This window comes from Diadema antillarum, unplaced genomic scaffold (assembly GCF_040938485.1).
Source record: "Diadema antillarum isolate AM-2024a unplaced genomic scaffold, OU_Dant_1.0 seq00001105_RagTag, whole genome shotgun sequence".
NCBI lineage: Eukaryota > Metazoa > Echinodermata > Echinoidea > Diadematoida > Diadematidae > Diadema > Diadema antillarum.
This window is the reverse complement of record NW_027271921.1, coordinates 2,668-145,548: the sequence shown is the minus strand read 5'-3', so window position 1 is coordinate 145,548 and position 142,881 is coordinate 2,668. Positions and strand designations below refer to the sequence as shown.

General features: G+C 38.3%; 2 protein-coding genes across 3 annotated transcripts; one reads left to right on the top strand and one right to left on the bottom strand.

Annotated features, from left to right (window-relative positions):
* The first annotated feature begins 29,018 nt into the window (after positions 1 to 29,018).
* LOC139743773 (constitutive coactivator of PPAR-gamma-like protein 1 homolog) lies at positions 29,019 to 76,763 on the top strand. 2 transcript variants are annotated; one of them, XM_071654226.1, is made up of 16 exons: positions 29,019 to 29,600; positions 53,205 to 53,489; positions 60,339 to 60,421; positions 61,256 to 61,478; positions 62,206 to 62,249; positions 62,898 to 62,959; positions 64,344 to 64,368; positions 64,790 to 64,978; positions 65,938 to 66,106; positions 66,920 to 67,175; positions 67,732 to 67,843; positions 68,740 to 68,946; positions 69,517 to 69,709; positions 70,387 to 70,480; positions 70,853 to 71,000; positions 71,425 to 76,763. In XM_071654226.1, the coding sequence occupies exons 1-16, from the start codon at positions 29,159 to 29,161 to the stop codon at positions 71,881 to 71,883; spliced, it is 2,991 nt and encodes a 996-aa protein (XP_071510327.1). In that variant the 5' UTR covers positions 29,019 to 29,158; the 3' UTR covers positions 71,884 to 76,763. The 2 variants fall into 2 exon arrangements, with proteins under 2 accessions (XP_071510327.1, XP_071510326.1); XM_071654225.1 differs by having other exon boundaries at positions 71,422 to 76,763.
* A 12,694-nt stretch (positions 76,764 to 89,457) lies between these two features.
* Positions 89,458 to 132,799, bottom strand: LOC139743772 (uncharacterized). Its single transcript, XM_071654224.1, has 31 exons — positions 132,721 to 132,799; positions 130,955 to 131,186; positions 125,878 to 125,945; positions 124,618 to 124,804; positions 123,773 to 123,960; positions 122,952 to 123,105; positions 121,901 to 121,933; positions 116,537 to 116,664; positions 115,296 to 115,418; positions 114,663 to 114,949; positions 114,053 to 114,344; positions 113,241 to 113,440; positions 111,566 to 111,662; positions 110,884 to 111,066; positions 109,762 to 109,901; positions 109,257 to 109,326; positions 108,646 to 108,737; positions 107,568 to 107,762; positions 106,785 to 106,923; positions 105,856 to 106,010; positions 105,173 to 105,329; positions 103,911 to 104,042; positions 102,538 to 102,756; positions 101,480 to 101,587; positions 100,892 to 101,020; positions 99,830 to 100,030; positions 99,022 to 99,141; positions 95,154 to 95,350; positions 93,752 to 93,830; positions 91,765 to 91,874; positions 89,458 to 90,809 (listed from the first exon to the last, which is right to left on the bottom strand). The coding sequence occupies exons 2-31, from the start codon at positions 131,148 to 131,150 to the stop codon at positions 90,197 to 90,199; spliced, it is 4,992 nt and encodes a 1,663-aa protein (XP_071510325.1). The 5' UTR covers positions 131,151 to 131,186; positions 132,721 to 132,799; the 3' UTR covers positions 89,458 to 90,196.
* Between the last annotated feature and the right edge of the window lie 10,082 nt (positions 132,800 to 142,881).

Below are 142,881 nucleotides of genomic sequence, written 5' to 3'. Positions count from 1 at the left end.
ATTTTGATAAATTGCTACTTCGATATTGTGAGGGTCACGTCAGATGACACAGAGTGAATTTTCTTATCATTCTTGATCACACTATCCCTGAGAGCTGCTTTTTAAAGGCCTTGTTGAAACTCACATGTGCTTGAAGGAAACATTCCCTTTAAAGTAATCTCAGCAACAGAATGATGCAACATGTGCAGGGAAGCCCTGATTTGACATGCTCAGGGTACGGCCTGTAACAAGGCAAGTCTTGATTTATGTGTTGTTCAATAGAAAGGAGTACTGTATCTTATGGTGATACGTAGTATTGCGAAAGTTTAAAGCAAGGTGTTTTCCCTATCCCATTGATAAAAGTAAAGAATTTCCCTGTTGTAACAACCAAATAGAAGTTACATTGTATGCCAACCAAAATTTCAAATCTTGCAAGGCAACCTAGAGTTACAGCTTTGCAGTAAGTTTCTTACAGGTTCTCAAGATCTAGTGCAATACAGTGTTTGGTGCATGCAAACACAACCATTGGAGTGTATCATAGCATAATGAATTGTAACATTTCCCATGCGGCAGACATACATTGTACCAGTCTTCTATTCATCTATGCCAGATAATGCAGCCAGCACAATTTGAAGTCACAGTCTGATGATCTGAAACTTGGCCTTTTCTTAATTCTGCTCAATTCTTGGCATGTAGATCATAGCACAGACTCCTTACGTCGTATATGTCTGCATATGATGTGCACAGTCCACAGTGAATCCTACATCCAATCGTCTCACATTAAAAAAAAAATCCCAACTGCTGATGCGGAGAACTACAAAGCACGCATTGTGAGTGATGATAGTTCTACGTTTATCTCTGTTTGTTTGTTTGGTTTTTTTTTTCATGATTACTTTGGACAAGTGCATTAACACAAATAGTCAGTTTTTCTTTCATGATATTGATGCAGAACAGGTTGAAGAAGCAGCGTGTGAAACTGGTACTGATTCATGCATAGTCCCATGCATGTGTGCATATATGATGATGTACTACTGGTTCTATGGGAGTAAAATCACCTGTCCCAAGCACCTTGTTATGATACTATTTCCATGTGATTAGATTTCAGCATCAGTGAAGGCTTTATCTCACAAACCTCATTCCCTGCAAAGTTGAATGAACATGTTGATGGCATTAGTACTTGCTTCAATTCTTTCAGGCTGTAAAGGTATCTAGACGAGCCTTGACGATCAGTGAAAGTCACAGTTTTGCTATTGGTTGCTCTCGTGAATGGTTCATTAGAGTAGAGGAGCACTGATATTTTTTATGCCAGATGATAAACTGTGTCCTGTATAAATCAATTCAGGCCTTTTTCTTCCCTACTTGTATGGTCAGAGAAAGAGGCCACAAAACCGCTTGAGCCCTGTGCTAAATCTCTTTGGTGACCTCTGTGGAATAGAGTCACTGCCGCCTAATTGGCACAATTTGATCATGAGATAGACCTTGCTCTCAGTGAAACAACTGTCATGATTAAAAGAAGTCAGAAATTGAGTTGTCCATGTATACATGTATAATGTATATACATATATTTTATGCCATAACTTGCACACACAGTAATATCACTAGCAAACGCCCACTGCTAAAGTACCTGTATGCATTCATCAAAGACAAGTGTTTACAACATGTTTGCTGTCAAGTTTGGTCTTGGTAAACTTTTAACAAGAATTGATATGCACAAATGCGAGTGAAAACACATTTCATTTAGGAGCTTGCTGGGCTCTATCTGAAGCTACCATGGAATACTCCTGTGACTGCTTGATGGTAATTCAGTATCCACAGCTGGCTACGATTTCGATGTAAATCTGTGGAAATGTCCTCCTTCAGTATTATAAGATAGATTTTTATGTGTATTTTCTATCATGTACAAATATCAGATGAAAACTGTGTCCCATTGTACCAATGTCTTGTCCTGTTTCAGGGGTAAACATGATGTTCTGTGGAAGTGTTACTGTGGTCATGTCTCATCAAGACAGTGTTCCTATTTATCCAAGTCCTCAGTAAAAGATAGTGACTGTAGACATTACCTGGTATTATGATGTCACACCAACTCCAGTCTGTCTGCTGTCTGTACACACATACACACACGCACACACACACTACAGATCCATTACATAGATGTGTGCATCCTAGAACTTTGTTTATTATAATGTGGTAATATGCTCCTCCTCCGTTGATGCTCTAAGACATTATTTCTAAACGAGGTTTCTGTCTGGTTTTGGTTTTGTTTTCTTTCCTTGTTTAGAAGCCATTTTGTTGGATCCAAAGGTTAAGTTGCAGCAGTTTATGTGGGGGGAAAAAAAAAGTGGGAGGTGTTTTTTTTTTCCTCATATGTCCAACTACGCTATAGTTTGGTGGTTTTTAGAAATTAAAAAAGAAAGAGGTTTAAGCCAGTTAGTCTTTGGGAAAGTTTGCTGCAGAAATTACATAATCATCATTAGATTGGTACTTCTGAATTTAACCGTATTTTTATATTTGTAGAAATATATTTTGCAGGATTTGTCATTGTAAGAGTGAGACAAAAGGTTCTGAGATATGTTACCAATTCAAGTATTGAGTATTAATTTGTTAATCAAGAGACTTCTAAAAATTATGTAACCAAAATGAACACTTGTACAGAAAAACACCAATTCCATGTCATTTACTCCTGCGACAATTGCTCCCATGAAATATCTGAATGCTGAGCCAAATATAAATTCTACTCACAAACGTAACCCTAGCCCAAATCCTAATCCTTGTATCAAACTAAACCTAAAACCCTATCACAACCCTATTCCTAAGTCATTTAAGAAAAGAAGACTGGAGCAATTGATGCAGGAGCAAATGTTGTGTCACCAAAAGCACCAAAGGGGTTTTTTTTACTCTTCTTAAAGACACGAAAATAGTAAATATGTATATTTTTGAAAAGTGATAAAAAAGACTCTGCACCCAACTACAAAAATGTGGTTATGTGAACTTAATGGATTAAAATCAGCAGATTTAAAAGCTCAGTCCTGGATTGTGCTGTTCCATCATCAAAGAGAGAAAGTGGGATTCTCACAGCTCATTACTGGTAAAGGGTGAAGTGCCGTAGATATGACCCTGCACTGAAACACTGTAGCGCTTCATTAACCCATTGAGGACAGGCTAATTTTGCTACAACGCTCCCCATAGACACTTGCCTGAGTATACCTGGGACTCGTCCTCGACGGGTTAAGATGTGGGTGGCGTGCCATAGATATGACCCTGCACTGAAACACTAGCATGGTATTTCAAAGATGTGATGAGTATAGAAAATATGGGATATATTTTCTTCCTGTCGAGTTAATCATTAACTTCTTTGCTACAATGTATCTTCATGTCATGATATGTCTTGGAGATTGTCCACAAAGTAGCCAGTGGTCATTGTTCACCGAGTCAGCTGGTGTTGGATGGATTATCATTTTTAGATTTTGACTTTCACCACAATTGTACATTTTTGTTTTGATGGCAGAATTCGACACAAAATTTGTAGGTTGTAATTAAATAGCATGAAAATCACTCAAGAAATATTATCTCTAGATATATGCAACTGAAAAGTTAGGCATTTGTTGAGTACACAAAAAAGTACATTTTAGTCTAAAGTTTCAATCTATCTGTAAACCTTGCAAGAAATCTATCCCAAGTAACTGGTCAAAAATGCTGTTGGTTATTTGTGTATGCGATAATAGAAAAGAGCAAGGGATACTTGAAGAGTGAGTATATGAAACAGCGAACACATAACCATTCCCACACAATTTTTATATGACTTGAATAGTAGGGGAAGGTTTTTTTAATTGTCCTTGAATACCCATATGTCATGACGATGTTTTGTGATTTTTTTCTCCATCCTCTGTTATTTGTACCAAGGTATCTGTTTTATTTCCATTATTTGTAATCAATGAGAGACTCTTTTACCAAGAGTTACAGCTCCTTGTTCCTATGCTTTCCACAAAAAAAAAAAGAAGAAGAAAAATATATGTATATACACCGTATATCCCTTGATCAAAAATAGTAGAACATGAAATCATGGCTTTTAATTTGCAACAGTTTGTGGTAGGGAGATTTTTTTTTTTTTTTTTTAATTCCTGTCACCATCCTCAACCGTTGACAGAGTATACCAATCCACCTCCAACAACAGCAGCAACATTAACAACAACAACAGCAACAAAAACCCAATAACAAGAAAGGTGTGTCTTGCACTGCATTCATTATCATGACCTGATGGTTGTTGCTTTTTAGCCACTCATAGTCATTGCTTGGAGCAACAGTCAGTCTGTTTCTATGGAAACCACAATACATGTTTTGAAGTGAGAGCTAATGCTGTCACATCAAAATAGAATAATGAGAATAGCAATGAAGAGGGGGGGAAAGGACAAAAAGAGAAAATTGCAGCAGAGTCATTGAACTTGTCATGTCCATTTCAAAGGTGATCTTTGAAACATCGCTCAACTTGGTAGCTGGACTGCAGTCAAGATGTGTGACAGCTGTGTGTTACATGTTGACTCCCGGAGTTTGTTGTCAGTCATTAGCATGTTGATGAAATGTGATAGAATCTATTTGTGCATGTACTATATGTAGAGAATGAAAATAAATTGTGAATAGCATGGAACTGTGAGGATTATTTGTTGCTCTCTATACTGTGGCATTGTCCCTGTAAATTATGTCTTTCAGGCGTAGTATCCATGAGCATGAGACAACACTTACATAGTATCTGAAATTAAGAATGACATTGTTTAAACTTAAAGAATGATGAGGCCGGGGGAGAAATGCATAATACATGAGACCAGTTTAAGAGACAGAACCAGTAGTAAAGTGACACTCAAACAAAACAAAACTAATTGAAAATCAAGAGACTTTACAGCCATACTTCCGGGGGCATTGCAATACTTGTATAAATCCAGCGTGAGAAACCAAAATGGACAGTTTCTGAATTGCTCAATTACAGTCAGTCAGAGAGAATGTTAATGAGGTCATAAAGGTTTTGTTTTCATCAAACTGACGTTTCGGTCAAAGACCTTTATCAAAGGACAACTGTCATACTCTTACCAAGCCTTGAATAGAGCCTATGACAGTCATGATGAGACAGTCATAGGCACAATACACAATACACAATACATGATGAGACAGTCATGATGAGGGATCTAGGTCTGTGTGCGCGACCGAGAAGCCTGCTCAATGTAACGAGCCGGGCTGATCAGAGTTTGCCATCAGCATGCACCAGAACTTATTTGTCCCAACCGTATAACAGCAGACACATAGCGCGCATAAAAATGATAGTAAAAAGTTATAATTTTTATTGATTTATTATATGTAAAATAATTATATTATAAAGATAAAGGCGTAAATATTCATATTTGAATGACGCGCCTCAAATACAAAAACAACAACAACAACAGTATACCCAACTACACGTTGTAAGGAAATTTATCATCTCGTAAGTTTCATTCCTGTCTTGATTTATTTGTAAATATTACCCTTTTATGTGACCAGGAACTCGGCTTAACTTGTCAAGCTTTTTAATCGACATTCAGTAATTCGCCTTAACTTGACTTAGTTGTATAGCCTTGCCTGCTCAGGTGTAGCAATGTGACAAGAGAAACGTCATAGTGATTTATATAGGGATTAGCAGGATTAGGTAATCTCTATTCATTAACAGTTAGTTGCCAGACATCTGTACCAACTGTGAAGAAAGCACTCCAATGCGTGCCAATTGGCAAATGAAGGACAATAAGGGTTAAAGCATTGTAACAAGGTCATTCTGAATCCATATTCAAAAGTTAGTGTTGTATATATTTTGCATAGACAATAAACATATCATTTACGTATGTATATATGCATCTTGGTCTGTATTTAACACATTAAATTCCACTTATTTTACCGTATATGATGAAAACAAAATTTTCATTTCATTGATGGTAGTACATGTACTGACATTACACTCACTGTTTACCCAGACATAAAGTTGTTTTGAAGTTATCAGGAACAGTTGATTTGCAAACTTTCATATTTTCATAACCTAATTGTTCAAGCTTAGTTTCTTGACATTTTTTTGCAAGTTCAGGAGGGTATGATTTGATGTGATTTGATTTGATTTGATCTGATTTGAATCCATTTCCATGTTGTGTTCACAAAAATGAAGAAGCAAACATAACTGAATTTAAGTGTTGCAATACAAGGTGTTCTCCACCCCCCCCCCCTCCTCCAAAAAAAAAAAAAAAAAATGCACTTTTAAAACGGCCCCAGAAGCAAAATATGAATGGATTCTTGGGAAATGTTTCTTACATATAAGTAGCTGAAGGTCTCTGCTAACATATGACAACAAAAAGTCCGGTGAGCACTGCCCACTTCTTGTAAAGGACATGAAAAGTAGGCTGCACAGGACTTCACTGTCCATGTAGTTGGCCGGTGGGCTAGCATAGACCTGTGCCTTCGGGTGCCCCCAGAAGAAAATGATAAAGTTTTGAGCAAAGAAATGTGGAATGAATAAATGAATAGTTTGGAGTGGAACAAAATGCCCGAGGATGGACCTGTGACAATGACATTATGAATTATGGTGCATCACACACACGCACACACACACACCCACACAAACACACACACTCAAAGTGGATAGCAAATTCCTGCGCAACCTTATTTTCACGTCCTTTATAAAAGTGAGCAATTTAAACATGAATATTTTTGACTGTTTGGTGTCATATGATAGAAAAGACTTTTAGCTATCCATATCTATTTTTAGCCAAAGTCCATTTTTTTCTTAATCATTATTTTAGGGCCATTTCAAAGTGCATCATTTTTGGGACACTCTGTACAATGACATTTTGTTTTTCATGATAGTCAAAACGTATACTTTAGCAACAAAATAATGGTACAGTAATACAGAATAAGAATTGGAACAGAAGTGGGGATAAACAGCACAGCTTGAATTACTTAGGCCTCCGAAAATTCGATGCATGACAAAACGTGCCAAACTGATTTAAATTAAAAACTGTAGCCCGGCTTATGAGAAAGGAATTAAGAGAGAGTAAGAAAGAAAGGGATGAGACGAGACAAGATGAGATGGGAGGGGAAAAAAGGAAGAGATGGTGAGAAGAGAGGAGATCTAGCAGGAGGATTTCAAACAGAATATCTGTGTAGTGAGGTCATCCCACGAGCCCGATACCCACGAGCCATACGCCCCACGAGCTTGACATTGAAGGGGGTCCACGAAAGGGGTCCACGAGTCATATACAGCCCACGAGTCATAAACTAGGCAAATAAGGCCCATGAGTCTGGCACTAGGCAAACAAGACCAACGAGACCGACGCACATAATGTCGATCTCATGGGCCTTTTTTGCCTTTAGTGTCGGACTCATGGGCCTTATTTGCCCAGTGTCTAGCTGGTGGACCGCGTAGCTCGTGGGCTGTACCGTGGAGGGCTGTATGACTCGTGGGTGTCGGACTCGTGACGTGCACCCCCACTAGTGCCCAGTAAATATTCTACACGTGTATTAAATTTTCTCTAGTTTAAAGTCACTGTTGGCAACAATTAGAATGTCGCAATTTTGTCATTCAACCATGATAATGAGGATTGTTATCGTTGATATGATCGGGTATTATCATAACAGTTCAATTCGTTTATTCATCCCAATCATCATAAAGACAATTACATTGTGAGATCAACATTGCAAAAAGAAATATTGATGAGGAGAACGGGCACTACAAAAAGCAATAGCTTGAAAAGGCGTAAAGCCCCCAGATTACAATGGTAAGAATGCATGTACATGACGAAGTGAACAAAATTTTTGAATGAAGTAGAATAATGAACTGCTCGAAATTGTACATAAAACATAGGAAAATACTATACATTGAAATGGAGAAAATAAATAGGAGGTCTAATCCCAATGAAATACGACGCCTCTTCCCCTCCCCTCCCCCCCCCCCCCCATAGATACAGTCACATACATAATGCATATATTAACCTCTTGGTAATGAAATTCATAGGTAATATTATAGCTATTGTAAATACATTTGGCGTTCAAATCAAATAAATTATTGAACTTGGTTATTTTCTTTATAAATATTAATCAAAAAATTCTTCAATTTTAATTTAAAAGAAGTTATGGTTGAACAAAAAGCGATGTCATTTGAAAGGTTGTTCCAGATACGGGGACCGGTATACTTAACAGATTTTAGTATGGAGTGACTATTGACTACAGGATAATTGAATTTGAAACGTGAGCGAGTATTATAATTGGTGAACATCTTTATTGTGGCGAAATAAATTAGAAATTTTGACTGGTGCCAAATTGTTATTAACATAAAACATTAAGTTAGCAATTTTGAATCTATAAATGTCATATATTGTTAAGGTTTTTAAACGGAAGAATAGATGCTGAGAAGGGGCAAAATAAGCAGAATTAGAGCATGTACGTAAAGCTTTCTTTTGCAATTTGTGTATGGGATCTAACTTAGTAACACCAACATTTGCCCATGTAATGGTGCAATACTGCAAGTAAATATGGGAGGACAAGAGAATTATACAACATGAATAACTGCTTTTCAGGGAGCGTAGTACGTAATTTACATAATATACCAATATTTTTAGAAACTTTGCTACAAATCAAAAGACGGTGTTCGTTACATTTTGATTTTTTGTCAAATATGATACCTAGAAATTTAACTGATGTTGATATATGTAATTGAACATTATTCATCTTGATTTTGACTTCATCTAGGACATAAGATATTGTGGGTTTACGAAAATACATAACACTTGTCTTTACATAATTAATTAATTTATTAGCATCAAACCAATCAGACACTTTATCAAGCCCGGTATTTGTTTTAGAGACAAGATAATTAAAATCCCTGTGAGAGGAAATAATATTGGTATCGTCGGCAAATAACACAAATCTTAAAAAAGAGGATACATAACATAAATCATTGATATATAAAAGAAACAGGAGTGGGCCCAGTATGGATCCCTGGGGGACTCCACACTGGACCCTAGAATATGATGAACTATACAGTTATTGTAGAAAGGAAATTGGTATCTTTCATCTAAATAGCTGTGGAACCAGTCCCACACTGTGCCCTAATTCCAAAGTAAGATAATTTGTACAAAAGAATATCATGATTAGTCAAATCAAGAGCTTTAGTTAAATCCCAAAAAAAAATCCAAAAGACTGATTATTGTTATTGATATTATTCAGAAGTCTATCATGAAGGTCTATTAACGCATGCTCGCATGAATGACGTGCCCTGAATCCATATTGGGAATTATTTAATAATTGGTGTTTGTCCAAATGAGAAATTAATCTATTATAAAAAAAAGAAAATTCTAGAATTTTCGAAATGCAAGGCAACAAAGCTATAGGTCTGTAATTAGAAAATAAGTGTTTGTCGCCCCTTTTAAAAACAGGTATTATCTTAGCAATTTTTAATTTTTTTGAAACCCTTCCACAACATAAAGATAAATTAAATATATGTACTAAAGGGGAAACAACTGAATAAATTACCTTTTTAAAAAGGGAAGTACTTAGTTCGTCGAATCCTGTACTGTTACTGTTTTTGAAACTTTTTACAATATTAATAATTTCGGATTCCTTAGTTAGAGCAAAGTACAAAGTTGTTTCACAAGAATGTTTAAGATAAGGAAAGTGAGTCATGGAAGTTTTATTCAATTTTTCAAGAGCAATTGATGCAATGTTTGAAAAATATTAATTGAATTCGTTTACTATGTGCTGGTCATTATTAATTTTTTCATTGTTCTTTATAAAAAAGAAAGGGAAAGCATCTTTATTTTTCTTGCCGATAAGACTATTAATTATTGACCAGACTCTAACTAGATTATTCTTATTCATCTGTAGTAAATCACCAAAATATTGTTTTCGAGTGGCTCGCAAAATTGCAATAAATTTGTTACACGGTATTTCTTAAATTTCAATTCGGACGATATGTCGCGTTTGGAGCAAAATACTTTATAAAGTCTGTTCTTTCTATTAATGCATTTAAGTAGAGATCTGGTGATCCATGGTTTCAGGGGAATATTCTTTTTCTTTTTATTAACATATACTTCAACTTTACAGATGTTATCAAAAGATTGCTTAAACTTCGTGAGAAATGTATCATAGCTTAGTTTCTTGACATTTTTTTGCAAGTTCAGGAGGGTATGATTTGATGTGATTTGATTTGATTTGATCTGATTTGAATCCATTTCCATGTTGTGTTCACAAAAATGAAGAAGCAAACATAACTGAATTTAAGTGTTGCAATACAAGGTGTTCTCCACCCCCCCCCCTCCTCCAAAAAAAAAAAAAAAAAAATGCACTTTTAAAACGGCCCCAGAAGCAAAATATGAATGGATTCTTGGGAAATGTTTCTTACATATAAGTAGCTGAAGGTCTCTGCTAACATATGACAACAAAAAGTCCGGTGAGCACTGCCCACTTCTTGTAAAGGACATGAAAAGTAGGCTGCACAGGACTTCACTGTCCATGTAGTTGGCCGGTGGGCTAGCATAGACCTGTGCCTTCGGGTGCCCCCAGAAGAAAATGATAAAGTTTTGAGCAAAGAAATGTGGAATGAATAAATGAATAGTTTGGAGTGGAACAAAATGCCCGAGGATGGACCTGTGACAATGACATTATGAATTATGGTGCATCACACACACGCACACACACACACCCACACAAACACACACACTCAAAGTGGATAGCAAATTCCTGCGCAACCTTATTTTCACGTCCTTTATAAAAGTGAGCAATTTAAACATGAATATTTTTGACTGTTTGGTGTCATATGATAGAAAAGACTTTTAGCTATCCATATCTATTTTTAGCCAAAGTCCATTTTTTTCTTAATCATTATTTTAGGGCCATTTCAAAGTGCATCATTTTTGGGACACTCTGTACAATGACATTTTGTTTTTCATGATAGTCAAAACGTATACTTTAGCAACAAAATAATGGTACAGTAATACAGAATAAGAATTGGAACAGAAGTGGGGATAAACAGCACAGCTTGAATTACTTAGGCCTCCGAAAATTCGATGCATGACAAAACGTGCCAAACTGATTTAAATTAAAAACTGTAGCCCGGCTTATGAGAAAGGAATTAAGAGAGAGTAAGAAAGAAAGGGATGAGACGAGACAAGATGAGATGGGAGGGGAAAAAAGGAAGAGATGGTGAGAAGAGAGGAGATCTAGCAGGAGGATTTCAAACAGAATATCTGTGTAGTGAGGTCATCCCACGAGCCCGATACCCACGAGCCATACGCCCCACGAGCTTGACATTGAAGGGGGTCCACGAAAGGGGTCCACGAGTCATATACAGCCCACGAGTCATAAACTAGGCAAATAAGGCCCATGAGTCTGGCACTAGGCAAACAAGACCAACGAGACCGACGCACATAATGTCGATCTCATGGGCCTTTTTTGCCTTTAGTGTCGGACTCATGGGCCTTATTTGCCCAGTGTCTAGCTGGTGGACCGCGTAGCTCGTGGGCTGTACCGTGGAGGGCTGTATGACTCGTGGGTGTCGGACTCGTGACGTGCACCCCCACTAGTGCCCAGTAAATATTCTACACGTGTATTAAATTTTCTCTAGTTTAAAGTCACTGTTGGCAACAATTAGAATGTCGCAATTTTGTCATTCAACCATGATAATGAGGATTGTTATCGTTGATATGATCGGGTATTATCATAACAGTTCAATTCGTTTATTCATCCCAATCATCATAAAGACAATTACATTGTAAGATCAACATTGCAAAAAGAAATATTGATGAGGAGAACGGGCACTACAAAAAGCAATAGCTTGAAAAGGCGTAAAGCCCCCAGATTACAATGGTAAGAATGCATGTACATGACGAAGTGAACAAAATTTTTGAATGAAGTAGAATAATGAACTGCTCGAAATTGTACATAAAACATAGGAAAATACTATACATTGAAATGGAGAAAATAAATAGGAGGTCTAATCCCAATGAAATACGACGCCTCTTCCCCTCCCCTCCCCCCCCCCCCATAGATACAGTCACATACATAATGCATATATTAACCTCTTGGTAATGAAATTCATAGGTAATATTATAGCTATTGTAAATACATTTGGCGTTCAAATCAAATAAATTATTGAACTTGGTTATTTTCTTTATAAATATTAATCAAAAAATTCTTCAATTTTAATTTAAAAGAAGTTATGGTTGAACAAAAAGCGATGTCATTTGAAAGGTTGTTCCAGATACGGGGACCGGTATACTTAACAGATTTTAGTATGGAGTGACTATTGACTACAGGATAATTGAATTTGAAACGTGAGCGAGTATTATAATTGGTGAACATCTTTATTGTGGCGAAATAAATTAGAAATTTTGACTGGTGCCAAATTGTTATTAACATAAAACATTAAGTTAGCAATTTTGAATCTATAAATGTCATATATTGTTAAGGTTTTTAAACGGAAGAATAGATGCTGAGAAGGGGCAAAATAAGCAGAATTAGAGCATGTACGTAAAGCTTTCTTTTGCAATTTGTGTATGGGATCTAACTTAGTAACACCAACATTTGCCCATGTAATGGTGCAATACTGCAAGTAAATATGGGAGGACAAGAGAATTATACAACATGAATAACTGCTTTTCAGGGAGCGTAGTACGTAATTTACATAATATACCAATATTTTTAGAAACTTTGCTACAAATCAAAAGACGGTGTTCGTTACATTTTGATTTTTTGTCAAATATGATACCTAGAAATTTAACTGATGTTGATATATGTAATTGAACATTATTCATCTTGATTTTGACTTCATCTAGGACATAAGATATTGTGGGTTTACGAAAATACATAACACTTGTCTTTACATAATTAATTAATTTATTAGCATCAAACCAATCAGACACTTTATCAAGCCCGGTATTTGTTTTAGAGACAAGATAATTAAAATCCCTGTGAGAGGAAATAATATTGGTATCGTCGGCAAATAACACAAATCTTAAAAAAGAGGATACATAACATAAATCATTGATATATAAAAGAAACAGGAGTGGGCCCAGTATGGATCCCTGGGGGACTCCACACTGGACCCTAGAATATGATGAACTATACAGTTATTGTAGAAAGGAAATTGGTATCTTTCATCTAAATAGCTGTGGAACCAGTCCCACACTGTGCCCTAATTCCAAAGTAAGATAATTTGTACAAAAGAATATCATGATTAGTCAAATCAAGAGCTTTAGTTAAATCCCAAAAAAAAATCCAAAAGACTGATTATTGTTATTGATATTATTCAGAAGTCTATCATGAAGGTCTATTAACGCATGCTCGCATGAATGACGTGCCCTGAATCCATATTGGGAATTATTTAATAATTGGTGTTTGTCCAAATGAGAAATTAATCTATTATAAAAAAAAGAAAATTCTAGAATTTTCGAAATGCAAGGCAACAAAGCTATAGGTCTGTAATTAGAAAATAAGTGTTTGTCGCCCCTTTTAAAAACAGGTATTATCTTAGCAATTTTTAATTTTTTTGAAACCCTTCCACAACATAAAGATAAATTAAATATATGTACTAAAGGGGAAACAACTGAATAAATTACCTTTTTAAAAAGGGAAGTACTTAGTTCGTCGAATCCTGTACTGTTACTGTTTTTGAAACTTTTTACAATATTAATAATTTCGGATTCCTTAGTTAGAGCAAAGTACAAAGTTGTTTCACAAGAATGTTTAAGATAAGGAAAGTGAGTCATGGAAGTTTTATTCAATTTTTCAAGAGCAATTGATGCAATGTTTGAAAAATATTAATTGAATTCGTTTACTATGTGCTGGTCATTATTAATTTTTTCATTGTTCTTTATAAAAAAGAAAGGGAAAGCATCTTTATTTTTCTTGCCGATAAGACTATTAATTATTGACCAGACTCTAACTAGATTATTCTTATTCATCTGTAGTAAATCACCAAAATATTGTTTTCGAGTGGCTCGCAAAATTGCAATAAATTTGTTACACGGTATTTCTTAAATTTCAATTCGGACGATATGTCGCGTTTGGAGCAAAATACTTTATAAAGTCTGTTCTTTCTATTAATGCATTTAAGTAGAGATCTGGTGATCCATGGTTTCAGGGGAATATTCTTTTTCTTTTTATTAACATATACTTCAACTTTACAGATGTTATCAAAAGATTGCTTAAACTTCGTGAGAAATGTATCATATGTAAATTCAACGTCGTTGAATGAAAAAAAAATAATATTCCAGTCACATCAGTGTTCATATCAACATTCATATGAACATTCATATCAACCTTAAAATCATTATTCATGGTGTTGCTATCATTATCACTGGTGTACATGACTACTAAAAAATCAGGAATTGCGTCACCATTCGAATGCAAATGTGGTGCAACTATACAGTAGTGATAAGCAGGGGCGTCACCAGCTTTTTTTCAAGGGGGGTGCGTTTTGACCCTAATGTAGCGAGATTTTTTTTTGGATAGACATTTGGAATATAGGAAGCTCTCAATCCCTAGACGTATTGGATATACTGTTGTTGAGGGAAACCAAGCGGGGAAAGGGCACCGGCGTAGCTAGGATTTCATCTTTTACAGTAAAAAAAAAAAAACTACCATTTGGAGCTATATTTTTTCGCTTTGGAAATAAAGGGGGGAGGGCGCACCGGGCGCAGCTGCCGGCAATTACTGGCAGCAACATCAGGAGACAGGCATAACAATTAAATGCGAGCGAGCTTGAATATTTTGACATTTTACAGTAAAAAAAAAACCCTGCCGTTTGTTGGTATATTTTTTCGCTTTGGAAATAAAGGGAGGGGGCGCACCGGGCGGAACTGCTGGCAATTACTGGCAGCAACATCAGATGAATTGCATAACGATTAAATGCGAGCGAGCTTGAAAATTTTACATTTTACAGTCCAAAAGCTGCCATTCTTAGCCATATTTTTTCGCTTTGGAAATCAAGGGAGGGGGGGGGGGCGCACCGGGCGGAACTGCTGGCAATTACTAGCAGCAACATCAGGTGAATTGCATAACGATTAAATGCGAGCGAGCGAAGAGAGCGAGCTTGAAAATGTTACATTTTACAGTCCAAAAACTGCCGTTCTTAGCCATATTTTTTCGCTTTGGAAATTAAGGGGGGGGGAGCGCATGCCACCGAGCGCAACTGCTGGCAATTACTGGCACTGGCAGCAACATCAGGTGAATTGAATAACGATTCAATGCGAGCGAGCGAAGAGAGCGAGCTTGAAAATTTTGACATTTTACAGTAGAAAAACTGCCGTTTGTAGCTATATTTTTTCGCTTTGGAAATTAAGGGGGGGGGGCGCACCGGGCGCAACTGCAGACAATTACTGGCAGTAACATCAGGGGAATTGCATAAAGATTCAATGCGAGCGAGCGAAGAGAGCGAGTTTGAAAATTTTACATTTTACAGTCCAAAAACTGCCGTTCTTAGCCATACTTTTTCGCTTTGGAAATTAAGGGAGGGGGCGCACCGGGCGGAACTGCTGGCAATTACTGGCAGCAACATCAGGTGAATTGCATAACGATAAAATGCGAGCGAGCTTGAAAATTTTACATTTTACAGTCCAAAAACTGCCATTCTTAGCCATATTTTTTCGCTTTGGAAATTAAGGGAGGGGGCGCACCGGGCGGAACTGCTGGCAATTACTGGCAGCAACATCAGGTGAATTGCATAACGATAAAATGCGAGCGAGCTTAAAAATTTAACATTTTACAGTCCAAAAACTGCCATTCTTAGCCATATTTTTTCGCTTAGGAAATTAAGAGGGGGGGGGGGGGAGCGCATGCCACCGGGCGCAACTGCTGGCAATTACTGGCAGCAACATCAGGTGAATTGCATAACGATTCAATGCGAGCGAGCGAAGAGAGCGAGCTTAAAATTTTTGACATTTTACAGTAGAAAAACTGCCGTTTTTAGCTATATTTTTTCGCTTTGGAAATTAAGGGGGGCAGCACCGGGCGCAACTGCAGACAATTACTGGCAGTAACATCAGGGGAATTGCATAAAGATTAAATGCGAGCGAGCGAAGAGAGCGAGCTTGAAAATTTTACATTTTACAGTCCAAAAACTGCAATTCTTAGCCATATTTTTTCGCTTTGGAAATTAAGGGAGGGGGCGCACCGGGCGCAACTGCTGGCAATTACTGGCAGCAACATCAGGTGAATTGCATAACGATTAAATGCGAGCGAGCTTGAAAATTTTACATTTTACAGTCCAAAAACTGCCGTTCCTAGCCATATTTTTTTTCGCTTTGGAAATTAAGGGGCGGGGGGGGGGATGGAGCGCATGCCACCAGGCGCAACTGCTGGCAATTACTGGCAGCAACATCAGGTGAATTGCATAACAATTCAATGCGAGCGAGCGAAGAGAGCGAGCTTGAAAATTTTGACATTTTACAGTAGAAAAACTGCCGTTTGTAGCTATATTTTTTCGCTTTGGAAATTAAGGGGGGCGCACCGGGCGCAACTGGACGATTACTGGCAGTAACATCAGGGGAATTGCATAAAGATTAAACGCGAGCGAGCTTGAAAATTTTGACATTTTACAGTCCCAAAACTGCCGTTTGATGCTATATCTTTTTTTTGCTTTGGAAATTGAGGGGGCGCACCGGGCGCAACTGCTGGCAATTACTGGCAGCAATATTAGGAGAATTTAAATGTGAGCGAGCGGAGCGAGCGAGCTTGAAAATTGTGACATTTTACAGTCCCAAAACTGCCGTTTGTAGCCACATATATTTTTTTTGCAGTAAGGGGGGGGGGGGGCACCGGGTGGAACTGCCGGCAATTACTGGCAGCAACTTCAGGAGAATGGCATTACGACTAAATGCCAGCGAGCGAGCTTGAAAATTTTGACATTACAGTCCAAAAACTGCCGTTTGTAGCTATACTTTTTCGCTTTGGAAATTAAGAGGGGGCGGAGACGCCCGGTGAGCTCCTCCCCCTGGATCCGCCACTGGTAGTCAAGGGTGTCGGTTTATGTTCATGACTGGGGGGGGGGGGGGGTATGACCAGCGAGGTGGCGTCGAAGTGACCAAGCATGGGAAGGATGTCCAAAATCTATGTATATAGTCAACACTGTATAGAATACACTTGCACTAGTAGATAATTATGTATAAAATCAGTGCTGCCAGAACCAGGGGTGCGAATTGCTTTTGCCCACGATTTTTTCTTTTTTTTTTGTTTTTGTCCCCAATGCAAAATGTCAAAAAAATAAATAAATAGATAAAAAATAATAATCATTTAGTGTCCGGCGTTGAGGTCGCTCGCAGACTGAAGGTTTTTTTTTTTTTTTTTTTTTTTAGGGTCTGAAGGGGGGTGCGTTCGCACCCAACGCACCCCCCCTGGTGACGCCCATGGATAAGGGAGGATTTTGCATGATAACTCAAATGTCGGCAAGTGTAATTGAGTTAATGATTAATTATGCTTTGCAACTGACAAAACATAATCGCTTTGATGCATATTGTATGATGCATAAAATTAGATTACTTAGCAGTGTATTATTGTATACCAAAGCACCTTTCATTAACAAGACATGAGTGTCCATTCCTTTCAACAGTTTTTAAGTTTTTAACTTTAAAATGACATTCCTCAATTAATTGTCTCTTGTTTGTTTTATTTTCTGTTATCATGAGGGCATAATATACTAAAATTCCGAATTACTGTTCTTGTGAAATTACATAAATCAACACATTGGCTCATTGTGAGTTGAACTACGTTGCCTTTTGAAGTGTGATTTCACTACAACATCGAGTGAGGAAATTTCAACATCAATCCACCATTGCATACACGAAATATAGTTCAAGAAGAACTGAGTGAGACTAATAAGTAGGCCTACCTCTTTCAAAAACTCGGTTTACATGCGGATGAATACGCGTATATATAGGCCTACTGAGTTCTTGATCGTAAAATCGGGGTGGGCCCAGATTGATACAATCCCCACGCTGCTATTATAGATCTGTATATTATCAAACTTGAAAGGTCTGCGACGCTATCTTACGACGCGGCAATATTGCTGTTCTGCACATGCGCGCGGGATGCACATGCGCGCGAGACAGACGTTTCCCATTGTCCAGCTCGGGAGGAGGCGCGTCATATACCCATTAGCGTCGGGTTGTCTGAAGCTCGCTGATATCCGCATCGCGACCAGACTTGGAGTTTGTGAACGCAATTACAAAACAATAAACAAATCTAATTTGCACTTATAGTTTCTGGTTAAAACTAAGGGCAGATGAGGCGTCTCCAAAATAGTATACTATTCACCAAGGGGCGCGCAAATTCGAAGTGAATAGTAGGCCTACATGGAGGCACCGAGGCCCATAGTTTTAACCAAAAACTCGGAATTAGACATGCAGGGTGTAGTTGTTAAATGTGTGGAATCAAAAACTTAAACAAAAGAAGGGGAAAATATGAGGCAAGAATTAAGTCGTGTACTGAATGCAATGTTGTGGAGGGATCATACGGTGACCGTCACGAAGCAGCGCGCGATGCCATAATGTACCAAAGATGTCAGAATTGCTTTGTGATGTCATAATTGTTTCGTTCCATTTCACATGGTGGCCATACGAAACAGCGCGCGGTGTCAGAATTGCTTTGTGATGTCATAATTGCTTCGTTACATATCACATGGTGGCCGTAAGATATAGATACGAAGCAGCGCGTGATGTCAGAATACTTTGTGATGTCATTTCACAAATTGTGCAGCATTTTGGAAAATACATGTACTCCGTAGTGAGCTTTAGATCTGCGACGCGAACGCTATAAGACGACGCTAATTAAGCAAAAATTGTGTTCTTCACATACGCGAGACAGCTGTTTTCATTGTTTAACCCGGGAGGCTGTGTCGTCATAGCGTTCGCGTCGCAGATCTATAGCTCGCTAATGTTGTCCTAAACAGTGACTTCCTTATCCAAATATTATACCATGGAGTCCGGCATGGAGTGTCAATACACATAGAAAATACATAAAAGCACATCAATTGCTCTTTCTACCAATCATGAGAGGATTATCTTTTCTTTTTTTTTATTCAGAATATACCAATATATATATATATATATATATATATATATATATATATATAATACCAATATATATATATATATATATATATATATATATATATTGCGGATTATTTCCAGGGTGCTGCAGCTAAAAGGTCACCCTTTTCCCGCATCCGAAAGCATATAGGCACCTTTATCGTGGGAAGGGCGTGTGCAGCTACCATGACGATTAATCGTCTTTTCCAGCCTTTATTTTTTCTCAAGTATATTATGGTTTTGTTTTGGTTGAGATGGGACTCCAGATTTTTAATTGTTTTTTTTTAATGAGATAATGGGAACTACTTCATGAAATATGAAAGAGCATACAATTTTAAAAGGAAATCAAGGTTCATTTGATGAAAATCGGTTTTGAAATGGCTGAGATACCAAAAAAAAAAAAAACAAGAAATAGTGGTCCTATTGAAAGATGTGTCTCAACTCTTACTAGGATCACTTTGTTTTGCTTTGTTTTCGGATAGCTCAGCCATTTCAAAACCAATTTTTGTCAAATAAACTTTTAATTCCTCTTAGAATTGTACGCTCTGCATATTTCATATAAGTGATTTCTAATTTTCTCGCAAAAAGTTAAAACCTGAATCCACATCTCAACCAAAACTAAACCATCCCTTTAAAGCGGTATTTTCAAATTTGTGAACGCAATTTTAATTGAATTGTCCTCATTATCCTTATGCAGATGATTGGATGATGCATTTGTGCAATACATTAACCTGATGTGAGTCGCACGGGATCTTACCCTCAACCTTCCCCGGCCTAGTCTTTAGCGCCCCCTCCTCATGCACGCTCCTCATGCGCACCGAGCTTTCCATCCGTGAATCTTTTTTTTTTCACGTGTTATAGCAACCAAAGAGAATCTATATCCCATAGAACCTCTTTGGTATAGGAACTCACACTCGCATACCAACTCGGTTTCCTTCTGTGAGACAACCCAGTCATGAACCTTACCTCGTCACGACGACTGACGTAGGAGGTGCTCAATACAAATTCTAACACAAAGTCAGGGCAACCGAGATAGCTCAAGTTTTTAATAAGAGGCAAGGGGAAAAACAACAACAACAACAGCGTTTTGATCTGAGGGGAAAGAACCTCGAGTGCCCCTTTCTAGCCTTTGTCCCAGGCTAAAAACCCAAGATATTGTATATCGGGCGTACTAATATCTTTTTCATATGGTTTCGACTGCGGGTAATATGGTAAACAAGAAAAGCTATTGTATAATACTAGTATAAGATGAGAATGCAAATACGTTTCCTTTAGGTAGAATATAGCATTTACTTAATGAAATTATTGCATAAAATACATTATGTGCTTTTGATCTACACAAAGGGACACGATTTCTTTGTGTATGTGAGTGTGTCAGTGTGTGCGTGTGTGTGTGTGTTGTGTGTCTGTTAGTTGCTTTTTTATCTTTTATTTTTCTTGCTTTGATCTGATGAGCATTAAATTTCACAGTTTTTTATTTTTCAAATAATCTTCAAAGACATCTTAAATACAATTTGAACACGGTTAGGCCTACCAATGTTAGTCGAAACTGTTTATGACTTCCATATTGCCGATTAAAACATTAGAACATCCCCGTAACTATGTACCATCACCATTGGTAAAAATCCGACACATCCTCACACGCAAACACACACACACACACACACACACACACACACACCCATACATACACTTTTTTTCAGAAAGTTCTGATTCTATTCAATACAAACGAAATTTACAAATAAAAATGGCGCTTTGAATATCTTAACAAAATCAAACGCGTTTATTGTCCGTTTTTACTACAAATCAAATCATTCAAATTGATGAATTAACTTGTGTAATTTTTTTTATTGCAACTGATTGACAAAGTGCTCTTTATCAACTTAAACAAGCACCGATTATTTAGAGTATTTTCTATCATGTATGATTATAAATTAAACCAGAAGCCTACTGAACAGTCTGTGCTTATTTACATCTATGGAAGGCAATTTGTCAATCAGTCGCAATAAAAAGTCAGCTTATTACGAGAAAAATAGCTGATAACATTTTGCATGATTTTGATATTCAATTATTGTGATCAAGTGACGTATATATATGATCACACAAAGTAGACACATAACTGCAGAATATTATGTAAAAACACAACGACAAAGATCCTCCCTTTTCACCTGTATACCACAGCTCTAAATCCCATACCTCCACATAACAGTTCATAATACAGGCACCTGCCATTCCTCCCAACCATCTTTACACAGGGCCTACTCCTCTATTAAAATCCAGACATCTACCCCAACCCCTAAGCGCATGCGTATCCTCTCGCCATTCCCTGCCGTTTATGAATTCAGTAACAATCTTTTTTTTTTTTAATTCTTACCTCTTTATGATAGATTTCAATAGTAGAGCCTATACATTTATTTTGTGTAACAAGATTTAGACCTGGAGTGCATGTTCACAACAAAATGCAATCAGTGAAACCATAGAAACGAACACGTGCACACGTACACACGTGCACACACATGCACACACATACACACATACACACACACACACACACATGCACACACTTTTTAAATGATATTTTTATTTAGTGACACCATCGTTTTCACAATGAAACGAATACGAAATTCACCTTGATCAACGTGATCAGACTGAAAAACTTCTGCTTAATCGTACAAAATAGATAAATGAATAAAGGACGGTATGACATGAAAGCCTGCTTAATCGTACAAAACCGTACGAAGTCGACAAAATGCACATACTCAAATACAAACATTAGCATACACACAAGCACACACACGCACATGCACACCCACACACACACACACACACACTAAACCTGTAAGTACAGCAGGAGAGATAGCTTTGCAAAAACCTGCTATTCTGAAACTTCTTGTTTCCAATAGGCTAATGTAATTCAAAGTAATACAATGATGTTTTTTTTTTCCAGTTCACTAAGTTCATTCAACTATAATACATTACAATCATACTTGAATCCGCTTCATGCTATCTAGTAGTTTGGCAGGTAAGCTATGGGCAAGCTAAGCATGCTGTGTGGTTGCCAAAGTTATGTATCAGATATGAATATGTATTAAGTAAAACAAATCATTTCAACAAGTATGATAGGCCTACGATGTACAAAAATAATGTAGATGAAAGCAAACATGGAGCATTCTGAATTAATATCGTAACAGCCTTGTGCGACAACTTGTGTCTTACTCTTAGCTGTGTTCGTCGGCCGTTGACGAGAATGAGTCAAGATTTGTCACCAGACCCAGCATTTAACCGGGAGATCATCACCACGGAAGAGTCTAGCGTTTTATATTAGTCATGCATGCAAAAATTACAAACATGCCACCAATGGAATGTATGTTCATAACCGCAGACACAAACTCGGCTGCACATCAGACGCCACATCCATGCGACATTTCGCTCGTAGGACTCATCCCACGTGAACACATCCGCACGCACACGCACGCACTCGCGCGCACATGCACACATTACTAGTACATGTATACATGCATGTATTTTATAATATGCACATGCACGCACACACACACATACACACACACACACACACACACGCTTTTTTGTCAATCTTTTATTTTTCTTTCGTTTTCATATGAACACTAATATACAATTATTCAATTGCAAAATAATACAAATTTCATCATGACAACATAAATTCCACATTGTCAAATATTACGAATGAAAAAAAAAATGTATATATATATACACACACGCGCACGCACACACACACACACACGCCCTCGCAATCACGCACATCCAATCAGGCACAACAAATTAACAAAATTCTTGTGAGATTTTTACTGCCTATGACAACATGTGCATATACTGCATACCATAGCAGTTTTGTCACGACACAATGTACAAATTGGATTTTAAATTGACTCCGAGAACGATCTCATGTCTTTCGAGGTCGATATCTTCGAGATTATCTTAGCAATTCTACTATTTTACTGTGCAGATCTACTATCCCCGTTCTCGAGCAAATATGCACAGGAAACACGTATATGATGCGACACACGCGCAAACACATTGCAACAACACAATGACTACTCAATATAGCATTAGTCATACATGTTCAGTGAATAATTGCACTCATCATTATCGCCGTTATTATCATCAGCAGGACGTGACACATTCTAGGTACATGTATTTTTTTTTCATTTGTTCAGACAGGCGCAGTAGCAAATAAATAATTATAAAAAGAGTGCATTTACATTGTTCAATGGTCTTGTTTGCATCGTTACATCATTTCCATAGATTGCATCACCTTACGTAATTTTCGCCGCCGTCAATATTCCAATTGAAATTGGCCTTTGTGTATAATTGCCTTTTCCTAGATAATATGTAGCTCACCGAGTGTGTATAACGTATAATGATATCCATGACAATTACTAAAGATGTTTATTTCCTGCTTTCGTGGAGGATGAGAATATTGCACTCAGGGGCGTCGATGGGGGGGGGGGGGGGGGGGTGGCAGGAGGCAGTTGTCCCCCTCCCCCATAAAAGTGTTGGGAAAACATATCATTTTGTCCTCCCATAATTCCCGATTTGTGGAAGGTTTTCTTGCTTTTGGATAGAAAAATTGTCCAAATATGTTGCCTAATTAAATGCACCAGATCGTTAAACGGAATTTCAATTCTGAAAATGCGAGATCTCTGGTACACTTTTGAGATTAACAAAAGTGTACGCCAGATCTGGTCCAAAAATGCAGAAGTTCCACCATATGGGAGGGGATATCACCTTCCAATTAACCCTTGCTCCGCTCGGTTCCACTCAATTAAAAGATTTAGTTTTCCTTTTCCCAAAATTCCATCAAAAATGTGTATACGTGATATTTTCACTTCAATTCTGAAAATACAAAAGCTCCCTCAATTGGGGGTAGGGATGCGATCACCCCCTCCCCGTGCTCAGCCCCCTTCTCAACACCCCTGATTGTAATATAGGCCTAATATATACTCCCTCGAAATAACTATGGGGCATTATCATCAGGAAACTGTGTTGAAGCAAAACCTCTGCAGAATATCATTTTCAACATAGGTATACGTAATGTATACATGGTGTTTGTAAGTCTATATGCATGTGTGTATAATACATATGCCTATATGGCATGTAAACATGTGTATGTCCATACCCATTTACACCTATCATTGCATTTCTTCCTTTTCCTTTCAAGAATGGAAAGTAACTCAAATTAAAAATGAAACTCTGTTATCCAAGTTATTGAATAATTATACACATTGATTGTATCATAGTGGGCTAATAGTTTCATATTATCAAGTTCCGTTGTCTAACGGAAATGTTCAGCCGGCGTAGCCCGAGTTGATTTGATTTCTGTCTGTTCTTCCTGCCGTTTAAAGTTTCAAACACACAGTGTACAACAGTATTTTCTGAAGATGCTATTTCCTTGAGAGTGTTGTGGCAGAAACGCGCTTTGTAAGCGATCAACCGAAAAGGGCGACATGAATCTATGGCGCTGTAAAACATTTGAATGATACTGCGTTGTATGGCTCTGCCAATCAGGAACCTCAACTCTACGTGAAAGTGTTAACACGAAAGGACGAGCGTGTTTGTGTGTTTGTCTGTCTGTGAGTGTGTATGGTATTATGGTTCTCTCTTTCACCTGAGTCCTTCCCCACTCTTCACTTCCAGTTGACACCGTTATAAGCATTAGGTTGATATAAAAGACTCAACTTTGTCCTTAGAAGACATCAAATTAGATTGTTATACCTCACAATTAAATCTTTAGTGGAAGTTCCACTAAAATTCGGACTAAGATGACGCACTTTATTCTCTCACTCAAATCTTTGCTAAATAAAACCATGTCTGGAAAAGATCAAATCATGCAATTTATCAAATCATGCAATGGATGCTAACTTTTTCTTTTAAGTTGCTAAATTGTTGACAAATACAATTTGTAGGCCTACAATGGCTTTATGTGGATCATACAAAAATCATCATATAGCTTTACATGATTTGTAATATAATATCATATATATATATATATATATATATATATATATATATATATACCACTTTATATATGAACGCGATATCATGTGAAATTTTAAGTTCTGTATAATTGTCTCATCGTTCATCACACTTTAAATGAACTCTCACTGCTTTGTGGTAGGAAAATGGAACACAAAGTGAAGTAAGAACTGAGGAAATATGTTTCTTCTGCCAAGAAGATTTTGTTTTTTAATATTGTTATAGCCTTTGATGCATGAGCATTATAAGTGAAGACTATTTACAGCTTATGAGCCATCTTCAAGCTCTAAGCAAAGATAAATTAATTTACTGCCGTTAAGTTTACAAACTCAGTTTCTTTTCAGATAGAATCTGAAAATTTCCATCATTTTGATCTTTATGAATTATCCCTGTTTGTGTAATTATCATTGTTTGCTCACTCAGTATGATCTTATTCGAAACATTTGTTGCCAGGTTATTGGTTCCTCGTCATCTCAATCGATAATGAAATATTCACAAATGGTCATATATAACAACAACAACAAAATCGGCAAATTCAATAAAGCATATGAGATAGAAACTGTCATTGACAACTAGTTGGGAATTTACAAATAACACAGTGTGTGAGTGATCTTATTGCATAGATTATAAGAGGCGTGTATTCATGAGTTCATATAGGAAAATGGGCCTTATACACTCCGTCGACAACTTTAACTACACAGATAAAAAGAATTATAATTGAACTAGATTATGATAGTTATGATACAACTCATTTATATTGCGCCGTTACACGGCATGTTTGTCAGTCCGTGGCTCCAATGTTATCAGTTTTTCTAAAGATTACGAGCAGTTAATATTACCACGGACCGGATAACCATTACACGGCGTGTATGCTACAGGATAGCGTCGCGTCGCGTATAGCGTTGACTGCATGCACCCCCAACAATCAGTTCAACCAAAGCCCCCCCCCCTTTTTTTTTCTCTCTCTCTCTCTATGATAACAATAGTAATAATGTCAGCAATAACATCAACAATAATAACAGCAGCAAGAAGATGATAACAATGATAGAAAATTATACAAGAAGAGGGAAAAAAGAAATAAAGAAAAGAACAAAATAATGTGGGCCCTACTCAGAGTCTGTTGAAATTCATTGCAATCGTTTCATTAGGTAAAATGAAACAAACATCTTCCAATTTAGCAATCTTGTTTTTGTTGCAGAATTTTCAAAATCTTCTCGATTGTCTTCAAACTTTCAATGGATGTATAAAATGACATCACAGTGTAGAAGATGAAAGTTCCTGTTTTTCTTTCAAAGAGACAATTTTGGAAGCAAATGTCCTCTCGATTATATATGTTTAATGAACATTATACAGGGATGGTTTAATTTTGGTTTAGATGGAGATTCAGCTTTTAACTTTTGTAAGATAATTAGAAAATACTTGTGAAATGTGAAAGGGCATACATATTCTAAGAGGAAGCTGTTGAAAGTTTATTTGATTAAAATCGGTCTTGAAATGACCGAAATATCCAAATATCCAAAAGTAAAACAAAGTTTTATTCATGAATTTCATGAATTTGACTAAACAAAGTGATTCTATAGTCATTGGTCCCACCTTTTACTATAGGATCGCTTTGTTTTGGATATCTCAGCCATTTCAAAACCAATTTTTAACAAATACACTTTGAATTCCTCTCAGAATTGTATGCTCTCTCATAGATTAGAGGTTCCTCATTAGAGGTTCCTCATTAGAGGTTCCTCATTAACTCACAAAAAGTTGGAAACCTGCGAGAAGCCCCATCTCAACCAAAACTATCATCCTTTGAACCAGATTCATCCAAGCGCTCTCCGATATTCCAAGATATGCAATGAAATAGAGGCCAATTTAATTATTAGTGATAACAAGAAAATATACTTTCTGCGGCAAAATTCCCCTATAGGACTGATGTTGAGAGGTGCCCATCCAACTCCTGCCGTGTACATTGGGACCGCGAACACCTATATATTGCACGGGGAGGAGGGAGTTGAACGGCGCGGGGTGGGGGTGGGGTGCATTTCCTCGTTGAGTCCGCACCCCCCCCCCCCCTCACCCCCCCCCCCCCCCCTGCGACTGAAAATCCTTGTTGGTTTTTGTGCGCTTTAGGGTTTATGTTTATCAGTTTTATGTCATTCTTTATTCATCTTTTCTAAGCCCTATGGATGTATGTATACGTGTGTGCACGTGTTTTAGGGGTTGAGTGGGGTAAGAGCAGCAGCAATAGCAATTGTATGAATACCGTTTTAGCAGTTATTTCAAAAACCCTGCATCGTACATTTCTATGCGGATCTGTATCACCTGCACTTAAATTTGAATCCATATGATATCATAAAATTATACTGCCAGACCGAATTCCATGGTAAATGATGCCGCTAGAGGGAATTTAAAGGCCCCGTCACACTGCAGCGAATGCCCAACGAATGCCCAACGAACGTCCAACAAATTTGAAAATTTGAAGATATGTTCACATCCGTTGGTAATACTAGAATAGTTCGTAACATGCTTGGCGTTCTTTGTAATCATTAGCTATTCGTAGGGATTCGCAGAGATACGCTGGAGCCGATTTCTTTTTAAAACATGTCCAAAATCTCCAGCGTATCTCTGCGAATCCCTACGAATTGCTAATGAATACAAAGAACGTCAAACATTTTACGAAGTATTCTAGTATTAGCAACGGATGTAAGCTGTCTTCATATTTTCGAATTCGTTGGGCATTCGCTTGGCATTCGTTGGGCATTTGCTGAAGTGTGACGGGGCCTATATACATGGATTTTTACTGACTACAAAGAAATAGAACAGCATATAGTATTGTAACACGGAAAATCGTGCACGTAATATTCCTTTAAAAAAACCCAAGGTGTGTTTTGTTGTTGTTGTTGTTGTTGTTGTTTTTGTTGTTGTTGTTGTTTGTTTGTGTGTGTGTGTGTGTGTGTGTGTGTGTGTGTTGTGTGTTGTGTGTGTTTGTGGTGTTTTTTGTCGTTTGTTTGTTTTTGTGGAGGTTAGTGGTTGGTATATCTCAGGGGCCACAGAACCATAGGGTTAGGGGGCTGCAGTCCCCCCCCCCCCCCTTCCCACGTTTTTGGGACCGAAGAAAAGAAATCGGACCATCCCCCGCCAAAAAATAAAATGATAAAATAAAGTTTTAAAAAAATTGGGGGAAAAAAAATCATACCCACATACCCATATTCCGAAAGTTCCATCCTTAGATTCTTTCAAGAGGGGGGGGGGGGGGGGCGGATACCGATACCGTTGAACTTGTTGACCTCTGACCACACTGTCCGCAGCCCCCCCCCCCTATTCCCACCCTGAAATACGTTCCACGGCCCTTGCACTTACCATGATTATGATGTTTAGTTCATCATGCATCGTATTGCGATCTGTCACTGTTGAAACGATACATAATAGGCCTACAGCTGTATTCTAACCTCTGAGTGATTGCAAATTAAACGTCTATCTTGCAGTATCCCGGTGTCAATGTAACGTTAAAACGTGTTTGAGATACCCCTGACTCGTCCTACATAGCAAAAATAATATAATTATGTACTATTTAGGTCCTATGTGATATCTGATCCTGTTTGTTTATCACCTCTTACTAATAACTAGGCTTGTCGAGACGTTTATGACATTATAATTATATTGTCCTTACTAGTATTACATTGCGATCAGTTGAGAGACATTTGGATTAAAATACACTATGAATTATACGCAGTCGGTCTATTAGTATTACGGGAAATGTGTGATAATATTTCGCAATTTGATTTTCCGCGGTAATTGATATTGTCTCCGAGATTGCAGTGTTTACGTTGACTACTCATACTACTTCTACTCGTGTTCACGACTGCTCGACGGAACCCAAGATTCCAATGATTTTAGAATCCTGCGCATGCGCATGACGGCTTTTGTCTGCTTTTGAAGAGCACATGGCGCGTACGTAGATGGATGGACTCCATCGTTTGGATGTATGTTCTTCGAACATCCACGATTTATATACAAAACTGTGGACCAATTTGGGGAACAACAAACCTTGTATGTTGTAACTATACTTTGGAATAAGTCACAAGCCTGGAGCCATGGGTATTTTGGGGTTTTTAGACTACGTTGAGCGGAATTGTCAGCAAGCATGCGTCCGAGTGGACCTGGGACAACTTGCTCGGAAGCGACTAAACAACACTGGTAAAAGAGGGAGAGCATTGGTTGGGCAGGATCCCTTACTTTTGATAATAGATGCCGATAGCTGCCTTCATCGTCTCTATGGCGGGAGCTTTACAGACTGGGTTTGTGGAGGGCAGTGGAACAGTATGTTCCACTTTATTGATAATTTGGCCCGAGCGAGTAGGAGCAACAACATGAAACTAATTGTCATCTTCAATGGAAGTCTGGAGAAAAATCGAATCACGGATTGGTTTAGACAAGAAACTCAGACACGGAATACTGTCGGCCAAGTCTTGGGACATGTTCACAACAAAGGCACACCCCCTCCTAAAGCCTGGTTTACCCCTCCTGTTGCCTTAGGTATGTAGATATTCAGCAGAATTCAAGAACAACCCACGTTTTCACTTGTGTCTATGTCTTTGTTTTGGTTTTGCGAGGGGTCGATTATGCACACATGGAGATAGCGTCTCGCTGGCTGTCTGTGCGTAGCTTGGCTATCGTCATCGAGCAGTTTTCTGTGCTGTGTGCATGCATGCGACGATTGTGTGCCGAGCTTGTGCGTAGAGGCGATCTGCGAGCTTCAACCAGTGCATGTGTGCATAAGCGGTGTCTATGTGCGTGTGTGTTTTTATGGGTATGGTATTACGTGCGTCGCTGTTATTAGCGACTGAGAGCTCCTTTTCAATTTGTACGCGAATCTTTAAACTTAGACCGAAAGAAACTGTGTAATAAGTGTCCATTCGCTCATTTGATAAGTAATAATTCATATTTGGGATAGCATAGGTAATACTTGTTCAATCTGTAAGTCTGAAAATGCCGAGCGCTCCGGCATCACTTTATTTCCAGGTCTTGAGCGCTGCTGTTTCCAAGCCAGTTTTTGTGTGCAGTGCGCAGGTGAAGCCATGCGTACATACATGGCTCCTGCTTTACCGTTAGCTCCCACAAGTAAAAGTCCCGGAGCTCTGACGTGCAGCCATACACAAAAGATTGCCGTCTGTGTGGGAGCCACGGAGCGTCTGGGCGAGAAGCGTACACATGTGTTATGTGTGGCGATGTACCAGAGCCATCCAGCGACCTGATGTGCTTTGTCAAAAAGTCCTGGCTTTGTTTGGGTGCCTGGGTAGTGAGCATGCTGCTGCACGAAGTGCAAGTGCACGTGTGTGTGGACCAGTACTGTCTGAAATAAGCCTGTACATGTATGATAGGGGTTGAAGGAAATTACCATTATAGTAAACTTGTGCAGGTGTTGTGCTTTTTACTTCTGGGAGCAACAACATTGCTGAAGGCTGAAAGACAGCCCAAATAATAAGATTACAAAGGCCACCAGTGGTTACATGCAATGGCAAATTTAGTACTTACATAAACAAACATATACATGTAAAGATGATCATATTTTCATTCACAAGCCTGTTTGAACACAGTGTATTAAATGTGTGGCAGTGTCAAACTTCTTTACTTTTTCTTTTATGCACACGCTATTTGATTTGTCATGAAATGTAATTATTGCCATCATTATTCCACTCATAAAAAGATAGCCTTGAATTGGACAAGTACTGGTATTGGTAATCAACAACTTGTGCTTCACTGCTTATGAAATATTTTGTTGTATTGCAATTTGTACTTGGTTTGAAACTTTCATTTTTCTCAGACACTTCAAGAAAAGAAATTGTCTTTTTTGACCTCCTTGTATTGTTTTGTAATGGAGAAAACTGGGTTTGGAAGACTGTTCACATCTAAACATTTTGTACATTTTTCTTTGTGCTTGCCTATGCTGTGATGTATGTTGATAGGGTAGACTTTGCAATTGTTAGGTTTAAACGTGTTGCAGCAACATGCTAACATTTTATATAGCATTCAGAGCACTATTCAAAAAGAAAAATTGTGACATGCTGAAAGGAAAAGTTGCAAATCAGTCAAATGTATCAAGAAACTTGCCAAAAAAAAAAAAAGATCTTGCCAAAGATTTATATCCTTCAGCTATACGGCTCACATGTTAACATGTTCAGATGTTCAGAAATGATGGCACTAGAGAGAGTTTATGTAGAACTTGAGAGCTTTGACAGTCCTGTTTCTTGTTCCCTCATCCAGTTGCTGAACAGGCTTTGATGAGAAGCACCATGGAAGTAGAAGTTTTAATAAAGCAGGCCCTTGGCACCCAGCTGCATAGGATGACTTTGTGTTGTGTGCACATTTATTCATTCCCAACATTGAAAGATTTTTTTTTTCCTCCATGCAAACTGCTGAAATTTCATGAAAGATTTTGAAAGTGTTACACATAACATTTTTTTAAAACTTTCATACCATCATCCAAGTGGTTTCAAGTATTACCAGTTTCTTGTTCACTGAATTTCATTCTGTTGTTGTTTCAACAAACAGTAACTTACAGTATGATCACATGGAATTAACTCATCAATAAGTACAGTCGGCCAAAGATATGTCAGAAATTGGATTTGAAAGTTTCGCATGTTGTCATGTACAGTAATGTAGTGTAGGTAGCACTCCCGTTACAACAAATTTCTTGGGATCAGTGGTTTTCTTTCGTTTATCAAAACTTCCTTATGGTCAAACAATTAGAGTATAGAGATATATAGATAACTTCGGGACTTGAATTTTTATTTTGTTGTAACGAGAATTTTACTATAACTGTGTTCGTTTTAACAGGAGTGCACTTTAATCACAATCACTTGCAGTGTAGATTTGGTAATGGTATCATCTCAGAAATCTTTGAAAGGTGAAACCATTGACCTTGCAGATTTGCACTGTTTCTGACATGAAATTGAACAGAAAAAAAAAGCATCTGACCGAGAAAGATGAATCAAATTCTTTTGAAAGTGACTTCAGCCCTGTTTGCTCTGTGCTGTTTTTGCCATCTTCCCATCAAGTAAATTGTTAGTTGTACATTATTATGCGCCCTTTTAAAAGTCATACTTTAGTAACGAAAAAAAAGAATGAAAAAGTAATACTTTTCTGCACAACACCTGTGCAAAAGATACAAAACTGTTTCAGTAATGCAAAAACAAAAAACAAAAACAAATTTTGTGGAATTTTATTCATTGGATGGTGAGCTCTCATGCTGCTGCATCATGGAGTTGCTAATTTGTGCAACTTGTGCAATTTGTGCTATCGATCACAACTTCAAAAATATCCGTCTTTGTTCTGATCAATATTTGCTCAAACTTTCACTGTCTTGTTCCTCATTCATCTGCTTGTATTGACACAAACCAATTTTAGGGTGGACTTTCCCCTAATGAAAAAGTTGTTTTTGCTGTTGTTTTTTGTTTTTGTTTTGAAGACAGCAAAAAAAAAAAGTGAGACACATATAACGATTTTCTGGCCTTTTGATGTAAGTTCTGGGACAGTCATTTTGACATATTCTGTTAAAATCAACTCGTTTGTTTGTAGGCAGTCTTTAGCTTTTAACTTGACCTGACTGCTGTCTTTTAGCAAGGCAAATAAGAGAAAGTAAGTAAACAATTGTTTCTTTTGTTTAATCCTTAAAGGGTATGTACAGTTCTGGTCGAGGTGAAGATTTAGCTTTTAACGTTTTGTGAGATATTCAGAAAGCACTCTATGAGATGTCAAAGAGCATGCAGTTTTAAGGGGTATCAAAAGTTTATTCGATGAAAATCGGTTTTGAAATGGCTGAGATATCCAAAAACAAGGTGAAACAAAGAGATACTAATAAAGTTGGGGCATGTCGCCTTTTATTATTAGCACTTTTTTGGATATCTCAGCCATTTGAAAACCAATTTTCATCAAATAAACGTTGAATCCTTCTTAAAATTACATGCTCTTTCATATTTCATAAGAGGCTTTTCATTATCTCACTTAGGGATGTTCAAAACATGAATCCCTACCTCAACCAGTACTGTACAGTCCCTTTGATACTGAATAAAACATTTTAAAATGCTGGCCATGACTTGACTACTAAGTTAGTACAGTATACTGTAAACAATATACGTAAGAAGGGTGAGGTATGAAAGTGAAGAATGAAGGACAGTCTTTGGTCATGATTTGACCATCAGTATTCCAAGTTCTTCAACCATATTCAGGAATAGTTAGGTATGCAGACTGAAGAGCATAATTCTTTGATTTCAATGGTATTACAGTAATCAAGGTTTGACAACTTGCATGTCAAGTAATTGATTGTTTCCCCTGTAAATTAATTTTGTAAAAGATAGTATCTCCAGGTAAACACTAGAAAAGTGTTCCTTCCAACTTTACATACTCATTCCCATGGTAGTTTATTAGTGGCATCTCAGCTTTGTTTGATGGATAATGTACTGTGTACAAATTATAGTTCCAACTTCCTCTGTCAACAGATCTTTGAAATGTGATAAAGAACAAATTCATCAGTACTTCTCCAAGGATGATTTGCCTAAAAGAGAAATGAGTAGCTTATCTTTCAGTATCATATTGGGACAAAGGCGTACAAAGTTAGAACTTTGAACTTGTACACATGTACAGCCTGTAACCCTTATAATTGCATGAGACATTGTGTTTGCTGTGTACAAAAATTGGAATATTCCTTCTTTTCTTCATATTTGAATAAAGAAATCGATATAAAATCTGAAATTACTCCCTATGCTGCAAACAGAAAATAAATAGCAGGACTAGGCAATCAATGTCACAGTTTGATCTTTCAAGGTCCGTGTTGTGTAAAATTACTGATATTCACTCATTATGTACATGTAGTCATAACTTTCTTCATATTTGCTGAATTGTGCTCAAATACAACAAGTACAGTGTACTTGTGTGTAACTTCCGCTCTGATTACCTTGACAGAAGTTGGAAGTTCTCCTGTACAGATTTGTGAGTCTTGTGTATTACTATCATTGGAAAACTGGCTAATTGAAAACAATATCACATTTTTTTCCATCTTGTGCATTATTCTGCCCATTGCTCTTGTATGTGAATGAACAATGTAACAAGCATTGGTATTAAAAAATTGAAATAATACTTGTGTGATTGTGTCATAAAGAAGTCTAAAAAGCCTATCATTTGTATTAGGGTATTAGGTACCATGTACACATGAAAGAGTATACAGTATTAGAATTACATTAATTACTTGAAGTGAAATAGTTTAGTCGAGAGCGGTATTGTGTAGACTTACTGATAATCAAGCAAAATCAGAAAATGGCACAAAAGACTTTCTGTGTTAAGGGGAATTCCAGTGCAGATGAAAGTTAGTCTGAAAAGAAGGAGTAAATTTACCTAGCACAACAATAAAAACTTGATCAAAATCTGATGAAAAATATGGAAGTTAAGACATTTTAAAGTTTCACTGATTTTTCATTGAAACAGTCAATATAAATATGCAAATGGTGAAGTGATGATGTCATACCCTCACAACTTTGCCATACAGCTTGTCCATAATATTTTTACATTTCCAGTTTTTCATTCGAACACAATTACACTCCAGTCTCAAATCCCTCTATACAGTGTACATCTAACTAATCATGATTCTGAAGGTATTCAACCAGAAATAACATGTTTAACCCTATACTAACAGAAACAGTGAATTTTCACCATTTTTTTTGTACACTGTCAATGGAAAATTGTGAGGTGATGACATCATCAACTTACTCATTTGCATAATATATATCATATCACCTATTGGAGAAATGTTCTGCACAAATTAGCAAAACTTTACAAAATCATAACTTCCCTAATTTTTATCTGATTTTGATAAAATTTTCACTGTTAACTCATAAGATTTTACTCTTTTAATAGCAGACTAGCTTATAACTGGACTGGAATTCCTCTTTAAAGTAGAATTAACCTCAGAGAATTACTTTTTTTTTAAAACCGAAAATAAGCAATAGAACAGGTAAAAGTTAAAGCCAACAGCTGTACATTGTACATGTAATGTAAAACATGATATATTCGTGGCATGAAATTTTAATGAATTGGAGCCGATGGCCTTTTTCGCGGCATTAAATTTTCACGAATTGCCACTGGCATTCAATGCATATACATGTAGTGTAGACCAGAACTTTCGAGTGCACTTTAATTTCGCGAATCTTGGCTCTCGCGAAATTTGCTAAATTAAAATGCACACGAATATTCCTCGTTTTACACTAATGCTTGTCAATCAGTATCATGGCACCCTACGCGGAATAAGTGTCCTGTGGGAAAGTGTTAATTAATATTGTTGCATGTACATATTTGTGAATGTCGCAAGTTCATTTTGTTTCCTCATACACAAAGATTGTATCTTGCGGGGCATGTAAGCTTTCCTTTAGATTGTAAAAGTTCATCTTCTGTGCAAGGCTCCAAAAAATGCATTTTGTCATATTTGCATTAAAGCAGCCAAGGTTGTAAAGCACCACAGGTTTGATTCCAGGCAATGGAAATATGGAAAGTAATGATTTACATAATTTTTGGTAGCAATTATGCCAGGTAGTAGTGGGTCAAATATCAATTTATTTCAGTGCATTTATTAATAAAACAAAAGTGAGCATTTTTGTTCAGCTACCCTATTCAAGGTACAAAGACACATGTCACTATATTCAATTATGACATTTGTTCATACCTACAAGTAGACAAGCTCGATGTCGTGGCAAGTCTTGAAATAATGATTAAAAGTATAGTGCAGTTTTTTTTTTTTTTTAAGTAACTCATATGGAGTTTTGTTTGCATTATGATCTTGAGATAATTGTTCAAGTTGTTTTAGTGTGATTTGGACATACATAGAAGTTGCTTTGAGGGAGCATTACAACATTTAAAAAAAATTATTGATCAAAGTTCTTACATATAACCAATGGGGAAAATTTTGTTGCTAATTGTTAGCATTTTGTGTCAGTTTTGCCAGTCCATGCTATGTAGAATTTTTATAGGAATTTTTGCCTTTAATCATCAAGAGCAAACAATATTAGTATTATTCAGAATGTTTTTTTTTTTTTCTTGCAAGGGGTGGGATTATCAGAGCATTACAAAGGCTACAATTTACAGGTCATCACAAATAGACAGTTACACAAATGACCTAAAATACACATAACAGATCATATTTTGCTTCAGTTACAGAAGCATAAGGCAAGTACAGTTACCTAACAATCATTTTTAACATTTTCATGTTTTAAATCTCCTGGTATCAGAAGCAACTTGACCGTATTCAAAAGGACCCCCTGGTACTACTGTGGTAGTTGTCCAACTCCAGCTCTGCTGTGTGATTCACTGTGAATCACCTTGGCCTTTTGCCAAAGACTGTTACTCTGCGCTGTCGGAATTGTATATTTCTGAGCCATCTTTCCTGCCTTTCTAGTGTCAAAAATATGCTGGCCTATTCACGATGGTGATGGCTGTGTGTGTGTGAGTGTGTGTGTGTGTGTGTGATTTATGATGTGAAATGATCTGTTGCTGCAGAACTTAATAATGAATATTTTATTTTTCTCACATACCATTACAATAGAACAAATTATTCCTCAGTCGGTAGTGAATGAAATGATTCAATAGTGTATAGAAAATTGCAAACCATTCTAAAGTTATTGGTTTCATTTATGTAGACATTGTTTTGTAGTCTCGGACAGCATTCACCAAGTTGTAATATTTCAGTTTTGAATTGTGAAATACAAGACTGCCGTGATAAAAATGTTGTGGAGTTTGTTCAGGTGTAGACAAGAATTACTCAAAACCATTCCCTGTAACTAGGAGAATCAACCAAAACTGAAAGAGGGTCTTGTACAACTGTCCATGTAAGCAGTGCATTCCTCTGTAAACAGAACTTTCATGTTTATTGGTTTAAGGCCGTGTCACACCATAACGCGGGCTTGTGGCGAGGAGGTAGTTTCCAGCACGTAGAAGATTTTCAGCGGGCGAACAAGAATGTTTGCAATTTTCATTCATGCCTTGTCATACCGTACGGGGGAACTTCTGCGGCTTGACTTGCTGGGAAACAAATTTACTCCAAGGAGCTCTCTGCAGTTGGTCCGCACCTGACAGTATCTAGCACGTAGTTGCCCGGAGATGCTCACGCAAGTCCGATGTAACCGCAGCCAAGTTTTGAGCACGACCAAAACTTTTCCGGGTGAGTCGCGGGAATGCCCGTAGAGGTCCACGCAGAACGCCAGTAGGAGACCCTTAGCGGCAGTACTTCCCAGGCAATTCCCACGCAGGTACTTCGCAGTCCCGTATGCAGCCAAGATAATAAAATTCTGTGAGATTTCAGCCATTCCATTAGAGGAATTCCTTCACTAAGTTGTCAGCCCCCACGCGACTGGTACAAAGGTCACACAGTATACTCGCAAGTATAACGCGTCCAGCAAGTAAGACACATGCGCTGACTCGCACAAATCCTTTTCCGCCCTCAGGAATGTCCGGTATGCTAGAAAATCCCTACACGTAACAAGCCCAAGTAGCTTGCCCGGAAAGGTGTGACAGGGCCTAAACACGGTTGCCGGTAAAAAAAATATGCGTGCGCACCTCCGGGCGACTACTTTTGAGATACATGCTAGGTACTGTCATGTGCGGATATCTATGGGGACCTCCGGGTAGTCAAAATTGTTCTTTGCAAGTCGCACGCAAGGCTGGTGTGACACGGCCTTTAGCCACAGTTGCTCTCAGGAACTGTGATATTGTGTGTGTGTGTGTGTGTGTGTGTGTGTGTGTGTGTGTGTGTGTGTGTGTGTTATCAGATGGTCAGCTTATATACTGCATGTATTTAGTATGAAATTACATGAAGAGAGAGTTGTAAGTAAAAAAATGATTTATATAGACGGTCGTCTTGGTCATAAAAGGCTTGTTACAGATTTCAAATAAAGATGCTGTTAAAGGGATAGTACAGTATTGGTGGAGATGAGAATTGGACTTTTAAGTTTTTGCGAGATACCAAGAAAACACTTATGATATAGCACAGAGCATACCATTTTAAGAGGAATTCAAAGTTTATTTGATGAAAATCGGGTTTGGAATAACTGAAACATCCAAAAACAAAGTAAAACAATGCGATCGTTACAAAGTGTGGGTCCCACACTTTAGTAGAATCGCTCTTTTTTGGATATCTCAGCCATTTCAAAACCAATTTTTATCAAATAAATGTTGAATTCCTCATAGAATTACATGCTCTTTCATATTTCATAAGAGATTTCTCATTATCTCACTTAAAAATGTTAGAAACCTGAAATTAGGTCTCAACCAGAACTGTACGATCCCTTTAACCTTGTTGAATTAGAAGATGAGAATAAAAAAAAACAAAAAAACTCATTGATAGAAAATGGCGATATTGATCATTTGATAGTTCTAAAGTGAATGTGATGGTAGAGAAAGTTAAGTTTCAACTGCAGGAAGCAAAAGGAGTCTCAATTCGTGAAAAAAAAAAGAAGGTTTATAATATTGTACATGTTTACTTTCTTGTTCAATGATATGTTTATCATTGTGTGATCAATAGAGCCCAGTTTCACTCTTGATTTCCTGCCAAGATTAATTCTTGCACTAGCGGGAAAAGTAGAGAGAGAACTTTGTACAGTACAGGTATGTACAGTAGTATGTTTACCAAGAGATGTCAGCATAGACACTAGATAGTATGGCTGGAGGGGTCAAATGACATATTTAAAAGTTGAAGAAAAACACTTGTTATATAATATGGATGCAGTATCATAGAAGTCATTGATATAAGCATCCTTGTACGCTGTAATTATTAGAGAAATATGCCCAAAAGCTAGAATTAGTGGTTAGATTTGTAGAAAATCTGTAGACTACAAGGTCAGAATGTATGGCAAGTGTTATGTATTCATTGCCTTGGAATGAAATATTGTGTACCTGCAATGTAGTTCCCTTCTTAGAACAATTTTGTTTTGGTAAAACAAAACTTCTTAGACATTTATTATTGAATGAAATATACATGTAAAATGTATCATGACCAAGTCTTTGTATTAAAGTAAAGCAAAATTTAGTGAAAACCCACCGACTTTTGAAGGTTCTTTAATACATTCATTCGAATTATGACCGATGGTAAATCACTTTGCCATCATGTCTTACTTAATAAATCATGTATCTGGGTACCGTTTCATGAAAGTTGTCAGCCCTGACAAGCTATCAGTCTCTGTCAATTACCATGGTAACAGTCAGTGACCAGAGCTTCTCAGCAAAACAAAACCAAGAATTTTACTGAAATTGTCAGAGACTGACAACTCATTAGGCCTGACATCTTTTATGAAAACGTGCCCTGACCTTAGTGTGTGCAAACATTCTATGTGTTTCACTCTTAACCGGTTGAGGACGAGTCCCGAGTATACTTGGGTAAGCATCTATGGGAAATGCGTGTTGTAGTAATATCAAACCGCCCTCAATGGGTTAAAGGTATTGTTTACGATTGCGAGCAGTAACTTAAAAAGTATTCGAGTTATCACATTTGATGCATACATGTATGTGTAGGTCAGTTGTATCACAAAACATCTTACCATAAAAAAGTTTTGCAATAAAACCTAAAATATAAGGAGTTATCAGTATTTTTTCAGTAAACCATAACTGTAGACGGTTTATTATAGAGACACTACTTTACTAGAACTATTGTCCACATTTTGTATATTTAACAATGCTTAACATTGATTATATTGATTACTGTTTTTACATTGGTTGTTTCTATCCCTAATTCATATTTTAGAACTATTTTGAAGCACTAAAGCTGAGTCTTTGTTTCATCTGCAGATGGTTAATAATGCCCTTAAATAGCCTTGCAACATACCTGATCCTTTGTACATGCTTTAGAAAATCAGAAAAATAAGGAGCGCTTTAAACGTTTACCCCAGTAAGAATGGAAAGAATGCCAACGAAGGCTCTTCCAAGAAATGGCTCTGAATTTTAGGCTCTCCCCTGTTGTGCTGAGTTCGTTCGGTGCCCAGTAAGTTCAAAGGTCATGCCCTTGTTCGTATAGTCTCCCCCTCTCTTTGTGAGTGTGGCAGAAAGCTATGCAAAATGTATGAATTAACCCTTTGCATATAAACATGGAATCCTGATAGTCTTATACTAAGGAAATTTGAGAATCCCATACATGTAGGGAGTATGATAAAGGCTTGTGTGCATAGTATTGCTTACTATTTTTTTCAACAACAAACTATTTAAAAAAGTAATTGTCTACTGCATGTCTTAAATCTGGAAAATGTGGAAAAATGTGATGCATGTACACTTGTGTAGGTCTACATAACATATATTTAGATTTTTATGGCACGCACACATCACCAGCCATATGAATTCTAAAGCACTGCATTGGTAAATCTGTGTGTGCCTTTGCTTACTGCAAGTGATAATGCTTTAGTAACATATGAGATGTGGTATTTTTGTCTAAAAGGTGCTTTTCACCTTTCTTTGTACTTCTTTTTTTTTTTTAACAGCTGTAGGCCTAAAGGTGCATTTATGCTTCCATTTTGGGGGCCAAAATCAGGCTTTTGAAACGTGATTAGTGCAAAACGCCGTTGCGTTCATGCTCATTTCGCTAGAAACGCTGATCCAAAACGCACAGAAAGGAGCGTTTACGATCAGCATTTCTGACTAATCACGTTTGACGGGGAAGCATAAATGCAACAGCGTTTCTATACGCGTTTAGAGTGACGTCATCTACAGTTTGTAAACGCCTTTCCGGTTCACGTGAAAAAGCGCGCGCCCGGCCAGCCAGCTACCCTGGCCTGTGCAATTTTCCCATGTACTGTGCATACGCATGTCTTTCCCAGCTGCTCTCCCAGGCCAGGCCACCGATCGCAGCGCGCGCCTCAATTTGACCTGCCTCTACTGAGGTCAGCGAAGCAATCGCAAACGCTCTTTCCAAGGCTCGAAGAAAGTGAGCATAAACAGTGCTCCGTGAACTGACGTTTTGAATCAGCGTTTTGAATCAGCGTTTCAAAACGCTGATTCTGCCTTCGCAAATTGAGCATAAACACACCCTAAGTCTTTTGCGATGGCACAAAGTAACATCCTGATCTGTGAATATCAGTGATGTTATTACTAGTTAGCTATTTGTACTTAGCCAAAGTATCCTTGATAGCTATCTGTATGGGGAGATTTGGAGTGGCCTCTCTTCGGAATAGGTAACAGGCAGGTGACATTTTGGATTGAATATGAATTAATTGAATAAAGTATGTGAAGAACAAAGCTAACGGAGAAAAGGGATGATAGCTTCGTTTACAGCGGAGTCTTGAATAAAATGTATGACAGGGGATATCAGGCATGACATAATTTTTAGGATTAAAGATCTTAAAATCTCATGTACGTAGAGTCTTGAGAAAAATCATTGGATGAACAGCCAAACAAGGTAATAATTGTAGTTGAAATATGAAGTGTGAGCTCATGTCATATCAAATGACCTAAAGCCTTCAAAACTAGAATTCAGTTTCTTTTTACATTCTCAATAATCATGTAATGGATTCATAAAATGTGACTAAAGATGCTTGACATTTCAATTCTGTTCATAAGATCTTTTAAAAAAAAGTGTTCATGTTTTTGACAAGAGCCTGAAAATCAGATTATGCTCCAGATAGTCTTGTGCCCAGCTGGTGTGAAATTTGCATAAGAATGGCTATTACAATCATTTGGGCAGGTGCTGCATGTTTTCCTAGTCTCCAGGTGCAGACCTTTACTTTGCACATTAAATGTATGCCCTCTTATTGATTATTCATTGCAAGACAAACCCTTCACAAGTTTCAAGATTTGCCAGTGAATATTATATGGTTATTTGACTGAGCTAAAATAAGCAAAAATCAGCTTATATGTGGAAAATGAAAACATATTCCAGGTAGATAATGTAATCAAACAACAATGCCAGTTTTGCTGGAAGTTCAAAGCCCTTTTCACCAAAAATTTTATATTCATCTAAAAAGATAATTATAATTTTCCTGTGATATAAGTGACTCAGAAATTGTCATATACATGCAGTACCAAGGAACATTCAAGTTTGAATGTTTTAATTGATATTCTGATTGTATTGGCTTGGTGATGAATGTCAGCTGTATACATCTGTAGATGGAATATCTTATGATGAAGAAATTTATTTTCTCAAGCTGTAGGTTATCTCTTATTTTAGAAAGTGCATCACATCCCAGGCATGTCTGTAGCTTCTTTTTTTCGGCATCCTGCTCAGGCAACTGGACCCTGGGTAAGAAAAGGGGGGGGGGGAGAAATAGAACATTGAAAGGACTCTGTTTACTCTTAGTAACAGAATTTGTTGGGTTGATTTCAGCTGTTGAATTGAACATTGTTTTCAGGTAAGGTAGAAACAAGTGCATAAAATTGAAATGGGTGGAACTGCACTAAAAATGTGCACTGACATTAGAGGATTGCTCTGTTGAAAGGGGTGGTATAATTTTGGGTCAGATGGGGCTTCACAGGTTTCCAACTTTTTTTATAAGATGATGAAAAACCTCCTATGAAATATGGAAGAGCATGCAATTCTAAGAGGAATTCAGGGTTTATTTGATGAAAATTGGTTCAGAAATGGCTGTCATATCCCAAAACAAAGAGGTCCTAATAAAAGGTAGGCCCCACCTTTTATTAGGATCACACTGTTTTACCTTGTTTTTTTACATCTCTGCCATTTCAAACTTTGATTTTCATCACATAAACTTTGAATTCCTCTTTGAATTGTATGTTGTTTAACATTTCATAAGTGATGTCTAATTATCTCACAAGATGTCAAAATCTGAATCTCCCATCTCAACTCACACTATACCATCCCTTTAACCCTTTTAGAACCAATATTTTGAAAATAGTGGTATTGTGGACAGTAGGGCTGGTAGTGGTAGTGGCAGAGCCAAATGTGATTCATTTGAGATATTGTTCATTTAGAGTCATGTTGTGACAGAAATTCTTTCACAGAGCAGATAAAGAATTGAGACCAAATGACTTATTTTGCAAAAGCCAGTACACCTATCACAATTTCCAGTCACACCATAGGGTACTGTTTAGCAATAAACTGGTTGGGGATTGTGCGACCAGTCTGTACACACCATAACGCAGCATTGGTCAAATCATGGACCCTACCATGGTGGCAGCTTCTGGATCTGTCATCCCAGATCAGCAGTAAAGAAAAGAAAAGAAAAAAAAGTGATTAAATGCAAGTAAAAAAGGTGTGATGTCAATCTACATGGTAAGCATTACTTATAAATAAGTGTTGTTAGAGGTACAAAATAAATTTCTGCAGTACAAAGAAAAAAAAATGATGGTTGACGCTAACCAATTTTAGCTCATTTGGCCGATATTTTCCACTACTAATAGTCTTCAAACATGCATACCGCAAGCTGTTGTGCAACATTAGGCATTCATCTTGTGTGTCAGAAAATCCCCCACCCCCACAGGGTTGTACTATGAAGCCTTTCGACAAATGGATAGATACCACTCTGCTGTGTTGTATTCCACAGTTCTGTGTCTACAATGATGCTTCAGAAAACATTTCAAATGTACTGTAAGTCAAAAGCTGCATGTACAATTTGTATAACTACGTAATTTATGTATTTTCACTTTGAGACATGCCAGTATTAAAGCCGAACAACATTTTAATAAGTGACACCTTATCCATAAATATCATTTTGTGTGTGCCGTTAAACTGCATACATTTTGATCATAATGTATAGTTGAAATTCATTGTGCATTTTATAAACATGAGTATTAAGAGAAAACTAATAGGGACAAAGATATGCACAGCATTAATTTCAAGGGCAGAAAAACAGTGCAAATGTGTCGGGTCTGAATTATGAAACTAGCGGGCAAGTGCGGTCACACTCCTGTCTAGTCCGCGCGCAAAGCAACAGCTGCTGTCGGATAGCTTTTGTCAACATTCTTGATCGTTGGCAATGGGATTTGACTTCATAAGGCCAGGAACTGCTTGGCGATCATTGCCAGCCCATGGCAACCGTTGGCCAGTTTGTATCCTACATGTACACCGTCCTTAACAACACTTATGGATGCTTGGTTATTGGGTCTGACAAATTGCCAAGAGTAGAGTCAGGATGTTTTTGCGCGAGTCTCTGAGAATACCACAGAAATTGTTTCTGTAAAAAACATGTTCCTCTTGGGACATCCAAGTTGATGAAATTGTCTTCAGTCAAGTTGCAAGATTGCACTAATGACTTACTGCATGCAAAGGAAAGTAACTTATTCTCTGTGGCCAGACACACATTTGTCACACATTTGTTGAAATGCAGGAAAAGCAATATTTCTTGCCTTTTTCATTTTTCCTTTTCCTTTTTGAGCCATTTCTTAATTTTGTACAATATCTTAAAACCTAATGTTCTGGATGTCATGAAGGTAGGATTTAAAGGGATCGTATAGTTTTGGTTGAGACCTAACTTCAGGTTTCTAACTTTCTTTGGTGAGATAACGAGAAACCTCTTAAATGAAATATGAAAGAGCATGTGATTCCAAAAGGAATTCACCGTTTATTTGATGAAAATTGGTTTGGAAATGGCTGAGATATCCAAAACAGAAAGATCCTTATAAGAGGTGAGACCCACCTTTTATTACAGTCTCTTTGTTTTATTTTGTTTTTGGATGTCTCAGCCATTCCGAAACTGATTTTCATCAAATAAACTTTAATTCCTCTTAGAATGATATGTTCTGTACTATTTTATGAGTGAGTTCATGAGTGAGTTCTTGATATCTAGCAAAAAGTTGTATTTAAGACCAATCCTCATCTCCACCAATACTATGCCATTCCTGTAATGCAAATTAAAGAATAGATAAAAATAGATAATGTGCCAGTACACATATGTACACATATTATGTGTATGGATAAGTTTGTTTTGATTTGAAATCAAAACCCAGTAGTGAACTGACACCAGCACTGCCTTGAGTCTCGAGCACAGCTTCTGCTTGTTTCATTCAGCCATGAGAAGAGGTTGTGTACATATTCCTGGAAAATTTAAGAAAAAAAAAATAAGCAAAACTTTTTTGTGCGTGGCTACCAAGTACATGTGTAGATAAAGTTTGATTTGAGATTTGTTAAGATTTATAAAGCCTTTGTTGTACGCATGTACATCATTCAAATTTGTATTACACTGTAAGTGCAGTTCTGAGCGCGGGGCACATTTAGTAAAAGGAGAAAGTTTGTTGAGTGCTCTGTCTGGTAGAGTATGGTTTGAAAATAAACACAGAGGGTCAGTTGATTGTATACAGTTGTATCATCTTCCTACCAATGGCTGATGGTAAAATCACTTCATGGATTCTGTTGCATTTAAAAGGTATTAAGTTTTACTTGCCTTTGGGAATGGGAACTCATGGAACCTCAAAGTGTGTCAGAGTAATGGTTGGGAGCCAGCTTCCCAGGGATGTAGGTACAGTGCTGGGTAAATATTCATCAGTGGAGACAATTTTCATCAGCAGTGGCTATCGGGAAGTGAGGTATCTTTTAAAGAAGAGGAGAAAGAAGATGAGGGAGGAGGCTGTGGATGAGTCATGTAGGAGGAGGTAGTCAGAGATACCCTCTGCATCTTTGGTTTCGACATACATCTACATGTACATTCATGTGTGTGAAATGCTCAGAGCTCGGTGTATTTCTTTTACCCCCATTTCCCCCACCCCCTTCCATTTCACTCTTCCTGCTAAAGAAGCTTACATGACTCACAAAGTGGCCTTGTACTGCATGGACACATACACAGAATTTATTCTAAATGTGTGAATAAGTTCCTCTCCTGACAACGTTTTCCTGTATACAGTGTAAGTTGTACAAAATGCAGATAATTGGCATTTCATTATCTCTGGCACTGAAAATAGGCCATTTTGATTTCCTAAACCTCAGAGGGGTTATCTGGTTATCATGTGTCAGGAACGAGTGCTGAATTATTCATCATTATTCTTAATTTGCAGGGTTTAGTAAAATTAGCATTTATAAGCAATTGAGTCCACAGTTTTTTCCGGAACAGAAGTGACTTTAATCCATTTTAGAAATATTCTGCAGTAAACCGTGTTTGTTTTTAATACTACGAAATCCAGTGTATAAACTTTGTTAAGTGCTTTTGAGTTTAATAGAAATTTGTGCATAAGTAAACCCTTTGGCTGGTTCCTTTAAAAAAAAAAGGTTTTCCCCTAGCTCAGATGTTATGCATTGTAGGTAGATATGTCTCCACCCCCATTGGTACAGGAGGCGTTTTTTTATTAAGGTTGTCCAGTTGTATGTCTGTCCGGCCAACCATTTCAGATCTAGTACTGCAAAACACAATACTTTCGCAGCATGAAATTTTAGCGAATTGGAGGCGACGGCCTGTTTCGCAGCATGAAATTTTCACGAGTTGCCTCTAACATTCAATGCATATAGTGCAGACAAGAACTTTCATATTATGTGCATTTTAATTACGCAAGTCTTGACTCTTGCAAAATTCACAAAATCAAAATGTACACGAACACTCTTAGTTTTACAGTAATCAGAATCATTGAAACAAACAAACAAACAAACAAATCATCCTGAGTTTTACCTGGGCTAGTCTGGCCTTTTGTACCTGGAATGTCCATGCATAATATTTGGTAAGAAGAATGAAAATAAACAAACAATTAAAGTTGTGTGAAATGACAAGGGCAAAAATTCACCAGTTGACGTTCATTGGTAGCCAAAATTTTGCTAACAGTGTCATTTTGAGCTGTAAATGTTTGCGTAGCTGTGACTTAAAAAGTTGTACAATAGCAATACTTGGTGTGATGGCTAGAAGTACATGTAGATCGGTATACTTTTTTGTGGATGGGGAGTTGAAAGGTCAATTTTCAAGGTCAATTGTTTAGAATGAAAACTTCTCAAATATGAATGAAAGGCTCTGTGTTCTGGCAAACAGCGATTCATGATAAAGAGGATGCATTGCAGTTGACTGTATATTCTTCCTTTATATGTTAAAATGTTTCGGTTTTGTTTTGTTTTGTTTTGTTTTGTTTTGTTTTTTTGTCCCCGCCGAACGAGTTCGAGCAGGGGACTATGAAACGGGCTCCGTACGTGTGTGTGTCCGTGTGTCCGTCCGTCCGTGTGTCCGTCCGTCCGTCCGTGTGTCCGTGTGTCCGTGTGTGCGTCCGTGTGTGATCAAAATCTTCAATTTGCTACTTCTCTGTCATTTATGAGCCAATTTTGATTCTGTTTGCTTTATATGATAGCACTACATGGGAGCTTTGAAACTTCTACACAGAATTTCAGTCGTGACCTTTGACCTTGACCTTTGACCTATATTGTACATTTTGCTACAAAATGCTACTCCTTCGCCATTTCTAACCCGATTTCGATTCCGTTTGCTTTATGTGATGGCACTAGGTGAGGGCTTCAAAACTTCTACACAGAATTTTGACCTTTGACTTCTTTGACCTTTGACCTTGATTTTTGACCTATATTGTACATTTTGCTACGAAATGCTACTCCTTCGCCATTTTTAACCCGATTTCGATTCCGTTTGCTTTATATGATGGCACTAGTTGAGGGCTTCAAAACTTCTACACAGAATTTTGACCTTTGACTTCTTTGACCTTTGACCTTGATTTTTGACCTTTATTGTGCATTTTGCTACAGAATGCTACTCCTTCGCCATTTCTAACCTGATTTCGATTCCGTTTGCTTTATGTGATAGCACTAGGTGAGGGCTTCAAAACTTCTACACAGAATTTTGACCTTTGTCTTCTTTGACCTTTGACCTTGATTTTTGACCTATATTGTACATTGGCTACAAAATGCTACTCCTTCGCCATTTCTAACCCAATTTCGATTCCATTTGCTTTATGTGATGGCACTAGGTGAGGGCTTCAAAACTTCTACACAGAATTTTGACCTTTGACTTCTTTGACCTTTGACCTTGATTTTTTACCTATATTGCACATTTTGTTACAAAATGCTACTTCCGGCGGGGACATATGTTACGCACCGCGTAATTTCTACTTTTCCTTTTTTTTGGGGGGGGGGGGGGTAGGCTGTATTAGACAAGTCTTTCACAGCTTTAAACTAAACCAATAGCATAAATGGTTGTTGTTTGTTGTCTTTTTTGTTTCCCCAGCACAGTCATGGCCATTGTGTATCAGGGTTGTGTTTCATGAAGCGCTTTGAAATAATTGGAATTACAATTTACAACATTGTATTGCACGTTGCAGTGAGTGTAGGTATAGCCAATCAGCTGCAAACATTTTGAGTTACTGCTATAGTAACTACGAGTATTAAAAGTTGCTGCGTACAACTGTAATAAACATCTATATCTGTGGTCACCAGATTGACACTTTGTACCTCTAATGGTGATCAGTCAAGTGCCCTACCTGTTCCACCTCAGGTGACACTCCTGTTCATGTGGTGGAGTATTTTAACATTATAAATGATGTCGGACTTACGTACATAGTCAACCACAAATCTTCTCTATTGTATATCATTAGAATTGTAGTTGCCTTTTGTATATATTATATCAGTCATGAACTGTCGCATTATATTGTAAATGCTGGCCAAAAGCTCATGAATCTCCTTACAGAGTGACAAAGGGAGTGGAGAGTTGAATGTTGAAGAGGACACATCGTTGACGTCAATCGACAATGGCATTTTGAAAGTGAATCTTGCAGTATCACTAGATACTTTTAAGCATGGATTATGGAAACATTCAGAATTAATGTTTAACCTGTTGAAGACTAGTCCCAAGTACACTCTGGCAGGTGTCAATGGGAAATGTGTGTTATAGCAAAACTAGCTCGAAGTCAATGGGTTAATGCAGTACATTGACCTGTAGTTTCAAAGTGAATGTCTCTGAGGGTAGACTTGCATGATCTAAATGCAACCAAATAAAGTGACATATCAGTATAAAAGTTATTGAATACGAAATGGTATTAGATGCTTTCTTGTACATTAGTGTCAGAATAACATCCAGAGTTGCTTAGGAAGAAAAGGTATGATCTTGTGTTGATTTTATGAATATAGTTGATGCCTGTAGTCAAAATATTTTGTACATTGTAACTTTATCATGTCATCTGCTATTAACGAAAAATGGATTGTGCTTTTTATGTGCATGCAATAGATAAATTCCATGTTAACCATGAGCCCAATTCTGGCGCAAGTTTTAGTGTTTTATGATTGCTCTGACCCAGGGTGTGATTGTACTGCATCTGCAGTCCACAGCCCATGGCGGCATCAACTATGCATCGGCATGAAATGAGCCTCTGGCCTAGATGTTACTTGTTATTCCACACTATGAATGATACTTCACATGCTCGTGGTTCCCTTGCCTTACACAAATCTAGCATGGTAGCAGCAGCCTGTCTTCATTTGTACATTCCCTACATCAGTTGATACGACGCATGCAAGGTCGGATGCCTTTTGTTATTGGCTCTGAGAGAATAATTCCAGTACACTGCATGAAGTGTTTGATGAGGTTAGCTCATCTTTGTCTATTGAAAGAGTCTTCATATGTTCATGGGAACATTTTTGTTCATACCTGGTGGAGTAGATGTTTCATAATTGGTTTGCTTCATAGCTCACTGGAGCCAAATGCCACGTCAGATTCACATATACACAGCAATCTGAAGCATGGGAGGCAGCATCGTTTAGGAATTGTTTTTTAATGTGCTAGATATTTATGAATAATCATTCAAACTTCATATTAAAGTCATTAGATTTTTTGTAAGTAGTAAGCATCTACAATTTCAAATACTGTAAAACCATAAATATTGGCGGCATAAAATTTTCGTGAATTGGAGCCGACAGCCTTTTTTGCGAATTGCAACTGGCATTCAACGCATATAGTATAGAGAAGAATATTCGCATGCATTTTAATTTCACGAATCTCGGCCCTCGCGAAATTTGCAACATTGAAATGCCCACGAAAATTTATGGTTTTACAGTATGAACTGGTGGTCTATAGCAGGGCTGTGATGGTAGAACTGTTTTGTACAAACTGTATAAATGAGAGTCAAAATTGATAAAATTATGTAATATCTATCAGGTGTTGCTGCCAAAAGAAGAGGAAAAAAAAAAGAAAAAGGAAGTCCAGCATGGGGAGAGAAGGTTGACTGGATTGATTCAATCTTCATTCGCTGCCCCCCAGGGTACATCAGAAAACCATGTCTAGTGCAGGCCTGCTGGAATAGAATTACCCATCAGCGAACATGTGCATTGAAGCGTTCACTTATTGGTAACATTCAACTCAAAGTCAAGATTCTTCGGCTGTGCGTTTACTTGTAACATAGAGATCAGTGATGAAGCTGTACACAGTTTGTAATGGGATTACTAAATTGATACAAGACTTCCAATTGCATGGTATCCCACACTAACAGGTCTTACAGGTTAGAGGAGACTTGTGTTTTTATAATTGTCAATATTACATGCCAGTTTGTCATGGACTGGTTTGATGGGAAAAACAAATTTTGATTTAAACTGTCCATTCAAACTTGTCAAACTAATCATCAAATTATCTGTAAATAGTAAGCGTCTACTTCTTCATATACTGTAAAACCATAAATAATCGTGACATGAAATTTTAGCGAATTGGAGCTGATAGCCTTTTTCGCTGCATGAAATTTTCGTGAATTTGCCACCGGCATTTAGTGCCTATAATAGCGTAGACAAGAATTATTGCATGAATTTTAATTTTATGATTTGTGTGTGTGTGTGTGTGTGTGTGTGTGTGTGTGTATTTGGCAGAGTGAGGCAAACTTTGCTTGTCTGGTGCAGATGTTACAGCGCAGTAAAATGTAAATTACAGGCATACTATTTAGCTCATTCCCATGCTTTTATCCAGGGCTCAACACTAACGGTGGCCCAGTGGCCCAGGGCCACCAAAAATGAAAGTCTGGCCACCAAATTTCAAAAAAGGGCAAATTTGGTGGCCCCATCGGGCCACCAAACAAAAAAGTTATTGTCGAGCCATGTTTTATCACACACAAACTGTAAAAGGTTAAAAAGGTATTCACACATTCAATTTTGTGCTAGCTACATGAACATGCTCTGTCCAAATATGCTTCAAAAAAAGGGGGAAAAGTAGTTACCCCATTACAGATTGTTACTGTTTTACGGTAATACTAAAGTGCTAAAATAAGTTGATTTGTATCTGACAGGGACTCTTATGTGTTTCTACACATAGATGGATGCTCATGTGGCATAAAGATGGTAATATGGTTATAATTAATTCTATATGTAGTTAGGTTTTGAATTCAGTCAGCTCTGATAAAGAATCATATTTTGTGTGTGTTTTGTTTATACATTTACAGTTGGCTATAAATACATGTGAAAATGTCTGTCTCTTTGTATAGCCATCAGTCAAGGTACTCTTTTTCTGTATAATTACACTGAATAAAAGATTGCCACTTTCTACTTTTGTGTGAATTTATGTGGAAATCCTGTGCTCACAGAGATATGGAGTTTTCAGCAAGATGTGTAGCCAATGTTGCCTTGGTTAAAGACTAGTACTGGACTTTTTAATAGTACAAGGCGTACATATACTACAAATTGTAGTACATGTTGAGGCAAATATCACAAATGGTTTGATTGTATGTGAGTACTGCTTTCAATTTAGCAACAATCATGAAGCAGTTTTTCAAAAGTGCTGCATTTTCCTGAATGTGGCGTGCTCCAGAAAGTTGTAACATTTACAGTTGTATTGTGCCAAGATTTAAATTCCCAGATGCCCTGGTAATAATGTTGAGAGAAAGGATTAGTAAATATTCTGTCACTCACGCTTGATTCAGTGGGTTGTCATTGTGCCAAAATGAGAGATCATGCAAAGATATGTCAGAGTATAGTAATTCCTGAGTACATTTTGATTGGTGTATAGCAAACCTTGGCATAAAACAGTTTCATTATACATTAATGTGGCATTTGGATTTACGCAAGTGCGCACAAACTTGACACTAGCGGTATGCAGGTACATTATGTATGTAAGGAACATCAAGCACTTCAGATTAAAGGCTAACCAATTTAAGCACATCTTGTTGTGAGTTTGGCATTTCTTCTGTCTTTCCATCATAATATATAGTGATAATATGTTCTTCCAACTCACTAATATGCTCTCAACAGGCCTGATTATGTAAAAGGGAACATACATGTATTTTTCAGAAAACAGAAAATCTCAACACTTCAGAGCCTATTTTTGTTCCTTTGTGTCTTTTAGTCTCTAAGTTACACATTCATCCTGCATACATACATGTACAAATGTATCATGTCTGCGATGGACATCAACGTTTTCATCATTTGTTTTATGCTGTAAGCCGGGATTGACACAGTAACCATTATCCGATTATATTCATCTTTTGAGGTCCCGGTAATTTTTCAAGGCAGATGTGGTAAATGCTTTCGATAGTGGTTTTGAGGATGAGAGGAATTTTACTGTGTGCTAAATTATATTTCAAGACTGAATGATATGGAATTAAATCAAATTCACATCATGGTGCTGTTTTGTACGTATGTGTGTTACGTCCTGGTTATGTCATGTATGTTTTGTTGTCATCTTTTAAGATCAGGTTTTAGATGCTCTTTATCAGTCTGGTGTGTTTACTTGTAATGTTATGGAGACATGCTGTTGTCCACTGTTCTGATTTTTCCTTCATTATTACACCAACTGAAAATTACACTTGTCAAATCTCATAGAAAGGTGAAGTTAAATGGGCAATTACATGAGAGAGGGTATCATAGCTTAGGGATCAAACTTTTATTACTCTTCATAAATCTATGCAAAATAATTAGCAAATCATTGAGAAATGTTTGCCAAAGTGGGATGAAATACACTTATAGATCTTTCTGCTACTTTACACTGTATGCGCAGTTATTTTTCCAAGGGTTTAATTGTTGTGAATTTTGCGAATCATTGTTGAACCCTGAATTTAACAACGCACAAAAATATCTAGGACAGGCGTTAGTACACTTATGATTGCCTCAGTGTCAAAATCATGAAAACAGTATCTCGTGAAATTGTCCATGACCTCTTCATTTGCATAAATATACATGAAAATAACAGCTTGTACAGTAATCGAGACGACAGATAAATTTTTCTCCATGGCATCTGTATACCAATCTCCGTCTCGCCTCATCTCAATCTCCATCTCTTCTCCTCATTGCAGACACATGCATCCGTCTGGCCCTCCACCAGTGTGGTATCCAGACTGTGGTCACCTGCACCGACCACACCCAGGAGGTCATCGCCTACCTCCGCCAGAGGGGTTGCCATGGCATCCTGGGGCAGTCAGCTGACCTGGCCATCTTTGACCCACCGATGCTCTTCTCCTCGCACCGCTTCAAACTGTCGATGAAAGGGGAGATCACTACTCAGCAGTACAACATGGAGGAGGTGGCCCGCGCCCTCAACCTCCATCCAGACAGATTTGTCCTCTTTGCAGCTCTCCTTGGTAAGATGCAGGGATGGATGCTTTCTGAATCAGTCAAATTAAGTCATGATATTGTGTACCATTGTTCCTCTGAATGGTGTTGTTGGGCAGTACTAATGTTGTGCAGAGGTACGGTACTATATGTACCACAAATGTGTTTTGGCGGAGGACTAGTTACGCACAGAAACCAAAAAATGATAACTAAAAAAGACAGACATATGTACAGGGTAATTTTAAAGAGGGACTCCTGGAGGTAAAGAAAAGATGACAACACATATAAGTTTTGATGTCCAGTTTGCAACCCTGAAAATCAGATTCATGTCATTAGCTGGTATATTGTAGAGATAGGTAATTCAGACCTTTTCAAAGAATGAAGAAAACTGAAAACTTCCTTATGCTGGAGGGGAAACATTACTATAGATTTCCGATGAATTTATTTGAATGCCTGGAAAAAAAAACCTGTTTTTCTCAATACAAAAAGGGAGTGTATTCTCAAGTGACATGGGGTTAGCTTTTCATTTCTTTTCTTTTTTTTTGAAAACTGAGGTATATTACTGCTAGATTTCATACACAATGTTGGGAGACATTATTCTTCTTGAAAGCATGCAAAATTTTGTGACATTTGCAAAAGGGATATATGTGACTCTGCACCTCAAAACAAACAAAAGGTCGACAGACATGAATTTTTAGTTAAGACCATATTCTGAAAGAGCAGACTTTAAGCTTTATAATGATGTGTAATTCAAATCAAATGGACTCTCCTAACCTATCTGAATATTGGAAAAAAAGCACAAACTCAGGAAAAGTGTGAACTGAGAAAAGAGGCTCTGAAGTACAATGTCTATTCAAGCGCTTAATCTTTACCAAACGGTGCTGGCTGTGCGATGAATGGGACAAAAAACAGGAAGTAAACCACCAGAGTAACAACAATGAAGGGATTATCAGATTAAACTGAAATTAAGCATGCCTCATTAACACATTCTGTCCATAATCAATACCAACTTTCAAAGCAGTAGCACTATCTTTTCAAAAGTTATTAGAGTTGAACTTGAAGAGTGTGGACAAGGTTTTTCAGAAATGAAAAAGGGATTCTAAAGACACACCTAATCACACTTTTCTACCAAAAATGTTCGAGATAAACTGCTAAAAAAACACACTTTCCTGCCCGTTTTATGATACCAAATTTTAGCATGATGTAAAAGAAGACCCGCTCTTTCATAAAATATGAAAAAGTCAAGTTCGGCTAGGTTGACCCATTTCACTTTAATATTTTCAGTCCTCACGCAAAATCAGTGTGTGCGACTTTATGTTCGTTTTGAGGTGCACTGTCACATATGACCTTTAACAGTCATCATTCCAAACCAACATCCAGTGCACCCTGGCAGCCAATTCGTGCAAGGCATTTAAAACGTGACATGTAGTACATCAATATGAAAGTCAACATTTCAACACCTTATCAGATGCACAAAGGAAAAAGGAATAGAGAGGGGAGAGAGAATTCATGATGGTTGCATACCTCATTGCAATGAAAGAAAGATGTATTTACACACCTGTAATCAACAGATACTAGTAACTGATAACAAAATCTTGTGCTCAAATGAAGTACTGTCAAACACGATATTTTCGCGGCATGAAATTTTCGCGAATTGGAGGCGACAGCCTTTTTTGCGGCATGAAATTTTCGCGAGTTGCCTCTAACATTCAATGCATATAGTGTCACAAGAACTTTACAGTAACTTTCCATAAGTGATAACGTCAAAATCAGTGCTTGAAAATATACATTCTGTGTTTCTGCTTATGCATCCTTCAAGGGTGCAAGAGGCATTATGCATTCCGGTCGTCCATCCATCTGCCCCAGATCTTATGATTTAAGAAAAACTTTCAGTGGATTTCTTGATAGCAGGCTAAAGGATTCTATAGGAGGTACAGATGTAGTGTTTAGATTTGGGCAAATTCTCTCAAGGACAAATGGCAAAAGTCACTGAACTTTGTCTACAAACAAAAAGAAAGCAATACAGTAAAATGAGGAATGTTTGCGTGCATTTTAATTTCGCAAAATTAAAATGCACATGAAAGTTCTTGTCTACTCTGTACGCATTGAATGTTAGAGGCAACTTGCGAAAATTTAATGGCTCAAAAAAGGCTGTCGGCTCCAATTCATGAAAATTTCATGCCGTGAAAATATTGTGTTCCACAGTATCTAATGGTAAAATAAGGTAAGGATAGAAGTTGAAACTGACAATAATTTCTATGAAGTAGCTTCTGTGTTGATGATGGTATAAAGTATTCCTGTGAAAATCATATATTTATCCATAAGGGATAACAAAACACTGGAGATTCAGAAGATTATCAGCTCTTGTTTTTGTTGAGACAAAATACAGTGATACTGTTATAGACTTGTCTGCCATCAGTGAGAGAGCGTTACCCGGATCTAATCGATGGCAAATGTTTCCGCATATCGTGAAGAAATCACAACAAGGAGCAAACTTTGATAGCTCTGGTCTAGGCACCCAGCCAAGAAACGTCAAGTGTGAATCAAAGAAGGACTGGTTACCTAGTAGCTCGTAAATTGATGTCACCCTCACTACTCAAGTATGTGGTCAGGAAGGACAATAAGCTGATACACTGTGTTGACTTCTATTATTATCCATGAATGATGGAAAGTGTGCTGCGAAAACAAAGAAGAGTATGAAACATGTATTTCAGAGCGTTTAAAGGGAGTGAACACACAAAAAAAAATTAGTGAAGATTGAAGGAGCAAAATCTAAACATCTTGAAGGGAGAGATAATGATATGAAATAATATAAACTTTAATCAAGGGGAAATGAACTGCATCTATTGCTCAGCACATGTTATACATGTGGTCGGGCTGGGTTGGTATCCTGTGTTTGGAAAAACATTCATGTAGACATACACTACATTATGCTAGCTGCTGAGGAAAGAAGGAAAAGACAGACAGACAGACAGACAGACAGACAGACAGACTGATTTGAGGTGATGACAAACCCTGCTGGCCTGCACATGGGCACGGCAGATGATGAAAGTTTTCATCACGGCGCTGCAATCCAGTGATAACTGGCTTGTGAGTCATCAGTGACTGGTTCACATTTCGCCAGTGAGCCAGAGAGCGTGCTTCATCCTCCTCCCGTCTCCTCCGTCTCCTTCCAGCCAGATAGGAAGCTAGAGAATGCAGAGGGTGTGAGGACAATGGAAGATGGCATAAGAGAAGGAGGAAAAGGGTTAATACTGTAGAATCTGGTTGTAATTAGAAAGGGGTGTTTGAGGAAAACACAAACAAATTCAATTCATTAATGATGGGCTACACTCAGAATTTATTTTGCCTATTTATCATTACCATTTTATCAATCCACTAGTATTCTTTGTCTTAGGACTGTCCACTGACAGGTTGACATCACTAAGCATGGAAATGAGATGCTTTTCTCACGAGTTTCAAAGATTCTCTCTCTCCCTCAAAAAGAAAAAAAAAAGTTAATCATTGCTCTCCACAGATCACAGTGGTAGCAGTGAGTTATACCAAAAATCGGCATAGAAAACAATTAATGATGCATCAGGCATTTCTGGCATCCAAATAGGGTTAATAGAGAGCTTTGCGATATGACCCGATTGGTAAAAGGCAGGATTCTGTTGCAGATACCAATAATTTGTGATTCACAAACAAGACGGGTTTGTCGTGAACACAAAGGGGTTGGCTGTTCTTCAGAGACCGTGGAAGCCTACTTCCATATTTCCCTCCCTTTTTTTTTTTCCATTCCCTGCCTCTTTCGGCAGTTAAGTGGGGACCCGTGCGTCCACATTTCTGCCTAGATGAGGACTTCTTCTGTGTGCCCATATTCTCTGGTTCTCCCAGCACGCAGCCTGGAGCCCTCCAGTGTCAACATTTAGTCATTCTCTGGGAGGAGGCTGTGCAGGTCTTCTCTCTCCTCTTCTCATCTCTGTTTCTCTCTCTCTTGTGATTCTTTGTCTCTATCTATCCGTCTGCCCTTCTTCCTCACTCTCCTCTTCCTCATCTTTTTGTCGTTGCCCGTTTTCATTCCTCAATCTCATTTTCCCTCTTCTCGATTTTCTCAGCATCTCGCTTTGTCTTTTAGTCTCTCTCTCATCTATTTCTCTCTCTCTCTCTCTGTCTCTCTGTATCTATCTATCTATCTCTCACTCCTTGTGCATATCTCTCACCCGCATCCAGTTACTACCAGTATGTTTCTCCCTCTGTCTCCCGATATTTCATATTTGCTCCTGCTTTGGGAATTTCTGATGACCACGGATGAAATATTGATTGGTTATTGTGACTCATCGTGGATAATCCAGCCCATGCTTACTCCTTAACCTACTTACACTGAGCACATGAGTGTGGGGTGAGAGAGAAAAGAGAGAGAAGCCTAGAACGGGGGCTGCAACAGTAGGACCGCCAGGTCCTCTGTGAATTCTGTGGTGTCACATATTTTTATTTTTGATTAAAAATGTATGTTTATTTTTTAATGGACTCAAAATTTTGATATTCTCATCATCACGGAGCAACGATTTACATCCATGCTTGTTCGCAGTATATACTACATAATGTAAATTGTAAACTCATTTGTCTATTTTCCAAATAGGTACTTCTGTGTGATATTCAGGTAGAATATGATAGCAAAATAGGGTTACATTGAGATGAGAAAAACATAGTAAAAATATGAATTATTTTCAAATATTTATACAAGTCATTAAGTGATTGTTTATCAAATATTAGATTGCATATATTTATTTAAAAAAACAATCATGGAATTGCTTTTTGAAAAAAAAAAGTGAAGCTCATTGACACTGCTGGAACAACAACAAAAACAATAACAAAATTATAATCACATTTAATAGGCTCCTCTTAACAATATAAATACACGGAGTTATTGTGAATGTTGATAATGTTTCTAGAGAAAGACATCCATATTTGTTGTAGTGACTGTTAAAAATACATGCACAAAAATAAATGGTACTCGAAGTGCGGATCAGATTTGTCAACTGTCGACATATTTTGGCATACATGTACTATCTACCTGGCAGGTAGCCATTATTAAACCTGATACTCTTGGTATTTCTGTGAATCAGGACTTGGCAAATAGTTCAAAGGATTACCAGTACTTGTAGAGTAGATTCTGTCAGAGAGTGAATAATCATCATGTGTTATTGACATCATTCGGTCTTAGAACATGTTTTTGTATGACTCACACTAATTTCATCGCAAAGAAATAGAAATTTATTGATTTTGACCTTCCAACCCATCTGTTCTAAATATGAAAACAAAGATATTACCTGTGTCTAAATGTGTATGCACTGAGTGCTCGTGATTAGAATTTATGAAGAAGTCTTTGTGAGACCGAGAGTTATTGAAAAATGAAACAGACCAAAACAAACAAAAACAAACACTTGGGCCTTCATGTCACACGGCACCCTTTCCTTTTGCTGTTTTACTTGTTTGTGACAATCCTGTTCTCCTATTGTTTTGTACTTAGTATGCATCCTATTGACTGGAAATGTCCTTCAATATGTTGCAAGTTTCACATTGAAGAAGGCCCAGTATGTTTGTAGGACTGATTCACATGTAAAATGCATGAGTGTCTACAACTGATTTTATTTTTTCTTATTTCTGTAATCTGTCAATCAGTACTGATCCAGCGTGACCATAAAGAGATAATCTCTTTCCCACTGTGATATTTCTGTAATTAACCCAAGTTGCCTTCCCTAACTTCTTTCAGTAGCATATGATATCTTTTGAGTGCTTTTTGTAGCTGAATAATACCATGGTTACTTCTCATTCGGTTCTCATTCACTGTGTAAATTCTCTGCATAACTTGAGAACGTGGCCTGGTTTCTGTATATGATCTTTGTGGAATTCAGGATCATGTACAACATAGCATGGGCTCTGTAGGTATTTTGGCATTTAGTTTACATTATACAATTATGCACAATATCACGGGTGTACTTGATAGTCCATAATGAATGTTGATTGTACTTGATATAAACTCCTTAATATTCTGCACATTAGTCTGTTTATCTGTAAATAATTGTTGGATGTTTGTACATGACAACTACATTCAACGTAATTTAGCTAAAATACGAAATAGGCAGATCAATAATGATTGTGGATATCATATGTCGAGGTTCATGGGTCAGATGTCACAATTCACCAAGAAGTGGAGCAACTGACACAGTAAAAGTGGCTTAAATTTAGTGCAAGGATTTCCTTAGGCAGGTTGATTCGTACCTGTTATTCAGTGGCAGCCAAAGTACAGAACTTTACACTTTGTACAACTTGGTTGTAATGAAAAGAATAATGTCAGACAAACCGAATGGTAGAGGTTTGATGAAAATCAAACTTCACAAGTTCACAAGTATCATAGAATTTTGCACACTTCTTCGACAAATGTCCCTTTTAGTAAGATGTAGTCGTAATAGCATCAAGTGATTGTGGTATTGTAATAATGTAGTACTAATGAATTTTGCTTGGGAAAGAGGTGTGCAGTTGCTAAATCTTTGACTACAAAACATGATAACTAATATTTGTGTGTACAAATGGGTGGGAGAGTTGTGAGATGAAAGATCACCTCTTGAAGTTTCCATATTTTCAGTTGAATCAGATGAAACTTAATATTCTATTACATTTTTGTTTTACATATTTAATTTGATTGAACTTGTAATTATTCTGTTTGTGTGTTTTTGCTGTATTTTCCTGAAGATGGATGGATGTAACTGAAATGGCCTCGCATGGCTAGGAGCTATGTAATGCTACAACAATCTCAGTGAATATGACTTGACAGCAGTCAATCAAATTCCCCTTTCCGTTATACCCCCTTTTCCTTTTAAAATTCTCCTTTCTAGGTAACCACATCATGCCAGAGGAGGATCTAGCTGCATTTCACTGGTCACTCTTGGGCCCTGACCATCCCCTCAATGGACTACGGGTAAGCTGTGCTTGGCTATTAAAAAAAAAAAAAAAAAAAAATGATGGCTGCGACATTTTTTCTAGCCCTGTGCTCATTTAAATAAGTTTACATTATTGTACTTGGAAATGCTTCAGACCTACTAGATTGTAATGTATTAGTATAGTTCAAAATTTATGAGAACCACTTTGCATGTATTTTGCTAGCTTGATTTTCACACACTGTGCTATTTCAAGCTTACAGTTACTGGTACCCTACAACTTTGATATTTTTGTGTGCTTATTGTGCAGCTGTAATTATTTTTGTATTTTTGTCGTCACTCACAAAATGCTATATAGGGTATGTGTGTAAGTAAATTCAAATTCAAGCTTCGAATAAAGTGCATTTTAATAGTGAGAACTAAATTGGAGCATAACCCATTACATTTTCTGTCCAGGAGGGGATTTTAACTCTATTCAAAGCATTTTGAAAAAAAAAGTCATGAAACTTGAAATATAGGGAAAGCAATCTAAGCACAAATACAACTGTACCTTCATCACAAAATAGTGCAGTAAATGGTATACACCAAGTATTTTTGAGAATCAGAACATGCAAGGCAATTTTTACAAGTAGTCAAATATGTAACGGAGAATGGTATTAACCGAATGAGAAATATCCCATTGCAAGTCAGTGACTTCCCTCCTTGGAGGTGACATGCATTGCATACAGGGTGCAATATTTTGTTGATGCCATTTGGTGCCATGTTGTGAATTCCATTCATTTCAGTCAGTTCGTGGAGATGAGATGACTGCTGAAGATATGGCATATATACTTCAGTTGAGATAACTACAAAGTATGTTGTCTTCTTCTTCTTAGATGAGGGCACACCAGCCCATTCAGCCTCCCCTTGATGCAGTCCTGCCACTGGTGGCGGGCTTCGTGCGCAACATCACCAATATGTACGACCTGGATGCCATAGGACAGGAGGTGTTCAGGACGTCCAAGGGGCGTTTGGAGGAGAAGATCCAGCGCTTCAAGGCCAGTGTGGAGTTCTACTGGAGAGGGACCAAAGATGCCTGGACCAGGCACAGAGGCAAAGGTAGGCCAAGGCCTAGGTCCAAGTCCTAGACTCAAAGCTAGTGCAGTTGTGACTTTATGCAATTTAAAAAAAAAAAAAAAAAGCTTGGCAGCTTCATTACCCCAAAGGTAGGCCAAGGCCTAGGTCCAAGTCCTAGACACAGAGCTACTGCAGTTGTGACTTTATGCAATTTAAAACAAACAAACAAACAAACAAACAAGCTGGGCAGCTTCATTACCCCAAGGAGTACATTCCCAGGACAACACAGTAATAATGAAAAAAAAAACAAAAAAAAAATGTCCTTTTCCCTTTCTATTTTTTGTTTTCATTGGTGTTTTTATTATCAGTGAATATATGTTTGTGGCCAGGGGTGAGATGAGTGATACTTTGTGCAGTTTAGATCATTCTCAACAACTTGATACTACCCTTCCAAGCTAAGAATGAACTCTTCGGTAACTGATGGTGTTTGTGTGATGAAAGGAGCATCTGCTCACTGTGCAAAGGCATAGTTATGCATGTTTCCGAGATGGAAATATCGCACAGACTTGTGATGCAGATGTGTAGGGTGGGGTGGGGGTTCCTAAGAACTTTGATAGTAAAAGATTAAATATTTCCCAATTTTAACACATACAAATACAGCAGCTTATCTAGTTACTAGTACTTGCTCACATCTCTCTGAACACATTACTTCAATTCTTCATTGTTTGCACTTGCTACCAACTGTCCTTTTCATCTTCTTTTTTTAAAGGTCCCCGGTTCAACTTCCGTTCCTCAAAGTCAAATACAGACAAGGTGAGAATTGGATAAATGCTTCTAAAGGTGGTAGTCAAATAATGTCTGATTTTGTAGCATCATTTAAAACATATTACTGAAATTAAGATTATCCTTGTACATTTTGAAATGAATTAACTGCCCAAGAATAGCACAAGACACCAATCAACAAAAGTTACTGTATTTTGCTTCCTCTTATTAGAGGCAAGTCTTCTAATAAACGCAATCAAATAACAGATGGCGGTACAGAAATTGTCAGTTAGAGATATTAAGATCATGGTAGTTGCATAATGTAAAGTATCGATGTAAAGTAAAGATGTGCATCTTTTAAAGTGACCATTTCTCTCTTGCTCAAATACTCGTTACGAGAATCATATGTCATGGAAAATAACATTCTTTAATTGGAGTGTAAGGTTCAAACAAATTGTGATAGAGAAATATGAGCAGTGTAGTTTCCTTACATTCAGATTTGATTTCTAATGCTCATTGAAAGTAGTCGAACTATGTCTTGTTAAGATATGACCTTCCAGATTATTTTGATTTTAATGCGACTGTCCAGATCATTGTAACAATATTTCTTTTTGTGTGTGTGTGTGTGTGACTACAACTTAACGCATTGTACAGACTAATGTGAGTTTTTTTTGTTGACTCTGTTTGTTTCTCTTACAGAGCGACATGCAGAGAATTGAGAACGCCTTGAGCAAAATGTCCTGTGACGATAACGAACAAGGGTAGGAATGCCTGACGATTGTCAAGTACTACTTCTAATGTCAGCCCTGATTATAAGTGGATTGATTCAATTATACATGCATGCATGTTGTGATGGTACATTTAGCTAGAGAAGCTGGGTCATATGTTTGTATTGCAAGGATGCCAGTGTGAAATGTTTCTGAGTTGAATTTAGGATTTTTCTTATAGTACCCTTACTCTGTCTCCCTGTGGGCTATGTTCAAACAATGGAAAATTTCAATGCATTGGGTGTGTATAGAGTATATTTATATTTATCATACATCATTAATTAGCAACCCAAGGATCTATGAGATTTTTTCTTTTAATTTTAAGTGCATATACTATCTCTTGAAATTGAATACCGCATTTCAGTTATCCCATGTTCCTCAAGCATCTTAGATGGGTCAGTTCACGGGGTTGGGTCAGCTTTTGTGACATACCAGAAATCAAAATCCAGGCCTCATTAAAACCAAGCAAATATCTGCCAGTAATGACTGCCGAAAGAAAATGGTATCCCGCCAAGTTTTACTGCTCAGGCATCATGGGAATTGCCATTTCAGACCAGAGAATTTATTGGCAATGTTATGTGAATGTGATATCCGTGTAAGGGAGGAAAGAAAATTAATTTGAGGAGCAGCAAATCTGTGATTAAATATGCATCACTATAGCAGGGGGCAAAGTTTATATTGACGCAGCAAAACTTAACCACATTTGAAATGATCTTCATTGTGAAATGAAAAAGTTAATACCTCTCTTACACGGACATCATGCAGTTTGTCGACCCAACCCAATGGATTTACCCAGATGTCAGACACTCAACTTTGCCACTTTGCATATGGTCATGACAAATAGGTTGTGTGACCATTCTCAGGCAATCAGCAACACAAACAATGAGGAAGTTGTTGTACTTTGATTTACTTGTACCAGTGCAATTTGTGTAGAGGTCTGTTAAAATACTAACATGCATGGGATGTGTAAGTTTGTGTGCTGCGTGAAAGGTTACATTGTAATTACTTCATGCATTATTTCAACTTTTTTGTTTCCACCTCTACTTGTATCTATAGACCTTAATGTGACAAAGATACGTCTGACTTACAATGTATTGACATGTCCAAGTGGTTGAGGCTAGCTGCTGTCATTTCCAGTCCATTTTCACAGAATTTATACTCTATATTCTTTGTATGATTGAGCAGATAGGCACCTAGCAAAAGGAAAGATTTTGGAATGCTTGTACCTTTGAATGAGCCAATCTTTGCCAAGATGTGAGATACAAATGTAGATGTACATTTTGGGATTTTGTAGATGAATTTGTGACTTTCAATATGAGGTGTTGTCGTTTTTCACTGTAAATTTTGCTCACCATGTTTCTTTCTTCTTCAATTACAGACCAAAGTCTGATGAGCAGCATGAGGTAAGTAGGTCCATTCACTCTGTTATCAGTGTGTTAGATTGTTTCTGGACATGATCATCAGTGATATCATTTTATTAGTCAGTACTTTAAACTGTACTTTGTCGAGAACTTGCCTGATTGGGCACCTGAATAAAGTTGACAGAATGTGCTAGCTGTAATCATTCGAAGTATTATGATGGCATGAAGATTTTTGGCGTATGTGTGAAATTACTATTACATATTACTTTGCCATCACACCATGTGATGTTGCAGTGCTCTTTTAAAGCACTTAACATGTTGTTAGTGCTTCCATGGATATTACGTATGCAATGATGCATTACATGTTACTTTCAGTTGTTACGTGTAAGTTTTCATGAAATCACATACATGGATGTCATCAACTTATAGCTATATCTCTCTCTCATACTTTTCCCCCGTGCAGAGCTCTGGCAATGGGCCTTCTACCCAGTCTCACCAAGATATCCCGTCCCTGATGGAGCAGCCCGCCCCACCCTACTTGCCAGTGTCGGGACCGCCCCTCCCCATGGTACCCCGAGAGCTGGTCCGCATCGCTAAGCACCGGCATGACCAGGGGCTCATGGCTCCTCAGGTTCTGCAGGTCTTGACATCAGTAAGTCCAGTCTCGTACGCTCTCCCACACCTTAGTTTTGAATATTTTTCCTCTTTCTCGGACAGATAGAGCAAATATCATCCCAATACACATATGTGACAAACCTCATTCACCTATCCATTAGAATAGACAATAAAACCTTTCTCTCTGAGGAACATTTTCGAGTGTTTATTGTGTGGAAATATTACAGCAAAGTCACTTTTGATGTGTAATTCACCACAAGGTATATCTCCATGGTACCTCTACAACTAGTATTACTACTACTTCAACTACTTTGTTAACATTACCATAATTTATTTTTTTATATTCCATCTTCCAATCTCCTCATGTTTAATGCTGTTTCAGATTACTTGTGCCCAACACTCCCCCCCCCCCCAAAAAAAAAAAAAAAAAATTGTGCAAGCATAGGGTATACATGTAGTGGTGAATTGTGCAAACATTTTTCATAAGTGTGCTCCCCCCTTGCCCCTACCCCACCCATTTTTCACACATGAGGAACTTAAAACTTAAAAAACTTAAAAGCATTAGTCTGCTCTGTTCAGATGACAATTGCTAGAGTGCTATGTCTCAGATAGGCCATGGTGAACTGAGATTGGCGACAAGGATGTTATTGCTGATCTGTGCGAGTAAGAGGAGCAAACAGGACATCACACAAAATGCACATTTCCTGCTTTTGTTTCAGGTTACGCCCACAAATCTTCCCTCTCTTCAATTTCTCTCCTTGATGTCACCTAGCTTGGCCCACTTGAAAATCTTGAATATGAATACTCCTGTGTGGAAATAAACTTTGCTGAGAACAATTTAAGCATGTCTAGAAAATGGCAACATGTTTGCCTTGGTTAGATTTGATTTTTTATTTTTCCTCATGTACATATTTGAAATATCACATTATTCTTCCGGTCATGGAAAGAAGACAGTTTGGATTAAAGTGTCTCCTGCCTTCTCCTTCTCCTCCCCAGGGAGAAATCAAGCTTGGTGTTATACTAGAGGATGAGCTGAGCGGGGAATTCCCCCCATCTGTTCGCCTGTTTCGTCCAATCAGGCAAAAGATTTACGGCATTCTCTACAGCTTCTTCCCGGCCAAAGATAAGCTCATGAAGAAAGATGGTTCAGGAGAGTCCCAGGAAGGTGGGTTCTTGTTTCTCTCTCTCTCTATTCTGTCCAGTGTCTGAATCAAGACTAGTATGGGGGCTTTCAGACTAAAAAAAAAAAAAAATGAAACATCCTTGTATGTAGTCATGTCTTCGAAATACATTTCCCTAATCATTTTCAAGCACTTCAGACAATGAATTTAGTCTCCTTTGTAGACCTCTAACAACAGATAACATACAATTCCCACACAACAGCCTTGTCAAAAAGCCCATGGCATGGCAATCCCAAGCACAAATTTTGATGTGCTTACGTTAAAAAGAGTCATTACACGTATGTACTTGCTATGGTGAAGGGATAAATGATAGAATAATTAGAACGTCATGAATGAGATTGCTGCATAGTAATGGCAGTGGTGATAATCACCTTGTGATAATGTCAGTTTATGAACAAAGGGATGACAGTGGTAGTAATGATATGTGTAAGACAATCATTGGGAGTTAGAAGATAAAGGCGTCGATGATGATGACAGTGGTGATGATTATGATGATGATGGATGATGATGGATGATGATAATGATGATGATGATGATGATGATGATGATGATGATGATGATGATGAGGATGATGATGATGATGATGATGGTGATTATGATGAAAGCTATATAGATTGCAGAGTGACAATGCGGTAGTGCCTAGTGATTGGTTGTGATATGTGTTTCTTCTCTTTTTTCCCCCCAGAGGTTAGGATAGCGATTCATAACTAGGCTACTGCACACAAAATCCAAGAATTTTTGTAGATGCTTTGAAATGATTTGGCCATTAACTCTTTTACCATCCCTCCCCATGACAGACCGATCCTCCCCGCCCATTGTTATCCGGGAGTGGTATTCCCGCCGTGACCTACCCATCCAGAAGGCCGACTTGGTGGAGGCGCTCCCCCTGGACTTGATGGTGCCTCCTCTCACAAAGCTGTGGCTGGGCCGCGAGCCGGAAGACAAGAACTTCCGCCTCCGGGCTTTCCTCTCCTGCCTCAACAGTGATCTGCCCTCCATGCACAAGACGGCCTGTGTGCCGAAGCACGCCCTCATACTTTGCTGTGTGGTCAGGTTAGTGTGACGAGCTACCGTGTCTCGAAAGGCTTGTACGTGGGCTGACTGTGTTTACGTGTGCCTACAGCTTAAGGAGCAGTATGCTGGTGGTGCAGTTTGTTGACTCCAATGAGTTTTAAACAACAGGTGCTGGTGGGGAGTTTGAGCAGAAACAGTCTTTCCTTATTAGCATGCTGCTGTCCTTTAGATTATTCACAGTATTTGTAATATCATGAATAGGACCGATTTATTTGTGAAGAAGAATTCAAAGATGTTTATGATTGGTCAGTAGGCAGAAATTGGCTTCTCTGGTAAAAAACAAACATTGCCTTTAGCTATTTAATATGCAATAATTCACTTCTCGTGCAAAACAGTGTAATGTCACTCTTTTCAAGCCTGACAGATTTTGTATGTCCAAGAGTTGATATTTTCTGTTGTTGTTGCCTTTGCAATATTATCACTCTTGTGATACTGTTCAATTGAAGGATGCCTTTTCCTTATCGTAGAGTATACTTCATGTTGCCTTTCTCTTGAGCTAGAATTATATCATAATCTTCTCTATTTTCATTGGTAGATACCTCCTGCACTCCAGCCCTCCGTTGCTCCGCAAACACGAGCTGGATGCCATTCTTGCCCAGAGTGTGTCACCCATCCTCAACAATCCTACGGCTTTGCAAGAGCTCAAGGTAATTGTGTGTGTGTGTGTGTCACCGACCTCACACCCCTGTGAGACAGGTCGACTTGTGCTGGCTGCAAATCCAGGTCCTGTGTGGCTTGTCTCCTGAGATAGGCCTCAACACTGGTTAGGATCCCAAAAAGCAATTCTGTAGAGGATGAGGAAAATGCTAAAAGTATAATAAAAATGTGCAGTCAAAATGAAGTTCTTGCTTTTTCCGCCCTGTGACAGTGGGCACAGTGTCCAGTAATTCACCATGAACTGTTGTGATTTTGCAGGCTGATTGGATAATCGCATCTTTAAACTGTTATCAGGTTCACAGATGAAACGAGTTGGCAAAGTCATGTCAGTAGAGATTGAACTTCAGTAATCTTTCATACAGAGTTGATAAAAACATAAGTCTGAGAGCTAAGATTTCTGCTGAGATTGACTGTGAAGTGTGAGTGTGTGTGCACATATGTTTGCATGTGAGTGGGGTGTGGGGGAGTGAAATTTCCGTAAATAGGGCTAGTGGTAATGATGTTGATACAGCTTACAGCCAGATGACTTAGTAAGAAAAAGGAATGCATTTCAATTTTTGTTGTTGTTTTAGATAAAAAAAGAGAAGAAAAAAAATTGGACCCTATTCAAAAATAATTTGCCCCAGACAATGCTGACATAGAATCATACCATAATAAATCTTCAATAAATCAAACATTATTATTAGATATACAATAAATAATGTCTTCATGAGGGAGCTCATAATGAATGTCTCCACAAGGGAGCTCATAATAAAAGTCTCCACAAGGGAGCTCATAATAAATGTCTCCACGAGGGAACCCATATTGGATGTCTCCACAAGGGAGTTCATAATAATTTAAATTTTACAACCAGTGGTAAAGCTCTTGTCCGTGTCTGCTCTTGTAGATTCCTAACATCACGGCCAGAGGTGTGCAGCTTTCTGCCCTCTTCATGCGTGGTGTGGAGATGGCCATTTTCGCCAACGATGCGTGCGGCGCCCCCATTCCGTGGGATCTGTGCTGCCCCTGGCTTTACTTCGATGGCAAGCTGTTCCAGTACAAACTGCACAAGGCTATGACATGCAGTAGCCTCAAGGAGCTGTGTGATGGAAAGGTATGGCTTGCTGGCTGGATGTCTGTCTGTCTGTTTCTTTTTTAGTTTTACTTCTGTCTGTCTGTCTATCCAGCTATACATCTACCCGTTCATCTATATCCATATGTCTACTTGTGTATCAATCTAGATATCTACCTACCTATCTAGCTATCCTGTCTACCTCTCAATACATCGATCTCTATCCATCTATGTGTGTATCTGTCTATATACCCATCCATATATCTATTTATCTATTATCTATCTACCTCATTATATCTGTCTCTCTCCATGTATATCTATTTAGCTTTATCTTTGTATCTCACTTACTCTGTTCCTTCATCAGAATGTGTAGATTTATTCTGCAAGAATTGCACGAATTATCCATCAATTGAATATTGCATTCAGATAAAATTTGCAAACAGTATTGGTGTTTGCCAGTTTCATCTGACGTTGAATGAGTATTACCTTCTTATTAGTGTGTTCTTGATGAGGACTTGCTTAAAAAAGTCTGTTATAATGATTTGTCAGTGTCAGAAAGCTGATCAGCTGTTTCCTGTTTGATTCTCATCATCCACTTTGGCCTTGCTTCAGATGGACCAAGTGGGGAAAGTGGAACGCATGAAGCAGTGCATCCTGGAAGGTGTGATGCTCAACTTCCGACATCCAATGATCCCCCAGATGGGGCCCCCAGCCGGGCCCCCATTCCCGGGCCACGAGTACTACTACAACTTCAGGCAAGGAGGGGGCCCTATGCCACCAATGCCCATGGGACCAATGGGAAGAGGTGAGTAGAAGCCACACCGTGAATCCTGCAATGCCACAAGAGCCCAGGGATTGTATTAGCTGTAATGGTATAGAAACTGCACCCTGAATTTTAACCTGTTCCAGAGGGGAGAAAAGTGTTGTTAATACACCGTTACTTACGGTAAATTCTGTAGAGCGGTTAACTTGTCTTTTTGACTCAACTTTGTTTTACTTTTGTCAATTTATAAAAGGAACAGTGTGTGCAAGTTTAAGGCCTTCAAAGTTTTGTAGCCCCTTTTCTAATGTTTTATGATTTTTTTTTTCTTTTGTCTTGAACCTGGTTGTGAAATGTTGTAGGGCAGATTTCTGTACATTTTGTATTGTGCTGTTTTTAAGTTTGCGAATACCCTATGTGCTACAGACTATTAACAAGAATAGGTATATATGAGAGGAGATACTGCCATTTTTGAAACCAAAATGTCCATTGTCAGATTTGTGTGTCACAGTCATCAAGCAATTTCTATTAAAAACCTTGCTCTCGCCTGAGTATGTGATGTCTGTGATATGAGCTGTTAGAAGTAAAATTTTCAGAGATTTTCCATCGATGGTTTCTAAACCACACACTGGCTTTGAAGACATAAGATGACTTGAGTTTGGTTGTCACGTCAACACTGTGATCAAGCTCCACCCCTGTTTTTTTTTTGTGTCCCGATGCAGGTAAGAGGCAGATGAACACACGTGGAGGGCAGCTGGAAGTGGCTGGGATGGTGACTGGCCAGTGGGCGGGTACAGACGGCTCAAGACCCAGGGGGTGAGTACCACAAGGACAAGGTGAAACAGGGCAGGATCGGGAAAGACAACAGAATACCGTTAGCTCTAAGCTTCTCAAGTGATGTATTTTGTTTAAGATCAATGTGCCTCTTCGTCAAAATTCTGAAGGGATGGAAATTTCTGTTGAAGTACAGTGTACCCTACTCCCATGACTCGTGATACATTCACAACTTATATGTTTTTTTATGTTCAATCCACAAAGTGCCATTGGGGGTATTGTAGTGATGGAAGCAGGTGCTCAGAGTTATCAGTGTAGATCTGCTTATGGTGATAATAGAGGGGTGCTTTCAGATGCATCTGAGAAAAGTCCTCCTGCTTACAAGTGGTCTATCTGTCATCCTGTTTATTTCAGGGGACTCTTCATCCCTGGAAACATGCCCCATGCTCGAGGACCAAGACCAAACCAGCGGATGGGCTATGGCAACGGCATGGGACCAGGACCTGGCATGCCCTTTGGTCATTACCAGGGACAGGGCGCACGGATGTGGGGCTACCAGCAGGTAGGTTGCCATGGTTACAAGGGAGGGCCTCTTAGTGTGAGCAGTAGGGAGTAGATATGAGGATGATATGGTGAGACTTTTATTACCTCACTCTGCTATTAAGAGACGGGTCATTCAGACTGTAAGGTGAGAAATTAAGCTATTGGGTTTTTTTTTTTTTCCATAGAGGGAAGGTTTGTCTTTGGATATGTTTTCTCTACACCAAGCTAGGGTGAAAAATAATGGGAGCATTTCAGGTGGACTTCCTTGAAATCATGTTTACATTGTTCATATTTTGCTGTCCTCTCACTTTTAGATCTTATGTCTGTTCTATGTGTTTCCCTCAAACCTTTTAATAACTGGTGTATTGTCATATGTAAGGAATGGCTGAACATCAGCTCAGGTACACATTTATTAAAATCATGGTTGTGACATCTTGCAGCAGGTGGGCATGGAACAAAGACGAAACAAGAAGACCAAGAGGAAAGAGAAGGGAGGCAAGGACCGCTCCGGCCAGTCGGGATCAGGGCGTGGCCGTGGGGTCACTCTGGAGCACGACGAGCCGGCCACCGTAGGGAAGGCAACGGAGGACGAGACGAGCAAGACGGAGGACCCCGTCACAGCCAACTCGGACTCGACATCAACCTCCCCCTCCAGCTCCGACGAGGAGGGTGTGGCCTACCCCGGAGAACAGGACGTCAGCGTGTCCCCCGGCAAGCAGCCGGACTTCGGAACGGAGTTCCACATCGAGGATCCCGACCTTCCAGCCCTGAGCGATCCCGTCTCGAGCTACCATGAGGGTGGCTATGAACTGCCTGGTGTGAAGCAAGGCCCATACAATGGGGACAGTGTGGGGTTTGAAGACCCCTACAGCGATACCAAGGAATCCGGGCAAACTGACTAAATGTCAAACCCAAGTATTAATACCTACCTTTTTTGTAGACATGTGAAACCTGTGGAGACAAAAACAAAAAAAGTTAGAAAAAAAAAGAAGAAAAGTGATGTTGTACTAACCACGTAAAAATAAATTGGGCTCAAAGCCATGTATAGAGGTTTATAATGAAGACAAGTTTTGGACAGTATTGTACAGTATTGTAGAAGGACATTGAATGAGAATCAGACACGAGGCAGCTTGGTCATACTCTGAAGTGGTTCAAACAAAACTGGAAGACTTGCTTTTCCAACTTTGTTCATAATTTGTTCTCTTTGTATTGTTATTGGCTGATGACTTTCTTGTGTTTTTTTTCTTTTTATTTCATTTTTGAAGAGCATGTTTTGCACAAATGACCATGAAAAAAAGAAGTTCTAAAAACATGTAGGAGGATATAAATGCATTGGACAAAATACATTTTTGCAATTAGTAGATTCTATTCTGATCTACTTCTCCAGTCGTAAGAATTCTCCGCATAATGTCTATAAAGTTTCAGAGCTCAAATGTAAGAAGTGGGTTATCTGCCTACTTCAGTGACCGTGCGTCATACTTCTTTGACCGTTAGTTATGTGGTATTAAGCCTGAAGTCAGTTTGTCGTACAGAGCTAGAATCAGATCAGTTTTCCGTCAGTCTGTCTTCACAAATTAGATTCTTGTGTGTTCTTGATTTGCAAACTGTGTAAGATGCATGATTTATCCCAACAATTAAGTACATTACATTTCTTATCACTGTCAGACACATATAAGATATGATTTGATCCTCACATTGAAATTATGAATGTCTAGACTTGTGTGAATGCACAGCTTGTAGTTAACTTGGTAAAGAGCAAATTTAAGGGATTCTTTGTGTTTATCAATGAATAGGATTCAATCTAGGCCAAGGTAAATATGTTATTTGCTGGAAGTTGACCATTTCTCTCTCATGTAGGAACTCTGATTAGAAATAAATTTTGATGTCATAGTGAAACCTGCATGCTAAAGATGAATCCCACTCCTGGCAAGGGAAAAGAATATCTCTTTTTATCCCTGACTATGTTAACAATAGAATTGTATTGAGGTAATTCAACGCAGCTCCTTCTTTTGCCATGTTTCTTGGAACAAAGATAAGAGTTGTTTAATGATTGTAATGTAGCTCATGTCATTTGCATTGTTTATGGTGTCACTTTTTTCTTTCTTTTTATTTTTGTTTTTGCAGCATGTACAAAATGACATTTCAGTAAATTGATACCAGGACATTCTTATGTTGTACAGACTTGAAGTTTCATTGTATATGTGACTGCATATACATATCAGTCCTGCTTTTTCTTTCCATGTATGAATGATAAATATGTGAGTCTTGCAAATAATTTGTAACAGTTGAAATTATGAAACGATTAAACAACATTACTGTGATTATGTTGAGCATCGGTTTGGGAACAATGCACTTGCAAACACTATCTGTGATGTTGTGTCTCCCCTTTTAGCAACAGCATTTAATACCGAGACCCCTTTGTTTCCGGATTGATTTTGAGTGCTCGTAATCTTGAAGCCAAATCTGGTGAGACAATATAGCTGACTCCACACATTGATACGCTGATAGCAACATTATTCACAGTTTGTAATCATACTACAAGGTTAATGCTGCCTTGTTCAGTAGATGTTCACAGGTACGCAGTAGATTAGATGAACAAGTATGATTCATGTTTGAATAGATTTGTATCATAGACCATAGGGGGAAAAATGGAATTAAACAGTGTAAGAGTTGTTGCTAAATAAAGAATATGCATGGTTGTCCTTTCAGTACATTAAAAAAAATAATGGGAGCTTATAATTGCTGTATACTACTCATTGTAAAATCTTTTTTTTTTCTGTATACTGAGTAGTGTTTATGACATTAATACAAATCTTATTTAAAACAGAAAATTGGTAAATGTCAGTCAGTAAAATTTGTGTGGTGGAGTAATGACTCCTTACGCCATTAGTATCTATAATGTGCTGTTTGAATTAACCTGAATGATGGCATTTGATAATTGTTTAATTCTCTTCAGCAAGCAAAATGCAGGAGTATTTTGCTAGTCTCTACTAGCTAGTCATATTTGTAAAAGTTTTGATGTACCTAAAAGTAATGAAGCCACAAACTCTTTGTGTGTTTTTAAAGAAGAGATATCCAGTTTCGAGCCATGGCGCAGATATTCTTGATGCGTCATGTTCGTAACTGTTATGTAATGATGACGATAAACAGACATAAATGAGTGGCTGATGTATGAAGCATTCATGAGCTGTGTAATGTATACAATGTGACACACACATAACCCACGGCTGGAGTTTAGTGCCCCTTGACACCTCGGCCGAAATCACTCTCCCACCCTGCACACAGTGGATACAACAGGGAGGTGTGCAGCCTACTGGGCAAACAGGATAGAAGCAGCATTCTGAGCAATGTTCAAGACATGGATGAAATGCTGCGAACAATTCATTTGACTCTAAAGAGACAGGAGGACATATATGATTCATGCTCTAACAAGCACCAAGCACTTGGAAGTCCTACCAATATATCAACCTTGGTCATCCGATTATCTCCGCTCCATAGACGTAGCAGCCAAAGATTGTCTATCTTTGTGAAATCTGCGTCCAAAAGGATATTATCACAGTCTGATTTTTGTCTTGAAATGTTCATTTGTGTACTTTTTTTTTGTCTATGGGACTCGTGTCGAAAAGTCCCAGCTTTGCGGGAAAATTGACAACATCAATTCAAATATCCGGTTCATCTTCCAATGCCGCTTTTTTTGCGTACACGCGGCCATGAGGCGTATCCGATAGCAACAGCATTACCGGAGACAAGCATAACAATGGGTATTTTGTCCTTGTGAGTGTAATGTGGAACTGTGGGAACCTAGATTACAGCACCTGGCAGTGAAAGCCTCACTACTCGCTAGAGGGATGGAGAAAAGAGTTAAACTGGCTGCCTTTATTTTCATCAGCATGTGCTAGTGACCGACTGCTTGTCCACAAAGGAGAAGTGAGTGACCTCTTTGGACATTGGAACCTGGAGATCCCTGTGTTAGTCATGCAAGGATCAATGCTTGTGTGCTGTTGTCTCTGACATTTTCTGATGATGTGATTGTCCAGTTACACCTCAGCAGGTTCTACGCTCCTATTTACGTTTTTGAGATTTTCAATGACAGTGTGTCACCTTAGAATGCTTACTCGGAGCCTTGGGCGAGACATGCAGGCCTTTAGGTCGTGGCGTTAGGTTAAAAAGGGCTGCCGACAAGTCACTCATAGCATGGACAGTTTATGTGACAGCATCATATTAGTTCTTAAGAGCAAGGACATTGGGACGGATCTATTTCTGGCCTCGCCCTGCACAAGCAGCTGTCCTGGGAACAGCCAGTTGCTAGCTAAGAATTTTGAACACGAGAGGACGCATTGTTCCAGATAGTCTTGGTCAGTAAGACCCAATGGTGTTTGTGTACATGTGAATGTCTGGTTGGGTCATTTTCATCCTCGTTTTAGATTGGGAAAAAATACAGAAGAGTTCTGACACCTGTCAACATCCATTCTAGAGGCAAGATGATTATCATCATCATGTCAATAAATGCAGATGACGGAATGGGGGCATGCTAGATTCATTATTGTTTGGGTGTCTTGACATGCCATTTGTGCACACAGCCATTTGACTTTAGCTCCTATTTGGGGTGTCAGATAGTTCAAAAGTATTATCCTCATCCACCCATCGAAGCCAGTCTAAATGCTCTCTGCCCCGCCCAAAATTGTAAATATATAGTAATGTACATTACAATGTGCAAATATCCAATGTTTTGTGTTGATTCATTTGTATTTTCATGCTATTTGACTAAGGATGCTCATATCATATCTATTTTGCCCTTCCCAAACAATTCCCTTCCCTCATTTGGCATGCTTGCATAAATGGAGAGAAAAAAAAAATAACAATTTGTGTCCAATGCCCTTTTTTGCCCCATGAGAATGGTAGATGTTTTAGAAAACATAGCTGTAAGCTACAATGGCCAAACTTTCTTATATTTTCTCTTTTTGTTAGTAGAAAGTCTTAAAGGGGAACAACACAACATTACCACAAATTGTGTGACATATTCCTTGCAGTAATTAGGATTAGTAATAATCGTTTGATATCTTTCATGAGTTGAGATAATAAGGAAAGCTTGTTTTTGTGTAATAATCTGTCACAGTGATACAACCTAAAGCCTCAGTAGATTTTTAAAGTAGTCTCATTTCAGCCCTTTGGATCCCATTTATATAGCCAAGTAGAAAGAGAGCATTGTGTTACAGTTACTATGGAATAGGACGGTTTTGAAGTCCTTTGCGTAGAATATATATACGAAAGTCCTATTATTTGCATGTGAATGAGTGTAAACAGTTAGGGAAGGAGACTTCCATTGTGCAGTGAACGTTGAAGTCAGGAAAACAAATTCAGGGTGCTCTGTCATCCTTTGATTTCGGCCATTTCTATTCTAATTGTTTACTTTCAAGTTATTTCCCTGCGTGTTGTGTAGGTTAGTCTAACCATTTGTGGCAGTGTGTTCCGTTTCTGTAACTTACTGGTTAGCACGTAGGGGGTCTCTGTTGGGACTAGAGTATATCGTAAGATTGATTGGTAGGTTGTAGCATTTCTCACTTATAACTGGAGACATTTTCGAACAGTTCCTGCTCATTTTGAGAATGGATTGGATTCAGGATGAAAATGGGCATTATATACTGGACTTGTTGACAGGATTGATTTGGTTTTTGTTTCCTGGATATTAAATTTCAGTGATTGATTCTGCAGTCTGGAGGTATTTTATTTTGTGCAAGTGGATAAATGAATGGTGCAGTCCTGTCACAAGAAAGTGTTGATGGCACACCTGCTTAGACAGTCACTGTTCGTACAGCAGGGCAAAGATACACCTTTTTGTGATAATGTTACATGTAGTTCAATCATATACACACATGTTTAATGATGCACCGAGTTATTTTAGTGGGGTTTTTTTTCCGTGAGCGATGTTTGTCAGTGGGGAAGTGTGAAGAGCAGAAACAAAATCCAAGCAAACACATTTCTTGTCTGCATATTTTTGTCTTTTATCCAACAAAGTTTGCATGCTTATACACCAAAGGGAAAAACAGGAAGGAAAATAGGGCATATGTGAAAGGGTTTTAAAACTGAATCTCCAGTTAAAACTATACTGCTACTACTACCAAACGCTGAAGACAGATATTTGTGTGTATGATATAGCCTCACCCGCAAACCCTCGTGACTCGAACAATCACTGCAAAAATTCTTCTTGTTGTACCTTTTAATCAATATTATGTGTGGACTTGTGCTTAGTTTAAATTTACGGTAAGAATTAAGATGTTTTGCTCATAGCTCCATCTGTAAACATAATTTCTTGTGTGATAAGGAAAAAAAAAAAACCATGCTAACCTTGCTTGCTTTGTAGATGTATCGTAGTTGTGGCTCAGTAGCTGACACCCAGCAATTTTTTTCATTTCTTTTGAATTTTTATTGTAATGTACTTCTTGAGGAAAGGACATACAACACTCAGAAGGGACAGAGTGGGTTGGGAATGGTTTCCTGTGGTAACCGGCATCACAACTTTTGCTTCAATGGATAATGAAAGCGTGTCAAAAGTGGAGTAGCACTGATGTATCCCTTGGTCACAGTTCTAGAGAATTTTGATTTGACGTAATTATATAGATGGAGAAAAGCTGGTGGCCTGTTATGCCCCCTACCTTTGTACATGGGCTAAAGGGAGTACTGGCGAGGTATTTTACGCCAACATTGGTGATGGGCCCAGCCTGTCTCCCATTGTGTTCAAGGTGATCGGCTAAGCAGTCCTTGCGATCAGTGCAGCAAACTGCAGCAGGGCCTGTTTACATGCTGTGCTGTTTTCAAGTCCATTCATTCCCCAGTATTTTGTTTGACAGAAAGTGAAAATCGGAATGAACAGTGATCTTCTTGAGAGAGTCGGATCCACGACTAATTAGAGAATTACATGGAAAAAAATATATATAAACAGACACACATATAAGTTTAACTGTATAAAGACCACAACTTTGGAGTGAAATAGGAATAATTGCTTTTTGTGTATCAAGATTCAGGTGGTTTCACATTCGATACTCAAATGTGTCACTAATAATTAAAGGAAAAAAAAACATTGATTATCCTGTGTTTATGCCTCACTTTCATTATCCATTCACAAGCAAATATGTGATTGTGTTAACGGGCCTCCGAATGGGACTCATTGCAGCAAACGAAATGAAGTCAACAGCTGATAGGTTGATTGTTAGTTCGACAGTATTCTATATATAACCGTAGCAATGACAACAAAAATGAATGTGACTGTGTATCTGCAATAGGTGAAAATAATGTGCACATAATGTGTCGCTATTCAGTGTTAGTTGTTTTGCTCAAATCGCTACCAAATTATACATTAGTAAACTGACCGCAAGTTCAATTAATCTTTCTATTGTCTTTAAACAGAACAGACATAATGTACAAGTATGTAATACCAAATTTGAACATCCCAACAAATTTTCATTAGTACGTTTGAGATGGGAGAAGAAAAGACGAAAAAAGAAGAAGCTATTAGCAGCATGGTATGTGATGCTGAAAGGGCTATTCTACGTCCATCGAGAAAGAACTGGTTTTGGTACGATATGTACAGTTTGAACTGGCTTATTAAATTATGAATTTCTTATATTTCTGGTAGAAGATGAAAATCTAGGCTATGTCGAAGGTCTGCTTAAGGGCAATACGAGAGATGCAGCTGGTATTGGTGTCAAATGAAAAGTTCAATTGAATGTGAAAGACGTGGTCATATCAAGTCAGTGCTAGCTCTAGATTTTATATTTGGTGAGTACATTTTTTTGTAGATTGCATTGCCAATTGTCTTTTTTACATGCTTAATTTACTTTCCTTCTCTCTGTGTAAACTATTTCCTACAATCTTGCATTGCAGACCTTTTTTTTTTTGTAAGTAACTGTAGCATGTGAATGTTGCAAAATAAAAGCTTTGTTTAGAACAAGGTGAAAACTTGCGTGAATTGACCATTTGTTGATAGATTAAGGAGATAGTGTGTGTGTGTGTGTGTGTGTGTGTGTGTGTGTGTGTGTGTGTGTGTTCTCATAAATGGCTTCAATCAAGGATATTGGTGAGTGTCGCTCTGGGTAACCAAGGATTTCACACCAATCATATGCCCAATTGTTCAGAGTAGTTAAAACAAATGAAAAAGCACCGTCATAAGGCCATAGGGATACTTTAGGGGTATATACAGTGTAATGCACCTGCCCATTCTGCATATTTAGTGCTTGCATGTGAGGCAAATAATACTACTCACATTATTCAAATAGGGAAATTTTAAAATGTTTACACATATCCTTGGTTGGTGTGTATGCACTCATTCTCTACATGAAACCTAATTTTTGAATGTTTTACAGAAACAAATAATGGAGTGTGCCTGATTACCTTGACCAAACTATCATATCTTTGGCTGAGACCTAGATGGGCTTTATTTCAATTTTTTTTTTTTTTTTTTTTTTTTTTGAGGGGGGGGGGTGGTCGAGTTACTGTAAAAGTGGTTTCTTTCACGTACAGATACTTACGCGGTTTCCATCGGTGCAGACTTTCGCGGTCGGCAAAAACTGTTTTCTTTTGCACATGAAAACCCGAACTATAATCCAATTATTCTTTTATTTATTAAATGGAAATTAGAATTAAATGCAGGCTTACCTGAAATCCCTTCTCACAAGAACTTTATTACATGCTTGTACCTACATTGCACGGAATCTTTGTGTGTGCATGTGCGCAATAGCGTTGTAACAAGCGGCGAGTTCAAAACATTTCCTTGCGTGGTTAATTTCGTGCGACTTTTGAAAACATTTTCGCGTGATGTTAAATTCGCGGTTCAACCTTAAAGCACAAAAATAAAACCACCGAGAAAGAAACCACTTTTACAGTATTGGTACATGTATATTGTAGAGCCCAATCTCCTCTACATTGTGGTGTCGATTTTAAACCGTTTCATTTCAGTAAAATGTTCGACGATTAAAACCACAAGGGTGTTTTTTAAACCTATATTTGGAACAATGCTTATAAATGTACCCACTTTTAATTCAATAAACTTTTCATTTCATGAAAATTGATTTGTTTTTAGTTACGCTCAAATCCTGGAACGCCAAAGCCCCCTTCTGGTTCTCGGCCAACGATATTCCAGTTTCTCCTACAAGAATGTGTGTGTGTTTGTTCTTGTTAGTGGCTTCAATCCGGGATACTGGCCAGTTTCACTCTGGGTAACCGAGGATTTCACACCAATTACATGCCCAATTGTTTAGAATATTTAAAACAAATGACAAAGCACCCTCATAAGGTCATAGCGATACCTTAGAGGTATATAACGCACCTGCCTGTTACGCATATTTGGTGCTTGCATGTAGGCGAATGGGTCTTTATACACATTCAAATCGGGGAATTCTAAAATTTGTGAACGTATCCTTAATTGTTGTGTATGCACCCATACTCAACATGAAGCCTTGAAGGGGCATTCCAGACGATTTTCATAATTTCACATCATGTAGTACATAAATCGACAGCTCATGTATAGATTTGTGGAATTTATTGTGGTCCTTGAGCAGACAAACCAATAATCTGAAAGATCTTTTAAACAAATTACACTGAACAATGTCGATGACATAGGAGCCTCACATATAATTCAGAAATGTAGCAGTGTAAGTCCATTACCATCCATTTGCTTAATTCACACATGTAGAATCTGCATGCCTTCTTTTGTTCTGCTTCCTTGAGCCCCAACTCATGCATTCTTATGGTGAGGCTGCCATGTCATCATCCTTGTTCACTGTAATTTGTTATAAATTTTGAAAACATTCTTATTCCTCATCCCAATCACTATAAATTCTGAAACTCTGCACTCAGTATAACTAATTTATTGTTCAGGTTTTTGAGTTTCTTCAGTTTGTCTCCCTCTACAAATGAAAATTTGTTAAGATCGCAACTACTGATCTGTAAATTAACAAACATGTCGGAAAAAATGAACCAGTGGGACTCGAACCTGTCATCTACTGCTTTCCGGGCAGCAACACTACCACCAGGCTGTGCCTGGTTGCCGGCAGTGACACGATGAACATGGAACAAATACCCAAGCTCCGAAATTCCGACATTGTTGTGTTAAGTAGTCCAAGGTGGACAAGGCATAGGATAAACGAAAGAAAGATATTATTGTTTGTTAATTTATATTATTGTTTTTTATGCCTCCGCAACGAAGTGGCCGGAGGCATTATGTTTTCGGGTCGTCCGTCCGTCCGTCCGTCCGTCCGTCCGTCCGTCCGTCCGTCCGTCCGTACGTCCGTACGTCCGTACGTCCGTACGTCCGTACGTCCGTCCGTCCCGTTTTGTTTTTGTCGATATCTCAAGAACCGTGTGGTGGTTTTACATCAAACTTGGTATGAGGGTATATCCTTGGGGGATAATACTTTGTGTGGATTTTAGGGTCACAGGGTCAAAGGTCAAAGGTCATAGGTTATTTTGTGAAGAAAAAAAAATTGAAATTTCATGTTTTTCTCCATATCTCGCAAATGGTTCAAGGTATCTTCATGGAACTTAGTATATATGCTTGTACCGGTGGGCAGTGATTATCTAGGGAAGTTGGGGGTCATGGGTCAAAGGTCAGGGGGGTCAAAGGTCAAGGTCAACTCCTCAAAATATCACTACTTTCCTTAAAATGCAATATGCCTGAAGGTTTTTTTTTTTTTTAAACTTGATGTATGGCATGTATTACCCAATATATATTTTTGGGGAAGTTTCTTGCCAAAAGGTCAAAGGTCAAAAGGTAAAAGGTCAAGTGAAAGTGCTAAATTGCACTTTTTCCTCCATATCTCGAAAGTAACTCAAGGTATCATCATGAAACTTACATATTTATGCATGTTCAACCTAACAGTGATTCTCTTTGGAACTGTGAGGTCAAAGGTCAAAGGCCAGGTTTAGATAATGCTATTTTCCCATTTGATACTGAAATTATACTTTTTCTCAATACCTTGAAAATTACTCAATGCATAAACTTATAAAAGGGTCAAAAGTCAAGTAAAAATCATCAGTTCCCCAAATACCTGCACTCTGACATTTTAATCATTCATCCAATTGAACCTAGTTCTAGGAAAGTGAACTTTCAGCACATTTGTGTCAAACCTGTCATTTTAATATTTTGCCAATTGTGTGAAACTGTCATCACACATTGTCAAGACATTGTACTATAGACCTATTAGGAGAACCATGCATTATGGCGGAGGCATATCAGTAGCCGTAGCGATATATCTAGTTAATTTACACATCAGCAGTTGCGATCTTAACAAATTTTCATTTGTAGAGGGAGACAAACTGAAGAAACTCAAAAACCTGAGCCTTCACCCCTCTGAACAATACAAGCATCTTTCTTTCATTTATCCTATGCCTTGTCCGCCTTTGACTACTTAACATAACAATGTAGGAATTTCGGAGCTTGGGTATTTGTTCCCATGTTCATCATGTCACTGCTGGCAACCAGGGACAGCCTGGTGGTAGTGTCACTGCCCGGAAAGCAGTAGATGACAGTTTTGAGTCCCACTGGTTCCTTTTTTCCGACATGTTTGTTAATTTACAGATCAGCAGTAGCAATCTTAACAAATTTTCATTTGTAGAGGGAGACAAACTGAAGAAACTCAAAAACCTGAGCCTTCACCCCTCTGAATAATATCTTTTTTTCATTTGATTTATTGTTGTTCAAATGTAAAAGTCTCAAAATCATCCGTATGTCTCTTTAAATTTGTTGAACTAAAAAATCAAATTTGACAGTTTTCCATTCTAATTCATCAATTACAAAAAACAACAAGTTTTTCAGAAACGAATAACAGAATATGACTGGTTATCTTGAACATACTGGTATTCCCGGTTGAAATCTCCTTCAAGAATGTGTGTGTGTAGGGCCTATGTGAGAGAAAGGCTTGTCACAGTGTGCATTCATACCTAGTATTACCAGCTCTATCTCCACAAACACAAACAAAACTGATGAACACTAGGTATTTAGTCATAGATGGCTTTATTCCATATACACCTTATATAGCAAACATATATAATTCATTCTTTCTTTTTATTCATAGCAAGGGCATGACTGATTACACATACATGTATTGCAAGACCTTCATGATGTTTGTTAAGCATACATGTTGCTTCAAAGGGTTTGGCATTTAGTGTTTTCTCTTCTTTTTTTAAGGTGAGGAATAGGATATATGAGCAATAATGCATTAAAAATAGTAAAGAGAATACTAATACTGAAATTGTGATAGTATTCTCCACATTTTTTCAATCAAATTGTGCAATTATCTTATTAATGAATGCTTATAAAGACCGAGAAATTACAGAATTGAATTGTAATGCAGAGTAGTTGTTAAAAATGTACTCCATTTCATCGATTTTGCAGTAACCCGTGCCTCTTTTGAAGGAAAAGAGGGAAATGATGGGTGATTTCACAATTGAAGGAATGCAGCTGCAGCAATATAAAAACTCACAGGGCGCCAGCAATGGACTATGCATTGATGCATTTCACTTTTGAAATGACACGCAAAGCCCCCGAGGCAAGATAAGGTCTGTAGCTTTTGATCATAATCTTTCTGGGCTGAGGACACGCTCAACATTACTAGATGAAAACATTTCGCCACTTAGCATGTCAAATTGCATGGCAAGGAAATGAAACAACTCTCTCTGCCTTATTTTGTAGCAATGTAATTATGCAAGATCACCATCACATTAATGTCTGACCTGTTGGTCCCCATCATAATACCCTCAGAATGCACAAGCATCCCACTTTTTTCTTCCACTTTTCACTAAAAACACTTGGTGAATGGCCAAATGATACATGACATTCTGTACACGACAGATGCACAAATATGTAGGCTTACAAAGCATTAATGAGGGACTAAAAAACATGAGGGCAGCACACGTCTTTATTAAAGAAAACCAACAATCTTACAGCCAACATACTGTATACACCATATATTTAGCGAGTCTACATTTTCGCGAATCGAGACTTCCTGGCGATTTCGCGAGTGGTTGAATTCGCGATCGTGGAGTCCTGCACTGAAAGGAGAAATGTATACGTGTACATCACAGTCATATCAGGATCAGAATCAATATTTTCCAGTGTTTTTAATTTCGCGAATAGCAGCTGACTCGCAAAATTCGCAAAAATAAACACCTCGCAAAATATTCAGCGTATACAGTACTCAAGCACAGCTGATAGTAATACTGTAAGCTGTGGAAGGAGAATCTAACCTGTCTGCATCCCTCTCATTGCACTGATAGCAAAGCAATAAATGAGTTGATTCACAAATCTACCATTTCCCATCTCTCTGTAAGGTGCAGATATGTTCTGCAAACCGACTGGGATGGCATTAATGCCAGGATACACTTGCAAATGTTTAAGGGGAGCTTCATTCCTCATTCCAATGAAGTGACACATGAATCGTGATATCAAATGAAGAATGGTGACATTTTAATGTAAAGAAGAACTGAAATGTACGAAACTGAAACTTTCAAAATTTCACATGGTTGCAACAAACAGTGATTTTGATCACATCTGCATACCCCTCATGTAAATCAGGTTTGGCAAATAAGTCATGACATCACAATACTAACTTTGTTTGATTTTATGTTTAAGGGTCAACTTAAACATGGGAAGGAGTTTGCCCCCCCCCCCCCCCCCCATTTCTCTTTCTTCTTTCTTTTTAGATGTCGACCAGAAGAACAAAAAAAAAAAAATGCAATTTACTAACCCTCGCAACTACAATGTAAGTACACACTTGGACCATTTCTCATCATATTCATATACTGGTTCCATTGTACACTTCAGACTATTGCCTAACAGTGTTAATCTGGTAAAATTGCTCTCTGGTTTATTAACTAGTAATTCTTTGGAAATTCATTATCATTCATTCGTCCAGAATTCATACCAGTTTGTGCCCCACCCAATGAATGTATCCAATGGGACTTGAAGAATAGATTCCGAACACATGGAAATATCATTTGTTTCAACACGGCTCCACTGACAAAAGCAGACAAGACGACTTACTATATTTTAGGTCTGCTGCACTTGAGAATCCCATTTCTGGAATATTTCAGAATTATCTTTTATTTCACAGTGGTCACAGATTTCACACACTACCTATGGCTAGGCCAAGGAAAAGCTACAACAAAAATCACTGGAAGACCAACACATTTTTGATCAAATAATTGCAAAGAAGCGATATCTCTAAATATCACTGTATCACATACCTCAAGCTGAGAAGGGATCTATTTCAGAACATTTTCTCCGAGTTGATTTAGATTTGATTATAGCAATGGCTGATTCACCAAATCTCATACAATGTGTGGACTGTAAGCAATTCCTTTGCAATACAGCCATTGACCAGAATTTGGCAGCTTTTATAAAAATAAAGTGACAAGATCACATTCTAGTGATGTCAAATATGCTATAACTTATCCTTTAAAAAAAAAAAAGAATAATGAAGTGGGAAAGAGTCTGGTGTGAGTCAAACATGAAGCTGATGGTAAGACCTTGGTGAGGGCAGGGTGATGCTGGGATGGGACCGGAGTGGGATGAGGTCAGGGTGAGGTCAGGTTGAGGCCGGGTTGAGGCTGGAGTGAGGTCGGGATGAGGAGGGTTTGGCTGGGTTTAGGCTGAGTCGAGACTGGAGTGAGGCCAGGGTGAGGCCAGTGTGGGGCCAGTGTGGGACCAGTGTGGGACCAGTGTGAGGCTTGAGTGGGGATGAGGTTGGGGTGGTGTGATGCTGGGATGAGGCCAAGGTGAGGCCAAAGTGACGCTGGAGTGAGGCCGGAGTGAGCCCAGTGTGAGGCTGGGGTGAGGCAGGGGTAAGCCCCATGTGAGGCTGGGGTGAGGCAGGGGTAAGCCCAGAGTGAGGCTGGGGTGAGGCCGGGGTGAGGCCGGAGTGAGGCAGGGTTGAGGCTGGGGTGAGGCTGGAGTGAGGCAGGGTTGAGGCTGGGGTGAGGTCGGAGTGAGGCTAGTGTTAAGCTGGGAAGGAGCCAGAGTGAGGACGGAACGGGGACAAGGTGGGGACGGAGTGAGGTGGGGACGGAGTGAGGCTGGTGTGAGGCCAGCGTGAGGCCAGGCTTGGGTGAAGCCAGGATGGGGCCGGGGTGATGCCTGAGTGGGGCCGGGGTGATGCCTGAGTGAGGCTGGTGCGAGGCCAGGGTGAGGCTGGGTTAGGCCAGTGTGGGGCTGGGGGTGAGGCAGGGGCGAGGACTGACGAAGCAAGTGTAAGGAAGTGGATGAGGCCAAATTAGTTCCAGCTTGAGGCCAGTATGAGGTTTGCTATGACTTTGTGACTAAGGAAATCCATGGAGTTCAGACTCTCACTCCCTTGTGACATTTACACATTACCATAAAAACATAGCAAAGCTTTACACCGGGCACATACTATAGAGCCTGTAGACCAACCACAGAGCAATTACCACACCTACAACTTGACAGTAGTGACAAAATTTCATGGGTTTCACAGGAGTCAAGTCACCTTAAAGTCACAATCTTCACAGAAGTTGTTAACTTTGATAAGGTTTGATAACTAGAATGCCACATCATCCTTGTGACATGTGTAGCCAATACATCTGGAGACAATATGAACAGGAATATAAACACATCTCGGTACTCATAGAGAAACATTTCAAAACACCTTCTGTTCCCTGCATAGCATTTACAAACACTTTCACATGAAGAGCTAGAAAAACAAGAGAACTTATAAAATTTACTTTCTGACAACACCGTCACTTTTGGGGGGAAACGTAGCAAAATATCAGCATGAAGTAGCACCAGTATTCTTGTTCTTAAATTTACAAAGACCTTTAGCAAAACGCAGTCCCTAGGATCGCCAATTAATAGTGAGACTGCAAATATATACTACTAACCAGGCACAGCAGTGCTTAACATGGAGAGTTTTCACACTTTCTAAACAACTCGTTTGTCATTACATTTCTGAAATGCATATCTTAGTTTGTTTAGAGGAACCAAGCATGTAGACAAATAAATGCAGAAATGAATCTCCTCAAAGACCACCGACTACAAATGACATTCCACACAAGAGCTTTTTTCACAAAACTTTGACTCGTTAATCAAACTCGCAACTCTCAATACACTTTCACATGCAAGAGCATGTTCTTACAAGCATGCACCTCAGCAGAGTGAATAGACCTAGCTGGCTCCACCACCTCAATCAGGTTTTACCGCTCTAACTTATTTGGCCAGTATTTGCACACCAAGAATCTAGCACGACTTGATTGAAAACCCATCGAGAGCACTAATGGCCAAACATACCTTGTGTCAAGTCAAGTTTGCATTCAGATTACGAAAAAAAAAAATCCCTTGATTTGTATGAAGAAGTAAGTTTACAAAGATGCTTACAACAAGTTCTTTGTGAGTGTGAAAGCCCTCCAAGCTTGCTGGCAGGCTGCTGCAGAGTCCGCTGCAGAGAGGAAATAATATGCTGTGTCATGTACGCCAAAGTAATGACGACTTTTCAGATGAGCATTTATGCTATGAATATCTATCTAGCACACAATACTCTGCATCAATGCCTTCACTTAATCTGGAAGCAACAAAATGACTCATTTTTTCTTACTTCTAATACTGTCCTCTTATTAAATGAATAGTTTGGAATACTCGCGTATTCAAATACATTTATATTTCAAGACATGTGACCTACTACTGAGTCTTCATTTCAGCAGTTGAAACATACTTAATTTTCTATATATCATGCATCACAACACCGGCTCCTTGACCAATGGGTGGGGCTAACAATCTACCTCAATGCATTCATTTCATCTTTGCATCATAGCTGACAGGAAGGACGATCTGTTGAGATATGCCACATAGTGTGTATATCATAAAAATTATACTAATCTCTCTAGTTTATAGAGCAGTATTATCAACAGAAATACACACATCATACGTGCTAACCCTGCTGGAGCTCAGTTGATGGGAGCAAATGGGGAGGAAGGTCAAGTGAAAAAACTGGTATTTTCAGCAATCTCCCACACGTCACTATCAACAGACTTCTCAAAAGATTTGAGCACGAGGCGTAGATATCTCCAAAAACCAGTAGACATGTTCCTCTCAATAGAAACGAATTGCAGGAATGCACTCATTATGGTGGGGGGGGGGGGGGGGGGGGGGGGGGCGGTGTCAAAGTCAAACTGCAAGAAGGGTTGTTTTCTTTTCCTGTATACTGTCCACGTGAGATTGCCAGCAATGTCTACAAGGGATTTATTGACTAATGGAATCCGCACATGAAGTGTGTGTGTTGACACAAAAATTCTAACATCATCAAAATTCTTGCGCAGACATTTTATAAGCACTCTCCCATGTTTGCTCCCCTGGCTCCTTTCCCCAATCTGACGAGCACCTGCTGATTTCATTTGTATCCTTGATACCGTCATAATATGATTTCAGTAATATACCATTTATCAAGACAACTGATTTACGAACGACACCAAATAAAAAGAATTAAAACACAAATATCACCAACATATTGATTGCTCATATTCTAATAAAAATTTGAGCACTGATTTGGAGTTTTCACCTCTTGCTATATTGGCGACAATGTGTCATCTTCACGAACGATGCAGATGAAGTGACTTTGTACCTGCAGTTTGACTGAGATAGATGTTTAGATCTGTCTGTCACTTTTCGTCAATGTGTAATTCATGATCAAGGTTGGCATGGAAGCGTGAGAATGGATGATACACCTTGACAACTCTAGTGCATGTGCCATCACGAAGCTAGAAAACACATTTCAGGTCATCACATTACAAACTTGGCATATTGATTCCACAAAAGTGGGTTTACTATCTATAATATTAGACTTGGTATTCTGTCAAATCAAGTAAGCCCTTATCACATGTACCCACATAATGAGCACCCATAATTGGAAGTAGCGGCCATATTTAATTGATCATGATGTCAGGTGACCAAAATTTCTTGGTAACTGCATATTGGAATAGTGATGATGAAAATAACGTGACAAATATTAATGGGCAATCAATCAATAATAAAATTAAAAGAGGCATACTGTGATAAAGGAGTGGATTTGGTCAGGATGTCTTAATGGCTTAATGACTGTGATAACGTGACTGGTGTCATTAAAGATGAGACAGTTACGAGGACATCCATGAGGATAATTGCGATACGGATCATGAGGATGATACTGACAATGGTTCATCCAATGATGTCGATGATGACGTCTGCATTGATATCAATGGTGGTGGTTGGCAATTACAATTGTAAGATGATATTGATGATGATGATGATGATGATGATGATGATGATGATGATGGTGAAGGTGATGATGGTGATGATGGTGATGATGATGATGATGATGATAATGATGATGATGATGATGATGATGGCTGAATGTTTGAAATGATGCCAATGGCTGTGGTGGTGGTGATGATGATGCTATTGATCCTGGTAATAAGAAGTCTTATAAATCATGATCCTTGGAAATAAAAAAACAAAACAAAACAAAAGAAATGAAATAAATATGGCCGCCAGTCATATTTTGATCAAGATGAGACTGCAATACTGCCCTCCCATTTTATCAAAAGATTAGGTCTGGAGAACTTCTGGTAGCTTACGAAGGCAAAATCATTAATTTGACAAACACTGCATGTGAAAATCTTGTTGATAGCACAGCCAGCAATGCAATAGCTCATGTGAGACCTTCTATTAATGCCTTTCGATCAAGATAAAGTGCAATACTGATGGTGAAACTACCCTCAAATAATGGGATGGGAATGATCTACATCCCTCAAAACATGAAGACTAAAGGTTTGCTTTAAACAACCAGCCTGTATATGGTATGAGCAGTTGCCTGCCAGCACTCCTCTCGAAGAAAATACTGATGGGAATGCTACTCTAGATTTGCCTACCGAAAGCTAACAAAATATATTTCTTGTGTTGGCGGCAAGAACCTAAAACAAAAAATAATAAAATAATAAAATAATAATAATAATAATAATAAAGAATAGCGAGCTCATTACATCACACTTTGACAAATCCTGAAAGAAACATGGCAAGTTATTCTATGGAAGAGCATGATGCATTTACATTGAATATCTCTCGTGCACAGTTGGCATAAAAAATATGCAACTATATCAAACTTTTCTTATATTTACAAACAGATAGATATATGCATGATGTATATTGACATGCTGAGCAGTGGGGAATTCTTTCTTTTTGCCCTACCGCTCTTTTTGGTACGCTAATATTGCACTGTGTATACATTGGGGACACGCCCCGACAAGCATGCAGTCACCCTCCTCGGTGTACATAGCCTCCAGAGCCTTTTGGGTGATGGGGAGTGGGGTGGGCAGGGATTCCATGGCACTGCCCCACGTGGACAGCACCTGTCGCTTCAAGTCCTGGCGCTGGTAGTGGTGTCCACAGGTGAATACAACGCAGTCCAGTGCCCCCCTGCTGACCGCCCCGCCGTCCTGCGGGCTGGGCGGAACTAACGCCCCCAGCTCCTTCCCGGACAGTTTGACGCAGCGCTTGGCCAGCACGTCCTTGCGCAGGTTGAAGAGAATCTCGCGCCACAGCTTCTCCGCCGACACGCTTCCGTACGAGGCGGCAGCCTCCTCCAACCCAACCCTGTTGAGGGCACCGCTGGGGCCCCGTATGAAGGCAGACAGCGTCCTGTCGAGGTCACCAAGGGGCCTGCTTGAGATGGTGTCCACCATGCGGCTGGTGATCTGCAAACAGAAGCCAGGGCTGAAACGATCCAGGAATGCCGGTGGGATGAGGTAGTCTGGACTCTGGTCTGACTGGAGCATCTTGCCATCTTCAGGACTCAGGCTATATCAGGGAAATCAGACAAATTCTTTCTAAATCCATTCTATGTACACAACACCTGTGAATAGAATTATCCTTGCCACAAATTCAAAATGAACTTGAACTTGAACTTACATTTATTTGGCCAGTGTTACTAACACATTGACACTGGATAGCTTAAAATTTGGCTTCCCAATACATACAAGACTCCTTTGTGAGTTATTATTATGAAGATTACATATTGACCACATAAACTCACATAAAAGAGATAACAATTTGAAGGATTTAATGTTGAAAGAAGAATGCAGAGGAATTTTTAATCCTCCCAAATTAAAGATAAAACTTCCAGGTGAAGTCTTTATACAAGACTGTGACACATCATACCGGTATCAAAATATGAATTCAGAGGATATTTAAACAGATTTCTAAAATTACTTCATTCATTTTCACACCATTGCTCCGGTGCACAGTGCCGTGTCTTAATGATAATCTGTTAACAGCTAGGGCTAAAAAGAGACCAAGCAGATAGACAGCCCACTGCTCCTAGTCACTCAATATCACAGACACTTCATTGTAATACCCTACAATAACCTACACAATACACTACACTTCATTACACTACACTTCATTACACTATACTGCACTACACTACACTTTATCAACCTTAGCTTCACTAACACTACACTTAACCAGCCTTAGCGGCACTAAACTACATTACACTATTCTATACTAGAATGCACGACACTACAGTTAACCTACATGTACCTATTATGCACTATACTTGTCTACAGTAGACAAAACTGCACTACACTACAATGCACGACACTACACTTAATTACCCTAAGCTACACAATACATCACACTACACCGCAGCCTGATGCTCCCTACACATTCCATCTACACTACAAAACTGAACATCACTCCCCTTCATAATCATTCAGATTAAGAGCTTGTGAAGAAAGAGTATCGGATGCTGTACCTGAAGAGCAGGCTGCTCAGTGGCTGCACCAACTGGTCCAGGTGAGGTAGAAGGAGGGACTCCAAAACATCCATGCTGAGGTCGTCATGACAACACCAAAACTGGAAGATCTGTTAAAAACAGGGCAAAACTCAAGAGCTTCAGTATGACAGAAATCTTTATTTCAATACAACCCTGCAGCAATACAGTCTGTGACGAAATGTATAACAAGTACTGTAAAGTGGAAATTCTCCCAGTGTTGGAATTTTCACCCAACCAGAAAGTAGTACAAAAACTAAAAGCACATAAATATTTCTGCTTGCCATGTATTCCAGTAGGTGATGTCTTGATTCCATGGAAGTAAAAACGCACAAAATTTTCGTGCATTTCATGCAACCAGAAACTAGTAGGAAAAATAAAAGCACACTAATATTTTTGCTTGCCATATGTTTAACCCTATTTTAACTGGGGGGGGGTAAATTGACCCCTCTCGACATTTCGCGCCACGATTCCGCAACGCACAAAGATTTCGCTGCGTCGTTTCATGACTTTTTTCATTGAAGTCTCCCGCATATTTTGAGACCAAATTTGCGACGTCCGGGTACACTGTTCTGAAGTTACATAATGTTTTGCATATGCATGTCAACCCAAAAACAGCTCAAATTCATGATAACATGTGCAAATCCAATGCAAATTGTGTTTTTTGGTTAAATTGATACAAATTAGATTATTTCAACTTCTAACCATTGAAATTAATCAATTCTAATGTAGATAAGCTTGAAAAAGTGCCTGCAACAAATTTTGGCAAAAAAACTATAGAAAACAAAAGGTCGTCAAAAAACAATGAAATACATAAGAAATTAACAAAACAATAAAAAACAAAAGAAACAGATTTTGATTGTGCTATTTTTTTACAAGAAGATTGTTCGATGTGTCTTGAGGAACTCTGACACAAAAATTTAGCAATCCTTCAGTCTTTTTAATGGAGTTATAGGTGAAAATATGATTTCATGCGTAAATTTGCATATTTACTGAAAATAGAAAATCAAAATTTTTCTATTGTATGACCATGTAATCTTGTAGTTGATACCCGGCTCTATGTTCAGGCAAAATTTTGCGGCGATTGCGCGATCGGCGGCCGAGATCTGAAGGGGGGGGGGGTGTCAAATTGACCCCCCCCCCCCCCCCCCAAGTAAAAACTTGGTCTAAAATAGCCCAGTTAAAATAGGGTTAAGTAGTTGATGTCTTGATTCCGCAGAATTAAAAACACGCGAAATTCACCTTACCTGGCCGAGCATGAAAAATTACTTGTGTGTAAATATCCACTTTTACAGTAGTTTACTTTGTTACGTATCAAACATGCATCAACTTAAGGATTTACTGTGATGCCGTCCTGCCAAGACTTGAACACATTTGCACAGAAACAGAACTTGAGATCCCATTCTAGGGTGTATGCAAGGCGAATCCAAGATGCAACTTTTGTGTAGAAAAGGTGTATTCAAGGTGTAAATAAGCACATCGAGGGTGTTGTCTTCTATGTAGACAACTTTCTGACAAATTAGACCAGCTATTTCAATAATTTGCAGCTGTGCGTCTACAAAAACAACACACTAAAAGTAATTTTGGTATAGGTATGTGTAAATTTGGAAGTGCAAAAAATACCTCATGATTAAGTCACTATCAAATAATTCTCATCAACCTGTGTAATAACAACAGCAGCTACTTGTCAATGTAGCACTCATCGAAATGCAACCCACAAAGCATCAAGGTGATGAGTGCAATTAATCAAAGCCTACACATTTCCTGTCAGCACCCAGGGGCATCGTTACAAAGTCCGCTCATAATTACGACCGCAAATGATTGGCTGCTGTTGCCAAAGCCTCAAGCCCGTATATGTCAACACACTGGGTAAAACACTCCACAGGGAACAATCTCATTATTTGAGGTGTCAGTACTCTTGCCACACGCCACAAAGTGAGAGAGTAAAAAAAAAATGTAAGAATCAAACCTGTATCAAGAGCTGTTTTCCAATCTCCATGACAGCAGCGGTGCTCCCGTTCGTGGCACGCGCTCTCTCCAGAGCCAGTCTGTTATTAAAACAGATATGTACCAGAGATTGGAGACAAAGCATATTGAGAAACACTTATCATCCATAGAAAAGTCCTACAACAGAAGAGCAATATAGTTCAGCCAGTAGCAAATGTGCATCCTTTCCCATTGACTTGCATGAAAATAAAATAAAAGTTTGTAGATGTTATCATTTATCATTAGAGATCTGTTGACATGTTCATTGGAAACTGATATTAAATGTTTTATTGTCTCGTAGATCAGAGGTAATGCTGTTACATACAATGTAGATGTTGCTTAAATCATTGCCACATGCCAACTCAAAGTCACAATGAAAACACCACACACTGTTGTGAGTTGCTTCACAAATCTTCAGCATTACACGGCTCTTGCCAGGGATAACAAAAACACAACCAAGAACACAACAAAACAAAACAAAATAAAGCACAAGAAACCACTAAAAACAAAAGCAGAATGAAATATTGCAAACACTTGACATGAAAATAAAAATCTTTGATATGGTGGCTACTTCAAGCACGGCATGAAACAGAACATACAATGACGAAATTAGCACTCAACGAGGTGAATCACCCACAACATTGGACAATTCTAGTGAAGACTCTCAGTTTATCAGATCAGCTGTGCGTCAAGGTTCACATCAGAAATGTCCAAATTGTATTGACTATCACTGAATATAACTCTTTTCATGCAAATGAAAAATCCATCTCCAATAATCTCCATCCATCATAGAATTTGGTCACTCGGTGCTTACCTCTTTATGTGCCATGGTATAAACCCCCTGTGTGCCACATTATTCTGAGACTGCAACACAGTCATGCTTTGGGAAAAGGTTCTGTTTTTCAAATCTATGAAGCTTATAGATTTTTGTTACCCTGGACATTATAAAGCGTAACATTGGAGAAGAAATGCCATGCTTTGTTTTTGATGTAAACTGTACGACAAATCTGTGATTGCTTTAACCAGTACCTACATTATTGTAAAGGCATGATTTTTTGCACACAAAACAGTAACAGAAACTTAGAATTTACTTGCAAATCCAGGAGGGAACAGCCACTGATTGTCAGATCACCACATAAAATACAAGCTACATTTGAAAGGAATGGAGTCGCAAGAAATGCGTTCATTGTACTGCGGCATTTGGCAATTTATCAATCGGTTTGGGCGGGTTTGTGCGTTTGAGCAGAATATGCGAAGTTGGCATGCCGTCGACTGAGTCGGGCGTGCGAACGTGGCACATAAAGAGTTAACTTGAAGATCATACTAACAAAATAAATATGGACAAAAATATGATTTACATGTGAACATTTAGCCTTGAAACATACCTGAGATGTTTGCTGATGGTGTTGGCAACTTTCTCCTGATGTGCCTGGTGATCAGTTCTCAGCCCTGCCTCCACATCTCTGAGACTGTAGCCCAAGGCCTGAATGTGATCACCACTCATCTGGCTCAGCTCAGCTGCAATGTGCCAGTCCTCCACACTCACCGCGTGGTGGAGAATGGTGCTATGGCTGAAAAAGGCCTGAAGGAGGAAGTGGGTATTGCATCAGTATAAGCGAGAGATGTGACACCAGTCTCTACTAATATCAGCACTGTGCTGATGCTTCACATTCCTTCACTAATGAGTAAGAATACTCCAATCAAGCATTTGTTTAATGGGAGATCCCCATTCCATGAACATGCGCACGATATTATGTGCACGTAAGCATACATCACAAGTTCAAAGGGCAACGTCCCTTAGGGCGGACGTCCACTTAGGCGCGGACAAGCCCCGGAAGGGTTGCGGAAGCAAATTTTGTCATTTCGGCATCCTGTCCGCGACAGACGCGGAATAACTTTGTGAATCGGCTTGTCCTAGGACATTCCTAGGACAGTCCGCGGACTGTCCGCGGACTGTCCGCGGACTGACTGCGGATATTCCTAGGAATCACTCCGGAAGAGCGCGAAATACCTCGGAATATGCTAATCGTAGCCGGGCAGCGCGGAAACATTTAGGATTACACCAGGAATGAACGCGGACAATCAGGATGCCTTCCGGACAACAAAAGTTAGGCATGCGGACAAACTGCGGACAATACCAGGAAAATGGAAAGGTATAAATTTGGCGCTGATTTTGACTTTTCCTCATTTGACTGCTCACTGATGCTCCTTGTTGTGCTTCAGCAGTAGCGGCTGATATTTATATTAATATGATTGGTCAATATTATTTGATAAATGTGACCACCAAAAGTCGAAGAATAGGATTGTTTGCATGTCCGCTGACGACTCATTTTTTTTTATTTGTCTCATCTGGGAGAACAATTTTTTCTCTGCCTACAGTCACATGGATGACATTCGTAAACTTTTTGAACCATGCATATATATATATATATATATATATATATAATATATACATAAAAATACAAATGTAAATATGTATATATAGTCATGTTGATAAGGTAGTCCACGTGTGGGCAAGATAAAAAGATAAGTAACAAAACTGCAACAAAGTTCATGCTGTATTCACCAACGATTTATTTCTTCACAAGAAATAAACCGTTAGTGAATACAGCATGATCTTTGTTGCAGTTTTGTTACTTATAGTACTGTTACTTATGTTACTATATATATATATATATATATATATATATATATATATATAAATGTATATATATATATATATATTTATTTATAAATGTATATATATATATATATATATATATATACATATATATATATATATATATATATATACATGGTATATATATATACAGGGTGTATATATTCTTTATTCCCTTTTTTAGACATGTGCTTTATCCATCGTGAAGTATATACATGTTTTGTCTGATACTTGCCAAATTGATCCTAATCATTAAATTTGTTTTTCTTTCTCTGATTTTTCCCTTGTGCATCTCTAACCCTCTCTTATTTTGATCACTTTTGAACATTTCCAAGTCCGAGAATTTTTTTTCATGCTTAGAGCTTACTAGCCTATTGTCGATGAAGTGTAAAGATGGGGAAATATTTGTAACTTACTTTAATTCACTTTTTTTTTTTGGGGGGGGGGGGGTTCAGCTGGGCTGTCAAATTGGACAATCGAGTTTATTTGCAACTAAAACAAAAAGAGAAGAAAAAATATTAGGTAATAACAACTACGAAAATCATTCAGGTAAAGAATGTTTCTGAAATGATTTGTGATGCTTAATGTGTACTTAAATATATACACTCAGCAAAAAACAAAGCAAAAGAAAGACAGAACATTATCACTTTTTCGAGTTCATGATTTATTGCTTTTTCTCTCATTTCACTTGGATTTTGAAGCCAGAAGATTCTTCATTTTCCTCCATCATCTTTAGCTTTCATTGTTATTTTGGGCTTCAAAAATATTACATTGTCATGAGACCACAGGTATTTCTTTGCAATTGAATTCATGCTTTTTAATGTGATGAATTTGTCTTTTGTTCTAATATGTTGTATCATTAGAAAGCATTTACGTATGAATAACAACTTGTTCATGTTTATATAATACATTAACATTTAGCCAAAAATTCTATGCTTTTTTTTCTGAGTGTAATTCCATCTACTTTTGTGATTTTTCAGCTGGGCTGTCACATGGGACAACCTAGTTTGTTGGCAAATGAAATACGAAAACAACATAAAGGAAAATGTACTATAGTAAGTAATGGGAACCAGGAAAGTCACTCAGATGAAAAATAATTTCTGAAAAGATCAAATCAAAACAAACTTACTAGGAAGTTAGGGGGCTGATTTCACTTCTTTCTGGTTGCTTTTGACACAGTCTCTACTATCTTCTTCCTTGCCTTCTGGGACCGGAAATTCCTTAGATTTACCTGTTCTTCATCACTAGACGAAAGGAGTGCCTGTGATGGGGATATTTGCATGGGGGCCTTGCCTCCCTTCTTGCTCATTTTGCGTTTCATTGGCATGACGCTAGCGGAAAGTGTCGACATTTTCTTGTCTGGATCACACAATTTCCGCATCGGTTCCGGACGCTTGCATATATAGATCCGCATCGGCTCCGCGCTGTCCTAAAACATTCCTGGTGTCTTCCGCTTTCATTCGGGAAGCTTCCCCACACCGCGGGATTCTTTCCGGAGCGTGTGCGGAAGGAGCGGAAGGGTTCCGGACAAGCGGGACATCCTCAGGACATCGTCAGGACAAGTCGCCGAAGGTGTCAGGAAGTTCATTTCCGCGTCCAAATTTTGGTCTCGATCAAAATTTGGACGCGGAAATTTTTCTCTCTCCCGAAGGTGCGGAAACGCCCGGACATGTTTAGGACAGTGAGCGGACACGTTCAGGAACGTGCGGACAGGTTCCCGAAGGAGTGCGGAATACCAAATTTGCATTCCGGGTCTTGTCCGGGTCTTGTCCGCGCCCTAGTGGACGCCTGGTCTTACAGACAGGACCCAGAAGCTACTTCAGGGCCTTGAAACTCTATGGCTATAGATGCTCTCTGGTGATATCTCCATCTTATTTTTTAGCATGTGTGAGAAAACTTCATATGAGCAAAAGAAAATGCTTTGCAAGTGGGAGATATACAGCCAGAATGGAAGAAATTCGAAATTAAGCGAGAGATTTGGAGAAAACGGCTTCAGAGGCGGAGATCTCCTGCCAAAAGCGGAGAGCTGGAGTACGGTCATATCCTTGAGAAGAAAAGAATGCTTTTCCATTAAAGACATTTCCCCGCAGCAATTTTCAATACATTGAAAGGCTACAGACAGAACTTTTGAAATATCCTGTACATTATGCATATCACCAATACTGGAACCCCAAGTTTCAGGACAAAATTAGGTCTGACTGCAAGATGAAAGGTAAGATACTTTCAATATGCACACAGGAGATATCAAGAAAAAGGTCAGTGAATGTTATTTTTCCTCATCAAACCGAGCAAAAGTTTAGATAAAATTTTGATTCACATTACCCCGATACCATATGACATCATTTGACACCATTTGATTGAAGACGGGACAATTAACATCACAGAGGTATGACTCTAGAAGAACAGATCGTGGATACTGTATTTCTCATTTGCATATACAGTGAGATTGAATATCAGATTATTCTAGTGGATGGTTGAGATGTAATGAAATATCATGATTATTGCAGTGGCTGGCTTGAAGGTAGTTAATATACTTTAATATTTCCATTGACTGGTGGTGCTTTTTAATGTTGACAACTGAACTCTGATCATACCTGGAGTTGTGAGAGTGCAAGAGAGAGACTGGGCTGGCTGTAGATGGGGGTTCCCCCTTCTGGCTGGGCCAAGTCTGGTAGACCAGTGATGACAGACTCCAGCATTCCACTGTCATGCAGCTGATGTCATCGGGAGCAAGGAAGGTATATTGGGTAGATTCAGGAAGATTTCGGACAATCAGTCATTTGAATTTCTTAAATATATCTCCACATACACTAGGCCCTAATGATTACCATAAAATGCACAGAACCATCACAAATAGTCATAGAGTAATCTTAAAGCACTTTAAAAACATTGCAAGGTACTTACAGAGTGGCATTGCACAGTAGCAGTACTAACTGCTAGAAACCAAAAGTAGACCCAAGCAAAACAAAGTGCTTTGAAATGCCAGAAACCACAGTACATTATACACAAATACTGTGTAAGCCTTGCATTTTGTACTGCTGAGGTGTTCCAAGGTCATTTTCCAACGCTCCTTGGCAAGTCATGATTAAACATACTTCCACCAGTCGTTGCAATATATATAAAACCTTAGAAAGTGACCCAGCCTCAAAATTACAGCTCCATCTACAATCGTATTTAAACCCTCTATGTCCCCACGCATTTGTTGTTGTAGTTGTTGTTGTTATTATTATTATTACAATTATTATTACTATTACTATTATTATTTTTAATAGGGCCCCCATTTATGTTTTTTTTCCCCCTCCATAAACAACAGTCCAAAAGTTGCATTACCCCTCCCCATCACCCAACTCCTCTCCATCCTCCTACCCCTCCCCACCCTCCACCCCATCCCTCCCCCCTCACCTCATCTTCCCCGTCCGAGCTCTCATCCGTGCTGTCACAGCTGGCGATGCTCTCCCTCTCCACATGTATGGCAGGGATGCCTGGGATGACCGTGGGCTGGAGGAACATCCGGGGTGCGGCCTTCACCCCGCCCCTGTGGTCCTGGTAGGAGGAGGTGCCATAGGAGGGCAGACTCATCTTGTCTCTTGTTTCCATACCCAGCTAGAATGAAACAAAATCATAATAGGGTCAAAGTTATTTTCAGCTACGTCCACTTCATCCGTCAAACGCAATGTCTGTAAATTACCATATTTACCTTTTGGAACCCATTCAAGTATCATCTTTCATTTGTATGTTTCAAACAACATATTTGTTGGAAAGATATTCAAATATAAATCTGTAAGGTTTTAGAGGAACACAGCGTTAGAATAGTATCATTATCTACATCTATGCAAGACTCAGTCATCAACAGGGGGGCATTTCATCAAGCATTTTGTCAGTTATTTTTTCTGACAAACTGTTTTAAGCTACTGAAATCCTTGCATCTGATTGGCTGAGAGCAAATTTGTCAAAAAAAGTATCAGACAAAATGCTTGATGAAATGCCCCCAGTTATCTAAAAGCCAAGATCTCACATGACAGTTACTGCTTTACTTCACCCTTTTCAAGAGAACAAAGGAATAAATTATCTTTACAAAATCAGCTTTTAAAGCAGCATGTATCATTTAGAGTAATTAGTAGCAAGGTGAAGAATGCTTCATTTAGAGATATAGGCATCACACATTATCTCTACATGTCATTTTGCATCAAGGCAGAAAAGGAAGAACTTGTAGCACAATGCAATAAAACCAGAATTTTCGCATACATGAAATTTTTGTGAATTTCACAAAATTAAAATGCACACTTAAGTTTTTGTCTACACAGTGCATTGAATGCCAGTGCCAATTTGCAAAAATTCATGCCGCAAAAACACCGTCGGCTCCAATTCGCAAAAGTTGCATGCTGCAAATGTTTCTAGTTTTACAGTAAGATCACACTAGTTGGAAGTCTCAACATCATCATAAACATAGCTGTCACATGTCACCTTGCCATACTCAGCCGATCCCCAGGCCAGGCCTTGGTTCTGATAGTTGACGGCCAGTGAAAACCTTGACCCTGCTGCTATGGCAACAAAGAGGTCATCACGAGACTGATTGACAAGGACAGGCACATTCTGTGGAGAGATACAAACGAATAATTTGTAAATGAAATATGGTGAAAGAAATCTTAAGGTAGGAATACCAGTAGATGCAGCAGTGATACCCAGAGGATCAGAGATATGAAAACAAAAGAAGAGAACAAAAACACAGATATTGCATTTATTTGTATAAAAAAATATATAATTCATGAAAACTCCCCAACAGATCTAGATAAGAATGCATCTCAATTAAGAGTTGCTTTCCAATCTTGACAAAAGGAATACAGATAAATGCTTCTGTGCATATGAAAAAACAAAACAATAAGAATAATACTGACACTCACAAAAGGTATGTACACAGATTACTTATAGACAAACATGTATGCGACCAATACGGCCAGCAATTCAGGCCTATTACTGACGGAGATACATTTGAAATAGCTTTGAGTTTGACCGTACTGACAGTTATCAACACTGGTCAGTGAGTGGACTTACCTGGTTGACTCTATTCCCATTCCCTAGCTGACCCATTTCATTACTACCCCAGCTATAGAGTTCTCCAGCAGTGGTTAGCAGCATGTAGTGGTTACCGGACATGGTCACCTACAGGGGAAGAGAGAATGTGTTACGGGTCTGGCTATTCCGAGAACTTGCTTACTTCCATTAACCTATTGTGCACAGACAACATCCTGACAGACATTGTTTGGCCGGACAGAGGCTTTCATTCACACATTAGCATTGCATGAGCAGGATAAGGCTATGATTACACAGACAATGACCACATCAGATAAATTTGAGTTCTGCATCTTTGAAACATAGAGATAACTGTCATTTCTTGCTTTTGATGAGAAATAATTACACGGTTTCAGGTAACAGCTTGGGGAGATATTTTGCTGTTCTGAGATATCATGTGAAACACCTGGAAAAGAGGCTATCTGGATACATCTTCTCTGGCTGTAGAATGGTGACTGCTTTATATTTGATCAACCCCATCACAATATTAAAGCTTTCCATTTCACACCTGTAACTCTGAAGCGATAATTCACAATATGAGTATCAGTGTATGGTCAGAAAAAAGATTTGTCTACTGTTTTAGTGGCATATAAATCACAATTCACTAATAATAGGAATAAACAGACACTGAGTCTAGCACTCTCTGTTTCATCGGCCTGCAGAGTTTATAGATCTATAGATGACATGTGCTTATGAGATAACTAGCAATAAATTATCCCATTACACCAGTAAAATACCAGCACCGGATGTTACCCTCATCAGTCAATATGCTTCATATGTATGTTCCTATTTGCACCACCTCTGAACAAATCAGAATTCCTGTATGGTCTCACTGACCTTCATGGTGAATAGAGGCATTCAAGATTAAATATCATAGTTAAGCTGTTCACACCGGGAAAATGGGAGCCTGACTCTAGAATGTGAACTCATACAAGTTATGCATGCTATGTCCAAATACCATGACGCTCCTGGCTTTGAGGGCTAAAGGTGGGGGGGGGGGGGGGGGGGGGGGTTAGACACACCCATGGGACCACTCTTACCTTCTTGATGGGTGCCTGGATGTTGCTTGGCACCAGGGCGGGGAGGAGGTGCTCATTCTCCTGCGGCAAGGAAGGCAGCCTGCTGACAGTCTGGTGGTGGTGGGGGTCGGGGTTGAGGCGGGTGTGGTGACGTTTGCGGGCCAGCTGAAGCGCCTGGCGTAGCTCAAGGGGACTCTTCCCCCACGTGTACACCTTTTGGGGGTTGCTGGTGATGGCAAGCTGTGGTATGAGAACAGGACCAAATCAGAATGAGTTAAAAAGCATTATGCTGGCACACAATTGCTCAAGTTGATGTTTATAATTATGTCAGCACAGGTCAAACATTACCTCCTGACAAAATTTCACCAATGCAGTGTCAAACAATTTTACAAGTAGCTGGGTAGCATGGTCAGAGTTTCCTATATCATTCACAAGGATCATTGTTTTGACTGAAATTCTCCTCATTCCATTTCCAGTTTTCAACACAAAGGTCACATTTTTTTTCTTCAAATTTCAAGGGTTTTTTTTTTCTTCAGATTTTAAGTTTTTTTTTCTTCCTTGCTTTATTTTGTTTTCTTGCCTGATCTTGTATTTTCCTGAATTGGTTAGCAGTCTCCATTTCCTTGTCAACACTTTCTTCATCAGCTTATCAGTTGGAATGGATAAAATATGACACCTGTCCGGAGATCAGGAGGTCGTAGGTTCGAATCCTGCTCGAGTATGTATGGACATGATTTCTTTTGTCCTGGCTACTACTATTACACTAATCAATTCAGTGCTTATTTACACCAATGTACAGCAATTTGTCAATCAGTTGCAGGTTATTAGTTGTCTCCAAGCCATTGGTCGAGACAGAGGACAGAAGTTTATTACAGACCAGCCCTCATCCCCATCCCACCACCTCCCCCCCCCCCAAAAAAAAAAAATGAACAAAGGGAGAATCCTATTTAAACTTTGTACTTAATTCATCAAATGCTTGTGACTGCACAGACACTGACTCAGAGACACATCTACTGAAAGATAAAAATTATAATATTCAAACTCCAGTGAGCAGATGTCAGTTTTGCTCGACATATTCACTTTCCAGATAGAATAGTAGCTTCAAAGTAACAACAGTCAATTAACTGAACTTATATTGGTATTGTAACCACTGGACTTAGATTGCTGTATTAACCACTGGATTTCAAATGCTGTAGTAATCAATGGACTTAACTTGCTGCAGCAACCACTGGACTTTTAATGCTAGCGTAAACACTGGACTTACACTGCTGTAGTAACCACTGGACTTAAAATGCTAGAGTAAACACTGGACTTAAATTGCTATAGTAACCACAGGACTTACATTGCTATAGTAACAACAGGACTTACATTGCTATAGAAACCACAGAACTTACATTGCTATAGTAACCGCAGGTAAGAATGTTGACATGGAGAGAACTTAGAGCGTCCAGTCTGACAGGGACCGATGATTTACTGACTGATCCTGTCCCAAGCTGTCCGAAGGCGGATGACCCAAACATCCAAACCTTGGTAGAGAGACGACAAAAATTCACTGATTTGTACGTACATCCTACTCGACCCTATCTAGCACAAGCAGTAATCAAAGACTTGCAGTACCATCTGACCTAATCCTTGTACAGGAACCATCTCAATAGTTTACACTTAATCAGGGGTGGATCCAGGAATTCCGTAAAGGGGGGGCGCCTTTGCAAAATGAAAGGGGGGCGCACGCAACCACCCCCATTTTTTCTATTTATTTCTATTGTTTTAACCAAAAATAAACAGGGGGCACACGCCCAATGCGCCCCCCTCTGGATCCCCCACTGCACTTAATGAAACATTGTGGTTTTCAAGAATGCAGCATAATGATATGTTACTAGAAACTGCTGTCCAATGAGTTAGCATTTTGATTTAAATGCCATTATACCAACAAGAAACAATTGAATCTTCAATCTTGTAAAAATAGTCGGGGTAAATTTTCCAGCAATCAATAATTGAAAATAATGATTAAAATAATTGTTATTCTAATGACAAAGATAAAAGACAGGTTGTGCACTGAAATCAAATATGCAGTAGGGAAATATTGTGAAAGGGCATTTCCTTCTACACTACTGTAAATCAATCATGCATGTTAAAGGGTGTGTACAGTTCTGGTCGAGGTGAAGATTTAGCTTTTAACGTTTTGCGAGATATTCAGAAACTACTCTATGAGATGTCAAAGAGCATGCAGTTCTATGGGGTATCAAAAGTTTATTCGATGAAAATCGGTTTTGAAATGGCCGAGATATCCAAAAACAAGGTGAAACAAAGATATCCTAATAAAGTTGGGGCATGTCGCCTTTTATTATTAGCACTTTTTTGGATATCTCAGCCATATGAAAACCAATTTTCATCAAATAAATGTTGAATCCTTCTTAAAATTACATGCGCTTTCATATTTCATAAGAGGCTTTTCATTATCTCATTTAGGAATGTTCAAAGCATGAATCCCTACCTCAACCAGTACTGTACAGTCCCTTTAAAAAGCACATCACTGAAAAAAAAAAGACCTATGCCAGCATTAAACATAAAAACAAAACCAACGACAAACAAAGGGGGAGGGGCACATATAAATCCAGATGATCAGACTATGCTGAGATTGAGGCAATAACTATACCTGACCCTCGTTGGTGAGAATTCCACTGTGGGCGTATCCGGCACTAACATTGACTATTGCACTACGAGTGAACGGGGCAAGAGGCTTGGGCACAATCTGGTCCTCCACATCCCCGTGGCCCAGCTGGCCGTGGGCACCCCAGCCGAAGCTCCACAACCTATAGTCAGGAGAAACGTGTTGATATGCTGTATATGCCATGTTTTTTGCAAGCATAATATTTCCTGAATTTGGATTTGTGAGACAGTTTTTGTAAGCCCTGAAATTTGTGTTCTTGAATCACTGCTACAGAGATACAGTAAGCATCATCCCTCTGTAAGGAGCACACTCAGCAATTTTCCACTTTGGTGATGATATACACTGCATTTGTGTAATAAAAGTCAATACTTTACTTTTAATGGAACGGAATGTTTTCGCCAAGCATGCCTGTGTTGCAGTCTCAAAATAATGTGGCACATAAAGAGTTAAATAGCATACATGTGATATCTATAAATATTGTCATTCCTAATCTGGATGATTAATAACTCAGACATAACTATAGCAAAAATGAACTTCTTTTCCAATAATACCACAGCATGCAATGAATTGGTACGTAAGCTAGCCCGTTGTAGTACACTGATTACTATTTTCCATTATTTGTAAATAAAGATAAAGCACAAATGCATTATACCTTTTGATTAAATTACCTTTGATCTTGAGTTAGCACCAATGTGTGTAGCTGCCCGCAGGCCAGAGTTATGCACCTATGGCCACTGAGGGCTTCAACGACCACTGGCCGAGAGTGGACAGTTTTGTCTCCGACACCAAGCTGACCATACATAGAACTGCCCCATCCATAGAGCTGTAACAAAAAGTGGACACACACAAAACTGTACTAAAATTTGTTCTTCCTCATTTATTGCATTCCACACAATTCTTATATAAATAAAGGTGTCATACTCAAAAGTAACATGAAGTTAAGCCATGGTGTAACCACCGTCAAGACAAAATGTATTGCTTCAAAATAGGACAAGAACACAAATGAACCGCTGGTATAATTACTGGCAAATATTCATAACAGTATGACTGCTTAAATGTGAACATTAGCAAAAACAAGCAATATGGGCATCATTTTTGGATCAAATTATCTCTCACACCTTAACTCACTGTGAAGTATGGCAAACTAAACACTGGATTACATGACTGCATCATAGAATCTTCCATCTTTTTAAATTACTTTAAGTCCCATTCACTCAATTTCAATTCCATCTGATTCCCTTCACTCCAGTTTCATTCACCCCAGTGCAATTAATTACATAATTCCATTAGCTCTAGTGCTCAAGCAAGTTGATTAGGAATTCAGTCAACATTCATCAAATCAATCAATCAGTTAGGATTTAGGATTTACGTGTACACAATAGGCAACAATTTTCTAAGCACTTTGAATCAACACCACATGTAGTTTGTGGATAGCAAGCTTTGTGTGATATATTAACCTTTCTAGAATCACACTCATCTAAGCTGAGCCTACTGAAATAACTGAATCAAATCTTGACTAAAAGTCTGGCATATTTCACAGCTTGACCATTCTTTGTCCAGACTGACCCCATAGTGTTGACCATCCCAGTCTACTCACCCTTCCTTCCTGGGTCACTGCCATGGTGTGCTCCTTCCCACAAGCCACTGCCCGCACTCGGATTCCGTGCATGTGCAGGGTCTCCACTCGCAGTGGGGGCGCTGTTCCGTCCAGCGACATGATGTCTCCCTGACCTAGTCTGTTGGCAGAGAAAGAGAGTGATGTATTGACTGCTGACACAAAAGTAAGGGCCTACATTTAAAGAAAAGGGGTTTTTTTTAGTATTACGACCAGTCCCATCAAACTTAGAACCGTGATTTGTTGCGAAACAAGACAAAGATAAAGGTTTTGACTATTTGAACTGAGAATAGATGTGAAGAAATAATATTCTTTGTGGTAACTTTGTTAAGGAATATCTATTAAAAAAATGGCTTAAAATCACCATTAGAGAGAAAAGTGGTTAAATATGCCTTTGCTTGCAACCCAGTCATCAATCTCCAACTATTTAAACAGAATCAGATTCTCTTAACCCGTTGAGGACGGACTGGTTTTGCTACAACACGCATTTCCCATAGACACCTGCCCGAGTATACTCGGGACTCGTCCTCAACGGGTTAAATATCTTTACACTAGCCCTAGACAGATGATTCATTAGTTTGTACTTAAGTGCATTGCTTGGCAGAAAAATGAACCAAGACTGATATCAGTGTCAATGCGTTGGTCATCTCAATATCCATAAATAATCGGGAAGGACACGAAAGCTGCTAAGGAGTTGACACACGTCACTAGGAATGTGAATTCATGTGTGTACTCATAGTGGGTTATCTTAATTCCCTAACTGACCTTCCTTCGTGAGCCCTTCCCCACGTATAGACATCTCCGTTGGCCACAATAGCTGCATGGTCTTGGCCACAGGCCACAGCATTCTGGGTAGGGAGAAGCAGACCGACGGGAAGCTTGTGGGAGCAGCCAGGGGTGTCTTCGGGCAGCGAGGTCACTCCCGGGTCACACTCAAAACCGTTTTCTAGAGACAGCGTGCTGTGTGGGACAGTGATGAGAATTCAAATACTCTCAGAGAGCAGGTAGGTTACCAGGTAGAGAAGCAAATATCCACGTAGTCACAATGATGTTAAAAATTTTCAGAAAGTGACTGCACATGTACTATGTGACATTCAACGACATATAGCAAAGTGGCATGGAAGTCAATATGCATATCCACAACAGCATTGTACGCAGCTTCTAGCCAGTTGCACAAACATACACCTAGTGCAGTGTATAATCTACTTTCAAGACCATTTTTATCAATTACTTAAAATTTCAATATATCTCTTTACATCTGGTTTGATCCAATTTGTTTGTGAAATATATCGAGAACAGAATGCATAAATAGACACATAGAAATACTGACATTTAATCTGACAAAAAAAAAAAAAAGACACTGCATAAGAGGATGTAAATGATGATCTTGATACCTCAGTTCAATATAAGTAATATTACTAACATGACTAGAGAATCACACTTTCAAGCTAGTAGTGCTTCGCATACAACTCCTGTAGGAACTCAAAATACTTCTCAGTTTGTGATCAGCTGCATCATAAAAAGAAAACAAAGAGATATCTAACCAGGGGGGTTGTTTCATAAAGCTGTTCATGAAGTTACGAACGACTTACGAGCGACTAATGATCAGTTCTTGTGCTGAATTATGGAAATTCTGATAAGTATAGCACATATTACGAGCGACTGGTGATCAGTTCTGATGTCATCAGAACTGATCACCAGTCGCTCGTAAGTCGTTCGTAACTTTACGAACAGCTTTGTGAAACAGGGCCCTGGGTGGTCACCTAACAAACCCAATATGGTAGGGTATTGAAAATGATGCTGCAAGAATTGTTTGGTGTAAGGGTAGCTATTGTCCACCAACCTGCCAAGTTCCTTCCTCTTCTTGTTCAGCTTTAGGAGAATAAGGAGGAAGACCTCTATCAGGATGCTGGGCTTGGGGAAGATGGCAATATCCTGGAAGAAAGAGGATTATAAACATCTCATTTACTATGATGACCTTTGACCTCAACCATCATCTATTACTCTCTCAATCACATAACAAATCATCACAAATCATGATGTTGATACACCAAAGATGAAGTACCATTTGATTACCAAAATCCTTGGGATCAATTGTCATGAATCTCCACACCGAGTAACATTCTTCACTGTTATCATCATCAACATTATTACAATCTTCAGTGGATGTTCATTATCAATATTGATATGAAGATGGCACATTATTATCGTAAAGGGCATGGCGTTTGTGATCTTATATACCACAGTACAACCATCGATCGCATGACACCACACTGTATGTTCTCATCACTAGCATCACCTTCATCATCCCTATAATTATGATTCAGATGATCACATCAATCATTATGATGACAATCAGCCATCAATACACCTACATTTGTCACCTTGCCAGTTGTATTGTCATCACCATGGTAACACATTTGTTAACTGCATCAATTTTGCTCCTTTCCTTACCTCTCCATCAGTGGAGCCCTGGGCAGTCTTGTAGCTGTCAGAGGAAGCTGTAGACCCAGTTGAGTGACTCCTGCATAATTTAAAAAAAATCAAAATAAACAATCAATCAATGAATATCAATTTCACCTATCATACCTGTTATATGAATGCACAAGATAGAAAGAGATCAACCATTTTGCTTTAATATTCTAAATGATGTTGCAACCAAGCACTTGCCACCATTTTTTTCTATGATTTTAATATGCTTCATACTTTTTTCACATCATTGATGTCACAGTCAGCATAATTTTGTAAAGAAAACTGAAGTACACAAAAAATCAATTTGAAGCATTTGTAGCATCAACTGGGTTGGTTTTTCTCCTGAAGATCAGGCCACCAAACTGACTCAAATGATGAAAAGAACAGCAGTTTCATGCAATCCTATCACTGAGAAATGCAGAAGAGACATCAGGAGAAAAGGGATCGTCAGAGAAACATTGGAGTGGAAAGGTGAGGGATTAATAACCTTTCTCTCCTACTCTTGAGGAGTGGTCTCAGGGTCGGCTTGGACGGGTCAAAGAGATGAGCAAGCTTCAGGAGGGTTTTGACATCAAGGTCATCCAAACAGCCTCGGATGAAGTCTGTGTAGCGGAAGACGAGCTCGGGCTGGAAAAGAAAACACTAGGAAATTTAGTGAGAACTGCTCCTCTTAACAGCAGAAATTGAAAGGTATGGAGAGCACATGAGATAACTACTGGTACTTAATACCCCCATTCCACAGAGATTTTCTCTCATCAGTCACTCATCGGAAGCAAAGTTTATCGCTTCTGGCCACCAACCGAAGCGTATCTGACTTCTGTTGGTCGACTATCAGGTAAGTGTCAGACATGTTGGGCGGTGATCCGATGAGGATCATGCGCAATATGTCTGACACTCACCTGATAGTCAACCAACCAAGTCAGATTCCTCAGACTGCGATCTCATATACTTCGGTGGGTGGCCAGAGCCAACAAACCTTGCTTCTGATGAGTGACCGATGAAAAAAAAATCTCTGTGGAATGGGGGTATGAAATACAGTGTATCATCTGACCTTAGCATAATTCATAGTATCTTGGTCATCTGTCTATACACATCTGAATTGACATGGTATACTAACAAAAAGAGTGGTATTCTTTTTGTTTGGTGGATTACTGGTAAAGTAGCACAAAATACAACTACCTGGAAATTTATTGAGAGTATTGGGCAGGCTCAAACAGAGATGCTACTTCACAGCATACTGGTACACATCACATAACATACCAGTTTACTTTATATTGAAGAATGAAATACTGCAGAGTAATGGAGACATTAAATGGAAACTGCTTCTTCTGCTTGTCTGTCTGTGTTTCTTTCTCTCTCTCTATCTGATAAAACAGCTTCCTTCTATTTTTAAGTTAACCCTCTCAAAGACAGCTCCATCAACTTGCCATTGGCACACACAGAACACCAACTACCTTGATTGTGTCAAGTGTGGGTTTTTTTCAATATGACTTGTATGTGTGTTTTTTATGTATATTTGGAAAATAAAATAGAATCAAAGATAGAAAAAAAAAATCTATTGGTATTGCATACAGTGTAGTTATAAGAGAAAGTAAGAGATGCAGTCTACCTTGGCAAGGAGATGACACACAGCCTGTTGAGAAGGCATACACCTGACAAAAGCCATGTCCCCAGCAGCAGAAAACTTAGTGATGTAACCCTGTGAGACGAGCTGTTTACGAAGGGAGCCCTCTATCTGTGGCAGCCCAGCTTGAAGGAGCACTTCTAGGGCTGTGGACAGCTTGCCACGAGCCTGTCAAGCAAGGAAGAAAGCCAAAAAATAAAAAATAAAAATAATAATAATAATAGATAAATAAATAAATAAAATGAATGAAATAAATAAATGAATGAATAAAATAATAAACAAATAAAGAATGGCTTTTTACATTTTTCATGAGGGCTCACAATTGGTCAGACTCACTGAGCAGAACATTTGATTTACTTCATTTTTTTTTTCCATTTTGTTCACAGAAGCTGTGTACATGCATACATACACACTAACATAAATACACACATACACCCATACATACATACATACACACATATACCTGTATACATAGTTAAATACATACATGTACATAAATGCATACACACTTTTTATACCTTCATGCACACATGGTTGCAATAAATCACTTCATGGGATAACAGAGTGGCAATGCTGTAATGATCCTTAACAGCTTTTATGCTCATGTAAATCACAAACTCTATGCAACATAAAAGTTAATATCTGGAGAAATCCTCCTTTGACTTACTTTTGCCACTTCGATGAGAATATCTGTGAGCCCACATTCAGCAAACAGCTTGAGTGCTGCATCCTCATTGTAGTCAAAATTGTCCATGAGAAAGTGTCTGAAGGAGAGAAGAGGATCTAAATCTTAGAATCAAACAGGAAGATGACAGAACAATGAATTTTTAAGTGATAAGAATGGCTAACTGCATGTACTCTGAGACAAAGTGAATTTATATTACAGTGGTTACTGAGTAAGGACATATAACAATATTACATTTGTTATCATTCAGGGGGAAAAAAATGTAACTTACAAAGATATTGCACACAGATAACACATTTTGTTGCTCATAAAATACATAAGATAATGAATGATCACGGCTTTCAGCTATGGTTAGCGTCATCTCATCTTTGCCAACATGAAGATCCCAGATTATAGACATATCATCAGCATTGTTCAAGATTAACATGTACAATGGTACACTTAAAAGTCTATATAGACCGTAATATCATTTTATGACATTGTTAGGCAATTATGATGGGCAGTGAGTGGTTGTTCCATCAATATTGCAAATGTTCTACCTAGAAACATATGCGATTGATTGTAAACTCTGAAAAGGATATCTGAACTTTACATGGGCACCAGAATTGCTGAGAGGGCAGAAGAAAATAAAGACTTTATTTCAGTGAGTGATTTAACAGATGATATGAAAAATCAAATAGAATACTGGCCCACAAAACACCAACTGTTGGAAGTTGAGTCTATTGCACAGAGTACCTAGTCTGGGCTAGTCAGCTCTTGTATTTGGATCTGTAGATTAGATTATGTAAATCTTCTAATTGGAACGTGCAAAGAGATCCCAACATACGGGTCCATTTAGGTGTTTATCAACCCTTTATGTTCTCAGGCACTAAGCTTAACACTTGCCAAGCTTAACTTGCCAAGCTTTTCCATCAGCATTCAGTAATCCATCCAAACTTGACCTAGATGTAATTTTGTTAGCTAGTCTACTCAGTTGTAGAAATACCCCTCAGTCTGACAAGAAGGCCATGGCGACACGATAGGGATTAGGTAATCTGTATCCACAGACAATTACTTTCCAGACATGTTCACCAATCGGCACAGAGAGCACTCCAGCATGCGTGCCAATCAGCGAACAAAGTACAGTAGGGTTAACCCTAAAGGGGCCGGGGGGCAGCATCCGCCCCCCCCCCCCCCCCCCCTCGGTGTTTCGCACTATGATTCTGTAACACAAGAAAGCCTCGTCACGAGGCTTCTTGACTTTCTTTGTTCAAGTCTCACGCAAAACAATAAAATACATAAGAATTGAAATGACTTTTGGAAGTTTTTATGATGTACAATTGTTGAATATGCTCAAACAGATATACAAACCAAAGAGGAGACTCTCAATGCTTTTAATTAGGCTAAAATATGATCTTTTACTTAATTTGCATAATTAATTAATTAAAATTAATGATTGATTGTTTCAAAAATCTTTTGACACAATCTTGTAGATTTTGACGTGGGTGTCACGCATGACAAATTTCGTCACGATCGCACCTCTGACGGCCGAGATCTCGGGGGGCGGAATCCGCCCCCCTCCGGTTTTAGCATAGCCAAAAAAGCCCGGCCTGATTAGGGTTAAGAACATTTCTTCTTTTGCTCGGCAAGCAGAGGATCGTTTCTTCAAGAGGCTTACTTGAAGTTGAACATGAGTTCCTCTCGTCGGTCACCCTCGAGAATCTCGTAGACGAAACATTTGATGGCCATGTTGGCCAACATCCGGCGATCGTGACCGCTCAGCTCCGACGTCCTGCTCAGAGCTACACTGACCAGCGATAGGATCTCAGAGATGTGGCCGTGCTTGGCCAGACTGGTCACCTGTTTGATGTAGGAGCACTGGAGAGATGAAGAATTGATCAATTGTTATAGTCAAGTAGTGGGACTGGGGGAGAGGTTGAAAGACAACAAAAGCTCAAAAGGAACAATATAATTCTTGAATTACCCGTCTTTGGTACTGCACTTGAAAGGGTGCGATATTTGCATGTAATGACTTTTATTTGACAGCCCTAAGTATTAAAGTTAACTGATTTTGAAGGCAAAGTTATAATCAACTTAATGGAGTTTAAACTGTGTAGTTAATTTGATTTAACACTGTACCCATGCAGATTTCAGAAAGCATAGTACCTGCAGATTCCATTCACTGTTGCCATGTAATTTGTCCAGAGTGCACATGCTGTATACACCATATATTTTGCGGGTATTTATTTTAGCAAATCTCACAAGTTGGGTGCTATTCACGAATTTAACAACATGAGAATATATGCTAACTCTGATCTTGACATGAATGAGACTTGTGCATGTCATTTCTCCTTTCATTACTGTGCTCCGAGATCAAGGATTTAACCACTTTTCACAACTGTCGGGAGGTCCCAATTCGTGAAAAATGAGACTCGTTAAACATATGGCGTATACAGTATATGGTTCTCGGCCGGGACTCTCCCATCTAACCTGCGCATTTTGGAAGAGACTGAGCGCCCTCTGACAGTCCCCTGCAGCGAGCTTCATCTCAGCCGCTCTCTCGTAGAGGGCGTTCATGTCTAGTCCCAGAGTGATGCCAAGACTTTCGGCCCGGCTCCCATCCCTCTCGGACATGGCCAGCTCGAGGAAGAGGCCCTCGGGGGAGGTCCTGGGCCGACAATGGTAGAGAGCCAGGTTGGTGACCACCACGCAACCATCCAGGATGGTGGAGGACAGGCCGGATGAGGGGGCGGAATTCGCGTAGCGCAGAGATTGGGGTATCCTGTCAAGGGTGAGACAAGCACATTAGTCCTTCAATAGAAATTTATCAACAATCAAAACCATGGCATAATTATTCCTATGAAGTCTGATAAGTTCTGTTACTGCATTATTGAATCTAATCCATATAAGTATTTGTGCCTTATTCCTCAACGGCATTATAATAACCAAAGCACCGTCTGGCACTCATTTGTGTATCTGGTGGATCATACTACAAGAGTTCTATGTGGCCTCAAATTACAGCTGCAAGGACTATTAGGAACTCTTTCATACCTCCTGACTTCTCCCCCTCCATTGCTGTTGCATTTGATTGGCTACTCACCCTACTCCTGACTCCTCCCACTCTGAGGAGGTGCTATAGTAATCATCATCTGACTCGTCAACGTCAGACTCATCCTTCTTGCCATCGCCATGGTGACGCTTGCCATGAGACAAAGACGATGCCGTTCTCCGCCTCCGTATGGTGCTCCCGTGTGCCTGGTGCTTGTACATGGCCACAAACGTCTCCCCCTCGGAAAAAGTGAAGGTTTGCATCACAGCCTCCTCATTGGCCATCTGGTCAGGTGATGATACCTCAGACTTCTGACTGGACAACACTGTCAGGGTAACCTACATAACATGACCAAAAGAACGCAAATGACAAGAATTGCACAGGCATTTTACAAATGAAATTATCATCTACATATCTTTTGCACTTCACTTTTCGGCTAAGATAAAATTTTGATATAACAACAAAAACTCCAGTCCTGAGTACTTCACTATAGGAGTGCACCGTATCCAATATTCTGAATATTATGGCCTGAATTCACAAAGGTGGTACAATTGAAAGCAATATCACTAAAAAATAACTGTGGTAGACTGATAGATGTAAGGATATAACCTAATTAGCCGACTCAAAATGAATTTCCCCATGTTATGGTATCATGCCATGCATCAACCAGTTGGCATAACTCACCTGCTTCTCCTCAGAGATTGAGATACAGAAGAGAAGTCTGTCAGTGAGGAGGACCTCCTCTGCACGGACCGGAAGGCGGTAGACGTACAGGGGCATCCAGTTGTCAATGCTGCTATCATAGATCTATGGTGGTATCAAACCAATATATACAGTCAATCCTTGCCCAAGATAACCCCATCAAAATTTATTCAAAAAAATCAAATATACCCTCCATTATAATATAGTCAACATTTTGTTTTCCTTTGCTTTGTTTTTACTCAATTGTACCTTTGAATTACCATGTTAATATTCTCTTTTGCAAAGTCCAACTAAATTAGGGCTAATTGGAGGTCATCTGGACTTCTACACAGAGTGCACATTCCAGCAAGTTTACACTCTTTCCTTGGTCTATACACTGCACTACAAAAGTTGTCTCATACCTTGACAGCTGTCAGAGGGTTAGGAATGAAGACATAATACTTCCAAGGTTATAACCCAACCAAGCACTGCTAACCCTTTCTGTGCCAGGAACTTTGGACATTGTGTATAACACTGTGGGGTTTTCTGTACCAATCAGCACTCAAGCGCACAAAGGGTTAATCTAAATTACCACCTGGGTATTTCTCTGGGTATATCAACATTCTGTGTATACAGACTTTTTAATTTGAATCTCTTTGAGTAGTGGCCCTTGGGCATAGGGGTTAATAACATCTATGCAATGGTAAATCTTTTTTTCAGGTCACAAAAATGATTGGTTTGTCTGTATCAATACATTGGTACATACAGGATTCCTTAGCCTACAGAGGTAGCTTTGTTTAGAAAATGAATGAATGAATGAATGAATGAATGAATGAATGAATGAATGAATGAATGAATGAATGAATGAATGAATGAATGAATGAATGAATGAATGAATGAATGAATGAATGAATGAATGAATGAATGAATGAATGAATGAATGAATGAATGAATGAATGAATGAATGAATGAATGAATGAATGAATGAATGAATGAATGAATGAACGAACAAACAAACAAACGAACAAATGAATGAACGAACGAACAAACGAATGAATGGATGGATGAATGAATGAAAGAATGAACGAATCTATAAATGAATGAATGAATGAAAGAATGAACGAATCTATAAATGAGTGAATCAATCAATCAGTCAATCAATCAATCTAAAAATGACTTCTGCTGTCTCACATATGTTCAAGATTTTGCTTTGTCATTATAATGTGGGAGAGTCAGATACCAACCTTGAATATATTGACAGTGCGATTGTGACCTGCCACCAAAGAGCGCCCTCGGGCAAACTGTGCTGTCAGCTGGATTGTTTGTGTGAACTGCTGAAAGGGGACAGGGGTGAAGCCAGGGGTGCCTTCATCTAAACGTAAAAACACATCATAACACTCTGTTATATCACCTGCAAGGCATAATATTAAATGAGATTACAATTTTCAGTTATGTTACATTTTTTTTTTTTAAAAGGTTACTTCCGTTACAGCTGTACTGAAGTGATATGAGGTTACTCTGATTGTAATTACTTTCTTGGCCAACAAAGCATATTATTCAGCATAAAAATGAACTGAATAATTGTCAATAATATAAATTGATTTAATCTGAATATCAACTCAATACTTCTGGCCATTAGCGTATCTAACGTACCATCCTTTGACATATTGACTCCATACTATGCAATGCTCTATATCTACCACTGGTCTTGTCTTGATCAGCAATTCTCATTCTCCTCTTGTTATTTTAAGGATTTTTTGGAGGGGGGGGGGGATTGGAGAGGGAAGCAAATTGAAATTAAAGCCAACTTTCTGGAATGCCTTGGGAACAAGTAGAGTGACGTAATTTACACTGAACTCTAACAGAAACATTGTCTACTTTTGACTATTCGTTCTATTTAAACAGGAAAACTTGCATTCTACATACAATGTACACAATAAATGGTGCAGTCACACTACACGAAACGATGCGTAGTTTCCCTACAGGGTATTTTGCTTCATGTAGTATGGTTTATAGTGACTTCCCAAGAAACTTTATGCATAAATTTTGGAAGTGTCTTTGCACTTATTGCAAAACTATGCATTGTTTTGTGTACTGTGACTGTGCAGGGCTGAAACTTGGAGAAGGTTGTGAAATGATAGTAAAATTTGTAGATCCAATCTTGCTGTTTATGCACATTGCAAATTATTTGTACGAGTTTGCATTTTTTTTTTATATTCACGGAGGGCGCACAGTTTTTGCCCTTATTGAGCATGCCTGTTAGAGACAAAACCTAGCATAGTTTTGTCAGTAGTTTGACCATGTACTCAAACTATTGGAAGTTATCAGGAAGTAAACTCAACATAATTTTGTGTGATGTGACAGCAGCTACTGTCCTACATATGTAAAGGTACCGGTATTTATACTTTTTTGATATGAAGATGGATAGATGTAGAGATTTACATTCTGCAGCCATCATCAAGAAAATAGGGGGTAAGGAGGGGAGAGTATATATAAGAGACCAACCTACTTGCAGTGCTGTTACGATACAATATGCATACCATTCTATCTGATCAAAATGTAACATGAACAAATAACAACAAGAATCTACATCTACATTGACATGCAACATCTTGCATCATTATCCTGATCGTGATATTTAGGAGAGGTTGCATGCATACAGTATTTGCCAGAATCATGAGATTTCATGACTAAAATTATTTTCATGAATAAAATTACTCATACTTTTCAGTGCATTCATCTCTCCTGGTTTGGACTTCATTAACTATAGGACTATTGTGTCCTTAAAACAACAGGATATATACATGGCACGAAACTCATATTATGTAACATATCTCACCATGGTGGAAAATACCCCACAACAAAACAAATACCAAAAGAAACATGAGATATACTGAAATCAAATCTATAAGAAAAAGACAACAATGCAAGATTAGTGAAAGTTAATATGTTCAAAAGGTATAAGAGCAGGATCATACAAATTATCACCCATTTTAATAACAAACCTGTAGCAAACTTGCTCATGCCACAAAAAAAAAAGAAGAGAATGAAATATAATATCTGTATTGATGACTTGACATGACGAAACTTAATCATATTGATTGTTGAACATTCTCCTCTTTGCAAATAGTAAAATTACCATCATAGTGAAGATAAGTTCAATAATACAAGTTTATATGTGTATGTTTTCCATGCTACAAGTCTGTACTTCATACTTAAAGTGTGGGTATTAACATGTTCAAACATATGAACTTCAAAAATATATTATATATATTTATAGTTTTTGTGTTGTGTTATACACCATTTTGACAGAAAGATATTGAAAATTGTCACCAACACAATTTTTTTGATAAATTTCATTATACATCATAACAATATTTTATGCCAAACATAAATTTCATATTGAAAAATACCAATGTTCAAACAAGAAAAAAATATGAAAAAACTTCACTTTGGGCCAGAGAATTGGCCCAAAAGATAATATAAAGTTTTGGTACCTCAAAAGTTTCCCTGAATTTCCTTGTCTTTGTTTGTGTTTCAGGTTAAAGTATATCTTTGCCCAAAAAAAATATTTTTGATATGTGAAAGAGACACATTTCAGGAGTCCATTGCACCAACTTTCAGAGAAAATGGGTCATTAATTAGTGAAATAATGCATCTGAAAGTTTTTAAACACAATGGGTCTAGGAGGCAAGACTACAGCAAACCCTATTGTTTGCACTGGGTTACGGAACCACAGCGGTTCCTGAATCTCCCAGACACAGTGTGTTTGGAAACTTTGACATGCATTATTTCACTAATTAATGACCCATTTTCTCTGAAAGATGGTGCAATGGATTACTCAAATGCGTCTCTTTCACATATATCCAAAATAATTTTTTGGCCAAAGATACACTTTAAAGTACCTTTCATATAACTAACACTGTGAGACTTACTCGCCCCAAAATGCTCTCATGTCTTAGTAATCATGCAATCCAGAGCCGTTTTCTAGTATGCGACGCCGTACCGCGGCGAGGTAGTACACGTATTGTACGAAACCATTATTGCATGATAACTGCGACCAGCAGCGTGCAGCCCCATACGCATAGCTAACTGCGACCAGTAGCCCCATACGCATAGCTAAATGGGGCTTCGCATTGTAGCACTCAGGATCATGACAGATTTAGTATCGCGGGTATATATCAACTTAAAATCCAAAAATTTCTTTAATTTGAAGACTTACCAGTTAAGTTGAAGCATTGAAAACAGGCTTCGGGCAACGTTTGGTTCTGCCAATAGTCCCTTTCTGTTCGAATTGATGACTGAATGTGACTCGGTCGAGAGGACCTTGGGAGAGCTACACTGAATTGACGGCCAGCGCATGCGCACACAAACATCTTATCCGTTCATGGATTTGAAATTTGTGTGCATGTGATGTGTGCGCATGCGCTGGCCGTAGTATTCAGTGTATGTAGCTCTCCCAAGGTCACATTCAGTCATCAATTCGAACAGAAAGGGACTATTGGCAGAACCAAACGTTGTCCGAAGCCTGTTTTCAATACTTCAACTTAATTGGTAAGTCTTCAAATTGAAGAAATTTTTGGATTTTAAGTTGATATTTACCCGCGATACTAAATCTGTCATGATCCTGAATGCTACAATGCGAAGCCCCATTACGCTATGCGTATGGGGCTGATGGTCGCAGTTAATTGCCTGATTACTAAGATATGAGAGCACTTTGGGGCAAGTAAGTCTCACAGTGTTAGTTATATGAAAGGTACTTTAACCTGAAACACAACTAAGACAAGGAAATTCAGGGAAACGTTTGAGGTACCAAAACTTTATATTATCTTTAAGATGTTCACATGTTAAATAAATTAGTATGTTTGGTATAAAAACTAAAACACTGTGAAGTCAAGACTGAATCTTTTAATCTCTTGAGCTATTCTTGTGATTCAAAACAACAGATTTATGTCTTTATCACGATGGTAAAGATAACATAAAGGGCCTTGCTCGTGTCAACTATAATGGGTTAAAATTATAAAACAAATGGCATGTTTCATAAAGAAATCAAACATGACACATGGCAGTATGATATGTACATATAAGTACACATGAAATGAAATGTAAAATATACATACATTTGTGTTGTGTATGTCTGTGTGTGTATGTGTATGCATGCAAATGTGTCTGATTGTCACCTCATATTTCTGCAGAATTGCACAGAGTTGGCAAGAAGTTTTTTTTCTTCTCCTTCTTTTTTCCCAGCCCAACGAATATTCACTTTGCCTCAGTGTGTGTCTGGCACCAAAACTGATTGATACAACAATATCACAACTGTAACAATCCACTGCAAAGGGGCTTTATCTCATTAAACATATTTGAAACAAAAGAAATGTGCAGACAGAATATTGCGCAGTTTGCTATCTACTTTTTTTTTTCACTTGTGTTACAGAAGACAATATATGACACTATTTGCAGAAATAGAGCTTGGATGAATATCACATTACTACCAAAATTTCAGAATTATGTGAGTCTATTTCATTTTTTCCCCGTTTTCTGTTCAGAAAAGAACATTGTGTTGCTTTCTCATATCCATATTCATTTAGCGGGCTTCATGAAATACAGCTGTCAAGTAGTTTAGCTACGCTTATCCATGAGCCATAAAATTTTCATGCCTTTAATTGGAATTAATCGCTAATTCAATTTTTTTCTGCACATATCTGGGATAGCTTCTATGAAAATTCACTCCATTTAAAAAAAAAGAGACTGTATCTGGATTAAAGATTCAAAATATTGACAATCAAGTTAAAGTGTCCTAGGACTGATTTTTGAGCTACTGATATCACTTTTTTCTAAGGTTTGCAGACGAGGAAAACGTCACAGTAAATTCCCTTCTGATGCCATACAACGAGGTGACACACACTATCTTGCAGGAACCACTCATAACTTCCAATAACGACACACAACAATAAAGGCCACGGCAAGACAACTTTTCCAGTACTACAACTGCTAAAGTGCTTCACAGTATGAAAATTTTTGCACAATTTCATACCTCACAAATCTTGCGAGAACACGGGAATGTATCAAGATTTCGTTGATATATTATCTTTAGTTTTGTTCTTTATTCTTGGCAAACTGCACATATGACACAGACACATGACAAATATGCATTTGAATTGCAGTTTTTATTTTGCGAGAGCCAAGATTCGCGAAATTAAAATGCACATGAAAGTTCTTGTCTACACTATATGCATTGAATGTTACAGGCAACTCGCAAAAATTTCATGCCAAAAAAAAGGCCGTCGGCTCAAATTCGCGAAAATTTTAGGTCACAAAAATATTGTGTTTTACAGTACCATAACATATATTGCAAACAGCTCATTACTGTCATGGCAGCCGTGACCCCCATACGAATTACTTGTTCAATGGCCTGGACTATCCACAAAATCTTACTTGGCGATGTGTGAGAAATCAATTGTGCAAAAATATGTCCATTGTGACAAACATGCTACTATCTTCACTATTGAGCCAGTGCATGCAAAGGGACATTCACAGAATCGGCAAAATGTGCACACAAACAAACAAACTGAGCATTCTAGGGTGGCCAAGCATTCTTGATTTGTTACCTGTGAACTGTACAAGATCGTCACTCAGTAAACCTGTTATCAAACATAAGTCAATGACACAACATGTCGCTGGTAGCTAGTCTCAAATGAGCGCAATCAAATGCATTATTTATAACACCATGCAAAAAAATAATTCAAACTGCAATACATCTTGACAATGATCCAGTAAAGCTTTCAGAAAAAAAAAAATATTGATGGCCTCTATTCTCATCATGCCCTATATTCTACAAACATTAGGATATCTACTTCACACATTTAAAATTTTCATTTTGACCTTTCATGATTTGATTCTTGAATGGACACACTATCACGCAGGAAGGTTGATTAAACTAATCTTTTCTGTAAAGCTAGATCAACAACCTTTTGACCAAAGATACTTTGAACTGACTTTTAACTTGTTAATAGTACAGAAATTACTGTGAAAGTATCCTTAGCTTTAAAGAGAACGTCTCCTTAGTCTCAATTTCCTGGGAGACTTTAGTTTCAATTTTGGAGATGTAATATTCTTGTTTCACTTTCAGTTAATATTGAAATTTCATGATCATTTCCTGCGCTAAATGTGCTACAATGCCTACTGCTTGTGAATATATATCACTTCTTTTATCACAACTCTCCCCTCGACCCCCCCCCCAAAAAAAAAAAAAAAATCAAATATCGATATCTATTTCCATCATGATAACAGGAAGAAATAATTTTTACTTGTAAAACATGCCTCACAAACACATTCCAGATAAGTCATGATAAAATGAAATTATCTTACATTTTAGTGTTGCCACATAGTCAATGAAAAATTCAAACACACATGGGCAAATTCAAGGGATGAAATTTTGTAACAGATTAAGAAGAAGCAGAAGTCCTTTGAAGAACTCATGTCCACACATTTGTTTGAACACCACAATAATGCCAATCAAATAATATCATATCTCTCTCAAGATTGTAAAACAGGCAGAAAAAATGGTACCATTTGTACATTCTCTGTAAAACTTCATGAAAACAAACAACCACTAAAAAAAAATAACAATAAATAAAAATAAACTTGATGTCTTCTTACCGGCATGAAGGATGCTCCTCGATGGGAGGTTATTAGCATGGATGACTTCGTAGTCCAAGATCTGAGCATCCATCTCCATGGAGGCTGTGAGGACAGAGATTTCTGACGACTGCTCTAACAGCATTCCCCATTGGTCCCCTCCTCTGGTGTAAGCCTGTAAGTAGCCAATCAGATGATGTTTTTCTGCCTTATCATTCCATAGCATATACAAGTCTCATCTACATTTAAAACATCCATATGAATCGTGTATGAAATGTAGGAACACATCTATTACTGATGACTGATTTGGAGTTCACAAAGATACAGGGTAATACCTTGGCTCATGTGCTCTGGTTTAATTATATGGCATCCCTTGATTCTGCTGCAGTCACACCCCTTTTTAGTTAAACACTATGTACCCATAAGCACAGGAATACCATCCTTAAGGCAATGTTAACGATGGTTAGTACACAAGCAGGGACTGACTTCCCAAGATTTCTTTTCCTACATTCATTAGACCATTAACCTGTCCCTACTTTTAATACTGACCACCTGCTAACATATTATATATATATATATTTTTTTTTTGATAGACATTTTAAAGATTCATGTTTGAGTACAGCTATCAAATGACCATATCAGAAATGTTAATACTCCAACATGTACACTACCATTTTTAAAGTTACAAATTTGTCCAAATCAATATACTTATGGATAAACCTCTACTTGTTGCTCTTTATCTGAGGTGCTAATCTATGAATGAGCTTCAAAACTTTCTACATTCAGCCAGAAGACTGTGTGAACGTAAAACAGTAAAGAAATGACAGCCAAGGAGCACATACCAACAAGTAACCGATGGAGACTTCATGTCTGATGATGGTGAGAGCGGTGATGGCATCGCCAATCTGCACGGTCTTGATGTCACGCCCGAGTCCGAGGTCCACCAAGACCACTTCTCCTTTCTCTGTTCCCATGACTACAATGTGTCTCTCGTCCAGGGAGTGCCACCAGCTCACGATGGATGGGATGCCTGCCATTTTGTTTTGTTCGGTTTGGTTTGGTTTTATTCATTTGGTTGGTTGGTTAGTTGTTTGGGTTTTTTGTGTGTGTTTTGTTTTGTTTCAGGAAAAAGGTGATTACATAGGAAACAATTATTATACCATCATGTATCATCATCATCATCACCATCATCACCATCATCATCATCATCATCATCATCATCATCATCATCATCATCATCATCATCATCATCATCATCATCGTCATCATCGTCATCATCATTAGTAGTCCAACTATGGTAATAGTACATGCATGTAGTTGTACAAGTACAACTTTGTAGTTGCAAAGTCAATTGATTCAGAATTCAAAGCTAGTAATGCTACCTAGATCATAGTCCTATTTTTATTCCTATTCTTATTTCCTGCAATAGAAAAGAAATTGCTTTTGGTATGATTCATTTCGCTCAGGTAGAGAAGAAAAAAATTACTTGTAATTTTCAGACAGAGCAAATGATCACAAAAAAAATCCATCTAGTGCAGTGATACCAACAACCTTTCACATCATTTAGAAATACTAGCTGAAATTCAGCAGACGTAACTCCATAATGATCAATAAAAAAGAAAACCTTCAAAGATTTCGAACTGAGAGAATCCTCCAAAGATTCAGATGAGGATTCCGTCAAGTTCACCTATATTTGGATTGATGTCAATCTTGGTGATGTCATCAGTCTTCCAGGGGGGACTCCCCTTCTTGGATGTCGCCACACCAAGGAGCGGGAGGACAGGAATGATGTAGATGCTCCTATCACTGCAAGCTGCCGCCGCCCAGCAACCGCTGTCATCCAGGGTGATAGCACAGACTGCTTTCGTGGGGTCCTTTGGGTGGTGGGAAATGAAGTATGACAAGATTAGACGTTTGTAGGCACAAAATTGGCTTGCCTTTTGAGTAGCACAACTTGATCACTCACTACCAAAGCTTGGACACCTTCTGTGGCACCAGCAGCAAGTGCAAAATGTGAGCTCTGAAGATGGGCTGATTTATTACAATGTCCATCCAATAAATCCAGACAAGCACTCACATCATATTTGCTCTACATATTAGATATGGCCACAAACTGGTGTGGCGTAGTAACTTGAGTTCTTGTGCATAAGCTGATGAGATGCCAATTTACACATGAGGTACAGTAGATGGAGACCAACTGCATTTCAAAAACAGCACACTTTTAAGTGGTCATTCTGTGTCCAAGCCAATTTACAGGAAGGAGGATATTATCAATGGCTTTCAGCAGCAAAGCAGTTTATAGTAGGTTGCTTAAACAAAAAACAAAGATCAGGATTACTACAGACAGTATATCAGGAAGGCATCTAACCTGGAGTCGTATAATAAACAGAACAAAGGTGTCTTGGTCTTGTGCCAAGAACCTTACTTAATTAAAGTAATCACTTTTCATGTATATAAGAGTATGGAATTTATAAAACCGATTAATTTCCTGTCTCTTGAAGGACATGGAAATGATGTCTGCGACATCCTCATGACCTTATAAATGATGATGACCATATACAGGTAATTATGCATAATGAGATAATAAGAACTTGTGACATGGCATTCATATAACATATGAGGCATATTTAGTCAGTCATATGAGCACAAGTATTCCTCTTAACTCTTCTGCTAGTGGCCACATTTTGGTTTAAATTTTCTGTGATGTACTGCGTTCATTTAGGAAAGATAAGGCGCTCTTTCAAGTATGCCCTTCCTTTGAAATTGAAAACAACATGCATTCGACACCACACTACAAAATGATATCATCTTCCCATGCTGCTACATATTCAAAGGAATCTCATACGGTAGACTGACAGCAATAGATACATGACAGAAGTCACGGAGGAGTAGCTAATGTCATGTTATGTGGATCTAGATCCCATCTGCACATGACTTGACACTGTACCTGAAACCACTTGAGGTCTTTGGTGATGGGTGTGTGTCCATCCTCTTCATATCGCAATATCAGGAAGTCTGTGAAACAAAACATGAACAGCAATCCAATGAACACCAATCAGTCCGAACGTGACGCATGGAGGAATGCATGGAAGATAAACGTTTCAAGGAGACAAATTTTCATCATGTATCAAATGTACAGATATAATCAGTCTCACTGCAACTAAAGCAGATTCTAGATCTACAGACAGTTTTGTGGCTTCAAAAATGCTGGCGTGAGATTTCTTGTGCAACAGAGTAAATTTAAAACAAATATTAGCCACAGTTTACAAGCAGTCAATCACATTGATACAGATTTTTTCTCTGAAATCAAGTAGTCTTGTTTATTTAACAGCATTCACTATTTGACTATTTCTGTTGGTTTTTTAATCAATTTGGAAGCTTGAATCTTGGTTTGACACACACACACACACACACACACACTTTTGATTAGTATCAAGCAATGAAGTTACAGTCCACCAAAGGGCAAGTCCAAGATAAGGTCCCCTCAGAAGGCAAAATTTCATCTTTGCTCAATATTGACATGTTTGGTATCATTTTAAAGCTTATGAGTTGAAGTTTTGATTTCCATGGAGGAAAAAAATTATATTACGTAAATTTATGCAAATTTCAAGGGCTTCATTTGCATAAATGTGAAACACAGTGTTACGTATGGGACATTTATAAAAATTCATATTCATTCAAAGGAAAGCAAATGATATTTGATTAATATGTGGACATAAGAAGTTCATCACTTGGTATGAAAATTTAGGGATTATGCAAATGATTATGCAAATTAGCTCGTGTCCTATCATGAGATGTCCCATACGTAACAAATTGAGGTCATTTTTTTAGGTTTTTTCTGAAATTGCTAAGGTTATATTAATGCCCTTTTGGAAAGTTCTAATTTATTGTTTAGAGAAATTAAATACCACAGAAAAAAGAAAAAACAGTAAAAGGAATATTTTTTATAAGGCATTGAAATAATGTTACGTATGGGACATCCTCATACATAATGCATGTGAATGCATGTAGCTAGCTGGGAAGGTCTCTCAGTACACAAATGGTCAATCATCCTGAAGAAAGCATCCCAACATTGTCGCTACTTTTTGAGTTATAGACACTTTAAACAATACATGTACTTGACTGAACAATTTTCAGAAAGGGGGAGGGGAAAATGGCAAAATACACAATGAAAAAACAGCATTAAAGGGATGGTATAGTTTTTTGTAGAAATGGGGATTCAGTTTTCAACATTTAATGAGATGATTGGAAATCAATTATATGAATTACCAAAGAGCATACAATCCTAAGACTAGAGGAATTAAAAGTTTAGTGATGGAGATCCAATTTGAAATGGTTGTGATATAAATATTTAAAAAGAATATAAAGTAAAATGATTTTTTTTTATTGCAAGTGATACACAAATTGTCCTTATTCAGGTTTCAATAATAGCCACGACAAAATTCATGGGTATACATATTGAGGTGTGACTCGAATCAATGACCTGACTGCTAGACAGACATCATATATCTACTCGATCACTGGGGTTCCACGCAGCAGGTATTGCTTATTTATAAAAATTAATATTTCTTGTGTCAAGTTGTTTTTTATTGAAACGAAATGGCAAACTGCCCTTCATCAATGGAAGTAAACACTTTAAACTATTCAATTTTTCAGTAGTAACTATCCTGATAAAAATAGGGCATACCCCATACTCAGGTTGGTCATGAAAATATAGAATATGATTAAATGTGATTATGATGGTAAATATTTGGGGAATATTGTTCCCTTGTCAATCTGGATCAGTATTTGAGTAGTTTCAACTGATTCCATTTCAATAATTATGCAAAAATTTATGGGTATTTTACAAAATTATTTTGCAAAATACCCATAAATGTGTCTCTCCACACACTAAACGAATGGGGGACAAAGGGCATGCATACTCAGGTTGGTCATAAAAATATAAAAATATGATTGAATATGATTAGGATGGTGAATATTTGGGGAATATTGTTTCCTTGACAATCTGGATCAGTATTTGAGTAGTTTCAACTGATTTTACTTCAATAATTGTGCAAAATACCCATAAACATGGTTCTTCACACACTAAATGAATGGGGGACAAACTGTCCCATACGTAACTGTCCCATACGTAACACGTCATGTCTGTCTTTAATTAGAACCTGTAATTAGAGCTTTTTACCTAATGACACGAAACTTACCTATGATAATCTTGAGTGTTGTGACTTTCATCACAGTGAGTTACAATTGTAGAATGGAATACTTTCAGAGAGTTTTGAGGTTGAAAAAAATGTTCAAAAAAACAAAATTTTTCTGGTCCCATACGTAACGGCACATATTTTCTCTTCTAGAATATAATTGTGAAGGTCATTTTTCTCCATTTTTTGCATGATTATACTTCTCCTAGATATCAATCACCATGATAAAGTTTGATATGATCAAAAGCCATTAACACTACTTTTCAGGTCATAAAAGTCTCTGAATGTCCCATACGTAACGCGCGTGTTATCTTGGACTTGCCCCAAAATGAAATCTAACTGCAGGTAATCAAGATACATCTCAGTGTAAATATTCACTGTTCCACTGCATGCTACTTATATGAATGTAAACCAATGAGTGTTCTTGCTTTTTTATCCATTACATCTTATCTCCCATCACTGTATGTGTACTCATACAAGAATAACAACTAACCTATTTCCAATAAAAAAAATAAGCATAAAAATAAGATTATAATGTTTCAAACATCTAGTTAAACTGAAAGGAATGGAACTATGCACTGTTCATTAGAAGTCTTTCATGCAGACCATGGTATAACTTGTCCTATTGGTGAATGTGTCATATCTGTGAAAAGACTCTTACAATCACATTGGTTGTATTGCCATGTGATGTACAATCTACGTATATTGCCTCCTCCCTTCCACTTATTTCACAGAAAAAGGTAATAATCGCTGAATAAATGCAGCAAGATAGCGAAACTTGAGCAGCCTTGGATGAGTGTTAATGCACTTTTATACAAAACTGTGACTGTCAGCATTTATGTCATCATATATGGCATTTCATGTGGACCTTTGGTTTACTGTAGACAATAGATGATGACTTCTAAGAATAATATTTAATAAATTATATTCTAAGCCAAGATAAAAGAGCAGTGCAATACAAGTGATATCACGGTCAACATGTCAAGATGACACTTTCTGAGGTGACCTTACAGAGCGCACTAGGTGATTCATTACACCACAACTCAATGTTTGTTTGAATTTGCTAACATTGTGTCTTCTTCATTGGTTTTGTCTCACAACATTCACATTATACAGAGATTTGTCCTTGGGGAAAAGATATTCCTAATTCATTTTTTTTTTTCAATTCAAATCTATTTATGTTTTTCAACAATACAATAATATATACCTCTCACTTACTTTAGTGGCAGATATCATGCAAACAAAACAATGTGGATTCAACAGAGTAAACAACAATCATTGCAAACTTACAGTAACCATACACTGAGACTGAAGGCCTATGCACTGTGCGGAAAACTCAGGGACCGTAGGACCCACTGAAAAGACAATGCTTGTAGAGTGTGGACCGAGGGCCCACAAATATGAAATCACTCAAATGAAATCACTTCATATGAAATCACTCAACCTCTTTTCACCAGTTTTTTCACTTCTTTTCCTAATGTTAGGGGAAACTTTTTCAACTTTTTTTTTCCCCCAACTACATAAAACAAAATTTTAGAGAATATGGGATGCATGTCTTGAATATTCTGATAGTATAGAGATATTTTACAAACCTGATAATTTAAAGGAGCATTCCAGACGATTTTCATAATTTCACATCATGTAGTACATAAATCGACAACTCCACGTATTGATTTGTGGAATTCATTGTGGTTCTTGAGCAGAGAAAGAATACTTTGAAAAACCTTACACAAATTACACTGAACAAGGATGATGACATAGGAGGCTCACATATTTCAGAAATGTAGCAGTGTAATTCCATTACAATACCGCTTGCTTGCGAGTTCACCTGTGTATAATCTATGCATGCCTTCTCCTTCTGTTCTGTTTCCTTGAGCCCCAACTCATGCATTCTTATGGTGACTCTGCCATGTCATCATCCTTGTTCATTCCAATTTGTTCTAAATTTTGAAAATATTCTTATTCTTCATCCCAATTATCATATATTCTGAAACTCTGTCCTCAGTATACTATATACGCTATATATTTCGCGGGGGGTTTATTTTCGCGAATTTCGCGAGTCGGGAGCTATTCGCGAAATTAACAACACGCGAAAATATTACCTTCCAAAATGAATCCCTTGCCTTGATGATACAAACATTTCAGTACTAGTACTGTATACCATGTCACGGCTTACCGAACAGACCATACTGGCTAAGCTTGTTTACGCACGTCCACGTCTACTTACGAATAACATAGAGAGCCAATCCATTATCGCAAGGGGACCACTCGTCAGAAATCTAGCGCGATGGACTTAACCACTTCAAAAATGTTGAATTCCAACTTACTAGTTCGCAGAGTTTGGTAAGTTTTTTTTCATGCAGTGTATAACTAGTATCATTCTTATTTGCTAGTAAGTTGAAAATTCACACTTTCTTTGCCACCTCATATTTTCTCTGGTTCCCCAATCGCGAATTTAACCACTCGCGAAAATGTGTGACAGCGGCAATTCGCGAAAATTTATGTACGCGAAAATTATAGCGTATACAGTGACTAATTTATAGTTGTTCAAATGTAAAAATCTGAAAATCATCCGGAGGTCTCCTTAAACAAAAATATAACTTAATCACGAACCACTTTGGGAATAACCCTCAACAGTAATTCTCAATAACTTACCTTGATGCACTGACCTACTAAAATGGCTGAAAGGTTAACCAATGTTAAATCCTTTTTGCCAACAAAGTATGTTGCTCATGAACTGATAAGTAAGATTTTTACTGTTTGCATTCATTTGTGTTTTCTAACTTGCCATAATTGACTCTCAAGTATGAAAGGAGAGGAACTCACCATTATTGCACACTAAGACTGTGATGGTTGCATCGCCACTTTGCCTATGGCTACTGAGGCTAATTCTGGGAGATCTAACAGGCTTTTTGGGCTGCACCAGAGAAGAGACTGGTGACTGATGCCGTCTCTGCTCATGTCTGTCTGTGTTGCTGTTGACCCTCAGCTGGGTGGCTATCTCAAAGAGGTGATAACGCATGGTGAGGGATGTACACAGGTGTTTTCTTGATCATGGCTGTCATCAAAAGAAAATCAGAATGTAGTTATTTGCAATGCTTTTGAAACAATGGCAAAGTTAGAGATCTGGTAATTAGGTGCCATCAGTTAAATGGGTTGGCATATGATTTTGGGATATCACAAACAATGCTTCAGCACTGTCAAAAATGGTTGACAACAAAATACGTTGAACATTTGGTTCCTCCAATAGTCCATTTCTGTCAAAATTGATGACTTTAAATGATTCGGTCAAGAGGAATCTGTGAGAACGACAATTGCTCCGTATCCTGGATTTGAAACCTTTGCACATGCGCTAGCCAGTACTAGCAGTGTAGCCTCTTGACCAGGCACTCTTGATGCATGACACTGTATGCCACCCGATCACTCTCTGCATGGGCGCATTTCACTTAAACCCTTTCACTCACCACTACACATTGCGGAGCGAAAGGACCTTGTCTAAAAGGCTAAAAACATTGTGACTTCATGCATATTCATATCGCCAATACGCAAAGTGCCACTCAAAAGGTTGTTTCGAAATACGAAGGAATAAATGGGAGGTATGGAGAAAAACATCTTTTCAAGAACATCCATCTGGACTGGAAATGAGCAAGTGCAGAACTGAACTGGTATAAATTGGAATAAATACAGAATGTATGCATAGAGTAAAATACCCCGTTTGCGACAGGCTTTGTACAGGGTGCCTGTTTGCGGCGAGGGCCACTTCATTTATTGATGAAATGGCGTAATCAGGCGTCACTTCCCATAACACTTCTGAGTAACTCCTGATTGTGTTCGAAAGTGGGACTAAGCACACATGATGTTCACTTAAGTTCTGTTTTATTGATGAATGAAAGAAAATGCCCCTCCCAGAAATAGGCACCAGGCCTGCCGCATATTGGGTATTTTACTCTAGCTTAAAAATATGTCATCTGCTGGTAAAATAGGACACTTAGTAAATTGAGATGCACTTAAATTTGTGTTTCTTTTTTTATCATACAGTGCAGAGACGTCGAGACACCACTGTTGACTAAGGGCGCTCCCACACCACATGTCCACAGACTGTGTGAAGGAGCCCCCCCCCCCCCCCCCCCGTTAGATGTCTACCATCCAAGAAATTATATAGAATGTCTAATCTACTAGATCTATGGAGTATAAAATCAACACAACGATCTTATAACCTAGATATAATTCTTTAACTGGTTCTTTAAGCCTTGAAAACACACATCTCGGAAACTGTCTTCTACTAGGCAACTGTCACTTCGCCACGTCAAGGAAAAAATTCTTGCGTATCATCAAGTCATTTATTTCGAACGTTTGAATACTTACTAGAAGTAGGCCTAACCGTTAGTAGTACAATGCAATGGAGTAAGTATCGTACGGAAGTACGATACCCGACGGCTCACGTGTGGGACTACAGTGACTCGTTGTGACCCTCCTACTTTCTTAACAACTTTATGTCAGAAAACTGATGATTCGAGACACAATGAGCCTCCAAAATTCACTAGGCGTTCATTTATACAGGTACAAGTGTATCACACATTACGAATACTCACTTGACGATGCATTCCTTGGCAAAGGCGGCGGTGCATTTTAGCACAGAAATAGTCTCCGAGCCCCGGGACTCCTGTTTCTGTCAATCTCCAATCTTCGCATACACATATGCGGCCGTACGATACCGTGAGCTCTGAGAGTTGTTCGTGCACAATCTTGTACTTTTTGCACGTCGAGTGCACGAGTGCGTACAACGCAAACGTATGATCGGGCTGGGTAGACCTGCATGTGTTGTAAAGTCTGCGAGGCCTGCGCTGCGTGTTTGTTTTTGTCTCGCGACATGTAAACTGCTGGCCCAGGAGTGGGAGGGGTGTTAGGGGGTCGATGGATGTGGATCTTCCAAGGGGAATAGGGAGGACACGTTAGCAACGGGAGGGGCTTCCTGACTATACCCTCTTTCCTCTTGACTGGCGTCCAAAACCCTGATACCTATTACGTGTTGATAAGAATGCAGAGATACGGATGATATGATAGGAGGGAGTAAGAATGCGAAAAGGAGAGTTCCAACTTCCTCAACTATTTTTGTGTGTTTTTTTACAGCACAGTTGAGGGTGTGGGAGCTTGTGTTTTATCAACTTCCTCGTTTTGTCTGTCATCTGTCTGTATCCTTGACTCTGATGTCTCATTGTCTGTCTGTTTCATCTTCCCTTGCTTGTATGAATTGTGCTCGTGTTTGTGTTTGTGATATGAAAAGTGAAGAAAAAACATAGTGTTCTTTAATGCGTATAGGCCTACTTCTTTTTTGTAACCATAAAAACAGGGGCTGCGGAACCGTTCTTACTTTTTTTTTTGGGGGGGGGGAATTCGTGATTATGGTGGGGTCAAGGGTCAATACTCCAACCCCCACCCCCTTTGTTCGATGGAGAAAGATCTTGTTTGAAGGGGAGGGGTTATTCCTCCCCACCCCCCCCCCCCAAAAAAAAAGTGTGTGTGCAAGTTGTTGTTGTTTTTGTTGTTGTTTGGTTTGGTTTGGTTTGGTTGCTGTTGTTTTTTTCGGGGGCAAAATGTGGGGAGCTGCAGCTCCCGTTCTGTCACCCTTGCTATCGATTAAAAAATAATAATAATAATAAAATAAAAATGTCGCTGATTCTTGCAACTTATCATCCTGCTTAGAAAGAGAATTTCTTTAAGGTTGCTTAGAGAATCAATTTTGTCTATTAGTTATTTTAGGACCCATGTTTTAACGTGGTAGGCTTACAAGACGAAAACTCAATAAAGCAAAGACTAGGAAAGATCGTACATGGCGAAAAGAAAAGTATCGAAACGTAGTCCATAACTAAGAAGTTCTCTTTCAAGGCTTTGCTTTGTGCTGCTGATCATGAGAGGGATCTGGCGTTTATGGAATCCCTAAATCTGATAAGTGTCTTATGCCTTTATGAGCAGAATGAAATGACAAGGTAATTACCGTGACTGTTACGCTGGACCTCTGGTTGTTCAGTACTATAAATAATCCACGCGTAAAAACCCAATCAGTATTGTCGCCGAGTATGCTCTCTCTAGTACACAGAATTGGAATCGACCACTTGCCAAAAGCTCACCGTTATTTTGGTAGCATCGATCTCAAAAGTTTTTTTCCCCCTATAAATGTATGTGAGATATATACAGGACTCATGATGCGATACAGAGGAAACCACCAATTTGCAGCCTAAACCATACTTGACAACAGAGGGAGCTGTGACTGATCTGACCTTAGAGATATTCAATATAAGATGTGTCTTTAAATATAATCTCTATGGATCTAATTTATTCCTTTTGGTGTTTTTTTTTTTGTGGAAAAATATGAATATATATATCAGGTCCTGTGACTATTTTTGTTCAGGTCATTACGGGAAACTTGCGACCCGAAAACATGATCACCCCGTCTAATTTGTATAGTAATTATGTTTGCAGAAAAACAACCCAAAAAACTTTAATTAAAAAAAACAAACACGTGCATATTTTAAAGGCCCACACCTTTCTTATCTTAAGCACGTGATCTAAATGAGACTTTTACCATTTTCTTTGCATCGATGAGGGTCAATTACTTGAAGAATGGAGTGGACGTGGCCGGTTTGTATAGAATGATGAATCACCCCCAATCCAGTGAATTGGCAGGTTGGAGGCAGTATGTGGGTTGATTCAATCATTCTCCCGTGTTTACCATAAAAATGAGATTTATATCACTGTCGCGGAACATTTTTAGTCTGTGTGTGTGTGTGTGTGTGTGTGTGTGTGTGTGTGTGTGTGTGTGTGTGTGTGTGGGAGGGGGAGGGGGAGGGGGAGGGGGAGGGCTCGGTCAAGGGTCAATGCTTCTTCATCTCTCCTTCCACCCCCATCTATCCCTTTGCTTCCGTCAGGAAAATTTCAGGATGGAATGTTATCCTTTGAAGTCCTAATTTTTCTGAGTGTTTTTTTTTTAATATTTTCGTCTTTTTTTTTCTTTCAAGACTCAAAAATGAGGTCCCTCAGTCCCCCTTCCCGTTTTGCAGCCCCCATACAAAGAAATAAAAAAAGTATATGAAAGATACACGATAAAAAAGATAGATGATAGAGCAACGGAGTGGCACAGCAGTACATGCAGTGACTGTTCACATTCTCATTGAGCATTATAGAGGCCAGATTATGATGATATAATAGAGACCATTATATTCGGAGTAGGCGGAGCTATATGCTTTCAAGTGAAATGAAAGAAATTCTATTTCATCTTAGACATCTTTTTTTCCCCTCCAAACATAACTTTGTATTTTGCCGATATGCATGTATAATTTCGTATTTGTTAAACATTATCTACCATGTAAAGTCGAATACATGCCTATGTTATATCTTCTGATTCATTTCGTGTTATGTTTGACGAAAAAGAAAGAAGGAATGAAATAAATGAAATGAAATGAAATGAAATGAAATGAAAACAGAAAAATATGTTTTATTTATTGAACTTTGAAGCGTACGACGGTGTGAATCACGATAGTTGGAGACATTGTTGAAATGCGGAGATCAAACTGCAACAAGCGATGTTTGCCTCATCCTGATCAGAATTGCTCTCGTATTTACACTCTACATTCAGACTTTGATCTCCTAAGAAGCGTGTGTTGACAACGACTGTACTATGGTGGATAACAAAACGACCTTTAATTCTGTTGAATGCATCTGACCTTGAGGCTTACCATGATAGTGGTCCGTTCTTGAAGTGTATATATGAACACATCTCCCTTGTATGTAACTGTTACGTAACATTCAGCGACACGAGTTAGTGAAGTGCATTATGGGTATCGGAGCGAGTCGGTCAAGGAGTCGGAGGCAGAAAATCGCTATGTCGGAACCGTCTTCGAATCCTTCGCCGGAGAAGACGACGAAGAGAGAAACTGCGACGACCGGGTCGGGTGACGAAACAGTTGTCAACACCAACCGAGAGGACAGCGACATGTCGCTTGGCAACAACATACATCAGGCACAGCTGGAAAGCATGGGAGTTAACACGGAGGAGACAGGGGTACGTTGGTTTGTTGTTGTTGTTGCTTTCTTTTTTATTATAGGGAAGGGTGTGCGTGTCTATTGGTGTGTGTGCTTTGATCTATATAAAGTTTAGGTGACTTACATCCACAACTTTGTTATTATTCCTGTTTTTATAGACGTGTTGTGGGAATTCTACATAATTATATCAACACTATATCCATACAAATACGTGTTTATCAAAACGAAGATGAAAAGAGATGTATACCGAGCGTAGATACAACCGTAAAATACTTAGTACAAGACATTTAATGACAATAGTGATTCAATTCTCACTTTATTTCCATCCAACTGAAGGTAATAGATAGTATCATGTCCAAATTAGTGCGCATTTGATTTACAATTTGTAAGAAGTATCAAGTCATAAAGTATAATACAATGTGTAAAAATATACGAATGAATTAACGAGAGAAACAATTAAACGCATTTACTTTGCAAGGATAACAAAAGAAGACAGTAGGTCTATACAGCGATGGAAAAAGAAATATGATAATGATAGTGATCTACTGAAAAGTGGAGTTTATATACTCGACGTGGATCACTCAATTAACAACTACATACGCAAAATAACAAATCAATTCATCCAAAGTTTATGTGCACCTCAAGCATAATCACAATGTCGTATACGTTAACTGATATTATCATGATAACATTAAGCATATACTTTAAGCAGCACTTATCTTAAAGCAGAAATTAATCAAAAATATTACAATTTCAGCACTCTGCTACACCAGTTTGGTTTGAGGGGAATCATCTCTTTTGATGTAGCCAGGGATGTGGTATAAGAGATTTCTCTCCCATCTCCTTGGCGACGAGATTGGCTGACTGTTTATAAGTGAAATAATGTCGATGATACTGTATAAATAGCAGTTTGGTTTGAAATATATTTCGCCTTTTCGCTGACTCATTTATATTATTAAAAGAATCTGTACACCTCAAAAGCACACACAGACGTACACGAATCATACGTGCATGTGTGTGTGTGTGTGTGTGTGTGTGTGTGTGTGGGTGCGTATTCGTGTACTCAGTATGTGATTTGATTTGTGCGTTGAAAATAGCGTCCAACGGCTAACTCACGTGCAGGAACACTGAGCCACTTTTTTGTCATCTATGCAGTAGCTGAGATGAAGCATTCTACACTGATAGAAGGTTTTATAAAATGGGTTCAAGAATGTAGCCAATTGGAAGCGCTGAAATGAGTCACGTGTGCGTGCATTAATTTTTACTATCATGCACGGTCTTGCAAAAAAGCGTAAAGTCACTGACGTCACAATGTTTACACTAGCAGTGCGCACTTAATCATTTGTTACAAGTGCGTCGCGCGCTACCATACGCGCTGTCAATCCTGTAAACAACTTCTCGTTCGGGCTGCCAGCCGGCCTTTCTTGTGCACAACAATCATGTGGCGTACGTATACGCTTATACGTACAGTACTTACATGTGCGGGATTTCCGAGTGCGACGTGCGTAAATGTTTGGGACGAACATCCTCGGACGTCTTGACCCACAAAGGTACGTGAAAAACGCTGACAAATGCTGTTAGTTTTCGAATTTTCGACCCATTTTATAAAACAAATGACGCACAGGATTATTTCGTGGCGTTAGTGGAGGCGTAGCTCACTCTCGGGTATTTACAATGTAGTGCATGTTTCACAATTGTAAATACCCTCGAGTGCACTATACGCCTACACTAACGCACTCTATCCTGTGCATCATTTGTATAATAACGTAATTTTGTTTGAAGATCCCCATTGTGGCAAAAAGTGCTTAATCATTGTCTCATTTCTTATCACCATGGTGTGCGATTTACCCGTTTGCACCAGCTGGGAGAGTTCAGCCTGACAAAAAGACAATTAACGGGGATTATTCTCGAAGCAAGCGCAATTAATGTTAATCAATTATTAATCGTCGGGGATTTCTTGAGTTGACGGGTAAAGTTGCTATGACACACAAAATAGAAATACTATACAGGCTTTAATTGGCATGTCTAGGCCCCCTATCGTACTTACAAGCTGTAATAGAATTTGATTATCAAACGAGGAATTCAGTGTACAACAAACCTATTTCAGCTTATTCCCCTCTCTTTCTCGCTCTCTTTTTTTCAAAAATCTATGTAGGTCTAATTTTATCGAATATACGAATTTACAGTGTGCAAAGTATACAAACAGCTATTCATTCTCTGTCCATTGGCTGACAGGCAGATTGAATATAGAAACGTGTTTATATGGATACAAAACAGCAAAATAAAGTGGGTGCCCATTGCATGTATATATGAGACTATGTCGTGACTTTTACAAATTGTTCATAAATTTGCGAATCTCGTTGGAAGTATATTGAACCATATTCGGGATGTCATATAATCCTCAGAGTTGATATTGTTTTCTTTCGCGTCATGATTGTTGTGGCTGAGACCTCGCATTGTGTCCATCGATACACCTCTCATGGAATTCCATCGGCGTACATTGCGAGTAACAAGCTGTATCGGTCTTCTCGACCTGGGGACCGTTTCATGAAACTTTTTGTCAGTGATTTACACTGACAACTGTTAAAAGCTACTGAAATCCTTGCGTCTGATTGGCTGATAGCAAATTTGTCGGTGAAAACCTCCGACGAACTCGTTGATGAAACACCCCCCCCCCCCGTCAGCCCTGAGGAAAGTCTTTTTTCTTAGGATTAATACTAATTATGATGTACATTCTAAAAAATAAAAAGAAAGAAATGGTAAATCAACATTATTTTGAAATCAATGTCGTCATTCTTCCCAACTTTTGTAAAATGTACTTATATCACTGTATATTGAACACTCAAAATGTTGGGTTTTACCATTTCTGAAATGGTAATGGAAAATCGTTGTATTATTATGAAAATAATATTCCTTTATCTAGAATAAAAAATAACCGAAGTAAACCAAGAAATCCTTGGATTACAACAGGTATTTTGAAATCTATAAAAAACTTGCAATTCTTTGTATATAAGTCACATATTCGTAACCCAACTGAATTTAATTTGAATATGTACAAAGTTTATCGAAATAAATTAACAAAATTGATCCGTTTATCCTGCAGATTGTAATTTTCTGATAGAATAAAAAAGGTCTCTTCGAATATCTATGCAACATGGAAAATGATCAAAGAGGTCCTAGGTAAAAATTCCGATTCTCCACCAACGGATGATATCACATTAAATGGCATCAAAATAAATGATCCCAATACGTATGCAAATTCATTTAACTCATTTTTCGTTGATATCGGTCCGGAATTTGCTACTAAAATTCGCAATATTTCTACATATTTTACAGATTATCTCTCTGACCAAAATCGAGTCTTTTTATTTCAACCCATCAAGTCCCAGTGAAATTATCAATATCACCAAATCTCTAAATAGCTCTAAATCTTGCGGTTTTGATAAAATAAGTATGACGCTTCTCAAAGAAATAGTTCATCCACTCGCAGAACCGTTAACTCATTATATTTAATCTTTCTTAATCACAAGGTATTTTTCCAGATTTTCTTAAAATATCTAAAGTTAATACTATTCATAAACAAGATGATCCTCATGAAATTGGCATTATCCTCCCATTTCTTTGTTGCCTAGTATATCCAAAATTTTAGAAAAAAATTGTTTATAATAGACTTCTTAAATTTATTATTAGATATATATATACTTATTCCAAATCGATATGGTTTCAGAAAGAATTATTCTACTGACTTAGCATTGATACAAATATATGATAAAGTTACGAGTGCTTTTGCCAATAAAGAACACGTTGCAGGTATGTGATTTGAGTAAGGCATTCGACACTCTTGACCATTCTATTCTACTCTCCAAACTTAGTCATTATGGTATTCGGGGTCAAGCACTTTTATGGTTTCAAGATTATTTAACTAGTAGAAGACAATATGTTACTTTTAATGGTTTTGAATCTGATCCCCTGTTGATCAAATATATGGTGTTCCTCAAGGCTCAATTCTGGGCCCACTATTATTCCTTCTTTATGTCAATGATATCATTAATATATCATCTCTTCTCTCCTTCATTTTATTTGCTGATAATACCAACATATTTTATTCTCATAAAGATCTTAAGATTTTAAATGATACTTTAAATGTTGAAATTAGTATCAAAGTATCAAATTGGTTTAAGTCTAATAAACTTCCTTTGAATATAAAAAAGACTCATTTTATTTATTTCAAACTTCATTCTCATAGTACAGATACGCTGATACATATTAGCATAAGTGATATCCCATTAGAAAAGACAACAAATTCCAAATTTCTGGGAGTATATATAGACGAAACTTTGACTTGGAATGAGCATTTGCATCATGTTACAACGTGTATTTCTAAAAATATAGGGATTATTTCCAAGCTGAAGTTTTTTCTCCCTCGTTCAACTTTATTTTTATTATATAATTCCTTAATTCTCCCATATACTGGTAGTTATTGTAATATTGTATAGGGAAAGTGCGGCTCTACCAAATTAAAGTCTATTTTTAAATAACAAAAGAAAGTTATACGTATTTGTGCTGGATCGCATTTCCTGGCTCATACTGATTCTTTATTTCATGAACTTAAAGGGATCGTATAGATTTGGTTGAGACCTAATTTCAGGTTTCTAACATTTTTGGGCGAGATAATGAGAAACATCTTATAAAACATGAAAGAGTATGTAATTCTATGAGGAATTCAACGTTTATTTGATGAAAATTGGTTTTGAAATGGCTGAGATATCCAAAAAAGAGCGATTCTAATAAAGTGTGGGACCCACACTTTATTACGATCGCTTTGTTTTACTTTGTTTTTGGATGTTTCGGTCATTCCAAGCCTGGTTTTCATCAAATAAACTTTGAATTCCTCTTAAAATGGTATATGCTCTGTCATATCATAAGTGTTTTCTTGGTATCTCGCAAAAAGTCTCGTCTCCACCAATACTGTACTATCCCTTTAAAACATTAAAGGTGTTTGATTTGAATATTATTCAAGTAGCAGTAATTATATGTTTAAATTTGTTCATGGTCAACTTCCATCATCGTTTAATATGTTTAGGTTTAATACTTCTGTCCATTCGTACCCTTATGTAGAAATTTCGATCTTTTGAATCACAAATTATCAAATTAGTGACACATAAATCTATCAGACATTCGCGTCCGGACATAACCCATCTCCCACACAATGTAAGTCTTGCTCAAGTATTTATTCTTTGAAAGCTTCACTAAAACGGTATTTGATACAATCATATTCTCCCCACTCATTAAGATAACAAATATTTATGGTGAATGATTGTTATTTTTTTTTCAATCTCTATTTTCTTCCTTCAACTGCATCTTGCACTTACACCTGCAACTGCACTGCACCCACCTGATCACTTTCCTCCAAGAGAGTTGTGTCGTTGGATAGTCCTTTTATGAGGCCCCCATCCATTTTAAGCTTAATCGCTTACGATGGTGGTCTCCTGCATTCAATTATCTCTGTCATTTACTGAAAAATACTGTATACTTTATTTTATGTTTTTGTGTATGTATACTGCTCAATGCAATCACTTATGTGTATCTATTTCTGTACTGTTATCGATTTATTTCACTGCACTTGCTATTCTTTGTCTTTGTGCTTTTGAAATTTGTATTCAATTTGTATCTGATTGAATGCGGAAATAAATCAAATCAAATCAAATGGTAATCCAAAATTTTGACTGTGAAATTAAACATTTTGAGTGTTATCTAAAATTATAGTCACAAAAGGTTCTGGAGGAGTGACATCTAAAATGTTGATTTACCATTTTATTTTTTAGAATGTGTGTATAGGCCTACTTTAAATACTATAGGCCTACGTAAAGTACGATAAGGGAATAATGTTTCCCTTATATTCAATATGCCTACTTAAGACACATTTAATATTGCTGTGCAAACACAGCTTATCTGAAGTTGACGCAAGTCCGTTTGTCGATCTCTTGAATGGCCCAGACCCAATAGCATGACGCGTGGTATACGTACGTGCACATCGACTTCATAGGGGCAGGGAAGTGAGACGAACTCCTCCCTGATAGGGGATAGGAAAGTGTACAGTGAGAGACCCGGGGTTTATGATAATGACAGGATGCGGCTATCCTCATCCAGGCATCAGTGCTTTCTGTTGATGCAATCTCTTTCGACGCAACTCATTCATCGACGCGGCCATTGCACAATAATAATCACAACGATGTGACTTCACTGTAGGCTGAGTTGTGACTCGATAACTTCCAAAGGTTGTCCTGTTTATACTACACATGGACATTAATCCCTCATTAATTAATTCACCCACCTGATTCTGTCAAAAGTGTCACAGGAAGATTTCAAACATGCTTTCCTGCTTTGATCTCATCATCACCGCCGACAGCCAACCTGGAATAAAGCCAAGACGGCGCTTTGAGAAATCTAAAAACTATACATACGCAGAAGATAATCAATTTTAAATCAAGAAAAATACATGTGCATGTCAGTTGAATATTGTGGCATAATCTCTTAGGCAATTTCATTTGCAAAATGCAACGTATATTTTCCGAAAGAACGCAAATATTTTGGCAGGTTGATTGTGATTTGTATACTGAGTAGTCTATTCCATCCCCTTTTTCGCACATTGTTTTCAGAGTATACAATGAACGGGAACGGATATAGACGACGTGACGGTATACTGTATAACT

Excerpts from the sequence above, each read along its gene's own strand:
- LOC139743773 (XM_071654225.1), top strand. The coding sequence starts at position 29,159 with ATGGGTATTTTGGGGTTTTTAGACTACGTTGAGCGGAATTGTCAGCAA. Across the intron at positions 60,422-61,255 it reads ATCCCCTCAATGGACTACGG|ATGAGGGCACACCAGCCCAT; the intron begins GTAAGCTGTGCT and ends TCTTCTTCTTAG. Across the intron at positions 61,479-62,205 it reads GACCAGGCACAGAGGCAAAG|GTCCCCGGTTCAACTTCCGT; the intron begins GTAGGCCAAGGC and ends CTTTTTTTAAAG.
- LOC139743772 (XM_071654224.1), bottom strand. The coding sequence starts at position 131,150 with ATGCGTTATCACCTCTTTGAGATAGCCACCCAGCTGAGGGTCAACAGC. Across the intron at positions 125,946-130,954 it reads AGTCTTAGTGTGCAATAATG|ACTTCCTGATATTGCGATAT; the intron begins GTGAGTTCCTCT and ends TTTGTTTCACAG. Across the intron at positions 111,067-111,565 it reads TTCTCATCGAAGTGGCAAAA|GCTCGTGGCAAGCTGTCCAC; the intron begins GTAAGTCAAAGG and ends CTTGCTTGACAG.